At 46.8% G+C, this 144179-nt stretch overlaps 1 protein-coding gene across 2 annotated transcripts; it reads right to left on the bottom strand.

Annotated features, from left to right (window-relative positions):
* Window positions 1-23266: 23266 nt before the first annotated feature.
* VIL1 (villin 1) lies at window positions 23267-142623 on the bottom strand. 2 transcript variants are annotated; one of them, XM_069227102.1, is made up of 21 exons: window positions 142479-142623; window positions 122709-122815; window positions 117519-117593; window positions 104942-105138; window positions 100846-100954; window positions 97802-97912; window positions 94834-95036; window positions 93355-93433; window positions 90580-90678; window positions 89443-89596; window positions 83574-83674; window positions 81127-81264; window positions 71431-71589; window positions 70863-71042; window positions 66872-67017; window positions 65201-65345; window positions 63233-63421; window positions 58873-58941; window positions 55294-55434; window positions 43252-43392; window positions 23267-24038 (listed from the first exon to the last, which is right to left on the bottom strand). In XM_069227102.1, exons 2-21 carry the CDS (start codon window positions 122781-122783, stop codon window positions 23925-23927), a joined length of 2625 nt encoding a protein of 874 aa, XP_069083203.1. In that variant the 5' UTR covers window positions 122784-122815; window positions 142479-142623; the 3' UTR covers window positions 23267-23924. The 2 variants fall into 2 exon arrangements, with proteins under 2 accessions (XP_069083203.1, XP_069083204.1); XM_069227103.1 differs by lacking the exon at window positions 43252-43392.
* Between the last annotated feature and the right edge of the window lie 1556 nt (window positions 142624-144179).

Below are 144179 nucleotides of genomic sequence, written 5' to 3'. Positions count from 1 at the left end.
TGGGCTGGCGGGCGGCCGCCAAAAGGCCACCCGCCAGCCCAGGGCAAATCAACCTTCCCACGAGGACGCCGGCTCAGAATTGAGCCGGCGTAGTGGGAAGGTGCGACGGGTGCACTGGCACCCGTCGCGTATTTCAGTGTCTGCATAGCAGACACTGAAATACTTTGCGGGGCCCTCTTACGGGGGCCCCTGCAGTGCCCATGCCATTGGCATGGGCACTGCAGGGCCCCCCAGGGGCCCCGCGGCACCCCCTACCGCCATCCTGTTCATGGCGGGTTTCCCGCCATGAACAGGATGGCGGTAGGGGGTGTCTGAATCCCCATGGCGGCGGAGCGCGCTCCGCCGCCATGGAGGATTCAGAAGGGCAGCGGTTAACCGGCGGGTGACCGCCGGTTTACCCTTTCTGACCGCGGCTGAACCGCCGCGGTCAGAATGCCCTTCGGAGCACCGCCAGCCTGTCGGCGGTGCTCCCGTGGCCGGTGACCCTGGCGGTCACCGGCCGCCAGGGTCAGAATCAGGCCCTAACTGTCTCACTGAGGCTCTGCTAACCAGAACCTCAGTGGTTATGCTCTCTCTGCTTTCTAAATTGTCACTAACAGGCTAGTGACCAATTTCACCAATTCACATTGGCATAGTGGAACACCCTTATAATTCCCTAGTATATGGTACTGAGGTACCCAGGGTATTGGGGTTCCAGGAGATCCCTATGGGCTGCAGCATTTCTTTTGCCACCCATAGGGAGCTCAGACAATTCTTACACAGGCCTGCCACTGCAGCCTGAGTGAAATAAAGTCCACGTTATTTCACAGCCATTTACCACTGCACTTAAGTAACTTTTAAGTCACCTATATGTCTAACCTTCACCTGGTGAAGGTTAGGTGCTAAGTTACTTAGTGTGTGGGCACCCTGGCACTAGCCAAGGTGCCCCCACATCGTTCAGGGCTAATTCCCCGGACTTTGTGAGTGCGGGGACACCATTACATGCGTGCACTATACATAGGTCACTACCTATGTATAGCGTCACAATGGTAACTCCGAACATGGCCATGTAACATGTCTAAGATCATGGAATTGTCACTCCAGTGCCATTCTGGCATTGGGGAGACAATTCCATGATCCCCCGAGTCTCTAGCACAGACCCGGGTGCTGCCAAACTGCCTTTCCCGGGGTTTCACTGCAGCTGCTGCTGCTGCCAACCCTTCAGACAGGTTTCTGCCCTCCTGGGGTCCAGCCAGGCCTGGCCCAGGAAGGCAGAACAAAGGACTTCCTCAGAGAGAGGGTGTTACACCCTCTCCCTTTGGAAAAAGGTGTCAGGGCTGGGGAGGAGTACCCTCAGCTGGCATTTCCTGGGCATCTGACCAATCTCGACTTTGTCGCGACTCTTGGACTTGGTCTGCCCATCTCCGACTTGCTTGTGACTTGTGGACTTGGTCCCCTTGTTCCACAGGTACCCTCGACTGGAAATCCATTGTTGTTGCATTGCTGGTTTGTGTCTTTCCTGCAGAATTCCCCTATCACGACTTCTATGTCCTTTGGGGAACTTTAGTGCACTTTGCACTCACTTTTCAGGGTCTTGGGGTGGGTTATTTTTCTAACCCTCACTGTTTTCTTACAGTCCCAGCGACCCTCTACAAGGTCACATAGGTTTGGGGTCCATTCGTGGTTCGCATTCCACTTTTGGAGTATATGGTTTGTGTTGCCCCTATCCCTATGTCTCCCCATTGCATCCTATTGTAACTATACATTGTTTGCACTGTTTTCTAATACTATACTGCATATTTTTGGTATTGTGTACATATATCTTGTGTATATTTGCTATCCTCATACTGAGGGTACACTCTGAGATACTTTGGCATATTGTTATAAAAATAAAGTACCTTTATTTTTAGTATATCTGTGTATTGTGTTTTCTTATGATATTGTGCATATGACACTTGTGGTACTGTAGGAGCTTCACTCGTCTCCTAGTTCAGCCTAAGCTGCTCTGCTAAGCTACCATTATCTATCAGCCTAAGCTGCTAGACACCCTATACACTAATAAGGGATACCTGGGCCTGGTGCAAGGTGTAAGTACCCCTTGGTACTCACTACAAGCCAGTCCAGCCTCCTACATTGGTTGTGCAGCGGTGGGATAAGTGCTCTGTAACTACTTACCACTTTTGTCATTGTACTTTTCATAAGAGAAAAATATACAAAACAAGTTCAGTGTATGTACACCTAACCAAAATGTTTTGCATTTCTTTTCTCACTTCTTTTCTAAAGTGCTGAAAAGTACTTCTAAACTTTCAAAAAGTTCTTAAAAAGTTGTAAAAGTTTTTTTCTGTCTTTTCAAAAAGTTCTGAAAACTTTTTCTCACTTTTTCTGTCACTCAAACACTTTCTAAAAATGTCTGGCACAGGCCAAACTGTTGATCTGTCCAAACTTGCATATGATCGCCTTAGCTGGAAAGGAGCAAGGAGTCTCTGCATAGAGAGAGGTTTGAGTGTAGGGAAGAATCCCCCCAGAGAATTGTTGGTTAACATGTTTATAGAACAGGATAATGCCAAAGGGGCCCACTCTGTTGAAAAAGTAGCTAATGGTTCACAATCTGATCCAGGGACTCCCCTAGAAAAAGATTCAGGAAAGAAACTTCCTAGCCTGCCCATTACTAGACAGCCTAGCATAGTTGGTACTGATGTAGATTCACACCATACTGATAGTGTTGTTTCACATCATAGCAAGAGTATTCCTTCTCACCACAGTAGAAGTGATGTTTCTGTTAACCAAGCTGTTAGGATGCCTTCTGTAAGGGATGGGTCTCCTTCTGTTCATTCTCACCATACCTCTGTTTCAAGACATGTCCCTCCCACCCACCCTGATGACAGATTGTTAGAAAGGGAGCTCAATAAATTGAGAGTGGAACAAACCAGACTGAAGCTCAAGAAGCAACAGCTGGATTTGGATAGACAGTCCTTAGAACTAGAGAAAGAAAGACAGAAGTTGGGTTTAGAAACCCATGGTGGCAGCAGCAGTATTCCCCACAGTCATCCTGCAAAAGAGCATGATTCCAGGAATCTGCACAAGATAGTTCCCCCTTAAAAGGAGGGGGATGACATTAACAAGTGGTTTGCTGCACTTGAGAGGGCCTGTGTTGTACAGGATGTCCCTCAAAGGCAGTGGGCTGCTATCCTATGGCTATCATTTAGTGGAAAGGGTAGGGATAGGCTCCTTACTGTGAAAGAAAGTGATGCCAATAATTTTACAGTTCTTAAGAATGCACTCCTGGATGGTTATGGCTTAACCACTGAACAGTACAGGATGAAGTTCAGAGAGACCAAAAAGGAGTCTTCACAAGACTGGGTTGATTTCATTGACCATTCAGTGAAGGCCTTGGAGGGGTGGTTACATGGCAGTAAAGTTACTGATTATGAAAGCCTGTATAACTTGATCCTGAGAGAGCATATTCTTAATAATTGTGTGTCTGATTTGTTGCACCAGTACTTGGTGGACTCTGATCTGACCTCTCCCCAAGAATTGGGAAAGAAGGCAGACAAATGGGTCAGAACAAGGGTGAACAGAAAAGTTCATACAGGGGGTGACAAAGATGGCAATAAGAAGAAAGATGGTGAAAAATCTCAAGATAAGCATGGGGATAAGGGTAAAACCAAAGATCCCACTTCAAATCTTAAACACTCTTCAGGGGGTGGGGATAAAACAAATTCTTCCTCTTCTTCTCAACCTACACAAGTTAAAAAGCCTTGGTGCTTTGTGTGTAAAAACAGAGGCCATAGGCCAGGGGATAAGTCCTGTCCAGGTAAACCCCCTGAGCCTACCACCACTAATACATCAAGCTCTAGTGCCCCTAGCAGTAGTGGTACTAGTGGTGGGACTGCTGGCAACAGTCAAGTTAAGGGTGTAGTTGGATTCACTTATGGGTCCATAGTAGAAACTGGGGTAGTCAGTCCTAAGACAGTTTCTGTCACACCTAGTGGCATTGGCCTTGCCACACTGGCTGCTTGTCCCCTTACAATGGATAAGTACAGGCAGACAGTTTCAATAAATGGTGTTGAGGCCTTGGCCTACAGGGACACAGGTGCCAGTATCACTTTGGTGACTGAAAACCTAGTGGCTCCTGAACAACACATCATTGGACAACAGTATAAAATGATTGATGTCCATAACTCCACTAAGTTTCTTCCCTTAGCTATAATTCAGTTTAGTTGGGGTGGAGTTACTGGCCCTAAGCAGGTGGTGGTATCACCTAGCTTACCTGTAGACTGTCTCTTAGGTAATGACCTAGAGGCCTCAGGTTGGGCTGATGTAGAGTTTTATGCCCATGCAGCCATGCTGGGCATCCCAGAGGAATTGTTCCCTCTCATTTCTACTGAAATGAAAAAGCAAAGGAGAGAAGGCCTGAAAAGTCAGGATCCCTCTCCAACAACAGGTAAAAAGGGTATCACAGTATCCCCTAACCACCCTGCCAATCAGGATATCATTCCTGTGGTGGGAGAAACCTCTCCTGGGGTGGCACCTGTTCCAAGGGAATCATCAGCTGGCAAAGCTGTACTCCCTGAGGTAGAAGTACCTCTCTGTGGGATAACTAACATTGGTGACAAAAAGAGCACCATTTTGGTTAACATGGAGCACCCCTCCAACCCTCCCAGAGAAACTTTAGTGCAGAAACCCTGCACTGCCTCACAACACGTAGGACAGCATCCCTGCCCTAGTGTGGAGCTCATAGGACAGCATCCCTGCCCTGCTCCAAACCAAGAGAAACAGCATCCCTGTTCTCTCTTCCAGCCATATGGACAAAGTTTTTGCCCAGCTATGGCTTTTCTGAGACAGCATCCCTGTCTGGCATTTCCATCACTACAAATAGGTTCAGTGGACAATTCCCACTGCTCTAAACTAAAACTTAGTGATAGAAACTCTAAAAATACATCTTCACATTGTTGCTTAGCTAAAAAACTTCAAACAGGGTGGTTTACATCCCCACAGGGAAGTAACCATATAGTGGATGATAAAGGGAGTAACCAGTCTATTGCAGAGCTACTCTCTACTTATCACCACTTAGACAATAAAGTCTCAACTGGCCAAGGTTAGCCTTATTGTCCTTCGTTTGGGGGGGGGGGGGGGGGTTGTGTGAGAAAGTAGCCTCTGTCTAGCCTTGTTACCCCCACTTTTGGCCTGTTTGTGAGTGTATGTCAGGGTGTTTTCACTGTCTCACTGGGATCCTGCTAGCCAGGGCCCAGTGCTCATAGTGAAAACCCTATGTTTTCAGTATGTTTGTTATGTGTCACTGGGACCCTGCTAGTCAGTACCCCAGTGCTCATAAGTTTGTGACCTATAGGTATGTGTTCCCTGTGTGATGCCTAACTGTCTCACTGAGGCTCTGCTAACCAGAACCTCAGTGGTTATGCTCTCTCATTTCTTTCAAATTGTCACTAACAGGCTAGTGACCAATTTTACCAATTTACATTGGCATACTGGAACACCCTTATAATTCCCTAGTATATGGTACTGAGGTACCCAGGGTATTGGGGTTCCAGGAGATCCATATGGGCTGCAGCATTTCTTTTGCCACCCATAGGGAGCTCTGACAATTCTTACACAGGCCTGCCACTGCAGCCTGAGTGAAATAACGTCCACGTTATTTCACAGCCATTTTACACTGCACTTAAGTAACTTATAAGTCACCTATATGTCTAACCTTTACCTGGTAAAGGTTAGGTGCAAAGTTACTTAGTGTGTGGGCACCCTGGCACTAGCCAAGGTGCCCCCACATTGTTCAGGGCAAATTCCCTAGACTTTGTGAGTGCGGGGACACCATTACACGTGTGCACTACACATAGGTCACTACCTATGTGTAGCTTCACAATGGTAACTCCGAATATGGCCATGTAACATGTCTATGATCATGGAATTGCCCCCTCTATGCCATCCTGGCATAGTTGGCACAATCCCATGATCCCACGGGTCTGTAGCTCAGACCCTGGTACTGCAAAACTGCCTTTCCCAGGGTTTCACTGCAGCTGCTGCCAACCCCTCAGACAGGTTTCTGCCCTCCTGGGGTCCAGCCAGGCTTGGCCCAGGATGACAGAACAAAGGACTTCCTCAGAGAGAGGGTGTTACACCCTCTCCCTTTGGAAAAAGGTGTCAGGGCTGGGGAGGAGTAGCCTCCCCCAGCCTCTGGAAATGCTTTCATGGGCACAGATGGTGCCCATTTCTGCATAAGCCAGTCTACACCGGTTCAGGGACCCCTCAGCCCTGCTCTGGCGCGAAACTGGACAAAGGAAAGGGGAGTGACCACTCACCTGACCTGCACCTCCCCTGGGAGGTGCCCAGAGCTCCTCCAGTGTGCTCCAGACCTCTGCCATCTTGGAAACAGAGGTGCTGCTGGCACACTGGACTGCTCTGAGTGGCCAGGGCCAGCAGGTGACGTCAGAGACTCCTTCTGATAGGCTCCTTCAGGTGTTGCTAGCCTATCTTCTCTCCTAAGTAGCCAAACCCTCTTTTCTGGCTATTTAGGGTCTCTGCTTCAGGGATTTCCTTAGATAACAAATGCAAGAGCTCATCCGAGTTCCTCTGCATCTCTCTCTTCACCTTCTGCCAAGGAATCGACTGCTGACCGCGCTGGAAGCCTGCAAAACTGCAACAAAGTAGCAAGGACGACTACTGCAACTCTGTAACGCTGATCCAGCCGCCTTCTCGACTGCTTTCCTGGTGGTGCATGCTGTGGGGGTAGTCTGCCTCCTCTCTGCACTAGAAGCTCCGAAGAAATCTCCCGTGGGTCGACGGAATCGTCCCCCTGCAACCGCAGGCACCAAAGAACTGCATCACCGGTACCCTGGGTCTCCTCTCAGCACGACGAGCGAGGTCCCTTGAATCCAGCAACTCTGTCCAAGTGACTCCCACAGTCCAGTGACTCTTCAGTCCAAGTTTGGTGGAGATAAGTCCTTGCCTCCCCACGCCAGACTGCATTGCTGGGAACCGCGACTTTTGCAGCTACTCCGGCCTCCGTGCACTTCCGGCGGAAATCCTTTGTGCACAGTCCAGCCTGGGTCCACGGCACTCTAACCTGCATTGCACGACCTTCTAAGTTGTCCTCCGGCGACGTGGGACTCCTTTGTGCGACTTCGGGTGAGCACCGTTTCACTCCTCTTTGTAGTGCCTGTTCCGGCACTCCTGCGGGTGCTGCCTGCTTCTGAGAGGGCTCCTTGTCTTGCTCGACGCCCCCTCTGTCCCCAGACGTAATTGGCGACATCCTGGTCCCTCCTGGGCCACAGCAGCATCCAAAAACGCTAACCGCACAACTTGCAGCTAGCAAGGCTTGTTGGCGGTCTTTCTTCAGAAAAACACTTCTGCACGACTCTCCACGGCGTGGGGGATCCATCCTCCAAAGGGGAAGTCTCTAGCCCTTGTTGTTCCTGCAGAAACCTCAGCTTCTACTGTCCAGTAGCAACTTCTTTGCACCCACAGCTGGGATTTCCTGGGCATCTGCCCATCTCCGACTTGCTTGTGGACTTGGTCCCCTTGTTCCACAGGTACCCTCGACTGGAAATCCATTGTTGTTGCATTGCTGGTTTGTGTCTTTCCTGCAGAATTCCCCTATCACGACTTCTATGTCCTTTGGGGAACTTTAGTGCACTTTGCACTCACTTTTCAGGGTCTTGGGGTGGGTTATTTTTCTAACCCTCACTGTTTTCTTACAGTCCCAGCGACCCTCTACAAGGTCACATAGGTTTGGGGTCCATTTGTGGTTCGCATTCCACTTTTGGAGTATATGGTTTGTGTTGCCCCTATCCCTATGCGTCCCCATTGCATCCTATTGTAACTATACATTGTTTGCACTGTTTTCTAATACTATACTGCATATTTTTGGTATTGTGTACATATATCTTGTGTATATTTGCTATCCTCATACTGAGGGTACACTCTGAGATAATTTGGCATATTGTCATAAAAATAAAGTACCTTTATTTTTAGTATATCTGTGTATTGTGTTTTCTTATGATATTGTGCATATGACACTTGTGGTACTGTAGGAGCTTCACTCGTCTCCTAGTTCAGCCTAAGCTGCTCTGCTAAGCTACCATTATCTATCAGCCTAAGCTGCTAGACACCCTATACACTAATAAGGGATACCTGGGCCTGGTGCAAGGTGTAAGTACCCCTTGGTACTCACTACAGACTGTCTTCGGAGTCATCCCGTCAGCCATCCATTTACTCTTTTCAAGTGTGTTTGGTGGCTTTCCAATTATTTTGGCTTTGATTGGTGGACTACTACTGCTATTTCTTCTGATTCGCAGTGGTTGTTTCTTTCCAGCTACGCAGAGCAATGGAGCCGCTCCCACCAACTCCACTGTGCCGTGAAATCATGGTTCGGATCTTCGGTGCACCCTTGCTGGTGGAACTGGAGCATGACTGGTCGTTGTCATTTCGGCCCCTTCTCTGGTGCGTACAACCAGTCTTCCGCTGCATATGGTTCCTCTTTGAACATCTGCCTTTGATCTGTCTTGCTGATGCACCGACATCTCCTGTGGACCATGAACTGCTGATGTCCCCGATGAGGGTTCATACACCGTGATACCCCTTGAGACTGAGGTTGCTCCGTGAGGCCACCTACGAGCCTTCCGTTTTGAGATCTACTGTGGATGAGGACACTGCAACAGATAACGTTACACCAGTAAATACTGCTCACTACTGCTCTGTGGATCCGTTTGTCCGCCCAGCACTCGACTTGACATCAAATGATGTTGACTCATTTTTGAGGTCCTTGGTTGGTGACTTCGATGACACTCTTCAAGATCATGCATACAGCAAATAATTTGATGAATTGACTTGCCATTCCCGATCCAAAATTATGCATTTAAATTAACATTGCTTTGGCACGCTGTGCTTGTCATGGTTGACATTAACATCTCTGTATGTGTTTTAGTGGAATTGTTTTTATTATCTTTTTAACACATTTTAAAGATTTTTTAGCTGATTTTATGCTTTTAGCTTTTTAGTTCAGAGCAATTTTAGCATTTGGGTTCCTGTACCTTCGTCATACCTGTTACGGCAATGGGGAGGGTGTAGTGAATCCTAGTTTGTTTTTAATGGGATAACAGGTGTTAGCTTAGCCTCTGGCTTGCAGAGTTGTGCCCGCGTCACCTAGTGACTTTTAACCTACTTAGCTTGCTCTGTCTTAGCCCATTTAATTATTTAATTCCGCTAAGATGGCTGCCTTGTTTATAGTTAAGCCACTTGTTATGAGTTACATTATCAGTGTCATCGTGCTAAGACGTCAAGATCAAGCAACAAAGACAAACAAACAGTAGGTGTTCACACTTAGGGATTTTCCCTCTCTATACTTTCGAGGGATTGTTGATATTAATTGCTGTCCCAAGCATGTCTGTTATCTATTGTTTAGGAATACATCTACGTCAGGGGACCTTGTAGATCTATATAAATACATCACACTTTAGACAGATAATCAGAGGGATTCCGACCAGAGGGCACCGCCACCATCGCTGATACCGATGCTACAGTCGTCTTGATGCTGACCCAGTCTTCGTTTCCCTGCGGAGTCTGAGATAGAGACCTCATTCCAAGGTAACAAGGGTTGGGGGCTCTTCTTATGGACATGGCAAACCCAGCTCTCCTTGAGGTTAGGCCTTTCACATTTGGGTATTAGGGCATATTACATCTTGTATGTCTTTTCTATACATTGCAATATGGTGGGGGTCTTTGTAATAATGACTCTCGTCTTCACAATTCTGTTCCTTGCATTATTCATTATCCTAGTCATTGCAGCCCATGCAACTTATAGCAAATTGTAGTTATGTTAAATAAAAACGATTGAAACTTTACTGCATCTTTGTCATTGCCTGTGTTTGTATGAGACATGATATGTCTGTGAGAAAGGGGTAATCTCCGTTTAACCACAACACTCCCTGAGATGTCTTATTCTCGAGTCCATGCGTAAAGGCTGCCACAAATCACCTTTTACTATTGCTTTTCTGGTGAGGTGCTGCATGTGAGCCGGTAAGGTTGGGACAACAGTTGTGACTTGTTGTAGGAAAGGTGTAGTCGCCTACAAACAAAAGTACTGTCACCTTTAACCAGCAGTCTTGCCCAGAGCATGAGTCCAAACTACGACAGCAGCTCTGATCGACCTCTCGGCAGCCTTTGACACCTCAGCCCACCACACACTAATCTAAAGACTCCACCACATTGGCATCAAAGGAGGTGCACTCAGATTGATCACCTCCTTCCTCATCAGAAGAACACAGAGGGTCCTCCTACCACCTTTCACCTCCGAACCCAAGGATATCATCTGCGGTGTCTCCCAGGACTCATTCCTAAGTCCTATAGTCTTCAAGGCATATATGACCCCTCTGGCCACCATCACGCCAACATCGCAGTCTCAACATAATATCCTACGCAGACACACATCCAACTCATTCTCTCACTCACCGATGACCCTACCACCACCAGGACCAACTTACACCAATGCATGATGCTGACTGGATGAAGAACAACTGTCTGAAGCTGAACATGGACATGATGGAAATACTGATCTTCAGCAACAACAGCAACCCAAGGAACGACTCCTGATGGCTATCAGACCTGGGACCTGCACCCAAAGACCATGCCAGAAACCTCAGAATCATCACTGATAACAAGCTCACCATGAAATCGCACATCAATGGCGTTTCCTCCATAAGATCTTCAAGTGCCTACCACTGCACACAAGATGCACAGTGAGACAGGCTCTCAGCACCAGCCGACTGGACTATAGCAACGCTATCTATGTAGGAACCGCCACACAGAGACTTCAAACTATACAGAACGCTGCAGCCAGACTAGTCCTCGACCTCCCTCAATGAACCCCCATCACACCCAACCTCAGGCAACTCCACTGGCTCCCCATACAGAGGAGATGCCAATTCAAGCTGCTGACCCACGCACACAAGGCTCTACACAACCAATGACTCATCTACTTTAACTACCACCTAAAATTCCCCCAACCATTGAGAAGATCATGTTCCACCTCCCTTTCACTTTTCCACACTTCCCACATCCGCACAATTAGAGGATACTCCTCCTCCTACATCACAGCAAAAGCCTGGAACAGCTTCCCCACACAACTCCGTACCCTGACCTCACTTCCAGAATTCTGAAGGGCCGGCAAGACCTGGCTGTTAAAATTAGTCTTTCCGGGACCTGCAAGTGCCTGGTTTCCGTAGGGCGTGATTAGCAGCGCTATACAAATCCTGATTAATTGATTGTGTGTCCTGCCTGAGTGTGCATCTAATCCTGCCCAATGTGTGCCCACGTTTTAAATTGTACCATAAGCAACTCAAGAATTGGGAATAAGCATTAGAGTAAAAAGGAACTGACTGTGGTCTGTCTTGGTATATATATTCTTTTTGGATACCTGATTGGCGGTAGTTTGATGTACTTAGTTACACCTGTTGTGAATGCAGTAATATTTGGTATTTCATCCTCTACCAATAGATTGTTTTTTCAGTTTGATAAAAATGTGCTTTTTTAGTTGAATGTTTTATTTTTCCTGCCTGTACTTTGTGTGTGTAATCTATTCAATGTGGCAGTGTTTTAGAAATGAAAGTGGCGTGGAGCTTTATGGTGATGCTTGAGTGGCATTTGGCTGACGGTGTGCATGAAGTGGCATTTTGCAGGCAGTGTGTGTGGACTGACATCTGGCTGATGGTGTGTGTGGACTCGCTTCTGGCTAGCGCTATGTGTAACTGGTGTTTAGCTGGTGGTGTGTGTGAACTGGAGTTTGGCTGGTGATGTGTATGAACTGGTGTTTCGCTGGCATTATGTATGAACTGGTGTCTGGCTGGCTGTGTGTGTGGGCTGGTGTTGTGTATGGCCTGAAGCCAGGCTAGTGGTGTGTGTGGCTAACGTTTGGCTGGCAGTATATGTGACATGCAGTTGACTGACAATGTGTGTTGTTGCGGTGTGCTGACAGTGTGAGTAGTGACTTGTTACTGGTCACTACAAACACAGTGTCAACAGACGCCAGTCCATATGTACCTTCAGCCAAACACCAATCCACACACTCCACCAGCCGCCACGTGATGGGATTGGTGTGCCAGTCCTGTGGGCATATGAAAATTATTGGCCCTTGAATAGCGCTGTTTGTTGATGTGAGTGTTGTAATGTTTTGAGACCCGCAGCTAGCGGTGTGAATGGTTTTGTGTGTGTGACATGCATGAAAGGTGAGTGAATGGCCTGTGTTGGTGCCTTGTCATGGCTTTACGTCTTACGGGCTGTAAGTCACTGGTTCAGTATTCAGAAATTTCAGTTATTTAAATAACAGTGATTTCTATGTTTTCCTTTTCATGAAATATTTTGCTAATAAAATATACATGTTGAACTTTTCACTCAGCCTTGAGCCACATCCAACCAGTATTTGTTTGTACATGAGTAGTAGATGGTTGTGCAGTAATATTTATCTTTTCTGAACTTCATTGCCAGGGTGTACACTGTCTCTAAGGAAAACCTACTAACCCCAGATATTTTTGTAGACTAGACACCAGGGAACTCCAGGGTGGGATGCCTCAAATGGATCCCAAGGTTTTCTTACCGAGAAGCTCCTGCAAACCTCAAACATTGACCAAAAACACACATTTTCTTCATATTTCGGTGAGCGAAAGCACTGGAATCAGTGAGGAGTCACACATTTTGTATTACCCAGTGATCCCACATGTCTCATGATAAAAATGGTACCTCACCTGTATGAGTTGGCCTAGTGCCCGCGATAGAAAGGTGTCTAAGATGCCTAGTGGCAACAACAACAAAAGGGATAGCTGCAGTTTTTGGGCCTGGACTCTGTGGCCACTCAGGGAAACCTATCAAATCCAGATATTGCTGAAAACTAGACACTCAAGGAATTCCAGAGTGGTGTGGCTTGCATGGATCCCGTGAAGTTGTTTATCCATAATGCCCTGCAAAGTTTTAACTTAGCATAAAATTTTGTATTTTCCATGCATTTCTGTGCAATAAACTTCTGGACTCAGTAGGAATCTACAAAATTTCTATCACCCAGCATTCCCTCACTTGTCCTGATAAAAGCGCTGCCCCACTTGTGCGGCTTGGCCTAATGCCCACGGCAGGAGCCACTCAAACTAGGGTCAATCAATGTCCTTTGCAAGGGGCTTTAAGGTGCTGTTGAGATATAGAGGTTGGTGGATGCAGTGCAAAAAAACATTCACCAATCTCTTGGTTCGCTGCCCCATTTAGAGTTAGGAGAACATCAGGGTTTCCATCAATGAAGTCTTGACTCTGAAATGACCTGCTCACCTGCCCACCACTGGTCTCAATTGCACCCTCTTTAAGGTGGGTGACCTTCTCTGGATGTGCTTGATTGGAATGGCCATACTAGCCGTGGTGGTGATTGATAGGGAAAGCAAACAATTGTCACGACATGCAGGGAGAAAACTCACATTATATCAAGGCTATTTTTTACTTTACTGAAACAAACTATTATTTCATTAGTTTTACAGGAGCAAAGGCAAAGATAATTGTGTGATTGTAGGTGTAGCTGGCCTAAAAGAACAAACGTGAGTCTGTTTTTGCATTTTATTGAACCGTCCTTTAAAGAGATGTATCTTCTGCTCTTTCCAAAATTTGATCAGAATTAAGACAATCCGGATGGATTCGGGGACGTCATTCCAGACCACCGGTGCACAGATGAAAATGGCCTGTTGCCAGATAAACTGAAGATGGAGATCAAGGCCAAACATGTAGGCATCTTTAATGATGGTGGGAGTTCCTCCACCAGGTGAATGGAGGGCAGAGCTTCCACTGACTTGGGGGCCTGCAAGACCAACTTTGAGGGTCTAAATAACCCTTTCGCCTTCTGTCCATTAAGGTAGAGCCTGCAGAGTTACATTTACTACTGGGCATTGTTCCAACAATGTACCACTTGGTAATACAATATGGTGGGTAAAAGTGCCACAGTGCTGTTGAATTGGTTTGGAGAAAGGGGTGACTTTTGAGATGAAGTGACATATTTTTATTTGATGAGTGGGATTATTAAGAAATTATGAGAAACAAGACAGGGCAGGTGCCTTGAAGAAATAAAAAAATTAAAGGTGTTTGAGACCCACAGTGTTGTCACAGGTGTTGAGTGCTGATAAGATATTCAACTTTACCATTTAAGGTTCAGCCTTTATTCTGTATCTCATCTGTATCCTCCTTGAAGGCTCTGCTAATGGCCCGTGTCTGTGTAAAACCGAATAGACGAGGGAGGAGCCAAAATGGCGGCCGTGCCGGACACCTAAAGCAAGGGCTCCGACGCGGGCTCACGAAAAACATCCTGTGGGGCGCTCCCGGAGCGGCGCTTGAAGCCCGAGATGCTCGATAGAACCGCCCGAGAACTCAACGCTTGGTAGACGGGCTGAGCGGAGCCGCCGGTGGAGACACTGCGGATGGAGCTGAGCGAGGGCCCTGTGCACGTCGGCAGCCGTGGCCTTGAGTGTACCTCAGGGCCGGGGAGGAGAGGGCGGCACCGGAGGTAGCCCGCTGCGCCTGTCGGGAGACACCGGCGTGAGGAGAGGTAAGCGGGGCGGAGGGGTTTCCAGCGGGGAGAGACAGATCTGCCCGTGGTCTCTTCCCCCTCCCCTCTCCCCTTCCTCCGATAACTGCAGATGCCGCGCTCTCCTCGTCCCCCCTCACGGGACGCTTTCTCGAACGGGGCACTGTCACGGAGGAGGTCGCGGTCATGAAGACCGGAGGCACGCGCTGCTCCTCTTTGCTTACTTATCCATCCAGGGAGCAGCTGGTGGAACAGAAAAGTTTTAGACACGGCGCGTGCATGGTGGAGCCGCGCCGTGCCAGAAAATATGCACCCGGACCCGGCGGTGATGATTTCAAAGACAAAAAAGCAAAGACGAGGGACAATAACCTTCTGACTGTCCACAAAGGAATTCTCCCTCCCCCCCTGCGGGGGCAACAGAATCACACGAGCTACGGGGTGGTTCGGCAAACGGGGGAGACCGGAGTCGTCCCCCTCCTCCTTCCCCCCATCATTTCTCGACACCCCCCCCACCCACGGTCAAAATTGCATAGAAGAGTAGTGCACCGGGCGGGCCGGATGAGGGAACCCAGGGTGGCTAAAACACCATCTTACGCTCACCGGCTGAACAACCCGGGGGAAGGAGGCTGCCCATGACGCAGGACACTCATTGGCGCCAGCGCTAAATATCTCTCTGCTTGAAACTCACGTGGCTGCCGCCTGGCATGAACGTGGGGCAGCGCAACTGGTTGTGGGCTGTGCCACAGAGAGCAACCACACACCGGGCGGCAGGGGCGCACTAAAAGGGGGAACCCACGCCCAAGCAATGCATTGTCGCACCACTTTTAACCACGAAAGTTGAACAATATAAAGGCGTCATGGCCGGGAAAACCAAATCCGCGAAAGGCCAAGATCGAAACACACCTGGACAGGCACCAAGTGATCAACAACTGATGCCAACCTTACAGTCATTAGAAAGCACACTCCAAGTCCACTCCAAACAATTTGAGAAAGTATTGCAGGCGATTATGGACACTAAGGGGGTCTTTTTCACCGCCAGAAACAGGATGGCGGGAACGGGTGTCGTGGGGCCCCCTAACAGGGCCCCAGCATGATTTTCACTGTCTGCATAGCATACAGTGAAAATCGCGACGGGTGCAGCTGCACCGGTCGCACCCCTGCAACACCGCCGGCTCCATTCGGAGCCGGCTTCTGTGTTGCAGGGCCTTTCCCGCTAGGCCGGTGGGCGCTCTCTTGGTGGGTGCCTGCCGGCCCAGCGGGAAAGTCTGAATGGCCCCCACGGTCTTTTGACCGCGGAGCGGTCATTTGGCGGTGTAAGTTTGGCGTGCGGCGACCGCCGCCCGCCAAACTTAGAATGACCCCCTAAATCTTCATTAGAAAACAGAATAGACACAGTATCACAAGACCTGAACCTACTCAGAGTGGACCACCGCAAACTCGCGGAAAGAGTGAAGACATCAGAAGATTTGTTAAACGAGTTGCACCCTATGGCTACGGACAATCAAAAACAAATTCAACGACTAGATGCAGAGGTGAAGGTCCTATGGCGATGCGCTAAAGAAGCAGAAGGCAGATCCCGGCGCAATAATGTACGCTTTCTAGGGTTCCCTGAGAAACTGGCAGAGCAGAGCACGGAAATATTTTTGGAGCAATGGCTAATCAAAGAAGTGCTAAATGGAGCCCCATCTAAATTCTTTTCTGTGGAAAGGGTGCACAGAGTTCCGGGGAGGCAACCAGCGCCAGGCCAACCACCCAGACCACTGATAGCGAGATTTTTGAATTATAGAGACCGTGATACAATACTACAGCAGTTCCGTAGCAAAGGCCCATTCCGACACGAAGACTCAGTTGTTAATGACTACCCAGACTTTACCCAAGAGGTACAAAGACAGCGCAACTCCTATGCGAAAATTAAACAACGCCTCAGAGAACACAATATTAAATACGCCCTAATGTTCTCTGCTAAACTAAGAGTGATAACAGAAGATCGTACCCATGTGTTCACCTCCCTGGAAGTCGCCTGGACTTGGTTGCACGCCAAAGGGCTGGCACAATCCCAAGAAGGCACGGGCGAGGGAGAAGAATGGCTTACCTCTTCGTCGCGTAGGCGCACCAGGAAACAATCAAAGGGACAACCCACTGTAAAACAGGCAGCAGACGAAAGGGCAAAGATATTGAAAGAAACATCCCTACACACACAGAACTCGTTTGAGGCATTACGGGCTGACCCCATCGACAACACAGATTCCGATTCGATCAGCTCGGACTCCACGATAACAGAAGTGTTCAAGGGTCCGAAGTTCACCCCCAGATCTGCGGATGCACTGTGAATGCAAGATGCAAGACTGGTACTTCACCCGGACTGAGTAATAAGTCAAAGGGTGCCAAAGGACAACTGTAAGGAAAGCCATGCAGAGAACGCAGCTATCATTTATGAGTATCGGTTGAACAAGTTATCTTTTCTCTATAATAATGATTAAAGACATTGAACATGTGGCGTGGGAGAGGCTAACACTACGGGAGCGCCCATACGTTTACGTTTACACAGAATTCGTCTGTGGAAGGATGTGAGCCCCTTACAAGAGCCACATCAGGTTGTCAAAATAGCCCCCCGAAAGGTATTCACATGGATACAGGTTTTCTTAAGTAGTAGTGTGTTATGTAGGGCCAGATGTTTGAAAATGTTTCGGTAAATTCGGCCGTTTGCGAGTGCAAAACAGTGGTCTGCAATGCATGAAAGGCATTCGCAGACCACAAATAAGAAATCGCCAAAATTGGGATTTCTTGCGTTGCGACCTGGAAATTGCGAGTCGCAATTTGCGATTCGCAAATTCCAGGTCGCAAGGCAATGCTGCAAAAAAATCGAAATTGCGATTTTTCACAGAATGGCATTTTGCACATGCAAAATACCATGGACTGCAACCAGGTGGTAACCTGGTGCAAAATTAAAAAATGCATTTAAAATGCATTTTTAAATTGAACATGTAAAGCACACATGCCCTTTTGGCATGTGTGTACCTTACATGTCCCCCAAAACATTTTTGGGGTGCAGAAGAGGGGGCCATAGGCCCCCAGCACCCTGGGGATTTGCATTTCCAAAACTGTGATTTCTGGTTCAGAAATCGTATTTTTGGAAATGCAAAAATTTCACAGCTATGGGCCAATAGGCCCATAGCTGCGAATGGGGGCCGGAATCGCAATTTGCGATTCGGTAATAGCATTTGCGATTTTTAAGAAATCGCTATTACCGAATCGCAAATGTGATACATGGCACTTTGCGAGTCGGTAATAGCGATTTCTTAAAAATCGCTATTACCGAATTGCAAAGGGCCGTGATGATACATCTGGCCCGTAGTTCGCTAAGAGTTCATAGTAGAGTGAGGGAACTAGATAGGGCGGGTGGGGGGGGGGGGAGAGAGTGTTAAGTTGTATATTGTAGGTCAAGACAGAACTCAAGAAAAGTCGCTGCAGCTGTTAGTCTTAATTATACATTTGAAGGTGATGATATGGGCCCGGACGGGTGTCGAAAACTGTAGTGCGTCACACGTAGGTGCATCACACAATGTTATATGGCCCAAACTGTAAATCATAGCACACATGAATACGAAATAGTTACGTGGAATGACTGGGTGCACCAAGCAAAAGATCTCGGGTATACGCCGCCTTAGACATCAGGGAGTACATATCGCCATCCTACAAGAAACACACCTACTGGAGTCTGACTTAGAAGAGATGCGTGGGAAATGGGGAGGACAGTTCATAGGCACAACATACTCAGCTTTTGCTAGAGGAGTACTAGTGTGGATAGCAGGCGGCGTCCCATATGTCCAAACCACGCATAGGATAGATCAAGGAGGCAGATACGTGGTAATAGAGGGACAACTAGATGGGCGACAACTAACGATAATTGGGATTTATGCCCCTAATAGTGGGATAGCTGACTTCCTGGGCACACTTACCCCAGCATTACTGGTAAACCCAGAAGCCCCGGCTATCTGGGGTGGAGACTTCAATGCCACACCAGATGTGTTATTGGACAGGTCAAACACACACCCGAGAGGGTTGACAAATAGTAGCACCAGGGGCCCATTGCTGACATGGGCGGGCGACATGAGACTTTATGATGTATGGCGCATGAAACACCCACAGCAGAGGGAATACTCATTCTATTCAATACCCACAAAGTACACACCAGAATAGATATAATATGGGGATCCCTTGACATATGCTCACTGATTAAAAGGACAGAATACCTGGCCAAGACACTGTCAGATCACTCGCCACTGAGATTAACCCTGAATTGGGGCAGGAGACGCTCAGCAATCCCTACCTGGAGACTGCAGGTGGAGGCTCTACAGGATCAGGCGTTCATAGAAGGATTGAATACAAAAGTGAGACAGTACTGGGAAATTAATAAGGACACCACAGACACAAGAGCGGTAGAGTGGGACGCGCACAAGGCTGTAGTTAGAGGGCATTGTATTTCAACCACCTGGGGAGTGAGGCGCACCCTCTATGTAGAGGTCAGCAAACTGGAAAAGTAACTGAGAGTATTGGAAGTTGCAGTGGCACAAAATGAGACACCATACTCAGCGCTAAAAGAGGAGCGTACAAAATATACTGAAGTGGATTTACGACTCCGCCGATATGATCACAAATATTACCTGATGTGCTTACAAACAGAAGGAGACAGATCGGGAAAGCTGCTGGCGTGGCTCCTTCGTGAGAATTGTCGGCAGACCCCCATAGGAACTATAAGGCTAGATGGAGGCAAAATGGCCACCACACAAGAAGAGATCAATGAGGCGTTCAAGGAATATTACACGAACCTTTATACCAGACGCACAGTATGTACTGCCCAACAACTAGAATCCTTTCTTGCAGACTAGCCCTTGGCGCAACTGTCACAGGCGGACAGAGAGATGCTGGAGGCTCCTTTAAGAATGGAAGAGTTGGAATTAGCTCTATCGCAAATGCCTAGGAATAAAGCGCCAGGAATAGATGGCCTCCCAATAGAATACTACTCTAGTTGCTCGAAATACTTAAAACCTCACTTATTGAAAGTATTCGAAGAGGCATGGACCTGCAGTTGCTGCCTCTGACACAGAGAGAGGCAATGATAGTGGTCCTCCCCGAGCAAGGTCAAGACCCCACAGACGTTAAATCTTATAGACCACTCTTGCTTCTAAATCTCGATTGAAAAATCCTAGGTAAAATACTAGCTAACAGGATAGCTCCCATTATACACACTTTGATACATGACGACCAAAACTGATTTATTCCAAAACGTAATACATTCTTAAACATCCGTAGATTGTTGAGTGTTATGGGAGACACCCCCCCGATGCGCATGACAAAGTGGTATTATCATTAGATATTGAAAAAGCATTCGATACATTGGGATGGGACTTTCTGTATGCCACTATGCAGGGTATGGGAATTGGCCCCAACTACATACAATGGGAACAGACACTGTACGCCAATCCCCAAGCCAGGGTGAAAACGGGAGGTGTTATATCCAATAGCTTCCCGATCACCAGAGGTACTAGGCAGGGATGCCCCTCTCTCCCTTACTTTTTGCAATAGTGATGGAGCCTCTGGCGACTCGATTACGGGCAATGAAAGATAGATGGGGAATTCACAGGAGTGGGCTACACCACATTATATCACTATATGCAGATGATACCCTAATATACGTGCGGAAGGGAAGTGAGGTGATACCCTCAGTGATCTCACTCTTGACTGAATATGGGGAGATATCAGGATTGGTGGTAAACTGGGAAAAATCTTGTGTGTTTCCACTGACTGTTTGGTCGCCGATGAGGAAAGAAACTGCCCCCATAGGATGCCTGAAGTGGTGTTTTGATACATTTAAATATCTGGGGATCCACATTTACCACAGATCCGAGGATCTCAGAGATGGGAACCTGGGCGCGCACTAGGCTCCATGAAGGGCTCGCTGCGTTTCTGGTGTAAATTGCCATTATCTCCCCCGGGCAGGGTGGCTGTGGCGAACATGCTGCTACTGCCCAGGCTGTTATATTACTTTGCGGCATTGCCTATCAAAGTCCCTAAAAGGTTTTTCCGGGATTTGAACTCAGTTCTACTGCAACTTATATGGGGAGGGGACAGAGCGCGTGTCGCACTTACCACACTGCAACGTCCAATCAACGAGGGAGGTTTGGGCGCCCCCAATTTCGAACTCTACTACGCTGCCGCACAGTTACAGTGGATACTGAACTGGATACACAGACCCACACTGGCAGAATCCTCATGGGTGTTGGCGCAATTGCAAGGAGAGCCATTGGTCACATGGCTAACAAACAAAACAGTGAAAAGGGCATCTGACAATCTATTAATGGTAGTAGCACACGCATGTTGGCAGAGATACATACAAAAAGGTCTCAGGGTATGCCCCTATTCTCCACTTATCCCCCTGGGACTGATTCCTGGATGGGCTAACACGGCTAGAACACACTCGCTCACGGCTTGGACGGAGGCGGGTATACTGACGATAGGAGACTGCTTTGAACAGGGGAGGTTAATGACATTTGAATCCATACAGGCCCTCACATCAGTGAGTCCAGGGCAATTTATAGCTTACTATGCTATATGTCACTCAATCAAAAATACATGGGCGGAACCAGAGATCTCCCCCACACTACACCATATGCTGCAATATGATAATCAAATAAAAGTTGTAACGATCTTATATAAAATTCTGAATAAACCCCCTGAACCTAACTTGGAGAATGTAAGAGAAAGATGGAATATAGCACTGCCAAATCCGATATCTCAAGATGACTGGTCGAAAGTATTACACCATACTTGGGTTATCGAGAAATCCTAGATTTCGCTTCACTCAGTTCAACTTCACACACCAAACATACCTATCACCAGCTAGGATTAAACGCATGTTTCCTGGATCGGATCCAGCTTGCCCTCGATGCAATGCCCCACTGGCACACTTTTATCATATGGTCTGGGAGTGTGCCCAGGTGAACAGAGAGTGGAATAGAGTAGTAGAGGAAGTTTCAGTTTCAGTTTCAGTTTGCAGTGGATCCCAAATCCTGTCTGTTGGGGCTGAGACCGAGAGAAAAGAAACATAGACACCTACATAAGTTTGCAGACTTGGCGTACGTAATGTACAAAAGATTGATTGATTGGTTTACAGGCACACGACCCGGGGTAGGTGAATAGACGGCCCATAGGATGACTTGAATATAGTCCCTTTGGTTTGAGGCTGTTGCGTTCCTAGGATGCCTGTTCTCTACTATGGGATGGGCGACCTACTGACCAATTGACGGTGACAAGTAGTCCTTGTTCAGTAAGTGACTTCCTAGCACTTATCTTTTTTTGTATAAGAAGGAGAAGTAGTTATTTCGGTCATGATGAAGCGCCAAGGGATCATTTGTTGACCGCAGAGGCGCGAAACATGTTGACCACACTATGTTAGGACTAGGTACACTACCTTTTTCCTTTCTATGGAGTACGGCGGGACATTATTCCCCATATTAACTCCCTTTGCTTCCTTTTTTTAATCTTGGCCTGACCCTTTACAGAGTTATTAAATCATGATGCTTAAGGCTCAGAGTCAATTTTAATACGTCTCTCCTATACATTCTTTCTTATTGTCAGTATTTTCCGCTAGACCTCATTTCTGCTATATCATTTTCGGTTGAGTGCCACCACCTTGTGTGGGGTGGTCCGCCAGACATTGCAGTGCCGGTCTGACGAGGAGATTGCCCAATGATGATGCTTAGCATCCTAGTAGATGCTTGAGGGCTCTCCTGATAATACTGACACTCCCTCTCCCTGCATGTGTGTATATATATTGGAACAGTGTACTATTTCTATTTTGTGTGAAAAAGATTGATAGCCATGAATTGGAAAGTGCCCAGAGCACCAGATTTGAAAACATGGCGCGCCCTAACATTGCGCTGGACCCGAACAGAATACCAGGTACTACGAAAATTAGCAGGGAAGGGCCAAACACACACAGGATGCGAAACCTGGGAAACATTAGTAATCAAACTAGAGGCTAAGAATTATGAGAGACCACCATGAACTGGACAATAATACAATACCAGCGGTATGATAGATCCTGACCACCTCTAACATAACACAGAGGTATGGACGAGCCTCGACATGCTAGTAGAAAGGGCAACCACACCCACATTCTGTCGGTCTCCACAGCGGAAATCACGTGACGAGTAAATAACCAGAACACAAACAATAACTATAGTCACACCACACACTAAAAAAAAAAAAAAAGACACCAATCCAGCCACCTAGACCACCACAAGCAGAATATGCTACAGCAGAGAAGAATGTAGGCAAGTAGCTGAATGGTTAAATATTGCAACTAATGCACTGCAAGACCCAACAACCAATCGCAGCAGACAAATATAGTGAGAGATACAGTAAGACCTAAGTTGTGTTGTTTGTTTGTTTCGTTTAAATGTAAATGTTAAAGCTGATCAATCTAATCCGAACATTGAAAACACAGAATTATTGTAATATGATCTGCAATGAAAACCTAATAAAACATTTTTTTTTTTAAACTGAATAGACACTCATAGCAGGATTAATAGAACATTTTGTTTCTTCATTACATGAACATCTTTCAACTCAACTGGTATTATTTAAAAGACATAACAAAATCCTATTTAAGTAATATCCCTCTGTATGCCCTACTGGTTTGTAGACAGGTCAGCACAGGCAACAAAGGTAGCTGGGGATGCAATTACTTTTATTCTTCTTGCAGGCATGTCTAGAAATGTCAATACCTATGAAGAACACACAAGAACACAACAGATGGAGATACCATCCCTTATAGACCATTAAGATTTCATGTGCTGAGCAGGACTTTTGAGTATGTTATGTTTATGTGTTACTAATGCCCTAACACAATAACCAATCATGGTGAGATGACACTTCCATACAATGTTTGGAAGCTATTTTATCTGGGTAGCAGGGGGCGTGAAGTTGTGAAAAGTTCTTATGTTCCTTGCCTCAAAAACACATGCAAGTGGATAAACCTGACATGACTATTCATTTCTTTAAATATAAATTACTAGATGCAGGTAAACCAGCATGAGACATATACATGCAAACTATACACTACCGTAGAGAGACAGCAAAGTTGCTTGTATAGCTGTTGTGAAGCAGCAATCTGTTTGCTCCTATTTAGAGACTCGATGCAAAGATAGGTTTATTTTTGTGGAGCTGTGTAGTTTCAAATGATACTGGACTGGAAGCAGTGATTTTGGTTTACTGCAATATGGCCAATGCGAAAGGAGGCAATAGGCAACTGATAGAGGGTAAAGTTCTCTTCCCTCAGGAGGCTCAAAGATTCACAACTTTTCTTTTACTGGTGTCTTCTTCAAGCTCAAAAAAGTCCTTTTGCCTTCTTGAGGTTGTTCTGCTTCCAGGTGGGCAGATCCTTAAACTCGTGAGGCTGCATGCCAAAGATGGAGATAAAGTCCTCACGGGACAAGTACTCCTATGAAAAGAGGAAGAGAGGAGATTTAGAACAGCCATTCACCAGATTAAAGAACAGAAGACAACCAGTACATGCATAAGTGCAACAGGACACACAGCAATTTGTGGTTTTCATGCATATTGCACTAACCAAAAAGTAAACTAGGCAATTTGTGTTGCAAATTATGTCCTTTAGTGCGACTCACTATGTGGAGCTCGGTTCACGTGTATTTTATATATCTGAAAACAGACTGGCCTACAGTCGCGATTTGCAGGGGTTACAGGGGGCGGGGTGGTGTGTGGGAGGTGGGGGGGTTTAAAAAAAATACATAAAAAAAAAATTACAGCCACGCCACACCACCGTCCCTCCGTCTCCTCAACAGGCACAGGCTCCCAGCCTGCTCTGTGGCCATTCCTGACGCTGCTCAGAGCAGCGTTAGGATTGGCTGGAGCACCCAGCCAGGGCGCTCACAGGCAGACTGGGAGCCTGTGCCTGCTCTTTCCAGCTCAACAACACAGTGCTGGGCTGGAGAAAGCACAGTGCGCATGTGTGTTTGGCCGGCCCGAGTTGGTCGGCCAAACATACATGCACACTGAGGGGGAGTGCTCTGTGCACTCCCCTCATTCCCATCATCCCCAGTGCTCCGCCCCTTTAACAAAAAAAGGATAATAAACTCGGGGCATATTTATACTCCGCTTGCGTCTTTTTAGCGTAATTTATTTTGACACTAAAATGGTGCAAACCTAACGCCATATTTATACTTTGACGCTAGACATGTCTAGCGTCAAAATATTGGGCTTAGCACCATTTCTAGGATGCGCCAACCAACCTTGCATCAATGAGATGCAAGGTAGGCATTCCCGTCCTAGATATAACTCTAACCCCCTACTGCCATATCTATACTCCGGCGCAGAGACCACGCGCAGTGAATAGTCAGGCCCAAATAATGGCGCTAAGCTTGCTTAGCGCCATTATCTACCGCCTGGTTCAGACCAGACGTTAGGGTGGCTGTGGACCCATTTCCATGGTCAAACACTATGGAATGGGCCCACAGATGCCCACCCCAAGTCCTAGGAACACCCCCACCCACACCAGAGGGACACCACAGGATGGGGCACCCCATCCCAGGAAAGTAGAGGTAAGTATTTTTTTTTTTATAATTCGTAGGTGTGCTATTGTGGGCCCCTGGCAGGGGCCCCCTGCCTGGCACTGGTTCTAAAGATCTTGCTTAGGGGACACTGGTCCCCTGTGCTGGCCATTGGGGTGGTGGGCATGACTCCTGTCTACACTTAGGAGTCATGTTTGTGGCTGCTTGTGCATCAGAAAATGACACTATGCTGGTTAGCGGCACATATTGTGCAGCTAACCATCCTAACGTAATTTCTGATCCACTAGCGCCATACTCCCTAATGCCATCCCTTCCCGGCTAGCGTCTTTTTTCCAGATGGTAGCCATTCCTTAGCGCCATCTTGCATCATTGTATAAATATTCTATTAAGATGGCCCTAAGTAATTGCGTTAACATTTTTGACGCAAAACTGCGTTAGTGCAGTTTTGCGGTAAAAACCATAAATATAGGCCTTAGTTTATTATCCTTTTGTTGTTACGCCGGGTGGCGACGCTCCTCCACGATAGCGAAGGAGCCTCCACTGCTGCTCTACAAGTAACCTTGGCCCACAGGCCTTTGATACACTCACACTACAATAGGTTTGACCAAGTACCTCTTTTGTACTCTTAACTCTTAAAAGGAAGCTTGGACAAGCAGTCAAGACTCACTCCAGGAGTTAGTAGTAGATTTAGAACTGAAGTCACACAGACATATTAACCACAATCAATAAAGGTAAATATCTGTTCAGAGCTGTACTTTATAAAACAATAATGCAATTTATTTATACTTGAAAATGTACAGCAGATAAGATCACACACAATAAATGAAACAAGGTGACACTAACACCTTCTAGAGCCAAGATACTACTGCAAACAGTCTTATAGCGCTTGCCTTTTAAGGGGCTACACCGACATAACATTGGAGTCTATGGAAAATGTTATCCTGCAAAGACCAGTTCTTGAGTCACTGTAGGTCTTTTTGGGGTTATTGCACATTCCAGCTCCTAAGCTCCCTCTGATGATAGATGCAAGGCAAGGGAAGACAATAGCTCAGATGCACTTATTGCAGCACAACCAGAGGGAAAACACAGTACTGAGCCATACCTGCTAGGGCTGGCATGCTGCTGCCAACCCCTGCACCCGTGCTCTAACAAGACTGCCTTATGTGACCCACAGCCTGGCAACTTGGTGCAGAGGTGCATGCATGCTGTTTATAAGAATTTATACTGAAAGCATATCGTTCCAGTACAAATCCCCATGCTTAGACAAACTCCGAAGGATTCCCCCATGGTGGGTGGGTGTTGTGTGCTGCAGCATACATGTAATATGGTTTTAATTTGAGAAATGAACACATTTTCCCTTGTCTACACCTGCTCCAAGTAGACATTCGTTTTTGGTACAAAGTCCAGATTGGCTATCTTAGTAGATCAGTCTTTATCGTCAAACCCTGTTGATGTTTTCACTAATCCGCCCCAATAAATCCATAACGTGTTAAGCACGGCAAAGCAGTGCAAAGTGGTTGTTGCACTAAGAAAAAGGCATCTTTAAAGTGGAAAACATTGTGTGCACTGGGAGTAAATATCATGCCTCCTTTGTGCTGCTTTGAACTAGAGAAGGGCCTTGGTAAACCCGGTCTTAGTATCCAGAGGGCTATGCCATGTTTGCTATCTGGTCCAGCAGCACAGGGAATTATGCTCTTGAAGACCCGCCACCCAAAAGTATTTCAAACAAAACACAAAGAGGAGCGCTGCACGTTGTCAGTGGAGTACACGGAGAGGGTTGGGTTGTATCAAGGCCTCCTGGCACTGGTGGCCAATTGAATGAGCTCCAGGCACAGCTCCACTTATCCTAGTACAAGTTCAGGATGCCAGGTAGAGGGGTGGCATCAGTGGTATTCACCAACTTAAGAAGCTGTATTTCTGTCTGTGAACAACATCTGCAACTCTCAGGTCACTCAGAGAACCAGTGTTATCCGCTAGACAAGGTGTCTCATACCAGGAGCAGCAGCACGAAAGATCAGAGTTGGTGGTAATACATGACCCTGTAACAATGATAGTTCAGGAACTGTAGGTCGCTGGAGGTACCTCCTGTAATTCTGAGATCAGCATGGGCAATCCAACATGATGGAAGGCACCAGAAAGATCATGGGTCCAAAGTGGGAAAACTCTAGTTTTCCTCTTTGGCTCAAAAGAGAGATATGGGTATGCACCAAGTCAAACATGGTCTGAGGGAACTCTTCAAGGCCAAACTCCCTCTCGGCCACTTGGTCAGGGATACAGGTGGCCATTACTGCCCTGTTGTCCAACACTACACAGGGGACGGTAGAGGGGGCATTTCATCTTCACCAGTAGTCACTGTACTTTCATAATTACAACTTGGCAATTCTAAGTTGGAGGTCATCTAGTTTGGAGTTAAAGGCCAGACCAGAATACAGCCACCAGCATAACTGTTGATTTGAAACAAAGTAATCATACCTCAAAGGCTAGGAAAGCTTGTTAGCAACATCTGAGCTGCCGAAACAGATTTTTGTGTGGCAACTATAGAAAGTAGTCAGAAGTGAGAACTAAAGCTACTCTGTTTCCTAGATGTAAACTTAAGTCTAGAGGGGGTAGATGTTTCACTGTTCTTGGTCTGACACTATGGAATTCATTACCAGACTATTTTAGACTCCTCCTTTGTTTTTTCAAATCAGACCTTAAAACATATTTTGCCCAAGAGTTGTCAGCAAGACTTGCACCAAAAGAAACCCATTTCTAGGTAATGATTACTATATAAATGTCATAGAATCATTAATTCTTCTATTCAGTCACTCATCTCTAATGCATTCCTTTTGTGTCTTCTGCACATTCGTGATATTCTTTTATTGGGATGATGCTTTACTTCAGTTGTCAGTAAAGCTCAGGGGGTTGCAGGTCCTGTCTTTCAGTGGGTCCTCTACCCGGATCTCAGTAACCTGAGCTGTGCCTCTGTTCTCCTCTGAACCTTTGGCAGCTAGTCTCCACTCAGGGCAGTGCATTCCATGATCTTCCAAGAAGCAATATCAGCATTAACCTTGTTCACTGGTCCTAGGGTGAGAGGACGAAAGAAATGGAGTGTCCTGTCCCTGTCACGTCGTCGCTCTAGCCGATGATGCAAAGTTTCACTCTGAGCTCCAGAGGGCCAGCACACATGACAAACTGGAGTCTTGCTGCAATTTCAGGTCCTAGTTGGAAGGGCTGAGCCTTCAAACTAAAGCACACCATCCAACTACTCCATTGCCACCTACCGCCAGTTTCCCCACAGGCTGGTGACGCGGCTGTGGCCACTTTTCATTTTGGGTGGATGTACACTTTGGGTGCACTTCCTGTCAAGAAGGAACCTGGTGCTTTTCTAGGTGAGCAACAATGACATGTTACACCTCCAGTAGCCCCAGGGATCAGATAGAAAATGCCTGGAAAGTAAGAAAAGGCAAGAAGGCCCAATCCTGTGCTTACTTATTCATTCATTCATCAGTTCACTTTACATCCACCCACCAACCAATCCATACATCCCTTCTTACCGTGACACACAGATACTTAATCCATCGATAAACAAACACTTTCACAGACCAATCTGCAACACATTTCACTTCTACTTCCATCCACCCATTTATTAACTCATCCTTCGATCTATTCACTCAGTCAGTCAACTAACTTCAGTCAGTCACTCTAATGTCCATCCATCCAAACCCCAACCCAATCACTGGTTAATTCACTCGTTGATTCACTCATTGATTCACTCATTGATCCACTCATTGTATCAACTATTATCATCCATTTACCCAAATAGCAACCACTTACACATTCCCTTGAACCTTAGCACAGCACGTCAGAAGGCTCCTTCAGTGTGGAAAACAAAATACCACAGATGATCTCAGAACTTGATACAACATTCCAGAGATACACACAGAGCTAGAAAGCATGATGCCAGCGATGCCCTCCAAAACTGGATTGAATATGCAAAATGTGGTCTCCCAAAATCGTCACAGTACATCAGATGTGTCCTCTAACAGCCACAGTGCTTCATCTTGAAAGAGTTTTCCAGATGAGGCCTCCAGAGTTGGACACATCACTCTAACTGAGGTCATCCCATCCAGATGAGGTCATCACATTGAGGTGTAACACAACCTTTCTTTAATGCTGTTAATATCATGCACTTTGCAACCTCACATCCTTTTGGGTGCGTCTTTGTCAAACTGGTTACCATCTCAAAGAGGTTCAAGGAAAAGGGAAACCTGTGCTTCAGCTCTCTGTGATGTAACTGTTCTTTGCATGTGCAGTATCCTTGCACTGCAGCTGTCTGTGCTGTACTGGTTCTGTGTGTGAGGTAACCTTACACTGCAGCTATCTGTGCTGTACTGTTTCTGTGCATGTGCAGTAACCTTGCACTGCATCTATCTGTGATGTACTGGTTCTGTGTGTGAGGTGACCTTACACTGCAGCTATCTGTGCTATACTCGGTCTGTGTGTGAGGTAACCTTACACTGCAGCTATCTGTGCTATACTCGGTCTGTGTGTGAGGTGACCTTACACTGCAGCTATCTGTGCTGTACTGGTTCTGTGTGTGAGGTAACCTTACACTGCAGTTATCTGTGCTGTACTGGTTCTGTGTGTGAGGTAACCATGTACTGCATCTCTCTGTACTGTACCAGTTCTGTGTGTGAGGTAACCTTACACTGCAGCTATCTGTGCTGTACTGGTCCTGTGTTTGTGTGGTAATCCTGTACCGTGGCTCTCTGTGCTATGCCGGTTCTGTGTGTGTGTGAGAGGTAACCTTACATTGCAGCTATCTTTGGTGTACCGGTTCTGGGTGTGTGTGTTAACCCTGTACTACAGCTCTCTGTGCTGTATTCATTCTGTGTGTGTAGTTACCCTGTACTGAAGCTCTCTGTGCTGTACCAGTTCTGTGTGTGAGGTAACCGTACACTGCAGCTATCTGTGCTGTACTGGTTCTGTGTGTGAGAGGTACCCTTACAGTGCAGCTCTCTGTGCTGTATCAGTTGTGTGTGTGTGCTCCCATGTGCTGTAGCTCTCTGTTCTATTCCAGGTGGGGGGGAGGGTGTGTGTGTGTGTGTGCGCCTGTGTGTGTGTGCACGTGTGTGTGTGAATTGAAGCTACCTGTGATTCACAGGATTGGGCCGTTTGCAAACACAAAAAGGCATTTTCATATGTACCAGGCCCAAATTGCGAGTCGGTAACTTGTTACTGAATTGCAATTTGGCTTTGTGATTCAGTGCTAGGAGGGGGAGTGTGTAGAGTGTCCCTTCCTAATACCAAATTGAAGTGGTATGTATGAATGTTTTGCGACTGAAAGGCGGTTGCAAAACATTCGCATTTTACTTCAAGTTGGTGGTAACCCATTTGCAAATGGAAAGGGGTCTCCAAGGGACCTCTTCCCCTTTGAGAATAGTTGGAAAAATGTTTTATTAGGAGCAGGTAGTGGTCCTGTGGACCACTGCCTACTCTTAAAAAATGAAAAGAAAACTTTTCATTTTTCTTTTTGAAACACATCCCATTTTCCTTTAAGGAAAACGTCCTGCATGAAAAAAAAAGATTGCTTTATTGAAAAGCAAACACAGATATGGTGGTCTGATGACCCCAACAGACCACCATCCCCGTATTTTTTTGCGATGGCCAATGTGCACAAACCGAGATCTACATCATTAATATTCATGAGGTAGGTCTATTTACAACCCACTGTGAATCGCAAAATGTGTAAAACACACACTTGTACATTGCTGTTTGCGGTTAGCAAATAGTGAATTGCAAAAAAAAAATATTTGGTAATTGCACACACCTTCGTATATCTGGCCCTGGGTTCTATTGCCTTTAGAGTGTAAGATTCATAGGAAATACCTCTCGTAGACTAATCTGAGGGCAAAGTAAGCTTGTCTCACATTAATCCTGCAAAGGAGAAGAGGGCACCCACTTATCCTGGAGGTCCCCCTGGTGTGGATAACTTTTGCACATAACCACCTGGGTCTTTAACAGGAAAAAGAAAAGAGATACAACTCCCTCACTAAGAAGCAGGAGCTCAACAGATGTTTTTAGAGATATGGCAGATACCTTGCGATGAGATGAAGGGTGGTAAGCAGAGCATGTGACAAGTGATATGGTGGTATGGAACTGGCTACAGGGTATGTGTACTCCTTGACTCATGCGCCCCTGGGTCTTAGTGAAGGAGTTGTAGCCCGCACCATGACTAGATGTCAGGTGTAGGAGGTTCTCATTGATTAAGCATGCCACCTATGGTGGGTGAGGGAAATCGTCCTTAAAAAGGAATATCCCACCCCAGTTAGGTTACTCTTGTTTCTTGTGTCTGTTTTCGTTTTTCTGTTAAAGACCCAGGTGTTTGTGTTATAGTGATACATTTGGGAGCTAACACTTGCTGGTCTATAAATCTCCCTCGGTCCTCCTTTGTTGGGTCTGAGTGGATTCACCTTTCCCCCTGATGTGAAGAGGTAAGAGTGCAGAGGGACAGATTCAGCTGCAACATCCTGGAGGACACATCCTGGAGGACACCAGCAGGTCCAGTTGGAACTGGACTGTTTTCTGTGGCATGTAAAGGAGCAGAGGAAAAGTAATTGTCTCTACTTGAGCCCAAGTGTCTAAGAAGCTGTCTCTGAAGATTTGGGAGCATTTGGAGCAACAGAGCCTAAGTACAGAACCTTTAATCTAATTGTGGACATTTGGTTTCATTGCTAAATATGGACATTTGCTCCTGCACGTGAAAGACCTGTATTAGGAAGGAATATATTTCCTGAACAATTATCTGTTTTAAACTAAGAGGCATGGTTTGTTTTATTGCAAAAAATGCACGTATGCCCCTGTTGGTAAATTGTAAAGGCACGTTCAGGGTATTGGTGCATGTGTTTTTCACTTCTAAAAACGACTTTCAAGTCACATACTGATACCTCCTGTAGGAAGTTGGCTCTGTATGTGCTATTTCAAAGTAAGGAATAGCATGCACAGAGTCCAAGGGTTCCCCTTAGAGGTAAGATAGTGGCAAAAAGAGATAATACTAATGCTCTATGTTGTGGTAGTGTGGTCGAGCAGTAGGCTTATCCAAGGAGTAGTGTTAAGCATTTGTTGTACATACACATAGACAATAAATGAGGTACACACACTCAGAGACAAATCCAGCCAATAGGTTTTTGTATAGAAAAATATCTTTTCTTAGTTTATTTTAAGAACCACAGGTTCAAATTCTACATGTAATATCTCATTCGACAGGTATTGCAGGTAAGTACTTTAGGAACTTCAAATCATAAAAATTGCATGTATACTTTACAAGTTATTGACAAATAGCTGTTTTAAAAGTGGACACAGTGCAATTTTCACAGTTCCTGGGGGAGGTAAGTTTTTGTTAGTTTTACCAGGTAAGTAAGACACTTACAGGGTTCAGTTCTTGGTCCAAGGTAGCCCACCGTTGGGGGTTCAGAGCAACCCCAAAGTCACCACACCAGCAGCTCAGGGCCGGTCAGGTGCAGAGTTCAAAGGGGTGCCCAAAACACATAGGCTAGAATGGAGAGAAGGGGGTGCCCCGGTTCCGGTCTGCTTGCAGGTAAGTACCCGCGTCTTCGGAGGGCAGACCAGAGGGGTTTTGTAGGGCACCGGGGGGGACACAAGCCCACACAGAAATTTCACCCTCAGCGGCGCGGGGGCGGCCGGGTGCAGTGTAGAAACAGGCGTCGGGTTCGCAATGTTAGTCTATGAGAGATCTCGGGATCTCTTCAGCGCTGCAGGCAGGCAAGGGGGGGGTTCCTCGGGGAAACCTCCACTTGGGCAAGGGAGAGGGACTCCTGGGGGTCACTTCTCCAGTGAAAGTCCGGTCCTTCCGGTCCTGGGGGCTGCGGGTGCAGGGTCTCTCCCAGGCGTCGGGACTTTAGATTCAAAGAGTCGCGGTCAGGGGAAGCCTCGGGATTCCCTCTGCAGGCGGCACTGTGGGGGCTCAGGGGGGACAGGTTTTGGTACTCACAGTATCAGAGTAGTCCTGGGGTCCCTCCTGAGGTGTTGGATCTCCACCAGCCGAGTCGGGGTCGCCGGGTGCAGTGTTGCAAGTCTCACGCTTCTTGCGGGGAGCTTGCAGGGTTCTTTCAAGGCTGCTGGAAACAAAGTTGCAGCCTTTCTTGGAGCAGGTCCGCTGTCCTCGGGAGTTTCTTGTCTTTTCGAAGCAGGGGCAGTCCTCAGAGGATGTCGAGGTCGCTGGTCCCTTTGGAAGGCGTCGCTGGAGCAGGATCTTTGGAAGGCAGGAGACAGGCCGGTGAGTTTCTGGAGCCAAGGCAGTTGTCGTCTTCTGGTCTTCCGCTGCAGGGGTTTTCAGCTAGGCAGTCCTTCTTCTTGTAGTTGCAGGAATCTAATTTTCTAGGGTTCAGGGTAGCCCTTAAATACTAAATTTAAGGGCGTGTTTAGGTCTGGGGGGTTAGTAGCCAATGGCTACTAGCCCTGAGGGTGGGTACACCCTCTTTGTGCCTCCTCCCAAGGGGAGGGGGACACAATCCTAACCCTATTGGGGGAATCCTCCATCTGCAAGATGGAGGATTTCTAAAAGTTAGAGTCACCTCAGCTCAGGACACCTTAGGGGCTGTCCTGACTGGCCAGTGACTCCTCCTTGTTTTTCTCATTATTTTCTCCGGCCTTGCCGCCAAAAGTGGGGCCTGGCCGGAGGGGGCGGGCAACTCCACTAGCTGGAGTGTCCTGCTGGGTTGGCACAAAGGAGGTGAGCCTTTGAGGCTCACCGCCAGGTGTGACAATTCCTGCCTGGGGGAGGTGTTAGCATCTCCACCCAGTGCAGGCTTTGTTACTGGCCTCAGAGTGACAAAGGCACTCTCCCCATGGGGCCAGCAACATGTCTCGGTTTGTGGCAGGCTGCTAAAACTAGTCAGCCTACACAGATAGTCGGTTAAGTTTCAGGGGGCACCTCTAAGGTGCCCTCTGGGGTGTATTTTATAAGAAAATGTACACTGGCATCAGTGTGCATTTATTGTGCTGAGAAGTTTGATACCAAACTTCCCAGTTTTCAGTGTAGCCATTATGGTGCTGTGGAGTTCGTGTTTGACAGACTCCCAGACCATATACTCTTATGGCTACCCTGCACTTACAATGTCTAAGGTTTTGTTTAGACACTGTAGGGGTACCATGCTCATGCACTGGTACCCTCACCTATGGTATAGTGCACCCTGCCTTAGGGCTGTAAGGCCTGCTAGAGGGGTGTCTTACCTATACTGCATAGGCAGTGAGAGGCTGGCATGGCACCCTGAGGGGAGTGCCATGTCGACTTACTCGTTTTGTCCTCACTAGCACACACAAGCTGGCAAGCAGTGTGTCTGTGCTGAGTGAGAGGTCTCCAGGGTGGCATAAGACATGCTGCAGCCCTTAGAGACCTTCCTTGGCATCAGGGCCCTTGGTACTAGAAGTACCAGTTACAAGGGACTTATCTGGATGCCAGGGTCTGCCAATTGTGGATACAAAAGTACAGGTTAGGGAAAGAACACTGGTGCCGGGGCCTGGTTAGCAGGCCTCAGCACACTTTCAATTGTAAACATAGCATCAGCAAAGGCAAAAGGTCAGGGGGCAACCATGCCAAGGAGGCATTTCCTTACACAACCCCCCCCCCAAACGAAAGAGGATGAGACTAACCTTTCCCAAGAGAGTCTTCATTTTCTAAGTGGAAGAACCTGGAAAGGCCATCTGCATTGGCATGGGCAGTCCCAGGTCTGTGTTCCACTATAAAGTCCATTCCCTGTAGGGAGATGGACCACCTCAACAGTTTAGGATTTTCACCTTTCATTTGCATCAGCCATTTGAGAGGTCTGTGGTCAGTTTGAACTAGGAAGTGAGTCCCAAAGAGGTATGGTCTCAGCTTCTTCAGGGACCAAACCACAGCAAAGGCCTCCCTCTCAATGGCACTCCAACGCTGCTCCCTGGGGAGTAACCTCCTGCTAATGAAAGCAACAGGCTGGTCAAGGCCATCATCATTTGTTTGGGACAAAACTGCCCCTATCCCATGTTCAGAGGCATCAGTCTGCACAATGAACTGCTTAGAATAATCTGGAGCTTTTAGAACTGGTGCTGAGCACATTGCCTGTTTCAGGGTGTCAAAGGCCTGTTGGCATTCCACAGTCCAGTTCACTTTCTTGGGCATTTTCTTGGAGGTGAGTTCAGTGAGGGCTGTCACAATGGATCCATATCCCTTCACAAACCTCCTACAGTACCCAGTCAAGCCAAGGAATGCCCTGACTTGAGTCTGGGTTTTTGGAGCTACCCAGTCCAGAATAGTCTGGATCTTGGGTTGAAGTGGCTGAACTTGGCCTCCACCTACAAGGTGGCCCAAGTAAACCACAGTTCCCTGCCCTATCTGGCATTTGGATGCCTTGATAGAGAGGCCTGCAGATTGCAGAGCCTTCAAAACCTTCTTCAGGTGGACCAGGTGATCCTGCCAGGTGGAGCTAAAGACAGCAATATCATCAAGATAAGCTGTGCTAAAGGACTCCAAGCCAGCAAGGACTTGATTCACCAACCTTTGGAAGGTGGCAGGGGCATTCTTTAAACCAAAGGGCATAACAGTAAACTGATAATGCCCATCAGGTGTGGAGAATGCTGTTTTCTCTTTGACTCCAGGTGCCATTTTTATTTGCCAGTACCCTGCTGTCAAGTCAAAGGTACTCAGGAATTTGGCAGCACCTAATTTGTCTATGAGCTCATCAGCTCTTGGAATTGGATGAGCATCTGTCTTGGTGACAGAATTGAGCCCTCTGTAGTCCACACAAAACCTCATCTCTTTCTTTCCATCTTTGGTGTGAGGTTTGGGGACTAAGACCACTGGGCTAGCCCAGGGGCTGTCAGAGCGCTCAATTACTCCCAATTCCAGCATCTTGTGGACTTCCACCTTGATGCTTTCCTTAACATGGTCAGACTGTCTAAAGATTTTGTTTTTGACAGGCATGCTGTCTCCTGTGTCCACATCATGGGTACACAGGTGTGTCTGACCAGGGGTTAAGGAGAAGAGTTCAGGAAACTGTTGTAGGACTCTCCTACAATCAGCTTGCTGTTGGCCAGAGAGGGTGTCTGAGTAGATCACTCCATCTACTGTGCCATCTTTTGGGTCTGATGACAGAAGATCAGGGAGAGGTTCACTCTCTGCCTCCTGATCCTCATCTGTTACCATCAACAGATTCACATCAGCCCTGTCATGGAAGAGCTTAAGGCGGTTCACATGGATCACCCTCTTGGGGCTCCTGCTTGTGCCCAGGTCCACCAGGTAGGTGACCTGACTCTTCCTTTCTAGCACTGGGTAAGGGCCACTCCATTTGTCCTGGAGTGCCCTGGGAGCCACAGGCTCCAGAACCCAGACTTTCTGCCCTGGTTGGAACTCAACCAGTGCAGCCTTTTGGTCATACCAAAACTTCTGGAGCTGTTGGCTGGCCTCAAGGTTTTTGGTTGCCTTTTCCATGTACTCTGCCATTCTAGAGCGAAGGCCAAGTACATAGTCCACTATGTCCTGTTTAGGCTCATGGAGAGGTCTCTCCCAGCCTTCTTTAACAAGGGCAAGTGGTCCCCTTACAGGATGACCAAACAGAAGTTCAAAGGGTGAGAATCCTACTCCCTTCTGTGGCACCTCTCTGTAAGCGAAAAGCAGACATGGCAAGAGGACATCCCATCTCCTTTTGAGCTTTTCTGGGAGCCCCATGATCATGCCTTTTAATGTCTTGTTGAATCTCTCAACCAAGCCATTAGTTTGGGGATGGTATGGTGTAGTGAATTTATAAGTCACTCCACACTCATTCCACATGTGCTTTAGGTATGCTGACATGAAGTTGGTACCTCTGTCAGACACCACCTCCTTAGGGAAACCCACTCTGGTAAAGATACCAATGAGGGCCTTGGCTACTGCAGGGGCAGTAGTCGACCTAAGGGGAATAGCTTCAGGATACCTGGTAGCATGATCCACTACTACCAGGATATACATATTTCCTGAGGCTGTGGGAGGTTCCAGTGGACCAACTATGTCCACACCCACTCTTTCAAAGGGAACCCCCACCACTGGAAGTGGAATGAGGGGGGCCTTTGGATGTCCACCTGTCTTACCACTGGCTTGACAGGTGGGGCAGGAGAGGCAAAACTCCTTAACCATGTTGGACATATTGGGCCAGTAGAAGTGGTTGACTAACCTCTCCCACGTCTTGGTTTGTCCCAAATGTCCAGCAAGGGGAATGTCATGGGCCAATGTTAGGATGAACCTCCTGAACAGCTGAGGCACTACCACTCTCCTAGTGGCACCAGGTTTGGGGTCTCTGGCCTCAGTGTACAGGAGTCCATCTTCCCAATAGACCCTATGCGTTCCATTTTTCTTGCCTTTGGACTCTTCAGCAGCTTGCTGCCTAAGGCCTTCAAGAGAGGGACAGGTTTCTTGTCCCTTACACAGCTCCTCCCTTGAGGGTCCCCCTGGGCCTAAGAGCTCAACCTGATAAGGTTCAAGCTCCAAAGGCTCAGTTCCCTCAGAGGGCAGAACTTCTTCCTGAGAAGAGAGGTTCCCTTTCTTTTGCTGTGTTGTAGTTGGTTTCCCAACTGACTTTCCTGTTCTCTTGGTAGGCTGGGCCATTCTTCCAGACTCCAGCTCTACTTGTTCACCCTGTGCCTTGCATTGTGCTCTTGTTTTCACACACACCAGTTCAGGGATACCCAGCATTGCTGCATGGGTTTTTAGTTCTACCTCAGCCCATGCTGAGGACTCCAGGTCATTTCCAAGCAGACAGTCCACTGGGATATTTGAGGAGACCACCACCTGTTTCAGGCCATTGACCCCTCCCCATTCTAAAGTAACCATTGCCATGGGATGTACTTTTCTCTGATTGTCAGCGTTGGTGACTGTGTAAGTTTTTCCAGTCAGGTATTGGCCAGGGGAAACCAGTTTCTCTGTCACCATGGTGACACTGGCACCTGTATCCCTCAGGCCCTCTATTCTAGTCCCATTAATTAAGAGTTGCTGTCTGTATTTTTGCATGTTAGGCGGCCAGACAGCTAGTGTGGCTAAATCCACCCCACCCTCAGAAACTAGAATAGCTTCAGTGTGGACCCTGATTTGCTCTGGGCACACTGTTGATCCCACTTGGAGACTAGCCATACCAGTGTTACCTGGATGGGAGGTTGGAGTGGAACCTTTCTTGGGACAGGCCTTGTCTCCAGTTTGGTGTCCATGCTGTTTACAGCTATGACACCAGGCCTTTTTGGGATCAAAGTTTTTACCCTTGTACCCATTGTTTTGTGAAGAGGCTCTGGGCCCACCCTCCTGTGCAGGTTTTTGGGGGCCTGTAGAAGACTCTTTACTATTTTTAGTTTTAGTTGTCTCATCACCCTTCCCCTGGGGAGTCTTTGTGACCCCTTTCTTTTGGTCACCCCCTGTTGAAGTCTTGGACACCCTTGTCTTGACCCAATGGTCCGCCTTCTTTCCCAATTCTTGGGGAGAAATTGGTCCTAGGTCTACCAGATGCTGATGCAGTTTATCATTGAAACAATTACTTAACAGGTGTTCTTTCACAAATAAATTGTACAGCCCATCATAATTACTTACACCACTGCCTTGAATCCAACCATCTAGTGTTTTCACTGAGTAGTCAACAAAGTCAACCCAGGTCTGGCTCGAGGATTTTTGAGCCCCCCTGAACCTAATCCTGTACTCCTCAGTGGAGAATCCAAAGCCCTCAATCAGGGTACCCTTCATGAGGTCATAAGATTCTGCATCTTTTCCAGAGAGTGTGAGGAGTCTATCCCTACACTTTCCAGTGAACATTTCCCAAAGGAGAGCACCCCAGTGAGATCTGTTCACTTTTCTGGTTACACAAGCCCTCTCAAAAGCTGTGAACCACTTGGTGATGTCATCACCATCTTCAAATTTTGTCACAATCCCTTTGGGGATTTTCAACATGTCAGGAGAATCTCTGACCCTATTTATGTTGCTGCCACCATTGATGGGTCCTAGGCACATCTCTTGTCTTTCCCTTTCTATGGCTAGGAGCTGTCTCTCTAAAGCCAATCTTTTGGCCATCCTGGCTAACAGGAGGTCATCTTCACTGAGAGCATCCTCAGTGATTTCAGAAATGTGGGACCCTCCTGTGAGGGACTCACTATTTCTGACTAACACAGTTGGAGACAGGACTTGAGGGGTCCTGTTCTCCCTATTTAGGACTGGAGGAGGGACATTGGCCTCCAAGTCACTAATTTCTTCCTCTGTGAGGTCATCATCAGAGGGGTTGGCTTTTTCAAACTCTGCCAACAGCTCCTGGAGCTGAATTTTGGTAGGTCTGGAGCCAATGGTTATTTTTTTGATATTACAGAGAGACCTTAGCTCCCTCATCTTAAGATGGAGGTAAGGTGTGGTGTCGAGTTCCACCACATTCATCTCTGTATCAGACATTATTTTGCTAAGAGTTGGAAGACTTTTTAAAGAATCTAAAACTGTTTCTAGAATCTAATTTCAAACTTTTAACAAACTTTTAAACTCTAAAAGACAATGCTAAACAGGGACTTAACACACAAGGCCCTAGCAGGACTTTTAAGAATTTAGAAAAATTTCAAATTGCAAAAATGAATTTCTAATGACAATTTTGGAATTTGTCGTGTGATCAGGTATTGGCTGAGTAGTCCAGCAAATGCAAAGTCTTGTACCCCACCGCTGATCCACCAATGTAGGAAGTTGGCTCTGTATGTGCTATTTCAAAGTAAGGAATAGCATGCACAGAGTCCAAGGGTTCCCCTTAGAGGTAAGATAGTGGCAAAAAGAGATAATACTAATGCTCTATGTTGTGGTAGTGTGGTCGAGCAGTAGGCTTATCCAAGGAGTAGTGTTAAGCATTTGTTGTACATACACATAGACAATAAATGAGGTACACACACTCAGAGACAAATCCAGCCAATAGGTTTTTGTATAGAAAAATATCTTTTCTTAGTTTATTTTAAGAACCACAGGTTCAAATTCTACATGTAATATCTCATTCGACAGGTATTGCAGGTAAGTACTTTAGGAACTTCAAATCATAAAAATTGCATGTATACTTTACAAGTTATTGACAAATAGCTGTTTTAAAAGTGGACACTTAGTGCAATTTTCACAGTTCCTGGGGGAGGTAAGTTTTTGTTAGTTTTACCAGGTAAGTAAGACACTTACAGGGTTCAGTTCTTGGTCCAAGGTAGCCCACCGTTGGGGGTTCAGAGCAACCCCAAAGTCACCACACCAGCAGCTCAGGGCCGGTCAGGTGCAGAGTTCAAAGGGGTGCCCAAAACACATAGGCTAGAATGGAGAGAAGGGGGTGCCCCGGTTCCGGTCTGCTTGCAGGTAAGTACCCGCGTCTTCGGAGGGCAGACCAGAGGGGTTTTGTAGGGCACCGGGGGGGACACAAGCCCACACAGAAATTTCACCCTCAGCGGCGCGGGGGCGGCCGGGTGCAGTGTAGAAACAGGCGTCGGGTTCGCAATGTTAGTCTATGAGAGATCTCGGGATCTCTTCAGCGCTGCAGGCAGGCAAGGGGGGGGTTCCTCGGGGAAACCTCCACTTGGGCAAGGGAGAGGGACTCCTGGGGGTCACTTCTCCAGTGAAAGTCCGGTCCTTCCGGTCCTGGGGGCTGCGGGTGCAGGGTCTCTCCCAGGCGTCGGGACTTTAGATTCAAAGAGTCGCGGTCAGGGGAAGCCTCGGGATTCCCTCTGCAGGCGGCGCTGTGGGGGCTCAGGGGGGACAGGTTTTGGTACTCACAGTATCAGAGTAGTCCTGGGGTCCCTCCTGAGGTGTTGGATCTCCACCAGCCGAGTCGGGGTCGCCGGGTGCAGTGTTGCAAGTCTCACGCTTCTTGCGGGGAGCTTGCAGGGTTCTTTCAAGGCTGCTGGAAACAAAGTTGCAGCCTTTCTTGGAGCAGGTCCGCTGTCCTCGGGAGTTTCTTGTCTTTTCGAAGCAGGGGCAGTCCTCAGAGGATGTCGAGGTCGCTGGTCCCTTTGGAAGGCGTCGCTGGAGCAGGATCTTTGGAAGGCAGGAGACAGGCCGGTGAGTTTCTGGAGCTAAGGCAGTTGTCGTCTTCTGGTCTTCCGCTGCAGGGGTTTTCAGCTAGGCAGTCCTTCTTCTTGTAGTTGCAGGAATCTAATTTTCTAGGGTTCAGGGTAGCCCTTAAATACTAAATTTAAGGGCGTGTTTAGGTCTGGGGGGTTAGTAGCCAATGGCTACTAGCCCTGAGGGTGGGTACACCCTCTTTGTGCCTCCTCCCAAGGGGAGGGGGACACAATCCTAACCCTATTGGGGGAATCCTCCATCTGCAAGATGGAGGATTTCTAAAAGTTAGAGTCACCTCAGCTCAGGACACCTTAGGGGCTGTCCTGACTGGCCAGTGACTCCTCCTTGTTTTTCTCATTATTTTCTCCGGCCTTGCCGCCAAAAGTGGGGCCTGGCCGGAGGGGGCGGGCAACTCCACTAGCTGGAGTGTCCTGCTGGGTTGGCACAAAGGAGGTGAGCCTTTGAGGCTCACCGCCAGGTGTGACAATTCCTGCCTGGGGGAGGTGTTAGCATCTCCACCCAGTGCAGGCTTTGTTACTGGCCTCAGAGTGACAAAGGCACTCTCCCCATGGGGCCAGCAACATGTCTCGGTTTGTGGCAGGCTGCTAAAACTAGTCAGCCTACACAGATAGTCGGTTAAGTTTCAGGGGGCACCTCTAAGGTGCCCTCTGGGGTGTATTTTATAAGAAAATGTACACTGGCATCAGTGTGCATTTATTGTGCTGAGAAGTTTGATACCAAACTTCCCAGTTTTCAGTGTAGCCATTATGGTGCTGTGGAGTTCGTGTTTGACAGACTCCCAGACCATATACTCTTATGGCTACCCTGCACTTACAATGTCTAAGGTTTTGTTTAGACACTGTAGGGGTACCATGCTCATGCACTGGTACCCTCACCTATGGTATAGTGCACCCTGCCTTAGGGCTGTAAGGCCTGCTAGAGGGGTGTCTTACCTATACTGCATAGGCAGTGAGAGGCTGGCATGGCACCCTGAGGGGAGTGCCATGTCGACTTACTCGTTTTGTCCTCACTAGCACACACAAGCTGGCAAGCAGTGTGTCTGCGCTGAGTGAGAGGTCTCCAGGGTGGCATAAGACATGCTGCAGCCCTTAGAGACCTTCCTTGGCATCAGGGCCCTTGGTACTAGAAGTACCAGTTACAAGGGACTTATCTGGATGCCAGGGTCTGCCAATTGTGGATACAAAAGTACAGGTTAGGGAAAGAACACTGGTGCCGGGGCCTGGTTAGCAGGCCTCAGCACACTTTCAATTGTAAACATAGCATCAGCAAAGGCAAAAAGTCAGGGGGCAACCATGCCAAGGAGGCATTTCCTTACACCTCCAAATTCATTTTTTTAATTGATTGATCCCTACATCAGATTTTCTTGAATTGTTGTGCCATTTTAATCATGAAAGTGTCTCTGTTTAACACTATTGGGCTGCGTATATCTATTATTTGTTAACTTGAATGTTTTGGGTGTTGCCATGTGCTGTGAGGAACATCTTGCTGTTTGTGACAAGTTACCAAGGATGGAATCAGGATTCCTCACAGAAGCCAATGGTTACTTCTAGGTGCTAGATTGTTGTAACTGTGTTGGAGATGATTCATAGCTTGATTCAAGGCTGGTGGTTTCTGTCCTCCATAGTTTTACAGGGTGGTTTCTTACTGGTGTGAACTGTTCAGGGATTGCTAGTGTTATTCTTTGTAAGGATTGTTGGAGGTCCTAAGTTGGTTGGTCACTGCCAAACTCCTGTAAGTGTCAGACTTTTCACAGGCACAGACAGAGGGTATATAACAAATAGGATACAGGCTACACAGGGTCAAAAGCATCCATCCAAAAGATATTCGGATATCGGTGTCTCTATAAGATAAACATATAGTGAACTCTTAGGCACTAACAATTGTGCTTGTTCCCATATGTGACATCTAAATGACATTTACTCACTGCCACTAAGTGGGGAACCCACAAAAGGTAGAAGGGGTTGGTAACCCCAAGCAAATGCAATAGTTGTTCCATGGTGGTTGGTTGCTCTGAAGGCCACAACCTGTGAACGGGAGCAAGAGAATTGAATTCTCACCTCCTTCCTGGTCACATCTACTCCCTCTGGCAGGTCTTCTGCTGCCTTGTTGACAATCTCCTCTGGAGGGTAGATTTTAAATATCCCTGGTGACAGGTTGGTTGAGGAGGTGAATGAGTTTGGCTGCCCAGTGGGGACACCCTGGGGGGAAAAAAAGGGGATTACAACCGAACAATCCAATGTGTGGCCAACAGACAACCCACCTTTGCATCAAGACATCAGGCCAACCCTTTTTGCCAAACATTGTGCCAGCCAGTGTATGTGAAGCAATTTGTATTAACCCAGTGATATCAAGTCTGTGGGAAACCATTGAGTCATCCTGCCTGTGCAATCCCAGAGTCATTAAATGTTTGATAAACTGCAGAGCAGTTTAGTTTGCGCCGAATCCTTCAGTCCCCAGTCTTTGTGAAACGTCTCTGCTGTTTAGTCCATGACAAAGCCTTGAGTCAGCCAATCTGTGCAAAATCACCTCGCCACCCAATCTGCGCCAACCTGACCCTTGCGGTCTGTAGACAACCACTGAATCAACCGGTCAAGCGAAAAGCCGCCAATGACCCAGTCTGTGCCAAACCACTGAGGCACTCAAACGTGTGAAATGTTGGGTAACAATTCTTCATCAAGCTCTTAAATGGTATGTTGATGGCACACTGATGTGCCACTCTGTCTCTTCCAAACATCTCAGCCACCCAGGAACCTTGCCTATCCGATGAACCAACCAGTCCGTGCCAAGCGGAGGAGGCTTCCATTTTCAGCCAAATAAATGAGCCATTCAATCTGTGCCAAGTCATTGGTTGATCCGGTCAGTGCCCAACATTGCTAGAACCAGCCTATGCCAAGGGAGCAAGCCTTTCTCACTGTGAAGAACTTTTGATTCATCCAGTGTATACCAAACAACAGTGCCACTCAGTCAGTGCCAAGCAATCGATCCACTGAGCCTGCGCAAACGAATGAATTATTTGTAATTTTTTTATAACATGGCGGTGGAATAAGAACAAATATATAAACACATTTTAGTTACAATAATATTTTGAACGATCCTATTATTTCATCAAACATTTGAATCTTTGTATTAGGCTGGGATTGATGAACACTGTAATATAAATTATTGCACTACTGCACTGTCAGTATATTGTAAAGAATTTACATATAAATGCTGGTGTGACCTCTGTCAAGTTCAGCCTGTATTTGCTGACGTAGAATACACACAAGGAGTTGTTAATTTTAATGAGGTTAGATACATGCAAACATGCCTCTGTCCTGCCAACACAAGTGAGCAGGCTGTAACACCAACAGACTGGAAGGGACAGCCTCTTGCTGTAATATTTAAATTACAGAGGATAGCAATGTTTAATGAATTTCGGCTGCACGAGCAGTACAATACGAGTTTTTATCAACTCAGGCAGTTGAAGTAAATTCGGTTTCTCATCCATGTAAAATCTAATGGGGGGGGGAATGTGAAAAATAATTACATCACACACATCCTGAGTGCAGCTTTCTATAGCAGCCCCCAGCCTGCTGCTGGATGGATCCTTACCTGGCTTTCCAGCCGGTGTGAGGACCCAGGCTGCATGGAGGCCTCTGGGGACGATTTCACCTGCTTTAAATGATTCTCTTCGGCCATTGGTGCTCGTTTTTTGGACATTTGAGCTCGTTGTCCCAAATAGACACATTTTGATGTGCAGGTTTAGCCATTATTGATAGTAAAGTGTGTTCCCCTCCTCTTTGCATTTATATATTAACTGCTTGGTGTTGCTATTGATGACGCGTACAATCCCCACCCACCATGTCTAGTAAGTGAAGACTTGAGTCCGACTCAAACTAGCAGGTGGGGAGGCACAGAATGTGGTATGTGCCGGATTCCTGACACCCCTCGGTTAGCTGGTCACTTAGGCGTCCCCAGCTCTTTGCGAGGCACTTCTATGAGGGACATTGAGAAAACACGAGCATTTGCATTGCTGGTTTGATATCAGCAACACCCTGGTGTCTGCCAGAAACCAAACTGAGAATAAAATAGTTTAACATTGGATTAGGGGAACAGGAGATACAATGTCAAAATAACGGCCAAAGGAACAACCGGGGTATATGTCACTGTTTATGTGCATTGCCCAAAAATGACCACAAGGGGCCGGTCTTACATGAAAATGAAATACAAAACAACGTTACCAGCCAATTGTGCACACCTCAGTCCTCTTTACAGGCAAGTAGCAAGCACGTTTCGTGTTGTTCTTCTCTTCTGGCCTTTCTCGCGGTGCAGCAGTGCGAGGAGGTGCTGGTGGTAGGTTGCAATCTTGTCCAGTGCACTAGCAAGTCATGGGAAACTTCCCTAGGCTCAGCCCCCCACAGTTCCCAAGGACACTCATCTCACAGCACTTCCTATCTGACTTGTCTGTAAACATTACCAGAAGCTGCTGCTCAAGATGGCACAAGTCAGACTCCCCTCTCAGGGGCCCTGGGGCACTCCCAGGTACAGCCCAGTGGAAATGCGGAGACACAAGTCCCTTGTCTTGATCTGGAAAGAGCTTTCCCTCTTGCTGTGGGCAGAGACATTTATTCCAGCCCACTTTTAAATAGCTAGCACAGATGTGTGTTCAGTAATTACTCCACATTGGTATATTTTTTCCCGGCAACATACCTCTTCCCACCTAAGTAGGATGCTAATGACCGCCCGGGAGAGAAGGGGAAGCCAGATGTTTAATACAGCTGGACTTTCAGCGAGCACAGAGCATGATTTTTAAAAGTTACCTTTCCACCTCAGATATCAAAATTCTGCTTTTACCGCTGGAATAGATTTTTGACAAACTGTAAAAGGGAACTTTTAAGCACGTTTCTAGTATATTCCTGCAGAAATGACCCTTTAATGACAATCAAACTGCTCAAATAAGAAAATACCACTTTCCCCTTAAGGCAACAAAGAGTATTTCCCGGCTGTTCACACGTGGGACACACATGTCTTTAAATTTTGAATGTCTCAGTTTTACACTTTAGGCAGTCAATCCTGTGAGCCTAAGAGAGTACACTGATGGGTGACTTTGCTATTATATAAATCTGTGTTTTTGTACCAGCAGGTCACTTTTACCTAATGCGTAGCTGCAGGTTTTGAAACTGCAGCTTGGCAGACCACAATGGTGTACCCGGGTCCAGACTTGTTGACGCCTAAATGGGCGGTGAAAATAAACAGATGACATTTAACTTCAGAGCTACTGGTTTTCCTGCACTAATAATCATGACCATTCCAGAAAGTTAAATCAGCTAATTAGTTTTAACCAATTTTATCTCATATCTATAGGGCAGAGCACATGCATTGTGACGCTGAATGACAATGTCACAGTGGACAGTCCAGTGAACAGTCATAATGCTGGAGACCACACAGAAAAGGTGATGTTATTAACCAATGTTATCTCATATCTATAGGGCAGAGCACATGCATTGTGACGCTGAATGACAATGTCACAGGGACAGTCCAGTGAACAGTCATAATGCTGGAGACCACACAGAAAAGGTGATGTTATTAACCAATGTGATCTCATATCTATAGGCCAGAGCACATGCATTGTGACGCTGAATGACAATGTCACAGGGACAGTCCAGTGAACGTCATAATGCTGGAGACCACACAGAAAAGGTGATGTTATTAACCAATGTGATCTCATATCTATAGGGCAGAGCACATGCATTGTGACGCTGAATGACAATGTCACAGTGACAGTCCAGTGAACAGTCATAATGCTGGAGACCACACAGAAAAGGTGATGTTATTAACCAATGTTATCTCATATCTATAGGGCAGAGCACATGCATTGTGACGCTGAATGACAATGTCACAGGGACAGTCCAGTGAACGTCATAATGCTGGAGACCGCACAGAAAAGGTGATGTTATTAACCAATGTGATCTCATATCTATAGGGCAGAGCACATGCATTGTGACGCTGAATGACAATGTCACGTGGACAGTCCAGTGAACAGTCATAATGCTGGAGACCACACAGAAAAGGTGATGTTATTAACCAATGTGATCTCATATCTATAGGCCAGAGCACATGCATTGTGACGCTGAATGACAATGTCACAGGGACAGTCCAGTGAACGTCATAATGCTGGAGACCGCACAGAAAAGGTGATGTTATTAACCAATGTGATCTCATATCTATAGGGCAGAGCACATGCATTGTGACGCTGAATGACAATGTCACGTGGACAGTCCAGTGAACGTCATAATGCTGGAGACCGCACAGAAAAGGTGATGTTATTAACCAATTTTATCTCATATCTATAGGGCAGAGCACATGCATTGTGACGCTGAATGACAATGTCACAGTGGACAGTCCAGTGAACAGTCATAATGCTGGAGACCACACAGAAAAGGTGATGTTATTAACCAATGTGATCTCATATCTATAGGGCAGAGCACATGCATTGTGACGCTGAATGACAATGTCACAGTGACAGTCCAGTGAACAGTCATAATGCTGGAGACCACACAGAAAAGGTGATGTTATTAACCAATGTTATCTCATATCTATAGGGCAGAGCACATGCATTGTGACGCTGAATGACAATGTCACAGTGGACAGTCCAGTGAACAGTCATAATGCTGGAGACCACACAGAAAAGGTGATGTTATTAACCAATGTGATCTCATATCTATAGGGCAGAGCACATGCATTGTGACGCTGAATGACAATGTCACAGGGACAGTCCAGTGAACGTCATAATGCTGGAGACCGCACAGAAAAGGTGATGTTATTAACCAATGTGATCTCATATCTATAGGGCAGAGCACATGCATTGTGACGCTGAATGACAATGTCACGTGGACAGTCCAGTGAACGTCATAATGCTGGAGACCGCACAGAAAAGGTGATGTTATTAACCAATTTGATCTCATATCTATAGGGCAGAGCACATGCATTGTGACGCTGAATGACAATGTCACAGTGGACAGTCCAGTGAACAGTCATAATGCTGGAGACCACACAGAAAAGGTGATGTTATTAACCAATGTGATCTCATATCTATAGGGCAGAGCACATGCATTGTGACGCTGAATGACAATGTCACAGTGACAGTCCAGTGAACAGTCATAATGCTGGAGACCACACAGAAAAGGTGATGTTATTAACCAATGTTATCTCATATCTATAGGGCAGAGCACATGCATTGTGACGCTGAATGACAATGTCACAGGGACAGTCCAGTGAACAGTCATAATGCTGGAGACCACACAGAAAAAGTGATGTTATTAACCAATGTGATCTCATATCTATAGGCCAGAGCACATGCATTGTGACGCTGAATGACAATGTCACAGGGACAGTCCAGTGAACGTCATAATGCTGGAGACCACACAGAAAAGGTGATGTTATTAACCAATGTGATCTCATATCTATAGGGCAGAGCACATGCATTGTGACGCTGAATGACAATGTCACGTGGACAGTCCAGTGAACGTCATAATGCTGGAGACCGCACAGAAAAGGTGATGTTATTAACCAATGTGATCTCATATCTATAGGGCAGAGCACATGCATTGTGACGCTGAATGACAATGTCACGTGGACAGTCCAGTGAACGTCATAATGCTGGAGACCGCACAGAAAAGGTGATGTTATTAACCAATTTTATCTCATATCTATAGGGCAGAGCACATGCATTGTGACGCTGAATGACAATGTCACGTGGACAGTCCAGTGAACGTCATAATGCTGGAGACTGCACAGAAAAGGTGATGTTATTAACCAATGTGATCTCATATCTATAGGGCAGAGCACATGCATTGTGACGCTGAATGACAATGTCACAGGGACAGTCCAGTGAACAGTCATAATGCTGGAGACCACACAGAAAAGGTGATGTTATTAACCAATGTGATCTCATATCTATAGGGCAGAGCACATGCATTGTGACGCTGAATGACAATGTCACAGTGACAGTCCAGTGAACAGTCATAATGCTGGAGACCACACAGAAAAGGTGATGTTATTAACCAATGTTATCTCATATCTATAGGGCAGAGCACATGCATTGTGACGCTGAATGACAATGTCACAGGGACAGTCCAGTGAACGTCATAATGCTGGAGACCGCACAGAAAAGGTGATGTTATTAACCAATGTGATCTCATATCTATAGGGCAGAGCACATGCATTGTGACGCTGAATGACAATGTCACGTGGACAGTCCAGTGAACGTCATAATGCTGGAGACTGCACAGAAAAGGTGATGTTATTAACCAATGTGATCTCATATCTATAGGGCAGAGCACATGCATTGTGACGCTGAATGACAATGTCACGTGGACAGTCCAGTGAACGTCATAATGCTGGAGACCACACAGAAAAGGTGATGTTATTAACCAATGTGATCTCATATCTATAGGGCAGTGCACATGCATTGTGACGCTGAATGACAATGTCACAGTGACAGTCCAGTGAACAGTCATAATGCTGGAGACCACACAGAAAAGGTGATGTTATTAACCAATGTTATCTCATATCTATAGGGCAGAGCACATGCATTGTGACGCTGAATGACAATGTCACAGGGACAGTCCAGTGAACGTCATAATGCTGGAGACCGCACAGAAAAGGTGATGTTATTAACCAATGTGATCTCATATCTATAGGGCAGAGCACATGCATTGTGACGCTGAATGACAATGTCACGTGGACAGTCCAGTGAACGTCATAATGCTGGAGACTGCACAGAAAAGGTGATGTTATTAACCAATGTGATCTCATATCTATAGGGCAGAGCACATGCATTGTGACGCTGAATGACAATGTCACGTGGACAGTCCAGTGAACGTCATAATGCTGGAGACCACACAGAAAAGGTGATGTTATTAACCAATGTGATCTCATATCTATAGGGCAGAGCACATGCATTGTGACGCTGAATGACAATGTCACAGTGACAGTCCAGTGAACAGTCATAATGCTGGAGACCACACAGGAAAGGTGATGTTATTAACCAATGTGATCTCATATCTATAGGGCAGAGCACATGCATTGTGACACTGAATGACAATGTCACAGGGACAGTCCAGTGAACAGTCATAATGCTGGAGACCACACAGGAAAGGTGATGTTATTGCATTTTCCAATGTAAGTGTGCACAATTTAGATGGGTAAAAGAACCTTAAGAATTTGAACTGCGAAAAGTTGGTAGATGTAACGTGAATGATGAACTTTGGATAAACCTTCTGTGGTGGCCTGAACTCTTGGCCATGTTCACCTGTTCCACTGACTGTGAAAGACTCGAGCGCCAGGGACTTTAGTCCAAAACCACTCAGATCTCCTTCACATGGAGTCTGGGACTTGACATCTCTCCTGAGTCCAAGCATTAGGCCTGGATGACCCCGAGTCTCCCTGAGAAGGGGCAGGAGTCAAGCAGATGAAAGGATGCCAGGAGCTAAGGAATCCTGATTGCAGAGAGACAGGGCTGGAGGGTACAAATGGACAGAGGAGAAACACAAGGGAGAGACAACTATAGGAGAGGGTGACAACATAGGCAGGAATAAAGAGACTCAGTCAGGGAACGGAAAGGGACAAGATGGAAAGAAAGAGTGGAGGGAATGGAACGCCCTGGTGGCACCCTAGGGAGAAGACAAAAGGAGACAGTGAGGAAACAGAGGAGGGGGATACAGTGACACAGTGGGTGGAAGAATCATCAGTGTGTTACTGAGTTCCGACAGGACTGGATAGTTTGTGACGTACACAGTAACAATGCCCATACATGTGCAGCCGGGATCACAGCCAAGAAGTTGGCATTGAAGCGGACACGCAGAGACATGACCTGCATGACGGTAGCTGAGGGACCTGTGGATGAAGCAATGTGGTGATGAGCGGCTGCAGCCCATGGATGCTCTGAGCACATGTCGGCCGGGTGTGGATGTGGCTCAACCAGGCTTTGTGCGAAAGTTGTCCCGCCCATGGGTCCTGGTAGGGTTGGTCTTTCCTGCCAAAGAGGACACCACTCTCTCTAGAGTCCTCCGCAATGGTGGTGGCTGGTCCCTGAAACCATGCTGGTCTCACAGGGCTGGGCACCGACACCGCACACAAGCCCCGTGTCCAGATCAGCTCAAACTATTTACTTCTGGAAAGTTCCTTTCTTTAAATACCATCAGGCTCATAGAGAGGCATCCAATCAGAGCTCAGCAGACCCCACCAATCATCCTGCAGCCATGAGCACTCCCACCAGCCTCCGTCCAGTAGGACACACATTATTTAGTTTCTTCTGGAGCTCAAACCATATACCTTGTCATGGATTCTGCAACACTTTGCACCTGTCACAGAACTTTCCTGTCAAACTCGTACACTCAACAGAGGGAAAGTTGCCACACACATTAAACGGCAATTATTAAACAATTATTGAAATAAATGAAGTTCCATATCGGGATAAGAGCTTATGCAACATGCTATACTGCAGATGCAATATACTATGAAAACATTTCTATGTTTCCATAATATTAACCTGAGATCGTAGAGATACTCAGATGGTAAACAAACAAATACTAAATACTACAAGTCAGATATACAATAAAGTAAATAAGATTACGCTTGCCCATTAAGTAACTGTGCACATTTTACTAACAGCCTTGTCTCACATGGACTTATGTGGCCTCACTTGGCTCCAAAATGAACCTGCCTTGTCTCTTTGTGCAAGTCTATCCCAAGGGTGGGGTTTCTACCGTGATAACACTCTGCTTAACTAACTCCCATTCCTTTACAGCTTGAACAGGGCTTCATGGAGATGCTTTGTGGCTAAAAGGTATTGGGGAATTCTTGCCTACTCAGCAGGAAGTTGTATCATGTGCCCAAGAGGCATCGTAGGTACCATTACCTACCAAGTAATATTCACTGCTTAATTTGTAAATAAAAACATGCCGTGCCCAAAGCCCTCCTGTTAAACACGCGGCTGATGTAATTAAAAGTGTGAACACGGAATACTGAGGCAGCGTAATCCTGAAGCCATCTCGGGCCGCTTTAATCCATTTACAGTCACTCCCTGCCCCTTCAGCTCACTCTAGTAGCTTTCTGCTTTCTCCCTTCGTGACTCCTTTTCGTTTTTTGCTTCCCCCGTCTTTCCCATATGTGTCTTTTGCTCGCAGGAAATGCTTGAGGCAGAAAAATAAGTGCTTGCCCTCACAATAAGTGCTGGTGCTCAGCACAGGAAACAACAAGCACAAATTAAGCACTAGTAATATCCTTCCCTCAAGGGCTGCTCTTAAAATGGCTGCTTGTGGCAATGCTGCTGTGGTGACAGCGAGGAGCATTCAGTAAGGTTGTCGCCATAGTGCAGCCCAATGGAGCCACAGGGGAGGAGGACCACATTTCATCTGCCGGCTGGCCCGTTGGGCAATCTGCCCGTGCCAGGTGGGCCGCCCTGCAGGCTAGTGAGTGGGCCACTTTTATGTCCCGTGGGCGAGTTTTGGCAGCACCCAGCCGGCTCTGTGAGTGCACAGCCAGCAGGTGGTGTAGCTGAACCCTGGACAGTGATCACTGTCTCAGCTGTGCCAGTTTTGGGGGAGGTGGCGCCTTGACACGGGCAGTGCCATCAGGAGTAATTACATTTATAACCCACAGTCCAGGGCAGCAGCAACCAGAATCGTAGCTCTCGCACCCCCCAAAAACCATCAAGGCTCCGAGATGGGCCGATTTACCAATGAGTGACAGTTTTTGTTTTTTTAGGGGGGCACTTTTTTGGTGCCAGGGCCACCTCGCCAATACCAGCACAGGATGGGGTACCCCTTGGTTCTGGTCATCCATTTATTTATCAGCAGCTTAGGCTGCCTGCTGGGGGACAGAGGAGCCAGCCCCAGCTCTTCAACTGATGCACACACACCTAGGCCCATATTTATACTTTTTTTGCACCGCATTTGTGTCATTTTTTTGACACAAAAACGGTGCAAACTTACAAAATATAGGGCCATATTCATACTTTTTAGCGCCGCATTTGCGCTGCTTTTTCACGCAAAAGCAGCGCAAACGTAAAAAATACAGGGGCGTATTTATACTCTGTTTGCACTGAATCAGCGTAATTTTTTTAACTCTAATTCAGTGCAAAACTAACTCCATATTTATACTTTGGGGCTAGACCCATCTAGCACTAAATTTATGGAGTTAAAGTAATTTTTTGGACATGGAAACCTACCCTGCCTTAATGAGATGCAAGGTAGGCGTTCCCGTGCAAAAAATGACTCTAAGGCCTTAACGCAATATTTATACTCCCATGCAAAAATGGTGCACCGGAGGGAGAAGGGGTCAAAAAATGGTGCAAAGCTTGCTTTGCCCCATTTGTTAACGCCTGGTTCAGGGCAGGCGTTAGGGGACCTGTGGGCCTATTTCCATGGTGGAACACCGTGGAATAAGCCCACAGATGCCCTCCCCAGGCCCCAGGGACACCCCCACCCACACCAGAGAGACAGTGGAGGATGGGCGACCCCATCCCAGGTAAGTACAGGTAACTATTCTATTTATTTTTTTAAGTGCCATTGGGGACTGTTAAATGGGTCCCCCTACATGGCACGGGGTGCAGTGGCCATGCCCAGGGGACCCTTGTCCCCTGTGCTGGCCATTGGGCTGGTGGGCATGTCTCCTGTCTTTTCTAAGACCGGAGTCATGTGGTATGGATGGTTTTGTATCAGAAAATGATGGTAGGCTGGTTAGAGTCATTTTTTTTTTACTATAACCTGCTTAACGTCATTTTTTGGTGCAAAACCCCCTTCTCCCATACTGCCACCCCCACCCAGCTAACGTCATTTTTTTCTCGCTAGCCTACCCTTTGCCCCAGCTTGCACCATTCCATAAATATGGTGCCCGGCTGGTGCACAGAAATGGTGTAAGCCGGTGCTAAACTTTTTGGTGCGAAACTGTGTTAGTGCAGTTTTGCCCCAAAAAGTATAAATCATGGCCTTAGTTGTATTTTGTAAGTTTGCACCGCTTTTGCGTCAAAAAATGATGCAAATGCGGTGCTAAAAAAGTATAAATATGAGTCTCAGTAGCATGTCAGGGGGACGGAGAAGACTATTTTCACAGTGTTGCACTTCTGGTGCGAGAAAGGGCGTGAGCCTGAAGACTGAAACTGAATGCTACAAAAAGAGAGGTGTTGTTTTTGGTGCACCCCATGCTGCTGGGCCTGCTACCTCCATCTACCATGTTTGGAGACCATACATTTTAGGTATCATACATTTTAAAGAAAAAAAAAAAAATAATCAGGGTCTCTGACGCTGACCATAAGATAAAGTGACAGAGCAGCACTATAAAGCAGCGCTCCTATACGCATGGTCAGCCGGGATCAGGCCAGCTATTCATTTCCTCCCAACACCCTCTTTTCAAACAAGATCATTTTCTACTTGGCAGCTGCCATTTTACCAAAAATCGAAAACGCTGTCATTTTTATGGCTGGCTAGAAAATGTCTTCCAAAACCCATGCCTGCTCTTTAAACATAAGCAAGCCCCGATGCCTTCCTATGTGGAAACTCAGATAAAGCATGTTTTCAAATGTGTCCCCTCTCATCCCATCATCTGCTGTCCAACCACAGCTGGGGGTCTTCCTCGGACTGGGCCCCGCGCTGTGGAATGTCTTTCCTTTGGAGACCCGCTAACTCCCGACTGCTGTAAAGGTTGGGAAACCAGTTGTATCTCAATAAGTTCCTCAGTCTGTCAGTTTTTCATTTGTCTCCTACTTTACACCTAGAGGCAATTTATTTTTGGAAACTCAATTTGCAAATATACAAAATTGCCCTTGGTAGTCTGTTGGCCACAGTACAGAAGGTGCACCACGAGCTAGGGTGGGATGCAGCTGTCTTCAGGTGGCTGCAGGTCAGGCTACCAGGACGCGCCGTTCCACAGGGACTGGAGAACGACTGGAGTTTGGGCGCTATGTATGGCTCTTTTAATGTGCCATACAGAAGTGCCCAAACATAGAAGCAGAGAGGGTGACTAGGCGTCTCTGGAGCATCTACACACAATGAAGCACAAACATCATGGCTGACAGTCGTGACCGCACGTGCATGGGTGCAGGAGAATGGGCACCTCACCTCCTTCCGGGATGCATCTATTCCCTCTGGCAGGTCGTCTGCGCTCTTGTTGACAATTTCCTCGGCCGGGTAGGTTTTAAATACCCCAGATGTGAAGCTGGTGGACGAGGTGAATGAGTCCATCTGAATGCTGGTGACATCCTGAATGAGGAAAAAGGGGTGTAGTTAGTGCCTCACACTGTAGCCTTTGCTGCATCCCAGTTCATCTACAACTCTGCACTCAGTAAATAGCAAATCTGGATGGGGACTAAGCTTATTACCTCCTAACTATGTAGATATACTGGTGTTTATTGTTTATAATTATTTATCTAGTGCATCTTATAAACTGAATAGCTTCTTGCTTTTCAACAGTAAGTGTTATTATTACCCACCCTAGGACTGACATCTAGGCTGACCAATGTGCCTTTTGTATATGATGTCTCTAGACACGGCAGAGTGTGTGGCATGCATAAAGGATGCCAGGACCATGAATAAGCCCAGTAAATCTGGGAAATCGGCTTGGTCTCCAGTTTTACCCAGGGCACTCCTAATCCTCTACTCCTGTCTGTCCAGTGACATTTTTAATGTAATATCAGATTTTTGCATTCACCCATTCAGCCTTTCAGGAGGTCTTTTTAAATGGAGATCCAGCTTTCGTCACGTTATGGAACACTGCCCCCAGTGCAGTGGAATTTCACACTGACATTTGCATCGATGGATTGCTGCAAAAACTATACTTGCACTGAATGACTTGTGCAAAAATGTAATTTTTCTATCGATGTGTAGATGCAAGGGTTGTTTTTGCGCTTGTGGTATGTGTAAAAATTAGAGGAATGCTGCACTGGTGCACAGTGTATGTAAATTGTCTTGTGTGTTGATTGAGGTTTGCTATTTGCATGTTCCATACAGTCGAAAGCAGCCCCCTGGCCACTGTTCATGTAGCGCATAGAGTCGTGCTGGGATAGTCTGCAGCAGGAATGATGCTGATTACGTTACCTAACGCTAAGGGACCTTGGTTGGAATAAGCTACGGTAGCAAAAGGCGCAAACTGAATAGTGCGACATTTTATGGCCTTCAGAAAAGGTGGATCTGCCAGGATATATACCAGAAATGCATTTGCAGATAGCAGTAGGCACAGTAGCCCACCGGACTACCGCAACAGAGCTGGTGCAATAGTTCATGATCTCTAGTAGGGAGACAAGTTCACCTACGAATGTGAAGGTTTTTCAGAAGACAAATCCCAAGCACTGTAATTTTCATACTTAGGCGGTCACACATTGGGTTACTTCAGTTTTTTGGTCAATTTCAAATGTAGTCTTACGAAATATGTGAACCACAATGTAAAGAATAATACGAGCTATTGAACAAGGAACAGAATAGTCTGTATTTGGCTGGAGATACCTGGGAGCGCGCCAGTACACCACCCCCTACCTGGGGTAAAAAGCAGAGAAATACCACGGGGCAGCTCAGTAGGGGCAATTGAGGGGGTTGAAATGCTGTGCACATGGGAAAGAACCTGTCCTGTTTTTCAGAAAGACACTTACATGTATAATCCGACAATGAAAGGTCAGTGACCCAAAATGTGACGGACACTTCCCCAGCTCTACTGGCCTTGGAGAACCTCGTCTAACTGACCGTCCCTTTCGGCCCTCCGGGGGCTCTAGATGAACACGTGACTGACTGTTCCCAGCCCTACCAGCCTTTCAGAGGTACGGAACCACGCCAGATCTACTAGCCTTCCAGGGGCGATGGCCTGATGTGTAACTGGCTCTCCCCGGCCCTTCTGTTCTTGCATTGGCACCGATCTATCATATGTCTGACTCTCCCCGGCCCTTCTGTACCGATCTATCATGTGTCTGACTCTACCCAGCCCTTCTGTACCGCTCTATCATGTGTCTGACTCTCCCCGGCCCTAACGTGTCTCACTCTCCCCAGCCCTTCTGTACCGATCTATCATGTGTCTGACTCTACCCGGCCCTTCTCTACCGATCTATCATGTGTCTGACTCTCCCCTGCCCTTCTGTACCGATCTATCATGTGTCTGACTCTCTCCGGCCCTTCTGTACCGATCTATCATGTGTCTGACTCTCTCCGGCCCTTCTGTACCGATCTATCATGTGTCTGACTCTCCCCGGCCCTAAAGTGTCTCACTCTCCCCAGCCCTTCTGTACCGATCTATCATGTGTCTGACTCTACCCAGCCCTTCTGTACCGCTCTATCATGTGTCTGACTCTCCCCGGCCCTAACGTGTCTCACTCTCCCCAGCCCTTCTGTACCGATCTATCATGTGTCTGACTCTACCCAGCCCTTCTGTACCGATCTATCATGTGTCTGACTCTACCCAGCCCTTCTGTACCGATCTATCATGTGTCTGACTCTCCCCGGCCCTTCTGTACCGATCTATCATGTGTCTGACTCTTGTGACTCTCTCCGGCCCTTCTGTACCGATTTATCATGTGTCTGACTCTCCCCAGCCCTTCTCTACCGATCTATCATGTGTCTGACTCTCCCCGGCCCTTCTGTACCGATCTATCATGTGTCTGACTCTCTCCGGCCCTTCTGTACCGATTTATCATGTGTCTGACTCTCCCCGGCCCTAACGTGTCTCACTCTCCCAGCGCTATCAACCCTTCGGAGGCACCAGAATAACATGAATTGGGGGATGTCACTGGACTTGAATTGCTAATCCCCCTCCGAGGGAGGCAAATAAACCCCAGTGCAAAACGATGGGGGCAGATTTAAGGAAAGTGGCGCTGCACCCAGTGCACCCAGCGCAGCACCACGTTCCACGCGCCCCTTAGCGCCCCCCTACTGCCACCAGGCGTGCCCCGTATTTAAAATACAACGCACCATGGCGCCCCCCTACCGCCACCAGGCGTGCCCCGTATTTAAAATACAACGCACCATGGCACCCCCCTACCGCCACCAGGCGTGCCCCGTATTTAAAATACAACGCACCATGGCGCCCCCTACCGCCACCAGGCGTGCCCCGTATTTAAAATACAACGCACCATGGCACCCCCCTACCGCCACCATGTGTGCCCCGTATTTAAAATACAACGCACCATGGCGCAGGGTAGGGGGCAATAGTGTCATCTTTTTACGCTATTAATGTACTCTGCAGGAACAGAGGCAAAATTTGATGCTACTCCTGCAGAGTACGTAGAGATCCATTATAAATAATGGAAGCCCCCTTGTAACGCCTGCTCTGAGCAGGCGCCAAAAGAGCCCAAAAAAATAGTGCAAGGAAAACTCTTAGATTTCTTTGCGCCATTTTTTCGGCACCCCTAATGGGGGAATGCCCCCCTTGTATACATTATGCCCAGCACAGGCATAATGTAGCACAAAGGGTTACAAAGTGGCGCAATGCATGCATTGCGCCACTTTGTAAATATGGCGCGGAGAAAATGCCACTTTAGCGCTGCCTTAGCGTAAAAAAAATGACACTATGGCAGCTTTAAAGTGTCACTAGGGGCTCTTAAGTCTGCCCCATGGTTTATCAAATAGGACATGGTGAAGGAAACATGAAGTGACGTCATTAATAGTTGGTGCAAATTCCGGGGTCAGGGTGACGACTCAGCGCGTCAGGACTACACTTACCCTCGTGAGCAGAGCAATCGAGCTGGGGTCTCCCAGCTCCGCCTTCAGTTCCTCGTAGGATTTCTGGTTCTGTGGAGAAAATGAGAACTTCTTTACACCCAGGACATGACCTTCAAATGACCTCAAGCCTTACAGTAATTCATGGGCATTATTGCTGTCTCTGGTTTTACAGAAAAGCATTAGGGCCCTCTGCTTAGAACAATAACCATAGAGAGGGGCATATTTATACTTGTTTTGCACCAAATTTGCGTCATTGTTTTTAACGCAAATTTGGTGCAAAACTAACTCCATATTTATACTTTTGGGCTAGGCCCGTCTAGCGCCAAATTTATGGACTTAAAGTCATTTTTTGGACGTGGAAACCTACTTTGCCTCATTGAGATATTTATCCCCCATGCTAAAATCAGGCACGGGGGAGGAGTGGTCAAATAATGGTGCAAAGCTTGCTTTGGACCATTATTTAATGTCTGGTTCAGGGCAAGCGTTAGGGGATCTGTGGGCCTATTTCCATGGTGGAACACCATGGAATAAGCCCACAGGTGCCATCCCCAGGCCCCAGGGACACCCCCACCCACACCAGAGGGACAGTGGAGGATGAGGGAGCCCATCCCAGGTACGTATAGGTAAGTACAGTTAAGTATTTTTTTAATGCCATTGGGGGCCCTGAAATGAGCCCCCCTACATGGCACTGGGTGCAGTGGCCATGCCAGGGGACCCTGGTCCCTTGTGCTGGCCATTGGGTGGTGGGCATGACTCCTGTCTTTTCTAAAACAGGAGTCATGTGGTGTGGATGGTTCTGTGTCAGAAAATGACGCTGGGCTGGTTAGAGTCATTTTTTTTTACTCTAACCTTCCTATCGTCATTTTTTGGTGCAAAACCACCTTCTTCCATACTGCCAGCCCCACCCGGCTAGCGTCATTTTTTTTTACGCTAGCCTACCCTTGCACCGGCTTGCACCATTCCATAAACATGGTGCCCGGCTGGTGCTCAGAAATGGTGCAAGCCGGTGCTAAATTTTTGGGTGCAAAACTGCGTTGCTGCTGTTTTGCACCAAAAAGTATAAATCAGGGCCTGAATGCCTTCTGCATTCCAAGACGGACCAAACTTCCTGGACTGTAGAACGCAATCAAAGTATAATAATGCATGTGCCAACGCTTGTATGAAACAAAACATAACACAACTCCCCCCACTAATGAAACAAAAAAATACCAAGGATAATACACTTACAAAGGTGATCTATAAGGACTAAACCTATTTGACAAATTCAGCAAATTTTTTGGTGGGTGGCTGGCTGAATCTGCTCACCCTTTGGACTCTTGACTTCACCGTTTCCATTTTGACACCCTGATTTTTTGCTTTCACACTATCATCTGTCGTAGGACGCACATTCTGCAGGGTCTCGGAGTGGAAATCACTGCCCAATCTCACTAGCCATCCTTCACCCCCTCCAGCACTCTGTTCTGTGTTCGCCTCATTCTTCTCATAGAACCTGCAACTTTTCTAAGAACATCTGGCTGCTCTTTTCACATTCCATACCTTACCATCTTGTGCCGCTATGGAATCTGTAAATACTTTGTGTACCTTCGAGAGTCTTTTGTTATCAGAACCGGGTTTTAGAATTCTCATCCAATCACCGAATTTGACGTCATGTGTTTTTACTTTCGACTTATGATCATAACTTGTTTTTTAGATCTATTTTGTTTTCCTCTCACTGTGTGTGCTATTTCTTCCAAATCACATTTCTCCTCACTCCTTTCACACTTCTCTTTAAACCACCACGGACACAAACTGGACGCAGGATTTCTGCCTTTGAGAAACTTAAATGGACTCACTTCTGTGACAGTATGAGGAGTTATGCGATACACCCATAACCTTTGTCTCAAAACTTTCTTCCACTCTCTTCCCTGCTTATGTGCTTCCTTAATGTACTCTTTCAACACCCGGCTGAACCTTTCCACTTGACCAGTTTAATGTGGGTCATACAAAGCTGTAGTTACATGTTTAATGCCACAATGCTTGAAGCATGATCCATTTCCATAAAAGTCAGTTGGACACCATTGCCCGTCACCAAAACAGAGGGACAACCCTCCCTGGAAAACACCTCTTTGAAGAACTCTGTGACAATGTTGGTGGTTGCCGGCAATACCAGTCTGGCCACTTAGAATGGTAATCTACCATGACTAATGCAAAACGAGGATCCATGGAAAGAATATTAAATGGTCCAGAAATATCAAAAGCTATTTTCTGCCATGGAAACTTCAGCCATTCTACACTCTTCAGCAGTGCTGTATTACCTTTCAACATCTTCTCACTTCCAGCACAAACCTCGCATTCTCTGACAACCCTATCCACCATCCGTCTAAACCCGGCCACCAAAAATAATTCTGTACCAATCTTTTCACGGCAGACATACCAGAATGTCCTCTGTGGGCTAAATTGAGAATTATTTCCTGTGCCCCTTTCACAGGAACACATTTTCCTCCTTCAAACAACAAATCTCCTTCTATCTCTAAATCACGTGCTACTTTGTACATGGGCAACCACTGAGGTTTAACCTCTCTCCACTTGGGCCATCCTTCCAAAATACATTTATTGATAATCTGCCACACATTGTAAGTTATTTCCCACTTCTTCCGACTTTCCTCAAATTCTTGTGTTACAACATCCTTGTTTGTAGCAATCACAACTCCTTGGCGTGGCAATCTCGACAGGTAAACAGCCATCATGTTTTTTTTTCCTTTCACAAATTCTGTCTGCAGCCTTGAGGTGAGCCTGGCAATACGCACTGTAGAGTCCCACCCCCCTCCAGGAGACAATATTTTGACTAACGGCTTATGATCTGTCCTGAGTACAAACTTGCTACCTCATATATAGTTCCCGAAATGCCCTATGGCCCACACACAGGCAGCAAATTGTTTTTCAATGACAGAGTATCTCCTTACTGTCTCACTTAATGTGTGAGATGAAAATGCAACATTCCACTCTTCTCTGCAACTCCTTTGAGACAGTGCACTGCCTATTCCATACATGCTGGCAGCTACTGTGATAATGTGTTTGTTCTTCACACAAAATGGTTTTAATGTAGGGGCTTCTACTATTTCTACTTTCACATGCTACCTGTTGCCTTTCCATCCATTTCTATTTAACATTCTGTCTTAGAAGCTCTTTTAAAGACTCCATTTTGGTAGCAAACGTTTCTACAAATCTTGAGTAAGGCAACGCAGCACAAATCACTGCGTCGCCTTACTCAGTGCAGAGAAGACATTCCATGGGCGTTGTGGTGGGTGTTCCCATGCAACTCCAATGGGTTTTGACGCATTCCCAGATTCAAAAGGATTTGTAAACCTGGGAATGTGTACAAATCGTATGAATTGGCATACAAAGTGGCATAGGGCAGCGTCTCAAGTCTTCTTGCAGCTCTGCCTTACGCCAATGTAAAAGGGTAGGAATCCACCGTATTTATGCAATACTGTGCATTCCTGGCTTTTCTCCTTACGCTGGCGCACAATTGGCTGCCTAGTGCCAATGCAGGCACCCTTGCACCATGGTGTAAGGGTCTCTGCCTCACATGCAGGTTTGTTTACGTGCAGGAAGGGGTATTTTTGTACAAAAAACAATCCTGTGAGGTGTTTCCCTCTTTCTATGTGTGCTGCAGAATGCAGCACATTTGAAAAGAGGATAAAATGAGAAGAAATCAAAATATTTCTACTTGTTACGTTGGCTCTGGGAGGCGTAAGGTTTTGGCGCTGCCCCAGGTTTACATGATTAAGAAAATCTGGGGCAGCATCAAAATCCATGGGTGTTGCATGGGAAAACCCACTGCAATGCCTATGGATTGCCATCCTGGAGCAGAGTAAGGCAACGCAGTGACTGGCGTTGCTTTGTCTCACTCTGTATCTATGAGGCCATTCAAAGCCACGCAAAGTCGCTTTGCGTAGTCTCATAGATATGGCTAAGAGGCTTCCATCGCCGGAGCGTAAAAAAAAAGTGACATTCCTGCGGCGCACGCCTCTCGTAAATATGCCCCACGGAGTCCTAGAAAGAGGCAACCTCTATGCAGGAATCTCCCTCTAATCCAATGTTCAAGTTTACAAAGGGATCCATTAAGGGGGCCTGTATGCTCGGCTCTAACTCCTTTGACGGTCACGAAAAGACACCATCAAGATGTGATCCCATCCAGCGGTACCATCATGACATGAAGACTTCTGTATAGGTCACCCCAAGAGAACCCCCACTGTAGACCTAACAGTCGCACATTTGACTTCCGCTAGCCCAGCCTTGTGCCTCCAGGAGCCATCTCTTACTGTTGCTACACGCCACAGCTTCTTCTGAAGGGACCAGTCCCAAAGCCCGCACTTACGCTCCACTTCAAGGGATCCCAAGCGTGGAACCAGCCAGTGAAGGTTGGGGGCTCGTAGCCCTGCTTCACCACTATGATGGGCGTGTCCGGGTCGCGGCCGCTGGGGTGGGTCTTCAGGTACTCCTGCGCAGTGACAGCCGCTGCTTCCTTCTCCTTCTCGTTGGCGTCTTTTCCGATCCAGAAGAAGACCTGCGGAAGAGGAAGTCAGAGGCAGCGGAAGGAGAAGTCAGGGGCATCGGAAGAGGAAGTCAGGGTAGTGGAAGAGGAAGTCAGGGGCAGCGGAAGAGCAAGTCATAGGCAGGGGAAGAGGAAGTTAGAGGAAGTACATCAGGAGGTCAGGAGATTGTGTCAGTAACCATCAGAGTTATCACACCTCAGTCACTGCCTTATGAAACCAGGAGAGGGGAAAGGCCTGGGGATGTGTGTGTGAAGTATTCACTAATCAATGAAGGACAGTGTTCAACCAAGGGATCGACCAACCCAAAAGGAATGGATCAACCAAAAAAGTTCAAATAGTAATTGTTGATTGGAAGGTTTTCTGCCCAATCACAGTAGCCCATAAATGACTGCTGGTAGATTTGAGATATAGCAGTGAGTCGGCTAAAGGTAGGGGTGGGCAGTGAGCTCCGCTCCGCAGGCGGAGCTAATGGAGTTTTTGGCACTCAGGCCATATTTATACTTTTTTTAGCGCCGCATTTGCGTAGTATTTTTATGCAAAATCGGCGCAAACTTACAAAATACAATTATATTGTGTACGTTTGCGCTGCTTTTGCGTCAAAAATTTACGCAAATGCAGCACTAAAAAAGTATAAATATGGGCCTCAATTTTTACCAAAAAGTCTGCTAGCCCTGCCATTGGAGCATGCCTCACTCTGTGCGCACTGCAGCCCAGTTATCGGCCACACAGCGCAAGTGCAGACAGTCTGAGCCTGCGTTGTGTGGGCCATAATTAGGCTGCAGTGCACACTCTCGGCCGGCATGGAGCATCTGCCGGTGATGGAATCAGGCCTCCCTCTGCCAGCAGCCCGGGAGCAGGGGGGCAGAGGGAGGCAGGGAGCCAGGCTGCTGGGAAAGTCGAGGACCCCCTGGAGGACCCAGGTAAGTCCTTGTTTTTTTTTTCTTTTGTGCACACTGGTGCACAAGAGGCCTGAAATGGCAGCTTTTGCTGCCTACTGCCCTGGCCTGAATTAAGGCCAAGGCCGTTTCAGGCCCCTTGTGCACTGGCCTACCTAGGCCTCTTGTGCGCCGGCCTTCACTGTGTGCACTGCACACGGGGCAAGCCGATGCACAAGAGGCCTGAAACATCAGTTTTAGGCTGCCTACGGCCCTGTCCGGAATTGGCCCGATCTCTGAAGCACTAACCAGGCCCGACCCTGGCTAACCAGGCCCGACCCTGCTTAGCGCTTCCGAGAACGGGCGCATTCAGGATAGGGTGCCACTAGGGCAGGCAGCAGTGGCACTCCACCACTCATGAAACTCCACCTCCGCGGAATTCCACAGAGTTCTAAATCAACTCCGTGAGCTCTGCCCAGGCCTAGTCAAAAGCACCAGTATCAGCCTCCGAGGAGGGCCAGCGACAAAATGGCTGAGTGTAGGTATGAAATATTGACATTTAAGCACTAAACATGCGCACATTTGAGAAGAAAATGCCAATGTTCACAGTTTAACATACGGCAGTGTGTGAGGATTGTCTGTTCACGAGCAGGGAGAGGTGTGCAAACTTACTTCCACCCGTGACAAAGCTCACACACTCACACCCACCCATTGCTCTTGGAAGACTTTGCATCGCTTTGCATTCCTTTGTGCCAAACTTTAGGAAATCTTGGCCTGACAGGCTGGCTCCCCTCACTCCTACCCACCACCACCTCCCTTCTGCTGCTCTTCTTGCGTGCACTCCACCTTTCCACCCAGCCTCTCGCAGTACTTCTGAGCCCCCCCCACTCTCTTCTTGTCTCCCCTTCGACCTACCTGGTCCCACGTGTCCAGCAAGAAGACGTCATCCTCATCAAGGTCATCCTGATTGAAATCTGTTATCTCCGTGGCAACGAATGTCCCGGTCTGATTGGAGCATTCAAAGAGGCGTGGCGAGATGTCCGCCGACTCCTTCTGCAGCCTGTGAGCGAAAATGATTGACAGTTGGTTCAACAGCCAGCAGGTTGGCTCAGTGAGATAAGTGGATGCTTCTCATAGCTGGTGTGATCTAGATGTCACCGGTCTGAATTCCAGCAGAATCAACCCAGCCTCTTATCCTTCTGAGGTTCATAAACTGAGTGTCATTTAATTGACTAATAGTAACAATTGTTATCTACAGCACTTTGAAGTGGCAACCGTTTTAGGCGCTTTGTAAAACATGAAGCCTGAGCACACAGCCCCGGGATGCAGGCCTCACGCAGGAATAGTCAGCTGTCGTGATTCAAAAGTGCTCTGTCATTGGCCTGACCACACCAGGCAGCACGGGGGCCCCTGGCAAAAAGTTTGAACCGGCCCCAGAAAGAAGCATGCAAGAGGCCGAGTGGGGCCGAACCTTTAAAGCGAGGGGCGGGGCAACGCCTCTCACGAAAGTTTAGAAAAAATATAGCCCAAACTGTCAATTAAAAAAAACACATTTTCAATTACGTTGGGTAAAAAGCTATGGGATCTACATGCATTTTTAATTACGTAGATTTATTTAGAGTATTTGAAAAGTGTTAAATACTGTAAGGAAGCCTCAAGACACTGGCAAAGGTACTTAACAGCAGAATTTATTAATGAGATGGGTCACAATTTGCGACCGACCAGGAATTGCAAAAATCACAAGGATGGTGGCCTGCTGGTGTCAGCAGGCCACCATGTCTGTGATTGCTTTTAAATAAAGCAATCTTTTTTTTAAACGCAGCCCGTTTCCCTTAAAGGAAAACGGGCTGCGTTTAAAAAGAAAACAAATGAAACGTTTTGCATGCATTCACAAAGGGGTCCCTCAGGGACCCCTTCTCCTTTGCGAATGGGTTAGCACCAGCTAACTGCGATTGTTTTGCGACCGCATTCACGGTCACAAAACAATCATACATACCATTCAGATTTGGTATTAGGAAGGGACGTCCTGGACACGCCCCTTCCTAATACCGAATTGCAAAACCCAAATTGCAATTCGATAACAAGTTACCGAATCGCAGCTTGGGGTTTGTACATCCCAAAAAGCATTTTTCTAGTTGCAAATGGGCTGATTCTGCAAATCGACCCATTTGCGACTAGAAAAATGCTTTGTACATGCCTTACTGTTCTGTGGTGTTAAAGAGAGAGAGACTGGAGAAAATAGCCTGCAGATTCCCAAAGGCTAGAAAGAAAGGAAAGAGTCAGTCACATTTCAGCTGAGTTTGACACGCGACTGACTCCGCCCTTGCTCTGTTCCTGAGGAACACCGAACTTCCAGGAAATCTCCCATTTCCTCATCCCACTCACATTCTCAGAGACTCAGGAAAAGAGTGGCTGCATTGAATGAATCAATGGCAGATTAATACATGGACAGAGGTGTTGAGAGTGATGCCTTTTTTCTTGTAACATGAATCTATTGAGGAGTAAACGTAGAAAGGCTCCTCCCACATTACGAACACTAGACCTAGATGGTGTTCATGCACCCGCCCGACATGCCGGCTGAATTACCTCTTGGTGTTGGCATACTGGGATTTGCCTCCCAGAGACACCCAGAAGTCATTGGGCTCTTGCCCTTCTGCCACCACCGTCTTCTCACTTTTGGAGATGAAGTCAGCCACGCTCTTGGCCATCTCCCGCTCATCACCACTGCAGCCCTGCAGGAAGACAAGAGTCAAAACATTCAATTTCATGGTTCAAGTGGCAGCAGTGTGTCAGGGTACCGCATCTAATGAGCCGCAGTCCAGCCCAGCAGGCTTCGAAACGCATGCGCAGGACTCCAAATGTGAAAGTAGATGCAGCCACAATCAAAGAGCTTTCTACTGCCAGCGTCAACTTGGTCTCTTGGTTGCATGTCATACTGTACTGTACATGTGCCTCTGTTGTGGCATCATGCCAGGCCAGGTTTCTTTCTCTAGCATGTAAAAGATCATCTTGTAGAAAGTGATTAGGGCATACAGATTTACATGCTGACTTCCCATAGGACAAATCCTCTAATTGAAAGGTCACCTACTGATATGCCACTGGTTTGCAGCTTGTATCAACAAAAGATTGTTAGAAAAAGGCTCTAAAATTGTTCTCTCAATTGCAAGGCCTCATAATTCCTTTTTGGTAAAATATAGAGAGGAAATTGGAAGTCCTCGAGTTTTTTCTTTTGACCAGTTTGGATCTTTTTGGTTTTTTTGGTCTTTGCTTGTAGTAAACAAGCATTCTGAGAGCATGCCTTATTCTCACTTCTGACTCTTGTTTTGGTAGCAGACGTTCCCTTTTGCTACTTAAGCATCCAAGTGAGTAGCTATTTCATTCAATCACACCAGGCAGGCAACATATCTAGAGCCCTTTATGGCATTGTGGGAGTTGCAGTCTTGAGAGTTGCAGTTTCTTGAGCTCAATCAAATTAATTACAATGACTGGAAGAGAGAAAGTCTTGGACTGAACTTAACTGAGATGACGTCACAGGACCAGCCTCCCAGGCATGAGAATACTCACCCCTCTCCCTACACCCTTGCGCAGAGGGTTCTCACACAATATGAGGCAGATATGAGACTTAAGACCATCCAGTCTCTCCATGTTGTAATGATGTAACATGGCTCCATGCCAGGACACTGGGCATGGAACCAGCTTGTTCTGAGGATTCTGTGATGCAGGGTTCTCTGCATGACAGTTGATATGCTGGCTGTTGGTTGAGGCTGTAATAAATACCTCCTACCACATATCTTCATCTGGTGTGGATTCACTTCATTACATTGGGTGTCAAAATTGGTCAAAATATACCTCTCCAAAAACTATCATTAAGCTGTTTAAAAATGCTGTCAAGACGGATGATGGTCGCATCTGGAATCATAGTCGTGTAGCACATTTTGGGGGGTGTGGCCGACAGGAGAGATGATACTTCTGATCGTTTTCCCTCTGACATTGATTTAAGGTCTGATAATACTCGTAGGAGTGTCAGAACACGCAGGTTTCCTTTACATTTGCGTGATTTTGTGTAGTTCTTTCTACCCTCTTTTTCTTTCTGTTCAAATGTGTTTTTTGTTCTCATGTTACTTCTGTTCTAATGTAAAGAGGAAGAAGTGTAATGATGTAACATGGCTCCATGCCAGGACACTGGGCATGGAACCAGCTTGTTCTGAGGATTCTGTGATGCAGGGTTCTCTGCATGACAGTTGATATGCTGGCTGTTGGTTGAGGCTGTAATAAATACCTCCTACCACATATCTTCATCTGGTGTGGATTCACTTTATTACACATGTCCCATCTGGTTTTCCTCAAAGAACCTCTAGCTTTGCACTAGAATGTTTAGAAATTGTATTTCCTGCTTCTGTCATAGACCTTTTATTGTATTTCCATATTCTACGTTCACGCTTACTAAAATTCTGACCTGTTCCAGTCATTTAGCCCCGATATTGTTGTCTTGTGGTCCATACCATCTAAGCAATCTTGTGTTTTGATCAGTTTATCCCGGTCTGGCTTTGAAGGTGGTGTGTTATGTTTCCTGACTCATAATGGTATGGATTTCGCATAGAAGGAAGATATTGAGGTTCCTCCTCATGTCCTGAAGGTCTTCCTCCTGGTATTTGGTGACCCCCCATCACAGATAGGTCCTCTGTTGCACATAATGGAAGAGATGTACTTCTTGCTGCTGATGCTTTAAGGATCCTCAAACTGGTGTTTGATGGATAAGCATCTCTCCAACTCTTTGTGGTGCTGGGTCTCTTAATGAGGGTTTTCAGGTTCAACATTGTAGTTTGGATGGTCCTCCATCTCAAAGTTGTTCTGTAGCTCTTATTAAAGCATCACTTTTAGGTTTCTCTTGGTCCTGTTTGAGGATCCTCTTGGTCCATCTCAGAACTGGCATGTGTGTCTTGTAATAAGAAGGTTTTGCTGTCCTGTTTGTATATATTTGGTGGCCCTCCATCTGAGATTGGTACAGATATTCTTCTTATAAAATTAAAAGAATGTGACAGGACTCATCTTGGAGGTGTTTTTTCAGTTGTAGCTGGTGGTGTGTGGGGTACTCAGATCTTAAATAGGAGAGGTTTGAGTTACTTCTGGTGGTGTTTGGTGCCCTCCATCTCAGAGTTTTCCTAAATGAAAAAAAAAATGATAAGATCCTTCTTTGCAGTGTTTTTCAGGATTGTTTTGGTGGTGTTTGGTGGTCCTCTTCCTTAGAGTGTTGTTGCATTCATTAGAAGAGTAATGATGTTTGTTCTGATGTTTTTTGATGCACATTAACTCTGAGAGACACAGAGGGTCATTCTGACCCTGGCGGCCGGTGGCCGCCAGGGCCACCGACCACGGGAGCACCGCCAACAGGCTGGCGGTGCTCCAACGAGCATTCTGACCGCGGCGGTTCAGCCGCGGTCAGAAGCGGAAAGTCAGCGGTCTCCCGCCGACTTTCCGCTGCTCGTGTGAATCCTCCATGGCTGCGGAGCGCGCTCCGCAGCCATGAGGATTCCGACCCCCCCCTACCGCCTTCCTGTTCATGGCGGGAAAGCCGCCATGAACAGGATGGCGGTAGGGGGGGTCGTGGGGCCCCTGGGGGCCCCTGCTGTGCCCATGCCAATGGCATGGGCACAGCAGGGGCCCCCGTAAGAGGGCCCCGCAAAGTATTTCAGTGTCTGCCTTGCAGACACTGAAATACGCGACGGGTGCCACTGCACCCGTCGCACCTTCCCACTCCGCCGGCTCGATTACGAGCCGGCATCCTCGTGGGAAGGTCGTTTTCCCCTGGGCTGGCGGGCGGTTTTTCAGCAACCGCCCGCCAGCCCAGGGGAAAACTTGTAATACCCGCCGCGGTGTTTTGACAGCGGCACGGTATTTCGGAGGGGGGAATTCTGGCGGGCGGCCTCCGCCGCCCGCCAACATTGGAATGACCCCCACAATGTCTTATAAGGGACGATATGAGGCTCTTTTTGGTTGTGTTTCGGTTTTCCAATTCTGAGTAACGCTGGGTGTGAAATAGTAGAGTAGGTCTGAAGTTACTTCTTTTGGTGCTTTCCTTCTCTGAGTGATCCTTTATTTCTTAAAATAGAGGGGTTTGAGGTTATGTTTGATGATATTGGGTGGCCTTCCATCTCAGAGGGGTCTGGTAAGTCTTGAGAAAATGTTAAGGTTTCACATCCAGCTATGTTTAGGTTTCTGTTATTAATACCTGGTGGTCCAAGATCTCACAGTGATTCTGGCATCTTAAAATATGGTGATATGTGTTTCCATCATGTGGCGCTTTGTGATTTCTGTCTCAGAGAAGGTGTGCATTTCATAATGGGAGGTTTCTGTGGGCTTGTTTTAGATGAATCTATTGCTGGCTTTTGGTAGATCTCTGTCTCTGAGTGGTGCTGCACCTTATAATATAATGGAAACCTATTCTTTACCTTTCTAATTCCAAGGCTAGCATCATAATATCTAAAGCCTACATTCCTAAACTACAGGTAGCAGTGTAGTGCCCTGAGATTAACTCCCCATATGACAGGTAGCTGCTATGGGATGTTCCATGACTTACCTTCCCATACCATAGGTAGCAATGCGAGACTGTCTTTAGTACAAAGACGTCATTGGAATTGAGTGAACTGGCACGGACAGGAACTTCAATAGCCTTGGTGTTGTACTCGTTGGTGCCATGGACGTGGAAAAGTCGAATAGGGGGATCTGGAGTATCATTGCCTACTCGTGAGGTACCACCCTGCAAAGAACATAAAAGGAAGGAAGTAATGAATTCTTAACTCAGGTCACCATTCTGTGGCATACACATCTCACTCACTCAATTTTTATGGGCCTGTCAGATTATCACTGCCACACACTCACTCATTTGCCCACTCACAGGTGTTTACTACCTCTCACTCACTCACTCACTCACTCATTCACTCACACTTCTAGGGGCCATGGGTTATCACTGCTACTCACTCAGCCACACACTCACTCACACATTTACTCACTCATTTACTCATCCATATTTGAAGGATCCACCAGATGTTCACTGCCACCCACTCACTCACTCCTTTAGGGCCTGCCAGCTGCTCACTAGAGCTCACTCACTCTTCGAAGCTCTGCCAGGTGTACTTATCACTCACTTCATAAACCACCAGTTTTCCTCTGAAGATGGCCATGAGGTGGGCGGGCTCCTTGCCCATTGGCACGCGCACTTGCACTGGCTGCCCCTCATACTTTTGATCCAGGGTAACCGCTTGGAAGGCTGAGGCAGTGATCTCATCTTGAGAGGCATGACGGCCCTGCAAGAGCAAGAGAAACTGTGTGAGATGGTGGTGGGTGATGGGACAATGAGGTACCAAGTGAGCTGAGAGGTTCACAGAGGATACCCGGAAGTCAATATCACAGAACAAGCGAAGACATATTCATACCAGAGCAAAACAGAAAGCCACAGCACAAAGGGAGGCAGGGAGGCAGGAAGGCAGGGTCTCATTAGCACAGAGAGCTAGGCAGGCAGGGTGTCATTAGCAAAAAGAGCTAGGAAGAAAGGGAGTCACTAGCACAGAGCTAAGAAGGCAGGGAGTCATTAGCACAGAGCTAGGCAGGCAGGAAGTCATTAGCACAGAGAGCTAGGAAGGCTGGGAGTCATTAGCACAGAGAGCGAGGAAGGCTGGGAGTCATTAGCATAGAGCTAGGAAGGCAGGGAGTCATTAGGACAGAGAGCAGGGAAGGCAGGGAGTCACTAGCACAGACAGCTAGGAAGGCAGGGAGTCATTAACACAGAGCTAGGAAGGCAGGAATTCATTAGCACAGAGAGTTAGGGAGACAGGGAGTCATTAGTACAGAGAGCTAGGAAGGCAGGGAGTCATTAGCACAGAGAGCAGGGAAGGCAGGGGGTCATTAACACAGAGCTATTAAGGCAGGGAGTCATTAGCACAGAGAGGGCTTGGAAGGCAGGGAGTCATTAGCACAGAGAGGGCTTGGAAGGCAGGGAGACACTAGCACAGAGTGCTAGGAAGGCAGGGAGTCATTAACACAGAGCTAGGAAGGCAGGGAGTCATTAGTTCAGAGAGCTAGGAAGGCAGGGAGTCATTAGCACACAGAGAGCTAGGAAGGCAGGGAGTCATTAGCACAGAGCTAGAAAGGCAGGGAGTCATTAGTACAGAGAGCTAGGAAGGCAGGGAGTAATTAGCACAGAGAGCTAGGGAGGCAGGGAGTCATTAGTACTGAGAGCTAGGAAGGCAGGGAATCATTAGCACAGAGCTAGAAAGGCAGGGAGTCATTAGCAAAGAGCTAGAAAGGCAGGGAGCCATTAGCACAGAGAGCAGGGAAGGTAGGGAGTCATTAACACAGAGCTAGGAAGCCAGGGAGTCATTAACACAGAGCTAGGAAGGCAGGGAGTCATTAGCACAGAGAGCTAGGAAGGCAGGGAATCATTAGCACAGAGAGCTTGGAAGGCAGGGAGTCATTAGCACAGAGAGAGCTAGGAAGGCAGGGAGACATTAGCACAGAGCAAGGAAGGCAGGGAGTCATTAACACAGAGCTAGGAAGGCAGGGAGTCATTAGCACAGAGAGCTAGGAAGGCAGGGAGTCATTAGCACACAGAGAGCTAGGAAGGCAGGGAGTCATTAGCACAGAGAGCTAGGAAGGCAGGGAGTCATTAGCACACAGAGAGCAAGTAAGGCAGAGAGTCATTAGCACAGAGCGCTGGGAAGGCAGGGAGTCATTAGCACGGAGAGCTAGGAATGCAGGGAGTCATTAGCACAGAGAGCTTGGAAGGCAGGGAGTCAGCACAGAGAGCTTGGAAGGCAGGGAGTCACTAGCACAGAGAGCTAGGAAGGCAGGGAGTCATTAGCACAGAGGGAGCTAGGAAGGCAGGGAGTCATTAGCCCAGAGAGCTTGGAAGGCAGGGAGTCACTAGCACAGAGCTAGGAAGGCATGGAGTCATTAGCACAGAGAGAGAGCTAGGAAGGCAGGGAGTCATTAGCACAGGGAGCTAGGAAGGCAGGGAATCATTAGCACAGAGAGCTAGGAAGGCAGGGAGTCATTAGAACAGAGAGCTAGGAAGGTGGTGAGTCATTAGCACAGAGAGAGCTAGGAAGGCAGGGAATCATTAGCACAGAGAGAGCTAGGAAGGCAGGGAAGGCAGGGAGTCATTAGTACAGAGAGCTGGAAGGCAGGGAGTCATTAACACAGAGCTAGGAAGGCAGGGAGTCATTAGCACAGAGAGCTAGGAAGGCAGGGAGTCATTAGCACACAGAGAGCTAGGAAGTCAGGGAGTCATTAGCACAGAGAGCTTGGAAGGCAGGGAGTCACTAGCACAGAGATAGGAAGAGAGGGAGTCATTAGCACAGAGAGAGCTAGGAAGGCAGGGACTCATCACAGAGAGCTGGGAAGGTGGAGAGTCATTAGCACAGAGAGAGGTAGGAAGGCAGGGAGTCATTAGTACAGAGAGCTAGGAAGGCAGGGAGTCAGCTAGGAAGACAGGGAGTCATTAGCACAGAGAGAGCTAGGAAGGCAGGGAGTCATCAGCTCAGAGAGCTTGGAAGGCAGGGAGTCACTAGCACAGAGCTAGGAAGGCGGGGATTCATTAGCACAGAGAGACAGCTAGGAAGGCAGGGAGTCATTAGCACAGAGCGCTAGGAAGGTAGGGAGTTATTAGCACAGAGCTAGGAAGGCAGGGAGTCATTAGCATAGAGAGGGCTAGGAAGACAGGGAGTCATTAGCACAGAGAGCTTGGAAGGCAGGGAGTCACTAGCACAGAGCTAGGAAGGCAGGGAGTCATTAGCACAGACCTAGGAAGGCAGGGAGTCATTAGCACAAAGAGAGCTAGGAAGGCAGAGAGTCATTAGCACAGAGAGCTTGGGAGGCAGGGAGTCACTAGCACAGAGCTAGGAAGGCAGGGAGTCATTAGCACAGAGAGCTAGGAAGGCAGGGAGTCATTAGCACAGAGAGCTGGGAAGGCAGGGAGTCATTAGCAAAGAGAGCTTGGGAGGCAGGGAGTCACTAGCACAGAGCTAGGAAGTCAGGGAGTCATTAGTACAGAGAGCTAGGAAGGCAGGGAGTCATTAGCACAGAGCTAGGAAGGCAGGAAGCCATTAGCACAGAGAGAGCTAGGCAGGCAGGGAGTCATTAGCACAGAGAGGGCTAGGAAGGCAGGGAGTCAGTAGCACAGACAACTGGGAAGGCAGGGAGTCATTAGCACAGAGAGAGCTAGGAAGGCAGGGAGTCACTAGCACAGAGAGACTTTATTATTCCTTCGTGGTGAAAGCGTTGCAGCTTCTTCTGCTGGCAGGGGGGCGACGCTCCTCCACCCTTATGGAGGAGCCGCCCCTGGTGCCAGGACCTGAAGCACAATCTCTTGAGGGATGAATGTAAGGAGAAAGAAGTCCTCTGTTCCAGGTGCCTGGCCCCTTCACAGGCCTCTCTGGATGTTGACTGAAGGTTTGTTGCACGCAAGGAGCTCTTTGGGTGTGAGTGCACAATACGTATCCTCCTCACCTCCTTGAGATCAGGTAGAAAAACATAACTGAGGGAACTCTAACCCATTTTCTTTCTACTTCCCTACCTTCCTCCATGGCATGAGCTGAGGCCAGCAAATCCCTTCCTTGTTACCCATGTGTGAATGAACAACAAGGAGCAGAGACAAGAGACGAAAAATCTAAACACAGCAAGCCCCCACCGGAGGAGACTTCTGCCCACACTATGTACCAACAATACAGTAGAGGCACCTGCACGTATTTACAAGAATGGGTGGGACTCACTTACAAGGATGGGAAGAAGTCCCTTTCTGAGCATGGTATCTTTGATATAGAGAGATGAGCAAACTTGTACAAGAAACTGAAGGTTCCCAAAAGTAAAGTAGCTGCTGAGGAATAGCCTCTCTTCCCATAATGGCTTGAGAAGGTAGAAACCCTAGCAGGATCTCAAGTCTGAAGCATGCCCAGGAGAAACTAGAGTATGAAGCTAGTCAGTTAGGGTTTGTATTCCAACTGTTCTGCCTCCTCCGTGATTATTCCCCCAAGATCACTGAAACACAGGAAGAAGAGAATGACAGCGAGGACCCAATCATCAGTAGGTGCCAGATATGTTCCCAATGCCGGCGAACGCGTGCAGCTGCTGATGCACCCACAAATGGGGCCGAGCTTGCGGGACTGGACCACAAGGAGGCAATGCACAAGCTAGTGCTGCATTCTGACTGACTGATCAGAAAGTGCCCGTAGGGGGGTGCGAGTGAGGAAACAAGGGGCTGATTCCACTACTGTAGATCAGTCCAGGCGCCTTGTACAGTCCGTCCTGGGGTGTAGAGACTGTCTAGCATGAGGCCCTGCTATGAAACTAGAAAGTTTGAGGCAGACTGCTGAACAATTGTCTAGAAGGTGTTTCACTTCTCCCCATTGAAGTGACATTGCCGATGAGGGCTGTTCCTTTACTACTCTCCATCCCTTGAGGGACTCCCCCGAGGCCGGTGGTAGGATTATAGTCCACGTCCCATGGACTCCTTCTGATTCAATGAGCATTAGGAAATAATTCCCCAGTATCAGAGAAAACACTACTCATTTTCGTGAGGAAGGGCAGAGAGTATTCAAACCAGGATGGGTGGCTGTGAAGCAATGACTATGACTGGTGGTGGTGAGCAAATTGGGAGAAAGATTAGTGGAGAAGTCAATGAGGCTGAGAGTGGCCCGGACAAGGAAGGAAAGTAGAGTGCAGCGAAGGATGCTCTGTTGGATGCAATCGTAGATGTCTGTCTGGTGAAAACCATTGGACTAAGATCTCTAACTTTAAACAAAATAACGATGAAGCATTGGCTGATTATTTGGATATATTTAAGGGTGTGTTCGAAAGGTACTCGGGTATAGCCTGTCCAACAGTGATGGCTCAGGAAGCTGTAGGTGCTGCTTTTACACATGGATTGTTACTAAATTTCAGAAGTTCGGTAATGACCATCTGCATCAGAGAGCAGACTAAGAAATGGACCGAGTTGGCGATGGTTGCTAACCATTGCGTGGCTTCGCAGGACAGGAACAAAGAAAATGCAGAATTGAAATGGATGTTTCTGAATTTGCAGAATATGCAGAGAACAGTCAAGGGTGTGGGATGTTGAGTCCTGCAAAAGGAAGATGAAAAGGGGAGGGAAGAGGAGTAGGGAGAGTTGTGAGAGGCAGTGGAAGTGGGCAGGGGAGCGCCCAAGGAGCAGTAGATTCATGTTCTGATTGTGGATAGATGAGGCACTGGAAATGTTTTGATTGCATAAAACTCATATCCTGTATTTTAGAACAGCTCAAAGCGTTGTGACTATACCATGAATCCCTTAATCCCAGGGCTTCTATGTAGATTGTGTCATTAATGGTAAGCATACTACTTGTCTTATGTACACAGGTGCTAGACCCTCTACAAACCTCTGAATTCTCCACTTTACCTCTCTCATGCATGTTGAGAGATGTAGTCGGTATTTCTAACCATTGAGTTCCTCATCGTATTTCTAACCCTGTGTTCATTTCCCTGGGATCCATTAGTCATAAACGTTCCTTTTTTCACAGGCCAACTTCCCTAGCTAATCAGCCAGGCCGAGATAGGATTTGCAAATTAAGCTGTACTATGTTTTGTACTCCGGAAGCAGTGTTCTTAAACATACCCCATCAACAAGAGAACAAGGTTCTCACACTACTGTGCGAGAGTATACATCTCTAAAGTCATGTGAATTAAACTGCCATGGCTTCTGATTTAACTGAATTGCTTTCACAGGTACCACCTACAGTGCGGTCCACAGGGGTCAACATTGTGGGGTTCATGTCAACAATGAAACCAGTGAAGATTGATCTTCAAAAGAAGATAACCCCAGTATCTGATAAAACTTGAGGCGGAGGAAGGGGTCCGTCATGTAGTATCTACTGTTAATAAATGCAATACCCAGATTCTCCCAACCCGCAAAGCAGGAGAAGCCGACATGTATAGGTTTGTTCAGGACCTTAGGGCCTTTAATAATAACATTTTCCCAAACTTCCCTTTTTCCCTAATCCCACCACCAGATTTCCTTGTATCCTCAAAAAACACCCAGTGGTTTACTGTTGGTGATCTATGTCCATTTTCTTCTCCATCTCCACACGTGAGTAGAGTCAGTATCTCTATCCCTATGTGCTAACATTCCAAAGATCTCAACCTTTTTCATGGATTGTGAAGAGCCCTCTGAATCTTTTCCCAAGCCCTAAAGAGGGATCTAGACAAATTGGTTTTACCCTGGTGAGCTACTTAACTTCAATATGATGACAATTTGCTTTTGGCATCTGTTACTCTAGATCACTGCAAGTTGGATTCCATCTGTCTCCTTTCTGAATTGGCTAATAAAGCGCAAAAGACTTCAAAGTAGAAATTGCAGCTCTGCCTTCCCCGAGTGAGGTACTTTGACCATGAAATCTCTGCTGGCAAACTCCACCTCTCTTCTGAACGAGTTGAAGCAATGCATTCATTGTGCTGCTGTGTAACTGTCTCCCAGAAGCGTGCCTTTTCAGGTATGCAGACAGTGGATCCTGGGCTATTCTGAAATGGTGAAGCCTTTGGAAGATTATGTCACAAAAGACACCCTTGAGCCCTTGAAGTGGTCTAGTGAAACCGAAATTGCTTATGTGAAAATTTAGTCGGCACTAACTTTCTCAAGTGCTTCAGTGCTGCCTGGATATGCTAAACCTTTTACTTTGTGTTGCTATGAATGTTATGGATTTGCACTTCAAGTTAGTATTTTTCAATCCTGGAACTGGCTGGGCTCCCACCATGTTTACTATCTGTGATGGCTGCCACACATCTCAGGGTAGCATCTGAAAATAATGTATTGAGCTCTCATTTACTGACGCTGTGCCTCATTCTGTGGTATCGCTCCGCCTCACTATTAAAACCCAGCATCTCTCTACAACTCATTTGTCCTGGTATGAAATTTTACTGCTGTCCGCTTCTCAGATTACCATGATCTAGTTGTAGGAAGTTGACTCTGTATGTGCTATTTCAAAGTAAGGAATAGCATGCACAGAGTCCAAGGGTTCCCCTTAGAGGTAAGATAGTGGCAAAAAGAGAAAATACTAATGCTCTATTTTGTGGTAGTGTGGTCGAGCAGTAGGCTTATCAAAGGAGTAGTGTTAAGCATTTGTTGTACATACACACAGGCAATAAATGAGGAACACACACTCAGAGACAAATCCAGCCAATAGGTTTTGTTATAGAAAAATATATTTTCTTAGTTTATTTTAAGAACCACAGGTTCAAATTCTACATGTAATATCTCATTTGAAAGGTATTGCAGGTAAGTACTTTAGGAACTTTGAATCATTACATTAGCATGTATACTTTTTACATAAAACACAAATAGCTGTTTTAAAAGTGGACACAGTGCAATTTTCACAGTTCCTGGGGGAGGTAATGTATTGTTAGTTTTAACAGGTAAGTAAGTCACTTACAGGTTTCAGTTTTTGGTCCAAGGTAGCCCACCGTTGGGGGTTCAGAGCAACCCCAAAGTTATCACACCAGCAGCTCAGGGCCGGTCAGGTGCAAAGGTCAAAGAGGTGCCCAAAACACATAGGCTTCAATGGAGAGAAGGGGGTGCCCCGGTTCCAGTCTGCCAGCAGGTAAGTACCCGCGTCTTCGGAGGGCAGACCAGGGGGGTTTTGTAGGGCACCGGGGGGACACGGGTCAGCACAAAAAGTACACCATCAGCAGCCCGGGGGCGGCCGGGTGCAGTGTGGGAACACGCGCTGGGTTTCCAATAGTTTCCTATGGGAGACCAAGGGGTCTCTTCAGCGATGCAGGCAGGCGCCTGCCAATGTGTCCTGACTACTTATATGTGTTAGTTATCACGTATATTTTCATGATGAGGGCTTGGAGGGGAAGGCCCTAACTGTTGCTTGGCGGAGGCTGTAGCAAGTGTGCACATAAACACACCCAGAATCTATTGGGGAGTTTACTGACCACGAGTTTAAGCACTCGGGTCTCCATTATTAAAACGTTCCACGTGACTGTGGTAGCTACCAAGTCCCATATTGTCAGTGTGGCAGGGTAGGCAACCCCTATGTGTGGCTGCCAGGTGTGGGTCTACCCTCTCCCAACATTACAGAGGCGTACTCTTGTGTATGTGCAGATGCCGTCATGGTAGCTAAGTGGTTACTTGGGATTTTTTCCTTTAGGTCAGCGTAGTGTGATGGATTGCAAGTAACCGTGACAAACTTTGTGTCAAGAGTAGAATGGGTAGCTTGCAAGCTCTGGGAATAGACCAGCATTTCCACTGTGTATATCACCCAGAATCAACGAGCAAGGTTGAGGGGGAAAATGGTACCCTCAGGGACAAGATAGATAAAATATACTCAGAGACTGAATTAAAGTGGCCTGACACCCCGCCATCAGGACTATGGTCCCTCAGAGTGATTCCTTCAAGGAATACAAAATTGTGTCTGCATGAATTGATCATAGACGTCCCATGATACTTCCCTCTAATCCCTTACTTCCCAAAGCCAATTTGGAATTATAGTTGAATAATGATGAAGTCTTGCAATAGTGCGGAAAACATATCCAATATCTTTACAGTTTCTGTTCACATGTGCAAGCAACCTTACCTGAGTGTCCGATCGAGGCGTGCTACTCTCTCCAACATGGCAAATGGATTTATATTTGTGTGCACCTGAAGAAGACCGCACTAGAGCCTCCCTGGTGTGGACCCTTTCAGATCCTGCTGATCAGAATCACAGCTATCAAGTCTGCCAACTTGGATCCACTTTTCTCACTGTAAGCAAGTTGTTCCTCCTAGAGATAACAGTGATCCTGCTGCTGCTTCAGGGCCTGTGCCTGGCCCTGGATCTTCTGCTGAAACTGTTGCTGCTGCGGCCCCATTGCATGCCGATGGGGGAAGGTCTTCATGTCCATTTTCTCTGCCATCCCCACCACCACTACCATCATCACTGTATGTGATCTTGCACCTATGGATTCTCATCACTTCTACCTCTGTCCGAGGTAAGCAGCCTCCTTCTTCTAGATACCAGGTCCCCCCCGTGGGCCTGGCCTGCTACCTTCACCGTTGCTCTGAACAACTGAGTTTGCTTTCTAAAATATTTGTATTGAATTTTCAATTGCCAATTACATGCAAAGACATTGAGGATACAAAATTAGCGCTCAACAAAGCTTGACAACACAAGTGGATTATGAGAATAGTTGCATGTACAGTGAATGAGAATTACAGCATCTCTTTGAGGGATTGCCTGAAGTCCTTGCAGTACATGAAATTACGGAGTGGTGTTATGCTCCTCAATGAAACCAACAATAAACAGAACGAGAATAGGAGAATTAGAACTCAGGATGATGAGGTGGCGGGAGCTAGCATGCGGGTATTGGGACATCGGGAGAGCACAGCTAATAGAGTGAGCTGCTAGTACGGGCGGTGCGTGAGCTCTACTCTGAACATCTCATTGGTGGTGGGATACATTCTTGAGCAGAATGGAGAATTATCCTAAGGCAAAACTGTACTGAATCTTCTCCTGCGTGGATCCACCACTCTACCTTTAAGGGTAACTCTTACTTTTTGTTGTTGGAAAAGAACAGACAGCAGAGAGTGATATAGAAAGTCTTGAACATAGTGCGACCTAAGGATCAACAGCCCAGAGTCAGCTGGGATGCCATAATTGCAACAATAAGCAGGAAAGGAAGATGACGGAAAGACATGCGCTAGGGTTACGAGCTGATAGAATTGAGAGAGCCTGTTTGTTGGTATAACTGGGTGAGATACAAACCGTTGTGTGGCTCATTCAATAGCACTAGATAAGCTGGGAAAGTGGAGTACCGTTGGGCGATCCCATGCATCTCACCTGCCAGATGTAGAGGATGTAGTGCTTTTTGCTGTTGACCAAATAAGTGTAGAGGATGAGGTAGCAGTCGCCGCCATACAAATGTCCCAACCAGCGCTTCTCCACTGGCACCAGCTCCAGGTTCTCCACTCGCCAGACCTGTAGAGAGACGTGAAGGGTGAGCATTGCGGGGTGTGGAAGCATGAGTATAGCAAGGTATGGAAGCATGAGTACAGCGAGGTATGGAAGCATGAGTACAGCGAGGTATGGAAGCATGAGTATAGCAAGGTATGGAAGCATGAGTACAGCGAGGTATGGAAGCATGAGTATAGCAAGGTATGAAAGCATGAGTACAGCGAGGTATGGAAGCATGACTATAGCAAGGTATGAAAGCATGAGTGCAGCGAGGTATGAGAGCATGACTATAGCAAGGTATGGAAGCATGAGTGCAGCGAGGTATGGAAGCATGACTATAGCAAGGTATGAAAGCATGAGTGCAGCGAGGTATGAGAGCATGACTATAGCAAGGTATGGAAGCATGAGTGCAGCGAGGTATGGAAGCATGACTATAGCAAGGTATGGAAGCATGAGTGCAGCGAGGTATGGAAGCATGACTATAGCAAGGTATGGAAGCATGAGTATAGCAAGGTATGGAAGATTCAGTATAACATGGGATTGAAGCATGAGTATAGCAAGGTATGGCAGCATCAGTATAGCAAGGGATGGAACCATCAGTATAGCAAGGTATGGAAGCATGAGTATAGCAAGGTATGGAAGCATGAGTATAGCAAGGTATGGAAGATTCAGTATAACATGGGATTGAATCTTCCATACCTTGCTATACTTATGCTTCCATCCCTTGCTATACTCATGCTTCCATACATTGCTATATTCGTGCTTCAATCCCATGTTATACGGAATCTTCCATCCCTTGCTATACTCATGCTTCCATCCCTTGCTATACTCATGCTTCCATACCTTGCTATACTCATGCTTCCATACCTTGCTATACACATGCTTCAATCCCATGTTATACTGAATCTTCCATCCCTTGCTATACTCATGCTTCCATCGCTTGCTATACTGATGCTTCCATACCTTGCTATACTCATGCTTCCATCCCTTGCTATACTCACGCTTCCATCCCTTGCTATACTTATGCTTCCATACCTTGCTATACTCCTGCTTCCATTCCTTGCTATACACATGCTTCAATCCCATGTTATACTGAATCTTCCATCCCTTGCTATACTCATGCTTCCATCCCTTGCTATACTGATGCTTCCATACCTTGCTATACTGATGCTTCCATACCTTGCTATACTCACGCTTCCATACCTTGCTATACTCATGCTTCCATCCCTTGCTATACTCATGCTTCCATACCTCACTATACTCATGCTTCAGTATAGCAAGGGATGGAACCATCAGTATAGCAAGGTATGGAAGCATGAGTATAGCAAGGTATGGAAGCATGAGTATAGCAAGGTATGGAAGATTCAGTATAACATGCGATTGAAGCATGAGTATAGCAAGGTATGGAACCATCAGTATAACATGGGATGGAAGCATGAGTATAGCAAGGTATGGAAGCATGAGTATAGCAAGGTATGGAAGATTCAGTATGACATGCGATTGAAGTATGAGTATAGCAAGGTATGGAAGCATCAGTATAGCAAGGGATGGAACCATCAGTATAGCAAGGTATGGAAGCATGAGTATAGCAAGGTATGGAAGCATGAGTATAGCAAGGGATGGAAGATTCAGTATAACATGGGATTGAAGCATGTGTATAGCAAGGAATGGAAGCATGAGTATAGCAAGGTATGGAAGCATAAGTATAGCAAGGTATGGAAGCATGCGTATAGCAAGGGATGGAAGCATGAGCATGAGTATAAGAAGGTATAAAGAGTGGTTATAGCAAGGTATGGAAGCATGCGTATAGGAAGGTATAAAGGATGAGCATTGGGCGTGTATATATATATATATATATATATATATATATATATATATATATATATATATATATATATATAGATAGATAGATATAGATAGATAGATAAAGTAATTCCATTTTGTTTCTACCCAACAGAGAATGAAGCCTGGATACCGGATTAGCGCACTTCAACCACTTGCTTACTTCCCTACGAGTGCCGTCATTCTGCTCCTGCACGATGTGCACCTCCGCACAGTAAGTAGACCCCTTCAGAGCCAGACTACAGGTGCACTCTGTGCTTTTACATTAAAACATATATTGGCTTTCAGACAATGCTTGTTTTACTCAGACTGGTGATGCGCATATCCCTCAACATCCACTACCGGGCTGCTCGTGTGTCACGTGTCAGTATGCTCCAAAATCCAAGAAGCTTTGGAGAATTTAAGGTGTGCATTTACTGCTGAGACTTGCCCTGTGTTGTAATGAAATCTTTCATGGTGTCTGTTAACGCCACCTGAGATGTCATGCTTACCTCAGCTTCCCCCGTGCCGTCGTCCACCATCTTCTGCTGGGCGGCCAGCTCCGGCTGTGCGTGCATGGTGGACGCGTCAAACTTCACCTGCTCCACCTTGGCTGTGGAGAGAGATTCTGCATTAGAGACTTGAAGCCATGCAGCCACAGAGAATGCAAAATGGAGTCCATTGAACTCCATGGGTCTTGACGCACATAACAAACAGTATATACTTTTTTAGTTCAACGTATAATGTGGCAATGCAGATCGCTAACGCTCAGTTCCTCCTGACCTTCGACCTATCCACCCAATACCAGTGCTTTCCACTACAACAATAACAGACCTTTTCTGGATCTTGCCAGAAGGGGAAGGAATAAAGGTAAGAGTTACCCACTCACTGGCTCAAAGTTTGACGCTTTCAGCCTCATTGGTTCATACCACCCCCCTCTGCTTCCTATTGGCTGCCCCTAGTTAACAATGTCTTCCAAAAGTCTTTTCTGATCCCACCTACTTGTTTTGCACCCACCGTAGGCAACACCCCTTCAGTGTGGTTAACAAGCTACCCTGAATCCCCTGCGCCACTGCTTCAGAGCTGGTCCTCTGGTGACCTTCGGTATGAACTTTGTTATCCTTGGGAAGTGAACACTGCTGCTGGAAAACTGAGAACAGATCTCAAGAAATGGGACTGTATCGTCTCAGCCAAGCATTTTTTCTCCTGGTGAATGCTGTGTTTTCAAGACCCCTTGCACTGCGCATAAATTGTAAACTGGTCTCAACCCACTGACTGCCAAATCGCACCACTTTCTACATATTCCAGGGCTGGGCTGCCACTGGCTTTTCATACATCTTTGAGTCTTCTCCAACACCAGAGCTCTCTGCTGATTGTCTGAGGGTTTCCAGTCAAGAAATGGTTGAGTTTTCTTATTGTAATTATGGTCTTTGTCAGACACCTAAGCACCGAGCAATTACCACAGTTTGTGACAATAATTTTACATTTCAGTCTAGTTGACAAAGTGAAACAAGCATTTGCAATGCAACGGGTCTCGCATTTACTTGAGTTAGAGCTATTAGCGTTGTAAATTCCTAACTGGACTTTTCTTGCCACATAAATTGAAAATGAAAAGTAAAACAGTTGACGTGAGCAAGTCAATTCAAAGCACCACGACCGCCATGAGCGTAAGCGCGAAGGAGAGGCACACAAGGAAAAATAATTTTGCTTGCAGTCAAATGTATCGGCAAATGTGCAATTATCCATGTAACAGGGTCGATGGCCAAGGCGGTAGAAAAACTGCCCCAAGGAGGGACAAACGTAAGGCATTTACCAATGATAACAAAGGATTTTTGAAAGGCAAGCTCATGAACGAGTGATAGTGATGGGTGTGCGGTGGGCGTGGTTAAAGGCCCACAGAGGATTACAACATGCCAGAGCGCTTGTGCGCTCGACCTAAAAATCATTGTCCCCAATGTGTGAGAGTTGGAGTTCACATGTGATAAGCAGGGTGAGGTGGCAGTAGGGTGCAAGCGTTGGTAGTGGGTGCATGTACTTTGGAGAATTATAGAGAATTACAACAATGAATCCCAATAAGGAACAGCTGAGTCATAAACTCAAAAATACTGGCTAAGACTTAAAATATTTCTAAAAAGTTTGCATGTACTCAGTGAAAGCAAAGAACAGCAATTTAAGAAGTTAGTACATGGCAAGGAACAAAAAAGGGAAAGGAATCAAAGTGCAAAATGGATGTTCCTTATGAGGTGGAGAAGATACAAAAGTGATACCCAAGGAAGTGGCCAATGATGCTCCATCAACAAGGTGTTTAAAGTAGCAAAGTTTCTGAAGTTGCAGGGACAGACTACAAGATTAACTTTAGTTTCCAAGGTTATCAATTGTAGGTCCAACTCTATCACAGCCCTACAGACTACTACAGCTAAAAATATGCTCTCCTCTGTAGGGGAACCAATGGGGAGTCCAGTTGTGTCGCTGACGATTATTAGGACCCATATCACTTTGGAGGTCTAAATACAAGCCAGCATCAGTATAGTAAGGTGATCACTCCTCTTCCTGATCATCTTTGTCATGTGGGACATTCTGAAGGTCCTGCATGGCATCAGAGCTTGAGCCAAAGAAGGCACTGAAGATGCGGGTGCGGAGGCAAAGGCACAGCTGGAGAATCCTCCTACACCATAGGCCGTTACTTAGTCTTCTCATAACAAGACATATTTCTGAGCACTAGCGGAACGCAGCTCTAGATCTGAGACTGGGTCTACTCCAGAACCCATGACTCTGGAGCCAGGGACAGCACTGGACAAGTCAAAACAAGCATAGGCTTTGGCAAAGGAGTGAACGAGTGGGTCTGTGCCATTGAAGGACCAGGGAGTGGCCTAGTGGATTGCTCCGCTGGCCAAAATCCAACTGGAGTGCCCAGCTGGACCATGAAGCCTGAAGGACACTCCAGAGGGAGCAGGAACCATCCAGAAAAGCTGCAGCATTGCCTCCTTGAAGCTCTTTACCAGTGATGGAGTACAAGATGGTGCAGAAAATCCAGGACGTAAAATCTCTTGCTGTGGGACGGGTTCAGAGTTGGATGACCAGCTCCACAACACACACACAACTCACACCACAACAGTGAGTCGGTGGGGTCCACCGAGAGATAGTGGAGGCAAAAACCATAGGAGTGGATGCTACGCAGTAACCAGTGATAACTAAATATAAGTAGCAGTTCAGTGGAAAAAGTAGTAGTTAGTACACCATAAAACCATGTCCCACAGGAACGAAAGGTGTGGCAGGAGGAGATAAGTACAATAGAATAAGGATGGAAAAATGTCAGGGATTCTGGGTTAGGCACTAACGGTGCCCAAACAGGAAGTTGTCATAGGAAGTCGCACTTTAAAATCTGGGCACCAAGGGAGGAGGTGTCACAATACTGGGTGCATCCGGGTGCATGGAGGAGGAGGGATCTGTCTCACAGGTTTCTCTCCTCCAAATTTATTAGCAGTGGTTGAAGGCAGCGGGGCATTTTGGGAACAGAGTTGTCAATGTGTTTTCTTCTGTATAAAGAGCTCCTATACTTCTTTTAAATGTTTAATTATAGATTTGATATGACTAAGGGCCAGATTTATATGTTGTGTTTCTACGTTAAGTCCCCGCCAACATTCTGGTCTGCCTTCCCGATTTAAATTTGGGCGGCCCATAAGCTTGACGGCGGCAGAGACCGCTCTGTCTCCACCATGGTCGAACCCCTCTGATGGCTCGGAGGCTTGGGTACATGTCCGACCCCCTAATTTAAATGGGTGGACATACAGCCGAATTTTAATGTCCCTCACCGCCAGGAAAAACCTGGTGGTAGCAGCCACTGAGATGTGCTCAATGCACCCCCCGCTCTTCACCTTGAGTGGAATCTCCCCTGGTGAGAGGGGTATTGTTTTTTTTATTTTCAAAAAGAAAATCCGGGTTTGGGATTTTGTTTTTGAAAATTAAAGAAAAGTTGTAAATTTGACATACGGCTCCGTCAACATGACGGAGCTGTGCGTCAAACTTACAATGTATTTGCAGGAACCCGATGCCCCAAGAGCTGTGGACATCTCTAAGTATGGCAGACGAAGTACCCCCATCATGGAGTAAGTAACGGTGCATTTCATGTGAGTGCAGTAAAGAGCCCATGCACGTCACACGGGATTCCACTGGTAGTAGCTTCCGACGCAGCTCTGCTCTCTTGTGTCAAGCACTGGAATGTGGAGAGCTCTGTTACAGGAGAGGGAGTGATACTGACAACTGTGGAGGTCAGACGGGTATAGGAGGAGTGTTGAAAACAGAAACAACTACCTCAGAAGGGAAGCAGAGGGTGGGAAGGAACCTGAAAGAAGACGGAGGAGGGACAGTCATGCTCTAAGCCTCAACATAAAAACTGTCAAGGATGGGGTAATTGATGGGGACCGGACAGGAAGGCCATGCTCCCAAATCACAACAGTTGCTGCATGATTGGTACCCTCTGCTCCCAGGCTTGCTCCCTCGTGAGATGTGGAGAAGCATTTATTCCCATAAGTGCAGACATTTATGTCTAGATTGTTGGAACAATGAGAAAGTGTCACATCAGGGGATGTGTATAACCATTCCAGGTGCCAGAAACATCTATCATGGACTCCAAAAAACCCCGTCCTCATTGACCCCTCAGAGTGGTGAAAGGATGTCAGTCTAATACATTTTCAATGAGGTCCCACTGATGCCTGAGGTGGCTGTGGTAGAATGAATGTTCAGAAGCTCATGCTTTGACTCAACTATGCCACTCAACCGGTTTGACATGTGGGACCTGGTTTGTATGATGTATTTAAATGATGCCACATTAAACACGTAGCTTGCACTATGCTAACACTGTCACTGTTTGTGCATCAGATGCTCTTAGCTGCATGGCAGGAGATCAGGGCCTTTAGGACAGACCTGTTCAATACTAACGTGAGCCTTTCTACTGTATGCAAACTTACAAACTAGTTGTGCTCAGCTATCATGCGCCTTTCCATTGCTCACATTGCCAGGCGGAGCACACTGTCTGCAGTATTTTACATTTCAAGATGCCTTGGTATCTGTTTTGCAAGTGTAAACAAACTCACACGGGCATATTTACAAGCCCCTAGTGCCACCGGGCGTCATTTTTTGTGACGCTCCAGTGGCACTATGAGTTGCACCATATTTACAAGGTGGCGTTGAGCCACTTTTTGTGGACTAACGCTCCTTGTAAATATGCCTCCACGATGTAGTTTTCTGCGTCAGAGGAGCGTGCAATTCTGCAGCACACATAGAAAGAGCAAAGGGCCATGAATGATTGTCTATGTGCAGGAAGGGACACCAACCTGCACATAGACAATCATCCCTGCACCACAGGCCCCCCGTGCACAATGGTGCAAGGGTGTCTGCATTGGTGCTAGGCAGTTACATTTTGCGCCAGTGCTAGGGGAAACACAGGGGTTCGCTGTATTTTTATAAAAACGGCACCTCCCTGTGTTTCTGAATTGATGCAGAATGGCCTCCAATTTTGGCGCGCGCCACGAAACTTCCTTGTAAATATGCCGCAGAGTTCTGTATCAGCTTCTGTGCACTTCCTAAATTCTGAAAGGAGGCATTGTTTGCTATCCAGTGTAGCACCTACAGGAGCTGAGTGTGTGCAAACTCTCCTTGATACATAGGACATGAAATGTGAAAAGGGGATAAGAGATACCCATGAGTGCAGCGCGACAAGGCACTTGAACCGGTTGCTAGAGAGATGCCCAAGGTATGTGAAGGATTTACATTTAATATAATTCAGCAGAAAGTCAGATAAACTGGTTGGGATGTGTGATTGAATATGATTGGGGTGTACCTAACAATGACTCCTTTTTCATTTTGATTGCTGATTTGTTAATAATGAAGGTGATAATTATTGCACTATTTGCAGAAGAATATCACGTAATAAATGCTAGTTCGCTGTAAAACACCAATACTTGCACGAGAGCTGAGATGGGGTTCAGGGCAGTGCTCGACAATATGCAGCTGCCAGGTTCTGTGACAGATGTGTCTCACTCCTTCCACTCTCACCCACAAGAGTACACCTGACTGGGCTGGGTGAAACACCTCATACCTTTTCACTTCGTTCAACTGTTTCCTTTGGGGGCTTAGAAAATCTAATGTGGACTTTTGGGGTACACAACAGGCAGGTTTTCTGTGTTTATGTCTATGTGGCGATGCAATCATGGCTCCAGGCAGGACTGTGTAACCTAAGCCAGAACCTGCATGCTGGATTCCAGGTCTTGCAGTCTAAGCAGTCAGTTGAGTTGGCCACAGAATGACCATCAGATCTTCCACTCCGAAGGAGGACCCTCCAGAAGGAGAGCCACGCCTCTGTGTTCTCGCTGGCCAACTTACCCACTTTGCCTGTGCTGTGTGTCTTTCCCAGCCCTGTAGTCTGCTCCTTCACTGTCCACTTCTGGAAAAGCTGCTTGAACATGGCGGACTCTGCACCGTCGTTCTGCACCTCCACGCTGGTTGAGGGGCTGTAGTTCTTAGCCTTGATAAAACTCTGCTCAAGAAAAGTGTTAGAGAAAATAGCACCAGAGAACAGGGGAGTCAAGAGAATGGGAGGTGGGCACAACATAAACATGAAGACCCCCATTCACGCACCCACCCAGTGGTTAATTTGTAAATAAAAAGGTGCTGGTGCCCAAAGCTCTCCTTTGAAACACGCGGCTGCTGCAATTAAAAGTGTGAGCACGGAATACTGAGGCAGCGTAATCCTGAAACCATCTCAGGCCTCTTTAATCCATTTACAGCCACTCCCTGCCCCTTCAGCTCACTCTTGCAGCTTTCTACTTTCTCCCATTGTGACGCTTTTTCGTTTTTCTCTTCCTCTGTCTTACCCATATGTGTCTTTTGCTTGCAGTAAATGCTTGAAGCAGAAAAATTAACGCTGGGCCCTAAAAAATTAGTGCTGGTGCCCCGCACTTCACCCATCCCCCCATCCATTCCTTTGCCCAGCTATTCGTCCATCTATCTCCTTCCTTCTATCTTCCTCATACGTTGTCTCCTGAGCTTCTTATTTCCCTCCCTCTTGGCCTTCTTTCTCCCTGCTTCCATCCACTCGTCTCTCCATCCATTCATCTTTCTCCTCCCTTAAGTCTTCTGTCCATTTCTACAGCTATCTCTGCCGCCCACCACCCATTAACGTCGTCCACTTGTCCATTTATTCGTCCATTTAAGCATCTGTTTTTTTCTGAGTTGATCTATCCATCTGTCGGTCCATCTTCACTCAGTTCTTTCATCCATTCATCCACATATTCACCCCCTGCTCTCTCTTACCTTTTGGACCTTCTCTTGTCTTCACCCATGTGTCGGTCCATCAATACATCTACACAGCTGCCTCCTCCCCTGCTGACAGATGACTGTGCCTGGCCCCTCCTAAGCCACCAATCAGAGGCGCCAGGCCTTCGAGTACCCCCAGGTGCCTGCCCTCGCCTGTCTCTGCAGAAGTAGCCCCTCCCACTGTTCCTCCCACCTGTCACTCACCTGTGCCCTGCTCATGGCCTGCTGCTTCTCCTCCTTGGTGGCATTGGACCCCCTCCACACAAAGATCTTCTGGCTGCCCTGGTCCAGGATGTAGCAATCCTGCAAAGACATGGAAGCAACCAAATCAGAACTGGGGTTGGGGGGAGGGGTGAGTGGCACTGCGCATGTGTGGCTGTCAGGCCAGCGAGTGGGGCCCTGAGGCGTAAAGGTAAATGATGGATCCCCCGAGCAAGGTCTGGCCTCAGCACTCGGGACAACCGGGAGCCAGCGGGCACTGGGACCCCGCAGTGAGGTTCACAACACATTACCTATGTTTGGGGCAAACAGGAGAGGCAATGCCAGCGGACACCGAGAGTTCAGCAGGAAACATTAGTGACAATGGGCCAGATGTATCAAAAAGTTTTGCACTCGCAAACGGTGCGAATCTGTAAATTCGGCCGTTTGCGAGTGCAAAACAGTGGTCTGCGATGCATGAAATGCATTCGCAGACCACAAATAAGAAATCGCTAAAATTGCGATTTCTTGCGTAGCGACCTGGAAATTGCGAGTTGCAATTTGCGATTCGCACTTTCCAGGTCGCAAGGCTATGCATGAAAAAATCGCAAATTGCGATTTTTCCAAAAATGGCATTTTGCACTTGCAAAATACCATGCTTTGCAACCAGGTGGTAACCTGGTGCAAAATTTAAAAATGCAGTTAAACTGCATTTTTAAATTTAACATGTAAAGCACACATGCCCTTTTGGCATGTGTGTACCTTACATGTTAAAAAAAAAGGTTTGGGGGTGCAGGAGAGGGGGCCTTAGGCCCCCAGCACCCTGGGGTTTTGCATTTCCAAAGTTGCGATTTCTGGTTCAGAAATCGCAATTTTGGAAATGCAAAAAATTCGCAGCTATGGGCCAACAGGCCCATAGCCTTTGAATGGGGGCCGGTATCGCAATTTGCGATTCGGTAATAGCTTTTGCGATTTTTAAGAAATCGCTATTACTGATTCGCAAATGTGATACATGGCCCTTTGCGAGTCGGTAATAGCGATTTCTTAAAAATCGCTATTACCGAATCGCAATGGGCCGTGATGGTACATCTGGCCCAATGTCTCATCTGGGGTCCTGTCTCCACTTCTAGATGCCATGTGGGGAACACTCTCTAGTTCAGTACCAATGTCTCTGTTCTGGAGGTCACATGTGGTGTGTGCAGTTTTGGGAACACAGTCCTCTCTCTTTTCTGCAGGTCTCACATACTGTCTTCAGTTGTCCTGGCGGTCACTTTAGCTGTGCACAGTTTGGAATCATTGTCTTCAGTGCTGTCTCTGTTCTGGAAGTCACTTGTGCTGTGTACAGTCAGTGTTGTCTCTGTGCCAGAGGTCACTTGAGCTGTGCACAGTTTGGAATCATTGTCTTCGGTGCTGTCTCGGTTCTGGAAGTCACTTGTGCTGTGTACAGTCAGTATTGTCTCTGTTCTGGAAGTCACTTGTGCTGTGTACAGTCAGTGTTGTCTCTGTTCTGGAAGTCACTTGTGCTGTGTACAGTCAGTGTTGTCTCTGTGCCAGAGGTCACTTGTGCTGTGCACAGTTTGGAATCATCATCTTCAGTACTGTCTCTGGTTTAGAAGTCCTTGTACTGTGTACAGTTTGGAATCATCTTCAGCATGAAGTGGGCACACCTCCTAATCTGTCTAATTTTCCCGCCTGTGCTGCCACCAAAAGTGTGGTCAGGGCAGGGGGGTCGGTCATCTCCACCACCTGGAGAGACCTGGCTCGAATTATAAAGGTGGCTGGGCCTTTGAAGCTCGCCGTCCTGGAATGTCCATCCTGCCTGGGTGAGGTGATTACAACCCCGCCCAGTGCAGGCTTTGTCTCTGTCCCTCGTGAGTGCTGGCTCTCACCTTAGGGGGCCAGAAACACATCTCTGGTGGCTGAACTGGTCAGGACCAGTCAGTCATCATACTAGTAGCTGGTAGGTTTTCAGGGGGCACCTCTAAGGTATATTGTTTTGGAGAAAGAACACTGGCACAGGGGACCTGGTTAGCAGGAACCCAGTGCCCTTTTCTTCAAAGTTGCATCTAAAAAACAGCCAAAAAGTGAAGCTGTGCACAGTTTGGAATCATTGCCTTCAGTGCTGTCTCTTCTTCTTCTGGAGGTCACTTGTGCTGTACACACTTTGGAATCAATGTCTTCAGCACTATCTGTCTGGCGGTCACTTGTGCTGTGTACAGTCAGTGCTGTCTCTGTTCTGGAGGCCACTTGTGGTGTGCACAGTTGTGAATCATTGTCTGGAGTGCTGTCTCTGTTCTGGAGGTCACTTGTGCTGTGTACAGTTGTGAATCATTGTCTGGAGTGCTGTCTCTGTTCTGGAGGTCACTTGTGCTGTGTACAGTTGTGAATCATTGTCTGGAGTGCTGTCTCTGTTCTGGAGGTCACTTGTGCTGTGTACAGTTGTGAATCATTGTCTGGAGTGCTGTCTCTGTTCTGGAGGTCTCTTGTGCTGTGTAAAGTTGTGAATCATTGGCTGGAGTGCTGTCTCTGTTCTGGAGGTCACTTGTGCTGTGCACAGTTGTGAATCATTGTCTGGAGTGCTGTCTCTGTTCAGGAGGCCACTTGTGCTCTGTACAGTTGTGAATCATTGTCTGGAGTGCTGTCTTTGTTCTGGAGGTCATTTGTGCTGTGTTCAGTTTTGAACCCTCGTCTAGAGTGCTGGAGTGTTCCTGGCAGTTCCCGCTCACTTCGACCTGATAGTTCAACTAAATAATCACTCCAACCAATTGTTGAGTAGCTTACTTCGTGACTGAGCAGGTCCTGGGTCAAGGGTCGGACAGCCACTTCCTGGACCACCAAGTTCCCATCGCTGTCTGTGACACTGTGGAGAGGGAGGTGGGAACTAGTGAGAGACCTGCAGTCTGGTAGACAGCATAAAGCCAAGGCAACAGTAACATTACTGACATTATACAGCAAACACCACAAAATAAATGTATACTCTTTCTTACAGCCAGGGGGTATACAGCATGGATCAGTATAGAATTTGGTGACAAATGAAATAGTTGGTGAATGTTTGGCTATTTTGGTTAAAACTGAGCATGCACATAATAATATTTGGAAGCATGGTAAAATATTCTCCTTTGTGTGCTTGTATGTGTCTGTTTCTCTTACTAACATTGGCAACTTCACTAGAGACAAGGGTAAATTGAGAAAGAGGTTACGTCAAGCAGCCCTTGTGCTATCAGAGAATAGAGGAATCTGATTTTGGTGGTGTTTTCAAACATGAGGGGGTATGTGTGATATGCTGTCCCAGCCCAGGTTATTCTTTAAATTCTGGGGCTTGTAGACTTGTTTATTTCATTACAAAATAGGACTACAAGTCCCAGAAGAAACAACCTGGACTGGACTAACATCACATATGGACCTGAGAAACTTGGCAGCTGTGCCTTCACCTATAGGCCCACCTTATTTTCCTTGGATGTCTTTCTTGCCAGTACCTCTACCAGAGGTGATAGTAAATCAGCCCCTCCAGGAACCTCCATCATTTTTGGTTGAGCTATCTCTGCACCTTGGTGTAGTTGGATTCTGCTTGCAGTATTCCTTCTGGTGAGCATATAGCTCAGGAAATGGCATGGAAATCCTCCTTCATTCAAAGGATTTGAAATTAGGTCAAACCAGAGAGTCTAACCAGAAGAGGGTGTGTGCCAGAACACTATACAGAAACATCATCTGATATAAATACTGTGTCCTAAATATTGTTTACAAAAACTGTGTGACAAATATTATTCCTTCAATATCATTTACATAAAATACAGTCAGGCATAAATTTGTGTCATAAATATGTTTTACAAAAAACATAACATAAATATTGTGCTCTCAATACTATTTACAAAATTACCGTTTGACATAAATATTTTACCCTGAATATCATGGTTCTTAGTGCCAGGACACTTCTTAAGAACTGGAAAGCTCAGTTTTCAGCAGCTGTCTGCATTCTACAAATAATTCATTTTTTATTGGGTTTAGATGTTCAATTATTAAGAGCAGGGGGCAATCTCTTTATAAACGATATTCTTAACAAAATATTTTGTCAGGCAATATTTTGACTACAATATTCTGATCCCACACCCCAAGCAAAGAGAGGGCTGGAATGAAAATTCAATGATCCACCGATGACCTCACTGGGAGGTTCTCCCCTACCAGCACATGTCAGGGTGAGGGACATTTTTAAGTTCCCAGGTCTGTTCCCACTCTCCTCCCCGACTCCTCATCCCTACTTACTGGTAGAGTTTGATGGAAGTCTTCAACTTTTGGTCCACCACCTCATCAGGGATGGGGGCCTTGATTTCCCGCCTCTCCCCCAGGACATGTTTCAGGAGGGACATCAGCTCTGCGGAGGCCGCCTCATCTTCGCCGTCCACCACGCCCACCTGGGCCCGGCCACCCCGCTCGCGGTCCCTGATATCCTTCGCTAGGTTCATGCCCTGCAAACGTGTGCAAAAAACATTTTTAAAGGCAGTGTACCTGCATGATGTGTTTGCAGAAGTAGTCTCGTGATATGGTGTGTGGGATATGGAGTAAGGGCGTGGCTTGGGAATTTATGTTTCAGATTTTTTTTAACAAAATGGAAAAAACACACACAGGAAGTAACTCTATCTGATCCTGCACAGAAGTAACAATGCATGAATGAAATTCAGACTTCTTTTAACTGAGGGAGGCATGGAACTGCTGAAAACAAATCACCCTAAATCTGGATTCATGTTGGCAGTGTGTTGCTGCCTTCCACACAGAGGCGGATTCACGTACAGCTAGCCTCGGTGACTTGGGATAAAATACCACCTGGACTCTTTTGAGTCAATTACTCCATGCTCTAATCCAGGATTCCCCACTTCTGGGAACCTCTTCACACCCCCTGCACCCCAATGTGCCCCAGTTCCTTTAAGTTCTCAAAATCAGCCTGTTTGGAAACAGTAATAACCAGTATAGACAGTAACAGGATGTTTGCACTCAGGGAGTATTTCACAAAGGTATTTGCACACCTTAGTGAAACAAAATTGCACACATCATGCATTTACATGGTCAAAATCCTGTTATGTGTCAGACACTCAGGAATGATAAGATTTTGCCCGTATATAGGGGAGTTATTCACATGGGAATTCTGCCAGTCTGGTGGAATGTCTGTGTGAGCACAATTGATCACCCGGGTGGGTTCGAGGATGCTACAGGGGGAGCCAACCTGCAAACACAGCAAAACTCCCAATGAATCACCACCCTGTGAGTGTTCACAATTTCTGTGGCTATTTTACAGGCTGAAAAATCTAGGCAGGAGTAAATTTGTTTTCAGGATGGGAAAGGGGCGGAGAGATCTCCAACTCTATTTCTTCACGGGAAAATATATTTCTCCCATGACGAAAACAAAGTTGGGATGTGGAAATGCAGTGCAAGGTCACATTTCAGCATGCCTCAATGTGTGCCTGTGCATTGCTATGTGTGCATGTGGATATGTATTTGAGGACCTCTGGGAGTTTGTGAACCTTGCAACTTTATGTGAGCGCTCCTGAAATTCCTGAAAAGTTGGGGATGTTCACAAAATTCTTTGTGTAAGTAACTTTTCAAGTTTTTCAAGGGCTAGTTTGTGATTTGGAAATTCAGAGACCGAATATTTCATTGGAGGCGAGGAATGAGGATGCTTCCACGTACCACAAGCACATCTTTTACCTTTGTTGACACAAAATGACAAAACCTTGCTAAGTAACTCACCAAAGCATCAGTCCAGCCATGTGTTATAGTGTTAACCACCCCTTTACAATGCATGGATACACTTATGGAGTCTCACTTGTTTCCTACAGAAGGACCAGTGTGTGTCAAAAGATCATTTTCTGATGCACTTCAGGGCATTTTACCCTCCCAAATTCTTCTGCGTGCAGGAGTTTAAAGCCCACTTTAGCACAAGACCCACCTGGCAGGCTTGCAGGATTTCCATAACTAATTTTCATGAGATCAGTTTGCATACAATGGCCCTTATTTACGGGGTTTGATGTAGGGCAGAGCTGCCCTACCCCAAAGTGAAAGGGCAGGAATACGGTGTATTTAGGCACTATGGCACATTCCTGTCCCCCCACCCGCGATGGCACCGTCTTGGCTTCCTAGTGCCAATGCAGACACCCTTGCACCACGGTGCAAGGGAGCCTCTGTTGCAGTCAGGATTGTTTTTGTGCAGGAAGGAACACCTTCCTGCACGATACCAATCCGGAGAGGCGTTTTCCTCATTCTGTGTGTTCCAGAATGCAGGACATGGAAAGAGGAAGGAACGAGGACAAATAAAAATGTTACTCCGCGTTACGACTCTCCTCGGGAGGCGTAAGCTTTTGGCACTTTCCCCGGTTTACATGATTAAGTAAATATGGGGCGGCATCAAAGCCCATGGGTGTTGCTTGGGAAAACCCACCACAATGCCCATGAAACGCCTCCCTGGTGCAGAGTAAGGCAACGCAGTGACTTACGCGGCTTTGTCTTACCATATCTATGAGGCATTCAAACCCACGCAAAGTGGCTGTGCGTGGCCTCACAGATGTGGTTGAGAGGAGCGTCACAAAAAGTGACGCTTCCTCGGCGCAAGCCACTTATAAACAGGACCCAGTGTATGCGGTTGTAGGTGTTTTACGTATTTATTGTTTGCATTGAATGGGAACGGTAGAAGGTTTTTACAGCTTGGCCTTGCAGCAGAGTCTACACTTGCAGTCTTCTGAGGCACACTGCGGGCCACCCTGATGCCACGGCATGCTGGGAAGTGGAGTGAGTGCGCTGCCCAGTAGAGCATGCTGTGCTCGATTTATTTCAGATAAAATCAAGGAAACGTGTATGGGCGGCCACAGGAATATTATCCCAAGGTGTCTTAATTCGGCATCAGTACAGCTCATTATCTATCCATGCCCATCTTGTTTCATCTATAGCGCTTTCTGTCACAAGCCAAGTCCCCTTGGTACTGTATATAACAGATTATCTACTTGGAGGACAAGGGAAAGCTCTATAATCGTTTTTTTTTTTTTTTAAGAATGTATATTTTTTGTTGGTATAATATTCTATTCGTTATGGTTTACGTTTTAATTTCCTCTTAGGATATATGTTAACTCCCTGCTGTACGTGTGTTCATGTGTCAACATGACAGTTGTCCAAAGCAATGGTGCAGCCCAGTAGGCTATCGTGTGGGATCCAAATAGGTCCCAGCAGGTCCCACCAGATATGTTACCTTTATCCTTTCCATCCGGTTACTCTGTGGACCGTTCCACTGGACGATCAGCTTTCCAAGGTCGAGCAGAAAGACGTCTCCCAGGTTGAAACTGTCCCAGCTCATCTCCACCTGCAATGGAAGCACAGTTCAGTCACTGCGCCTCCTTCAATCACATGTGATCTGTTGGATATAATGTTCAGTCCAGTCACTGCGCCCAATTCATTCACATCTGATCTAAGGTTCAGTTCAGTTCAGTTCAGTTACTGCGCCTCCTACACTCACCTGTGATCTGTTGCACATAATGTTCAGCTCAGTTACTGCGCCTCCTACACTCACCTGTGATCTGTTGCACATAATGTTCAGTTCAGTTACTGCGCCTCCTTCACTCACCTGTGATCTGTAGCACATAATGTTCAGTTCAGTTACTGCGCCTCCTTCACTCACCTGTGATCTGTTGCACATAATGTTCAGTTCAGTTACTGCGCCTCCTACACTCACCTGTGATCTGTTGCACATAATGTTCAGTTCGATTCAGTTACTCCGCCTCCTACACTCACCTGTGATCTGTTGCACATAATGTTCAGTTCAGTTACTGCGCCTCCTTCACTCACCTGTGACCTGTTGCACATAATGCTCAGTTCAGTTACTGCGCCTCCTTCACTCACGTGTGATCTGTTGCACATAATGTTCAGTTCAGTTACTGCTCCTCCTTCACTCACCTGTGATCTGTTGCACATAATGTTCAGTTCAGTTACTGCGCCTCCTACACTCACCTGTGATCTGGTGCACATAATGACGTACACTGATGCCTTAATTCTCCAGATACAGGTGACCTGGAATCTGAACTGCTTACTTAGAATCTGAATACCATGGACACCATTTACAGAACCCCTGGGGGTAGCAAGAGCTACCCTTTACCTGCTCTCTGGTACCCCTTCCCACGGTGTCAACTTCATACCGCAGAAGCAAGTAGAAGGCGCTATAATTTTATGGAGTGCAGCCAATCACATGATCCTCACATTGTGGATTCTGCACCCGAACACTAGGTGGTTCTTTGAGCACCAACCTCTGTTCCTGCTCCAGTCTTTGCAAATCACTGCTTCTTGGAGGGAGGTTGGCGCTATATTAAATACACCCAGAATTCAAAAGGAACTGAGAGCAATCAAATTACAAAGAATCTAACTGGACTCATATTTTTGTGTATAGAAAAAAATGTACACAAGACTGATGAATGCAGGACGTGTCTCAAAACTTTAGACCCTAGATTGCCCCCGATGTAATTTAATTTAAACATTCAATACTCCACTAACAGCCCGGATTTAACTGGCACTCCACAGCAACAATGTTGGAAACAACTTTAAGGTATGCAACTTAAAGAACTAAAACACACAGCACACCCATCCTGTACAAGTGAAACTACAATCACAAAAAATCCTGGAGTACGAAATCTGACACCCGCAACTCAGCACTTTGAAAATGTTGCTTCTCTAAACAGCGATGCCTTAAATTAACCAATAAAAAAACACGAAATCGAAAGAACTCTGTACATCCTGAAGAAGAACATTTCTCAGGGCAGACTGCTGGAAACACACGTTTGTATATTTTTTGGTTTAGTGAATTGATGGAATCGAATTTCAAATACCATCTCCGACCCCACACCCCACCGAGGCTGACACACAAACACATGCCTCTCGCCCTTCACAAACTGAGTCATCCACGAGGGTGCCCAGAAAACCTCAGAAGCGTTTGGAAAGTCAGCCCCAGACAACAGAAGGTGCTGCACCTCCATCCCCAGGACACCCCCACGGCAGTGTGCCCCATGTCAATGGAAAATAACAATGTGTCCTGCAACCACATGTGTTGATGGAGGTATATTCTAAAGATTTCAGTTTTGTGGGACTACCTAAATGTTGTGTCAACTCATTGAAATACACCCATGACAACCTTCTGCATGCTACCACACTACAGGTCGGCCTGTGTGTATCATGACATTCCCCCAGAATGCAATTGACGTGGAAAGCTCTTGTAACGAGTCACAACGCTTGGCTTTATTTCTTTAATATTTTCTCTGTGAAGAATGTCTCAGGAGGATTTAGGGTAGCAAATGGCAGAGGAAAATGGCAAATGAAGGGGAGGGTGTCAAAGTTGTTCACCTTAACATCATTCTTGTTCTTTCCATGTTATTTGGAACATCCATAATGTGCCACCCTTCTTCAGAGGTATGAAAAGGGCAGTCACAATGGTCTCCCTTTGTCGGTGCTTGCCGCAGGAAGAGTTGCACCTGCTTGTAGATCTGCAGCGCAGGCACTGGCAGCATATATGCTGTTGGACAGCCATCTTGGATTGGTATCTTGCAAACCTCCACAATGGCTGTCAAGCTGCATGTAAACGAAATGTGGTGGTCATCCTAGAAGTATAGAGCATATCGTTCCAACATTCCGAATTCTATTTTCTGTAGTCCAGACGGGCTTCCATGCTGCATATAGGTGCTAATGGCTTGGCCAATGTTTGCAAAATTGTGTTGCAAAGATAATAGTGGCAGGCTGCCATCTTGGGACCTTATTTGCGATACTTTCACGGTGGCTGCCACTTTGCGCCTGGGCTTCTGGGACATGCACTGTAAGCCTCCAATTCAGAGTGCCCATGGGCTTCATTTGAGTTTTTCCGAGTTAATAATCTGCTCACATATACTTATTATAGACCCTCCACGTCTGCTTCAAAGTGGGGGAGGGGTGTAGATGGTGCAGTGCTGGGAGGGGGCACAAAGCTCTGTGTTCATATACACATATTGGTCTGTTAATCTATTAGCCTTTCGCTGGGGTTAAACCCACTTGTAATTTCATCTACCCCAGGGATCAGGTGACGTGAAGTGGGATAACATGGGCGCCCATGCTGCTATCCACGTGCAGCCAGGCAGTTTGGCACCAGGTGTTGACTGACCTCCACGGATACCGGTCACTTGACTGGGGGTGGGCTCCCTATCGTTTCACTTATTCCCTGTTACTGTGTTTTCTGCAGTAAAGCTCCCGCCCCCTTCCAGATTAGATCCCCGGGTTACCCACCTCTCCGGCCGCCACGTTCTTCTTGCCCTTTACGTGCAGGAGGCGCTTCACGTTGTACGTGTTGGTCTCCACGTGCTTCATGCCGGATGCTGCTCCCCCCTTCTTATAGCTGCAAAACAGAGCACAGTCAGGACTGGGGGCGTGTTATCATTGGTGGGAAGGAGCTGGACTGGTGGGCTGCACACAAGTGGGCAGGACAGCTGGGCTGGGCAGGGCAGGTGTGCTGGGAAGGTGTGCTGGGCAGGTGGGCTGGGCAGGGCAGGTGTGATGGACTGGTGGGCTGGGCTGGGCAGGGCAGGTGTGCTGGGAAGGTGGGCTGGGCTGGGCAGGGCAGGTGTGCTGGGAAGGTGGGCTGGGCAGGGCAGGTGTGCTGGGCTGGTGTGCTGGGCAGGTGGGCTGGGCAGGGCAGGTGTGATGGACTGGTGGGCTGGGCTGGGCAGGGCAGGTGTGCTGGGAAGGTGGGCTGGGCTGGGCAGGGCAGGTGTGCTGGGCTGGTGTGCTGGGCAGGTGGGCTGGGCAGGGCAGGTGTGATGGACTGGTGGGCTGGGCTGGGCAGGGCAGGTGTGCTGGGAAGGTGGGCTGGGCTGGGCAGGGCAGGTGTGCTGGGAAGGTGGGCTGGGCTGGGCAGGGCAGGTGTGCTGGGCTGGTGTGCTGGGCAGGTGGGCTGGGCAGGGCAGGTGTGATGGACTGGTGGGCTGGACTGGGCAGGGCAGGTGTGCTGGACTGGTGTGCTGGGCAGGTGGGCTTGGCTGGGCAGATGTGCTGGGCAGGTGGGCTGGGCTGGGCAGAGCAGGTATGCTGGGCTGGTGGGCTGGGCAGGGCAGGTGTGCTGGACTGGTAGGCTGGGCAGGTGGGCTGAGCTGGGCAGGGCAGGTGTGCTGGGCTGGGCAGGGCAGGTGTGCTGGACTCGTGGGCTGCGCAGGTGTGCTGGGCAGGGCAGGTGTGCTGGGCTGGGCAGAGCAGGTATGCTGGGCTGGTGTGCTGGGCAGGTGGGCTGGGCAGGGCAGGTGTGCTGAGCTGGTGTGCTGGGCAGGTGGGCTGGGCTGGGCAGGGCAGGTGTGCTGGACTGGTGGGCTGGGCAGGTGGTCTGGGCTGGTGTGCTGGGCAGCTGGGCTGGGCAGGGCAGGTGGGCTGGACTGGTGGGCTGGGCAGGTGGGCTACAGCACATGCATGTCCAAGATGACTGGCATGTCGTGGAGGCACGTGGGACTCTGCATGGGCAACACGCACTCACTCACTCGATACCAATAATGTAGAAAAGTGATGACAAGCTGTATTTGCACCCGTTGTCCATCTGCACCCCTTCCTAATAGTTATGGGCTCGCTGGTGGTACCAGTCAGTGTAAGATGCTTCCGAGCGCTTTTTAGCTGCGCTGTAATAGAAGCTTCTGCAAAATATGGCACCGAGTACCATTTGTAGAATGAAGTGCCGAGGGATCGTGCTTTAGGTGTATTATCCATGAGTGATTAAATGAGTGAGTTACTAAGAGCCCACACAGAGTGCACTTTGAGAAACGAGACACATCACAGCTCTAATTTAAAATGTTTCTGGGGGCTTAGCTAATCTTTCATTTATGTATGTATGTATTTATTTGAATAATATTTTCTTGTTTATTTATTATATGTTTGTAACTGCTTATTTGTTAAAAACACATTCGATTTTATACATGGCAGTTTGACATTTACCTTGCTATCAAACATTAAATACAAGTCACATACAGACAGACACTATGCATGTGAGATACTCGTTCAAACTGAGATTATAGGCAGGCAAGCTCCTCTGGCAGACAGATATTTCTGACCTTAGTCCTTCAATTGGCTCCTTTCCTATTACAGAGTGGCCTGTGCTCCTTAATACACCTTGACAACATTACAGAACTGTCACAAATGGGCAGAAGAGTGGGTCAGGTTGGAACAAATAGCCTTGTGTCCAGAACAAAAAGAGAGCACCCAAACAGCAAAATATTATTTTGCCCGGAGATCTGAAACCGATTACGCTTGAGCTGGACATGGTCGAGTAGAAAGTCAATGCTTAATTTGAGCAAGTGCTTGCCAGTGCACTGGAACTCATTTGAGAGCATGAGGGCGTGAGAGAGATGCATATTTTCTTAAATACCCTTACTGTACAATGGTCAGAAAGTTGTACATTTTGGAACTGCTGCAGTAATATTACCAATCACATATTTAGTTCTTGCTTGCAACAGCTGAATGCGCTCTTGCTTGCAAGAGATATTGTACACAGCAAGGGGATTGCAGACTGCCCATTGCTTAATATTAATTGGCTTCAATGTTACTCTTAGTTGCTGTGTTTTAATTGGCCAGCACGTGCTGGCTTCACTTCCTCTTTTTTCAGCTGGAGCCAGGGGCGGCAAAGGAGCGTCACCCCACTGGCTAAGAGCCAACAGATGCAAACTAAAAAAAATATTTGACTATTGTTTTATTTTTCAACTACTGGCTCAGCCATGGGAGGAGGAGTGGAGTGAGTGCACTAAGTACACATGTCAGTTTGACCGGATGTCTTGAGCATGGACATGCGCACTTAGGTTTCTCCAACCCGGCTGTGTTGCATAGCTGGGTTGGAGAAACTGCACAGACTTGAGTGCACTGTCTGAGCGCTACACCAAGTCGCTCAGACCAAAACTGATGCTGCTATAATGCTAGGTATAGCATGAGAGCAGCGCCAGGATTGCGTGGGGGACCTGTGCCGGTGTCCCAAGGTTCACTGGGACACTATCACCATCGGGAGGAGAACGGGGCAGCCAGCGGTGGCAGGAACAGATAAATTTTTAGGGTCGAGCCTGCGTTGCATGCGCTCACGCATGCGTATCGTAGCAAGACGCTTTAGTGTTTAGAAAAGGGCTCGGAGACCTGTCGACGTCACGTCAGTGTTTTTCATTGGTTCGTGGGCTTGCCTATTAAAATCCGCTTGCTTTCATTAGTCGAAGGCATGCATAAGTCATACCTTTTTGGTGGCTAGCCCTCCTCGAGCGTATCGACCAAGTACAGAAAACATGCGAGGCTCGCTGTTTTCTGTCCGGCTCATGGACTACTTTTTCTCGATTTTACTAGCACGATTTCGCTTGGCAGAAGTCGAGCGCTTTACACAGTTAATTGCACTTTTTCGGGTTACGTACATAAATACACTTTTGCCGATAGGTGAAAAGTCGGGTTAGGAGTTTACAACGCTATCAGCTCGAACATGAGCAAACGCGAGACCCGTTGCATTGCAAATGCTTGTTTTCCCTCCTTCCTCGTTCCCCCTCTGCCCACCCTTCCCCTTGAGAAGTGCGGCGGCCACCGCTGGCTGGAGCATGGACCAACTACTGATTGCTTTAGGGTGATTGCCATCCTTCTGCTGATCGTGCTGTGATTGAGGTGCTACTTTTAGTTTTTTGACTTTCCTGTCATCCCCCTTGAACCTCTTGCCATTTGTAGCCATGTTATACTGTGCCACACACTTCAAAGAGCCCTTTCCTCCTTTTAAATGGATGTTTATTGTGACAACAGATGCTATCTGCTTTCAAATATGTTTTCACTAAGACATGGACATGGGCACAATTGCTTTATGTGATAGGCTTTTTGGACAAATGTCATATTTCTTTTTTTTTTTTTACACATGGGGAGATTAACTGATTTGCTCGGGATAACAGCGGTGTTGTGCCGAGACCTAACAAGCATTGACAAAGCCAACAGGTCTCGTCTTTGAGACTATTGGTTCTGCCATTGTCTTTTGTTCATGTTGTATAGCATAGGTACTGCTGACTTTGGCAATGATTTGCAGCCATACCGCATGGCTTAAATTACATTTAGGGTTACGTGAAGATTAATTGATTTACTGGTTGATGTGGACAGCAGCAGCCTCCTAAGAAAATATTTGGGTACTGGCACTTATTTTTGTCCTTTTTTTAATCAATGAATCCCTTTCGTAAAGTAGGCAATGTCATGTAATGAAGGAAAAAATAAGTAATTGAACAATACATAAAAAAGCATGTAAATTGTCAATATTTACTAAGTGGGTGAATCTGAAAGCAAATAAACAGAAATAAAGGCAGAGTGGTGAAGCTCTGCATGTGCTGAGGCCTCAGCAGATACGCACACTACGCCATGCTTGAAGTAACCCCGGAAGTTCTCGCTCTCGTGGCCCTGGCACTCGCGATGCTGCACGGCGGTGCCCCCCAAGTGCTCGTCCATCTGGGTGGTGTAAATGGCCGCTGCCCCCTGCTCATCCGTCGACGACTCATTGCCGATCCAGTAATGGATGTCATATGTGAAGTTGTTGCCGGTTTTGTGAGTCTGAAAAAGAATATGGGTCGTTTTCAGTTCAAGTTGTTTAAAACTGGAACAACATTGCTTTTGAGGATGCAAAAAATACAACGGAGTATTCTAAACGGTAGCCAGACACTGATAGGACTGGATCTCTGCCCGAGTGTGAACCTAAAGATAGTACTCGTAAATGCCCTTTGTGAATTCTCAAAGTTGTAAACTTAGACGTTTGGTCTAAGTTTAGACCAAACATCTAAGTTTACCTTTGTGAATCAGGCCCTGAATGTTTGCATCAACTGTGTCTAGAAGGGGTCGCAGTAGCCACTGCTGTGACCACTGGCTTGCCCTTTGTGACCCCTAACTCTGCCTTTTTGACTCCTGGCTTCAGCGGTGACAAAAGCAGTTTCAAGAGCAGAGGGTAAATCATTGGTCTCCAACCTTTTCTATAATTAGATCTACTCCTGATCAATTAAAATAGTCCGGAGCTACTACTAACTTTGACAATTGTTACAGTATTGACCACATCAGAGACAACCAAAATAGCGGCCACACCTTCCAGAATTGCTGGTAGTTGTGGCCACCCAGCTCTATGTCACAATATTCAGTGATGCTAAATAGTCATATCTAGAATACTGACTTATTCCATATCACGATGCACATATATAGGAAAGTATAGATTTACAAGTCTAAACCTCACATCTACTTACCTTGAAGATATAGATTTAGGTATATAGATATAGATATAGAAATAGTGGAGTTAAGAATGTAAACAAAACTATATTGACCTTTACATAACTTCACAATATTGTGGGAGCCTATATGTTGCATACAGTATAATGGCTGGACAATATTGTAGTTGAGCACCAACGCCGATGCATAATACAAGATTACTAACAGCAGTGTCAGGAAAAGCTTTATCATATTAAAATGCCTTTACACGACTAATAATATAACAGCCACAGCCGTAAGTGCCCACTGGCACGAAGGAAATACTAAAAGCTATATATCTACACAACTCTGTGTGAACTATTATTCAAACAGCAGTTTAAATATTTTTGGGATTTTTATTGTTTTTAGTTAACAAACCTCAGCATATCAGCCTCTTAAAATACATGGTTTTCTATCTAATATGCACATCCCGTTCTGGGTTAACACACTCAAAGAAATTCTTGCCTTTTTCTAGGAAAATGGACCTCCTTTATTAAGCCTAGAGTAGTCCTGCACAATTAAGTCCTGGGATGCACTTCCAGGGTATTGGTGAGCTACCAGTAGCTCACGAGTTACACGTTGGAGACCCATGGGGTAAACAGTGCTGGGAGAGCACATTAACTTTCTTCAGATCAACTTCCGTTCAGTAAAACAAATGCATTCTTTGATGATACATTCAAAAGTGATACCAAAAAAAAAATACACATTTTTAAAACGTTTTGCCATGTTTCATTACTGTAAATCCATGAAAAACAAGCATTTGCAAATCCAATAGGTCGGGTCTTGGACTTGAAAGTCTTTTTTTTTAAATTATTATTTCGATGATATACTACAAAAAGAAATACATGCTGCCTTAATGTAGCACCATATGCTTGCTATAACAATTTAAAATAAAATAAAAAGAACACTTGCATACAATTTTAATAGAACAGAATGGCTCCTTCCTAGCAGAGGAAGGATACTTAGAACAGGCACAGAAGCCATATTTGGGCCTCATTTGGAGTTTGGTGGTTAGACGAACTGTCTGTCAAACTCGCTGGGAGGACCCCACGGTCATACAGGTGGCGTCCCCCCCATGCGTATTACAATGTTCCCGCTGGGCTGACCGGCGGGAACATTGTATTATGTATTCCAGCCAGCCTGACCGGTGGGAACAGTGCGACAGTATTGGTCTCGGCTCCCTTAACTGAGCAGAGGCCAATACTGTAGCGCAGTGGTTCCCAACCTTTTCACTTCTGTGGACCCCCACGTTATCATTATTGGAGCCCAGGGACCCCCACTGAATCTTTATTGGAATCCGGGGACCCCCCACTGAGTCATTACTGAAGACTGGGGACCTAATCTGTTAATATTATTCAATTTTCTAAGCAGTTGCGGACCCCCTGAAGAGGCTTTGTGGACCCCCAGGACCAGCTTTAGGTAAGTGGGAGCTGAGCCTAGGCCAAGGTGCCTCGCTTCAGATGGACTCACTGAGATTATCTATCAATTACTTTTTTTTTTTTTTCAAATATATTTATTGGTTTTATTTTTCAAAATATGATACAAATTATTCAGTTTGCAACCGCAGGATAAATCAAAACAATGGCTAATTATCTAAGTCATGAAACAAATACACACCCCCCCAATATGCACATCACGGAACACTTCTAATCTTGCAGTATCATTCCTGGCTGCACCCTCCATAGGTTTATCCTACACTGTTTATTTTATATAGGCATTAGTTTGAGACCAGTGTGAACCTTACTTTACGTGCATGGGTTCCCTAAATGTCTGAAGGGGGGGCATCAACTAGATTAGTGTATGCGGGTGGCTCCCCTGGTTTACTGCTCCCCGCGCCGCGCTAACACTGTGGTGACATAATTTAAGTGGGCGATTGTTACTAGAGAGATGGGAGGAGATGATGGATGTGCACTGTGTTGCCTGGGTGTCTTATAAATTCTGTTTCCGTGATGGGGGGTGCAGGGGAATTTATGCTATGGTTGTTGCGAGTACGCGCACCCCAATTCAAGGAGGCTTTTCATCGTTTTTGGCCTCCAGCTTTGTTACCATATCCTCCCATGTAGAGCATCCTGTATGTTGTCGCCCTTCGCGCACCATTCTTTTTAGTACTTGATATTCAGTGCGCACCCAGCGTGTTATTAGAGAGTGCCAGGATTTCAGATCGGGAGCCATAGAGGCTTTCCAATGCATTGCTATTAACCTTTTATACATTAAAAAGGCCAGGTCTATACATTTATGTAAATGTCTTTGTTTTTTTGGTCTCTTCCTAAGTCCCAGCAGGCAGGACCCAGGGGTCTGCTACCAGTGCCAGTCCCGTAAGTCCAGATACCTCCTCTACCACCTCCACCCAGGCCGTTTGTATATTCGGGCAATCCCATACCATGTGGAAAAAGGGTGCTGACGGCAATCTGCATCTGGGGCACATTGATACTGCATCGGGGAACATGCGCTTTATTCTGGCTGGGGAAAGATATGTTTGATGCGTGTAATTGAATTGGGTATATCTAAATCTGGGATTCCTTGACACACCTCTGATGTGGGACAGGGCCTTGGGCCAGTCTTCCAGTGGGATCGGGGTGGGGAGTACTGCATTCCATCTATCCCATGCTTTCCCTGTCTGTGAATCAGGGGTCTTGTTGAGGATTCTATATAGATTGGATATTGTTTTTGTTTGATCGCTATGTTGTAGAAGCTGGTGAAGCACAGGGGAGATCTCTGGTTCCAAGGTGCCCATTCCCCAAATTTTCCTGATTTCGTGACATACGGCATGGTATGTCAGGAACTGTCCCGGATTTATCTCCGTGAGGGCCTGAAGGGCCTCGAACGTCATTAATTTACTGTCTTCATAGCAATCCCCTTCAGTCAGTATTCCTGCTTCGTTCCATAGCTTTACAGCTTGCATTCTGGCTGCGTTTCCCACCAATAAATAGTTTAGCGGTACGTGTGGAGAGTATGGGAGCTTATCCGCTCTTTTTTGCACATATCTGGCCCAGCACGCGTACGCAGCTGCAAGCAATGGGTTGACCAGTGCCCCTTTGGGGGGCTTCGTCGACAGCCAATTCAAAAGGGGAGTCCCGTTCCGCCGAGGCTCTAGACTCATAGGTTCCGCTTGCTCTGGTCTGTGGATCCAATATTGGACCCATTGAAGTTGTGCGGCTGCATAGTATTTTTCAAAATTCGGAGTTCCTAGGCCACCGTTATCCAGCGGGCGTTGTAGTGTGGGTAGCGCCACTCGCGCTCTGCCGACTCCCCAGATGAGCTGCAGCAATGCTGTGTTTAGATTGCTGAAGAAGCTTTTGGGAATAATTATCGGTAGGGCCGCAAAGTAATATAAAAGCCTAGGTAGAATCAACATATTAGCAATCGCCACCTTGCCGGGTGGCGAGAGAGGGAGCTTGTTCCAGAATTGTAGGGAGCCTTTTATAGATGTTAGCGCCTTCCCCAGGTTCCCGTCTCTTAAGTCTTCCGTGGCATGGTATATGTTTATCCCTAGGTATTTAAATGTTGTAGGGCACCACTTAAGATGTCCTATCTCCGGGGGATCGTGATTATTGGGAGCCCTTTTTGCCAGGGGAAAGACACACGATTTCTCCCAGTTTACCACAAGGCCAGATAGGCCTCAAAATTCCGCCAATAAAGATATTACAGGTGAGATAGCTGCGCAACCGTTCCTGATATATATCAACGCATCATCTGCATATAGTGAAATAGTGTGATGTAACCCATTCCTAATAATTCCCCATTCGTGCTCCATGAGGCGAACTTTTGCCGCTAACGGTTCCATTGCTATGGCAAACAGTAGCGGGGATAAGGGGCATCCCTGCTGTGTCCCCCTAAAAATCGGAAAACTATCAGAGATCACCCCGCCTGATTTCACCCTCGCGTTCGGGTTAGAGTACAATGTCCGAACCCAGCGGATATAATTAGGGCCTATTCCCATACGGGCCATCGTGGCCAACAGAAAGTCCCACTCGAGCGTATCAAAGGCCTTTTCTATGTCTAGTGAGAGCACCATTTCCTCCTGTGCATTCTTGGGGGTGTCTCCCATTATGCCCAGCAATCTTCGAATATTCAGAAAGGTGTTACGCTTGGGAATGAAGCCATTCTGATCTGCGTGTATCAGTAAGTGCATGAGGGGGGCTAACCTGTTGGCCAATATTTTGCCTAATATTTTGCAGTCTGTATTTAACAGCGATAGTGGTCTGTAAGATTTCACATCCGTGTGATCTCGACCCTGTTTAGGGAGTACCACTATCATAGCTTCCCTTTGAGATGTGGGTAAGCTTTCTGTAGTCCACGCCTCTTGGAACACGCCTAGCAGATGGGATTTCAGACTGGGTAAATAGGTCTATCAATTACTTTTAATCATAAAAGAACCTGGACCATCAGTGCCTGTTCATTATCTTCTGGCCTCTCCATAAATCTTTTGTTCCCTTCCCTCAGTCCTTGATTGTTCCCCTATTTCCTTTCTCATCCTCCAACCGCTGTAATTTGTCTCAGAGAATAAATAAGGGCACACATATGGTTTTGCCCGGGGCATCTCTGCCAGCAGACGAGCCTGGTATGTTTGCCATCTGTGGCACATTATTAGACCCTGCTAAGTCTCCAGCTGGTCCTGCTTTTATCCTGTATTTCTACCTTTTGTAACCCCTGCTTTTTAGGTTATACCTACAGAGGACTGTAGAGGTCTAGTCATACCCCGCACACCCACATACCACAAAACATAAACATACAGAAAAAACTCTCTAAGCCACTGGCTGCTGTCGTTCAGCCCTTAAATTGTGTCATGCACACCTCAGTATTGGCCCCAGGGATTTCTGGCTTTAAGGTGGCGTTGAACATGACAAAAATATTTAAAGTATTTCCATTTTGAAGGAGTGTACTATTAAATATTAATGTATTGGTGAAATCATTTTCATTTTTTTGGCATTGGCAATGAGAACCTTCCATCAGCAATGTGATCAGCCTATGATATATTGTGGGTGTGAACACTTCTAAAAAGTAGTCCACAGATGCATTGCACGTGCACTGTGTAGTGTTTTTAATTTACATTTTTTTTCTTCTCAGGACCATTAGCTGTGCAGTGCTACCGGGCCCCTTGTTTTACTTTGAAGTGCGTTTTTAGGTCTCACCAAAGCCAGTACATGCTCTGAGTCATCCGAGCCCTTTTGTTACCTTGCACTGGCCTTTGAGGCCGTCTGTTGCTTACCATTGATTGGCTTTATTATCACTCTTATTTGCTTGCTCTTATTTGTTAGCTTCCATAGGCTTTTCTTTCTCTTCTTGCGTTGTGCCTCCTCTGGAGCATTAATGCATTACTGTGTTCTTACACCACCAGCTTTGTCAGGAGCTACGTTTTTCTATTTGTTTAAGCACCCTACAAGAGTGTGTGTGTCTTCCTGCTGTCTACCTCGTGTACTCCTCCCCCTTCTGTGTTCCTACTCCATTCACCTCCCGCCCACTTTGTTGTGCTTGTGCTTCCCCAAGCAACTCCCACACACCCTGTGAGAAAGTAGCCTCTTTCTAGCCTTGTTACCCCCACTTTTGGCCTGTTTGTGAGTATATGTCAGGGTGTTTTCACTGTCTCACTGGGATCTTGCTAGCCAGGGCCCAGTGCTCATAGTGAAAACCCTATGTTTTCAGTATGTTTGTTATGTGTCACTGGGACCCTGCTAGCCAGGACCCCAGTGCTCATAAGTTTGTGGCCTATATGTATGTGTTCCCTGTGTGATGCCTGACTGTCTCACTGAGGCTCTGCTAACCAGAACCTCAGTGGTTATGCTCTCTCTGTATAACAAAATTGTCACTAACAGGCTAGTGACCAATTTCACCAATTCACATTGGCATACTGGAACACCCTTATAATTCCCTAGTATATGGTACTGAGGTACCCAGGATATTGGGGTTCCAGGAGATCCCTATGGGCTGCAGCATTTCTTTTGCCACCCATAGGGAGATCTGACAATTCTTACACAGGCCTGCCAGTGCAGCCTGAGTGAAATAACGTCCACGTTATTTCACAGCCATTTACCACTGCACTTAAGTAACTTATAAGTCACCTATATGTCTAACCTTCACCTGGTGAAGGTTGGGTGCAAAGTTACTTAGTGTGTGGGCACCCTGGCACTAGCCAAGGTGCCCCCACATCGTTCAGGGCAAATTCCCCGGACTTTGTGAGTGCGGGGACACCATTACACGTGTGCACTGTACATAGGGCTCTACCTATGTACAGCGTCACAATGGTAACTCCGAACATGGCCATGTAACATGTCTAGGATCATGGAATTGTCGCATTGGGGAGACAATTCCATGATCCCCCGAGTCTCTAGCACAGACCCGGGTACTGCCTAACTACCTTTCCCGGGGTTTCACTGCAGCTGCTGCTGCTGCTGCCAACCCCTCAGACAGGTTTCTGCCCTCCTGGGGTCCAGCCAGGCCTGGCCCAGGAAGGCAGAACAAAGGACTTCCTCAGAGAGAGGGTGTTACACCCTCTCCCTTTGGAAATAGGTGTCAGTGCTGGGGAGGAGTAGCCTCCCCCAGCCTCTGGAAATGCTTTGATGGGCACAGATGGTGCCCATCTCCGCATAAGCCAGTCTACACCGGTTCAGGGATCCCCCAGCCCTGCTCTGGCGCGAAACTGGACAAAGGAAAGGGGAGTGACCACTCCCCTGACCTGCACCTCCCAGGGGAGGTGCCCAGAGCTCCTCCAGTGTGCTCCAGACCTCTGCCATCTTGGAAACAGAGGTGCTGCTGGCACACTGGACTGCTCTGAGTGGCCAGTGCCAGCAGGTGACGTCAGAGACTCCTCCTGATAGGCTCTTACCTGTGTTACTAGCCTATCCTCCTTCCTAAGTAGCCAAACCTCCTTTTCTGGCTATTTAGGGTCTCTGCTTTGGGGAATTCTTTAGATAACGAATGCAAGAGCTCATAAGAGTTCCTCTGGTACTCTCTCTTCACCTTCTGCCAAAGGATCGACCGCTGACTGCTCAGGACGCCTGCAAAACCGCAACAAAGTAGCAAAGACGACTACTGCAACCTTGTATTGCTGATCCTGCCGCCTTCTCGACTGTTTCCTGGTGGTGCATGCTCTGGGGGTAGCCTGCCTCCTCTCTGCACCAGGAGCTCTGAAGAAATCTCCCGTGGGTCGACGGAATCTTCCCCCTGCAACCGCAGGCAACAAAAGACTGCATCACCAGTCCTCTGGGTCCCCTCTCAGCACGACGAGCGTGGTCCCTGGAACTCAGCAACTCTGTCCAAGTGACTCCCACAGTCCAGTGACTCTTCAGTCCAAGTTTGGTGGAGGTAAGTCCTTGCCTCCCCACGCTAGACTGCATTGCTGGGTACCACGTGATTTGCAGCTGCTCCGGCTCCTGTGCACTCTTCCAGGATTTCCTTCGTGCACAGCCAAGCCTGGGTCCCCGACACTCTAACCTGCAGTGCACAACCTCCTGAGTTGTGTTCCGGCGTCGTGGGACTCCCTTTTGTGTCTTCGGGTGAGCTCCGGTTCACTCCTCTTCGTAATGCCTGTTCCGGCACTTCTGCGGGTGCTGCCTGCTTCTGTGAGGGCTCCCTGACTTGCTGGGCACCCCCTCTGTCTCCTCATCCAAGTGGCGACATCCTGGTCCCTCCTGGGCCACAGCAGAATCCAAAAACCCTAACCGCAACCCTTGCAGCTAGCAAGGCTTGTTTGCGGTCTTTCTGCGTGGTAACACTTCTGTAAGCTTCTATACGACGTGGGACATCCATCCTCCAAAGGGGAAGTTTCTATCCCTCTTCGTTCTTGCAGAAACCACAGCTTCTACCATCTGGTGGCAGCTTCTTTGCACCCTCAGCTGGCATTTCCTGGGCATCTGCCCACTCTCGACTTTGTCGCGACTCTTGGACTTGGTCCCCTTGTTCCACAGGTACCCTCGTCCGGAAATCCACTTTGGTTGCATTGCTGGTGTTGGTCTTCCTTGCAGAATTCCCCTATCACAACTTCTGTGCTCTCTGGGGAATATAGGTGCACTTTACACCTACTTTTCAGGGTCTTGGGGTGGGCTAGTTTTCTAACCCTCACTGTTTTCTTACAGTCCCAGCGACCCTCTACGAGCTCACAGAGGTTTGGGGTCCATACGTTATTCGCATTCCACTTTTGGAGTATATGGTTTGTGTTGCCCCTATACCTATGTGCTCCTATTGCAATCTGTTGTAACTATACACTGCTTGCATTACTCCCTTTTGCTATTACTGCATATTTTTGGTATTGTGTACATATATCTTGGGTATATTTGGCATCCTCATACTGAGGGTACTCACTGAGATACTTTTGGCATATTGTCATAAAAATAAAGTACCTTTATTTTTAGTAAATCTGTGTATTGTGTTTTCTTATGATATTGTGCATATGACACCAGTGGTATAGTAGGAGCTTTGCATGTCTCCTAGTTCAGCCTAAGTTGCTCTGCTATAGCTACCTTCTATCAGCCTAAGCTGCTAGAAACACCTCTTCTACACTAATAAGGGATAACTGGACCTGGCACAGAGTGTAAGTACCCCTTGGTACCCACTACAAGCCAGGCCAGCCTCCTACACACCCTCCATTGTCGGTATGCTTGCCCCAGCTCCTCCTGCCCACCCTCTGTTGTCCATGTGCTTGTCTGTACTGCTCCTGTCCCTCCGTTGTCTGTATGTTTCCCCAGCCCCGCCTGCCCACCCTCCGTTGTCCATGTGCTTGTCTGTGTGCTTCTCCTGTCACTCAGTTGTCTGTGTGCTTCCACAGCCAATAGTGTTGGCACACCTTCCAAAGGTGAGATCTACTGGCTTTGCTAATGCTTGTTTAATTCTGTTACTCATTTTTCCTCGTTAGATCTGCTGGAAGGGATTATCAAGTGCTTACTATCCCTTCTGACAAGATCCTTAGCGATTAAAATTAAAATATAAAAGTAGATGTACTTACTATCAAAGAGTGCATGTTTACTTAAAAGTGCTGGTGCCGGGTACCTGACTGGACCTGTCCATTTCAAGCACTGAGCATCCTTACCTTAAATCAATGACTTAATCATATCAGAATCACTTTTCCATAACTGACAATATCCTTGCAATGAAAAACAATCCAATGAAGTCTGTCCAAAGGCATTTTTCTGAATTATTATTGTAATGGTCTGCTAGTATAGTCCAGGATGGCTGCCACCACTTCCTATCCACTGATAACAGCTTGAAGAGACACACTGTAGCTGCCCCTCCCCCTCTGACGTAGATCGTACCATGTGAGAGTGTATTTAGGACGGTCTGTACGGCTGTCTTCGTCACTGAGAATGTGGACTGCTAGTGGTACATGTTAGTATCGAGACTGGTAGTGATAGACATTAGTATTGGGAGTGGTAGACGCTAGTAACGGGACTGGTAGTGATAGACGTTAGTATCGGGGCTGGTAGTACTACATGTTAGTACTGGGACTGGTAGTGGTAGACGTTAGTATCGAGACTTGTAGTAGTATATACTAGTAACAGGACTGGTAGTGGTAGACATTAGTATTGGGACGGGCAGTGGTACATGTTAGTATCGGGACTGGTAGTGATAGATGTTAGTATTGGGACTGGTAGTGGCAGATGTTAGTATCGGTACTGATAGTAGTACATGATGCTATTGGGACTAGTAGTGATAGACATTAGTATCGGGTCTGGGTGGTAGAAGTTAGTATCGAGACTGGTACTGGTACATGCTAGTATCAGGACTGGTAGGGATAGATGTTAGTATCAGGACTGGTAGACATTAATATTAGGACTGGTAGTAGTACATGCTAGTATGAGGACTGGTAGTGGTGGATGTTAGTATTGGGAGTGGTAGTGATAGATGTTAGTATCCGGACTGGCAGTAGATGTTAGTATCGGGACTGGTAGTGATAGACGTTAGTATCGGGACTTGTAGTAGATGCTAGTATCGGGACTGGTAGTGGTAGATGTTAGTATCGGGACTGGTAGTGGTAGATGTTAGTAGGAATACTGGGCGGTCTGCTTCATGGAGACGGGTAGTAAGTGATACTCTGTGGGCTAGCGTTAGCTGCAGTAGAAAACTATACACTGTCTGGAGAAAATGCTAAACTCCTTTCACCATAGTCAAATTCATCTTAGAAAGCTGAGAAAATACCTAACATGTTAGTTCTGCAAATTGGGTGAGCAGTGCGTTGAGAACTTCCCACTCATGTTTCCTGGCCGCCAACCAGGCCTTCGGACACATGCATCAGCCCTTGTCCCTGGCAGGTAGGGGGCTAACAGCAGGCGGGGGGATAACAGCAGGCGGGGGCAGCAATGGAAGGTTACATGGGGTACACTGTGCCCTTGCACCACTCTCCCGCAAGCACATGAGAGCATTGAGCAAGCTCTCATACGGCAGCCCATTCTGCATGGAAGCAAATCTCAAATCCAAATGAATGTGCTATTTTACTGCTGTGTTCATTCACATGCATGGTTCCCTACAGACTACACCAAGGGCGTGATTTAGAGATTGGCAGTGATGAATATCTCGTCCACCGAAATCTAAATCCCATTATTTCCTATGAGATTTACATTTCTGCTGAAGGATATCCGTCAGCGTTGTGATGGAGTAACCGTCCGCCAAGTTTTAAATCAGGCCCTAAATTTGAAGTAAAATCAGTTTGCTCCGTTTCTTATTATAAAAGCTGCGTAAAGAGTGCAAAAGCTATTTTCTCCGTTTGTTCAACAAATGCACACGCTTTGAGTTGTTTCTTTGTTAAAAAATGTACTACAGGCGAAAGGGACTTATCGATTGGGATTTTATTCCATGTTTGTAATTATTTTAAATAATCATGCAATACACATATAAAGCATGAATAAAGCATTTAGCGGCAACAAATGAGTCATATATACCTGCAGGTGCTTGGAAGCCCAATGTGACGTTACTTCAGGGGTCTCCAACCTTTTCTGCACAAGACCTACTTATTTTCAAGACAATCACCCCGAGCTACTAATCATATTAGTCTTGTAATAGTAACCACATCAGACAAGATGACATTAGTGCCCATGTAATGCTAGATTACCAGTAGTAATCACCTCAGTGCACCGGGCACGGTTGCCAGCAGTAATGTAAAAATAGTTTTGAAGATGTGGAATGCTTTTTCCTTAATAATATATAGGAGCCATAGCTGCAATGTCCCTGGCACCAAGGTTATATTAGCAATAATCTCCCAAACTCAACATGATTTATCACTCCAATGTCAGCTATAAATATATTTTGGGAATTCGGCTATTTTTCTCCAAACGTCCGCTTATGAGTTCCCAAAATACACAATTCGTCTGAAGTACACGTGTTTCATTTTCGGTGTGCATGTATACATTTAGCCAAGCCCAAGGTTCTATTTAGTAGGTCCGGCTCCAAACAGGAGAGCTACTCAGAGGTCCCTGGAGAGCTCCTAGTGGCACGAGCTACTTGTTAGAGAAGCCTGCGCTATGCTAATGGTTTATCGTTAGTATAGCGTCTAGCACTGTAAACAACGTGTTACTAATATTCAATCCCAGTGTTCTCAGTTTTCCGACCTTGAAAGGGTAGGTTGGATTTGCCAGGTTCGAACTTGTGAACGTAGCCACAGCAGACGTCAGCAGCAAGCGTTTAACTCACTGGCCCATCTTCTCTGTCTTGGAGAGTGGCTGAAGAGCAGGGCGCTGTACAAACTAAACCATTCATTCTTTGTGAGCAGGACTTACCACTAAGGCAACATAGCAGTCCCCCTCGAAGAAGTTACCGTAGGATTTCTCGGGCACAGGAACCATCTGCATGCTCTGAAAAAGAAGGTCACCTCGATTATTAAACACCAGGCTTTTGTTTACATTCCTTCCCAAGACCCCCCCCCCCCCCCCCCCCCCCCCCCCCCCACCGCCATCAAAAGAAGAGTACAGGTGTCCTTCATAATGCGCATCCTACTGGCGGGGACATCTTAAGAATTTCGGGGGCCTTGGGTCAGACATATTTTGGGGCCCTGTTCAGAACAGCTTTGAATTTATGATTCGGGGCCTCTTGGGTTCATGTCACTGACAGTGCACGGGCTCATTGCTCCAAATTCTAAATGTCTCAACATCTAATATTTAGGGATAGTGGCCTGTTTTTAATATTGTGACACCTCAGCAACTCACTAATATTACTGCAATTTATCTCTGGGACTCACTCCCATTTCTCATATGTGAGGTCCTCATTTGACCTAAAAGAAACGTTTTTATGGATGTTGCATGCAAACATATACACAACATTTCTCTGCAAAATGTGTGTAATAGATTCACACACATCACCCGCATTAAAATGAAATGAAGGGAAAACGGTATTTAAAACAATCTGTTTAGGAATTACTCAAGGTCATCATGGCAAGACTCTCAGCAGAATAGAGCTGGCTGTGCCAGGGCCCCCTGAAGGGCCAGAGCCCACTTTGCCCATGGCTTGAACGCCTCTGCCTAGTGGAGAGATTACAGAGCAGGAATCCATCAGACCTCAAGTGGTCTCTTATCGCCCTTGGAGAGTCATCATTCCTTCTGAGACCAAAAGAATCTAGGTTGAAATTTCGAAATAAAAATCTAACAAAAGAGCTGAGCTGTTTCCTGGGAAATGTCAGGAGAATACAGAACATACATTTTAGGTCAACAAACGATTTTCCGTGTATTTCAAGCAAAATAACATATTAGCAACTGGAGAGCCTCCATACACGGAAAAGGGCAATTTTGTGGCATTTGTTCTGTATTTTGACCTTAAGAAGGCCACAATAATACACAAATGAATTGCAAACTGAGCAGATGGATAAATTACATTAGAAATCATGAAAATAACCTGAGAGTGCAGAGAGCATAGGGCCACCCACTGAAGACTGAGGTTTAATCACTACCCATGGACAGGTTACCTTAGAGGATCTGCTCCCCGCAGCCTTTGTAACCCTGGTTATTGGCAGGGTGGGTTGGGTCTCACACTATCAGTACATTGCTAGAAGTGTAAGCAAGCATTGCTAGGGGTTGGTTTCTCATGGTATTTGTAGACAGGGACCAGGGTTAGCTATGGTTGTGCCTTACTATGGATAGCTACTAGAGTACTGCGTAATCATGACAACAACAAAAAAGTTAAACTCAACAAACTTTGGGCCTGATTTAGATCTTGTCGGTGGGAATACTCCATCACAAATGTGACGGATATCTTGTCGGCCGAATTACGATCCCCAAGGATATATTGGAATCAGAATACAGTTGATGGGATATCCGTCACGTTTGTAATCCCAAGCAATCGATGAAACCTACTTACAGAACGGTGTCCAACAATGCCACTAACAATCTTTGATTTTGATTTAGAAGAGAATCCAACTGATGGAAAAAGTCCAATAACACAAGCCAGTTTCACCAGCCAAACAGAGACCAATTACAAGGGAAAATATAACCAATCGACATATAGGAAAGCAGAAAGGAAGAATGAAGAGACGGCAGAGAAACCAGAAGAATGGTAGACCCCAATGATAGATGTATCTAGATAAAAAATGCTAAACACCAGAACCCAACTAATGAGCAGAACTCAACAATATGTGCAACCAGGAAAGAATCCAGCCAATTGAATGACCGCTACGGTAGAGCCAACTTGGAAAATAAAGGCAAAACAACCTACAGGTGAGAATCGAACCAACAGAGATTTGGAAACTATAGAATGAATTTCAAAAGGACAACAGTAGCAAACCCAACTACCACAGAGAATTCAACTGATACCTAAAACCAAACGACTGAATTACCATCAGTAATAAGTTAGAAGCTCAGTTGCAAGTCAGCCGTTAGTGGAAATATAACCCAATGTTAAAGCCAAATACAACAGCAAAGCAAAAACTATTTTCAGAAGAGAATTCAGTGAATAGACAGAACTCAACAAGAGAACAACCTCCAAACCAAAGCCCACAAATGCCATTGAAAGGTAGAATCCAAATGCAGAATCAACTCCTAAAACATGGGAGCTGCAATAGAAAGCCCAGCTGATGCCAGTGTCTAGGAAGAAGTTATTTACAGTAAAGAATCATACTGATTTAATAGTACAATTACAAAATCAGTTTCAAAACGAAAGCAGCACTTAACCAATGAGTAAGACTCAACTAAAGAATCAAGTCATAGATGGGATTTACATAAAATCTCAAATGGAACAAAATGGGAGAAAGACAGCCATGTGGATGTACATAATCCACCCATAAAAGCAACTCAAACAACTGGAGAGAAGCTTCATGAAGGATAGACTTAAAGTGAAGCACAATATGACACTACAAACTAAACTTCAAAAGCAAGGTAGAACTGAGATAGAACAGAGAACCCAATCAGTATGAAAAAGCCTAAAATATCAAATCCATAAGTAAGGCAGAAATGGAATCAAAACCATCAGCAGGTTGGGCCTCAACTATAGGTGATAACATAACCAATAGACAAAACCAAGTTACATGCCACCAATCAGGGCAGAACACAACCACCTGAAAGAATACAACTTATAAATACAATTTTACTTGGAGGTGAGTTTAATCTATTGGAGGAAGTCAACACAATACCTCATAATACCACAATACCAACACCACAATAGGTCCCTGATTCTAAGGAGAACGCAATTAGCACACAGTAGCACACAACTGAAAAATGAAATGTTACATGCTAGAACCCAACCAATGGCTAACTTAAACTCTCAATGATGAAAGATATCCATTGCATAACCTAACTATAGAGTAAAAGCCATTAGCAAGACATGTCCATGATACAATACATGGACATAAGTAACCATTGAAGCAGCTCTAACGAGACAATACCCACTGTAGGCAGGAGGCTAATCAATGATACAGTTAAACTACAGAATAAACCTGCAACAAGACAGGGCCCTGTTCATATTATCAACACCAACACAGAGATGAACCAAACTAAATGAAGGATAACAATTAAAGAATGTAATCAAAACTAGACCCAACTGTAGCACAAATACAGAGAAGAGAAACCAGTTTATGGGAAGAACACATTTGCAGTTTCAGTTCTATCAAGTAGGCAGGACCTAGCTCAGTTACGGCAGAGAATCCAAGTGTCTGGTAATGTTAGCCCCAAATGGAAGTTGGAGCCATCATCAGAAGGGTAAAAAGTGACAGGTGGAATTCTTCTAGAGTGTAAACCCGACTGGCGAAGAACTCAACTACAGACAGGAATTAAACTAATGTGTAGAATGCAACCAGTGGGCAGAATTTAACTACCAAATCAGTTCTAGTAGGAAAGATCGTAGTCACAGAAAAAATATTGTGGATACAATTTTGAGATCCAAATGTTGAGAAGGTACTTGCATATAGGCAAGGGTAGATTTACTATTCTATTCTGCCACGGACAGCATACGTACAGGCAAGTGTGGATTTACTATTCCTAACTTCCGCGGAGCACATGCGTATGGGCAAGTGTAGATTCCTCCTTGGGAGTTAAGAATAGTCTTGCCTGTCTGCTCTTACCTTCTTGTTATTTTGTCTTCGATCTCTATTTTGTCCATGATATTTTGATATCATAATGTTTCTGTAGACAATATTTCGACATACAACACAACGCTTTGCGGCCACCAAATACAAAATGTAACCTTCTTGTTCAGAAATCTCACAATATTAAACCAGATGTGAGCACCCTAGTTTAAACTGATGAAAGCTATATTTTGTGAAAAGCTATAAGTAAGGCCCCCGGTCTCTGTTCTTCAGAACCCAAGACCTTCTGCGAAGATTTCGGGAACAAGTGGGTCTTATGTCAAACTTGCTATGTAAATAAAATTGGAGCTAATACAACTTTATGGACAAGAGCAAACCATTCAAAAAATTAAAACCAAAAAGTAGGAAAAGACTGCCTCTGTGTTTACGCTTCTTCACCTCAGCGATTTCTAATGGTGGAAGCTCTCGCTCTACAAAGCTAGTTAACCTTTGTTGCGCCATTTCTCCCACTTTTTACAGAAAATGACCCAACTTGAGAAGTATATTAGCTCAAAGGTAAGCCCATGCATGGAATCCAAGATAGTTGAAACATGGATGCAGGCTCTAGCTGCAGTCACTAGCAGTGCTGTTGAGTGAAAAGGGAGGTTGGAAGGGCTGTAAGACACATCGTGCTTGCTGCACCTGCCAAAAGGGCAATACCTCCTTGAACATGAGAAAGCATCAGGGCTTAACTGTGACTTAGACATATTGTATAAGGTAGTCGCTTCAGATGGAAGTTGGTAGACACTTAGCCACACAGTTTTTATATGTAATATGTTATGTAATGATCGTTTGTTGAATTTCTGCCATTTGTACGGTCCTCTAGCCCTTACGGAGTTGTGTCCCCTATCACGGTTCTAGAAAACCGAGTCATGGTTGTCTGTGGACACTGAGTTTAGCATTGTTTAGTAATTAATTGAATTTGTAGGCCTAGCACTGATGAAACTGACCCATCTGATGTTTAGTGATGGTTGATACTGAACAACAGCCGTCTGGACTGTGTCACTGACTTGCATTATGTGCATGGATGTGTGCTGAAGGACTTTGATTTGTTCTGTTGGCTGAAAGGTTTCCAGTGATCAGGTTATTTATGGTGGTTGTTCGGTTAGGAGCCATTCCTAGCAGGTTACATGACTGCAGGTTGGGTTGGTATATCTGAGGTGACATTTCCTGGATGGTTGGTAAATAGCTTGGTGAGAGATTGTGGATGTGATGTTGGGCTGTGCCAGTGGTTAGCTTGGTGCCATGACATCTGCATGATGGTGCCAGGGAGGCGTGTCTGCTTTGTTCTGTTGTTGTAGGGCAAATACTGGGTGTGACAATTAGTCAGATACATGGCTTTGGTGCCACCCTGGTGGCCAGGAGGCTACAAGGATCTGCACTGCAGAGAGGACTTGAGGGAAGCATTGATGCCTTACAGTACCTCTATCCTCCATATCTGGATCCCCGGAGTGGTCTTGTTCAGAGATTTTGTGACAGCGGCGCTGAGTTCTGTCATGCTGAAGGTAGATCAGGGCAGCAGGTGATGATCTGAATATGAAAACAGCTTAAATAAATTAGAAGCACTGCGCAGCAGAAATAATAGAGACAACATAATAACACAGACCAGTGTTACAGCAACCAATGCAGCATAAACAGGCAATCAGCGCAATGCCGAGTGGTCTTTAACAGGATGATGCACGCGATGGAGTCCTGGCTACATAATTTCTAAAACGCAGCAAAGTTATGAGGCTCACTGTGAGAAACTGGGTTGTTGGTTGAGTGGGTTGTTAACCCTGCTCAATCAACAGCCACAATCCCTGTCAGGATGGACCACAAAGGTCACTAAATTAACCTGTGCTTAACCCTCTGGCAGCTTGTCACAAAAGCAGTGAGGCATAACTAAGAGGAAATCTGTAACATATTTATGCCGCACACAAATAGTAATAAACTGAAAACACAACACAAAAATAAACCCACCTCAATTTAGATTTTTTTTTACATCTTAGTAAATTATTTGACGCCAAAACAACAACAATCCAATCAGTAGAACTGGAGTAATTAATTTTTAAAGTTTAAGTTAAAACTTGCACCTAAAAGATGAAAGCCCCAACTACGAACATATAATTGTACAAGACTGTGTCAAAGTTGAAAAATATGTTCGACTGCAATGGAGCGAAGGTCGTATACAAGAAGTGGAACGGGCTCAGTCATCTCTTACCTTCAGGCTTAGAGGAAATTTCAACAAAAATGTCCTGAGAAAGTTGGAACATTAATGGAGCAAGGCTGCAGGTGGTATCTGAGGAGGAGGTGTTGTCCTCGGGGAGCCGCCGGAAGAAGTCGCTGTGAAGATCTGCACGTTCGGAATTAGCTTCTTTGAAAATCTCCAGCAGGACGAGGCTGCAGGCTGTAGCCAACGAGGGCTTCACAAGGACAGGAACCCCTTCTGGGAAGAACCATTAAATAGGATTTGCTGCTGCGGAGAAGAACATAGTGGAAGGTGCTCCAAAGTCAGGCCGACTGGCGATGCACCTTGGACGGATAGATGAGCAGGTTGGTCCCGTTTTCGTTTTCGGTTCTCAGAGCAATTTTTAGCCAGAAATGTTTGGGTTTGGCTATCTGGGCACCTTTTGCACCACTATCAAGAGTCCAGGACTGAAGGGGTGCCACTTGAGGGGGGGGGGGTTAGGACTCACTCAGGATAAGTTCGGGTGCAGGTTCCAGATGGTTGTCCCTGAGCCTCTGAAGAGGAGGCCAGCCAGCTAGCCCATGGAGTTACTAAGTTGTTCAGGGTTCAAGAAGTGGAACAGGACTCAAGCAGCAGAGCAGGCCTCTGAGAGTTCAAATCAGGCTGCTTCAGACAGCAAATTAGTCCTTCCAGCTATAGCAGAGCAGTCCTCTGAAGCATATAGCAGACTACAGTAGCAGTCAGTCCTCTCAGAGTCCTTCTGCATGTCCGCAAAGTGAACAGAAGAGTGGGTCTCACTGTCCTATTTTTTATACCTGGTGCCTTCTTTGAGGGAGAAGTTTCTAGAGAATCCCCTCTGAAGTCCTTGGAATTCCCTGCCTCCCCTGCCCTGGCTCTAGCCCGGTTGCCTAAACAATGCAGTGGTGTGAAGTCCTTTGTTTGAAGGCAGGGCACAGCCTATTGATTTGCAAGTGGGGATGTGGCCTGCTCCACCCGCCATCCTGCCAATGATGGCCCAATCAGGCACAGCTAATCCATCTATTGTGTGACTGTCTGGGAGGAATAAACAAAGTGCAACTGACACCTAGCCATGTGACCCAGGAACAGGAGGCAGGCACCAAACAGGGCAAGTAAATGCCAGCTTTCTAAAAGTGGCATTTTCAAAATTCTGACTTAAAATCCAACTTTACCATTAAAGAGGATTCTAAATTACAATTTCTCAAACACTAATCATACAATCCTTACCTTCTCCCAATCAAATGTTAGCACTTACTAACTGTAGTAAGGCAAACCATTGTTATCCCTTGGGAGAGATAGGTCTCACATTAGTGGAAAACAACTGTAAGAGTTTTTCACTACAAGGATATGTAAAACGTCAAGTACATGTGCAGCCTTTTAATTACAATCCACCCTGTCCTAGGGGCAGCTTAGGATGTATCCTAAGGGTGACATATGTAATAAAAAGGGGCGGGGCTAAGGCTACACAAGGGGGTAATTTTACCAAGTTGGATTGTCAGTTTAGTTTAAAACTGCATTCAGGCTGCAATTACAGGCCTGGGACATGTTTTGGAGGGTTACTTAAGTGGGTGGTACAATTAGTGCTGCAGGCCCACTAGTAGCATTTACTTTACCAGCCCTGGGTATATGGTAATCACTGTACTAGAGACATATAAGTAAATGAAATATGCCAATCAGGTGTAAGCCAGTTTGGCATGTTTTAGGAGTTAGCACAAGCACGTTAGCACTGGTTAGCAGTGGTAGTGTGCAGAGTCCTAAGGGCAACAAAAACGAATTCAGCAAAAATAGGAGGGGTGAAGGCAAACGTTTCCTTTGTTTTATCAACAGGACAACTCTCTATCACTCCTTGCCCATCTGTAGGAGACCCAAGTGTTTCCTAAAGTCTATTGAAAGGCGTGAGGTAGGGTGGAGAAGAGATGAGGGATCTGTAAAATTTTATAAAACACAAATAACTAAAAGAGTAAAACACCACAAAATAAATTAACAAAAATAGGCAACTAACCTGTAGGCTCAATTTTCACACACACAAAAAGCACAACATAAGTGCACAAAGAGCCCTTTCTTGCCAGGAGATCATAAGCATCGGGAGAGGTGACATTAAGAACGAAATACATGTACTTGGTATAAAGCCATTTGTGAATATAGTCCAAGGCTGAGCAGATGTTAGACTTAATGCAGAATGATGCATCTGTATGCACAGCCAGGTTGCAGACAGGTCCACGTGTTGCAGTCAGTTCATAGTCAGACATGTGTGCTGACAAATAAGGTGCAGTCCTGCTGCCTGCAGCAGCTGATAGTCTAGGAGTCCTGAGGCATGGAAACAAAAGACAGACTGTGCTGTTGTATGTTGATTATGGCTACTCAACCATATGCTAAGCTTTAAGCATCTGGTGCTCTGCAGGGTTGGAGAAACGCAGACTCTCTTCCTGTGGAGCCCCCACATTCAAACAAGAATGTTACATGAATCAAGCCTTCCCTGGAAGCACAACAAGCATTTGCAACTCTCTTCCCCAGCCCTTCACAGTCCTGGCACTCAGGCTCCGTCGCACTTTGGACAGGATTACGATCGACCCTGCACGTGCAAGTCTCCTGGGCTACACCCTGCGGTTTTAGCACCTTTACACGGTTTTGCTTCAATATTTGTTTGTGCCCTTTGTTCGAAATGTTTTCCTGCATGTCTCTCTCAGGTGGATACTCTCTTCAGGTGGCTGATCTCTCTCAGGTAGCTACAGTCTTCGGGTGTCTATTGTCTCTCATGTATATGCAGTCTTCAGGTGTCTACTGTCGCACAGGTGGATACTGTCTTCAGGTGTCTGTGCTCTCTCAGATAGATGCTGTCTTCAGGTGGCTGCTCTCTGTCAGGTAGATGCTGTCTTCAGGTGTCTGCTCTCTTGGGTAGATACTGTCTTCAAGTGTTTGCTGTCTCTCAGGTAGGTGCTGTCTTCAGGTGGCTGCTCTCTCTCAGGTAGCTACAGTCTTCGGGTGTCTATTGTCTCTCATGTATATGCAGTCTTCAGGTGTCCACTGTCGCACAGGTGGATACTGTCTTCAGGTGTCTGTGCTCTCTCAGATAGATATTGTCTTCAGGTGTCTACTATCTCTCAGGTAGCTACAGTTTTCGGGTGTCTATTGTCCCTCATGTATATGCAGTCTTCAGGTGTCTACTGTCGCACAGGTGGATACTGTCTTCGGGTGTCTGTGCTCTCTCAGATAGATGCTGTGTTCAGGTGTCTGCTCTCTCCCAGGTAAATGCTGTTTTTAGGTGACTGCTCTCTCTTAGGTGGATAAAGTCTACAGGTGTTTGCTGTCTACTGTCTCTTGGGTAAATAATGTCTTCAGGTGTGTGCTTTCTCTGAAGTAGAGACTGTCTTCAGGGTCTACTGTCTCTCAGATAGATACTGTCTTCAGGTGTCTACTGTCTCTCAGGTAGATACTGTCTTCACGTGTCTGCTCTCTCTGAAGTAGAGACTGTCTTCAGGGTCTACTGTCTCTCAGGTAGATACTGTCTTCAGGGTCTACTGTCTCTCAGGTAGATACTGTCTTCAGGTGTCTACTGTCTCTCAGGTAGATACTGTCTTCACGTGTCTGCTCTCTCTGAAGTAGAGACTGTCTTCAGGGTCTACTGTCTCTCAGGTAGATACTGTCTTCAGGGTCTACTGTCTCTCAGGTAGATACTGTCTTCAGGTGTCTGCTGTCTCTCAGGTAGATACTGTCTTCAGGTGTCTGCTGTCTCTCAGGTAGATACTGTCTTCAAATGTCAGCTCTGTCTCAGGTAGGTACTGTTTTCAGGTACCAGCTCTCTCAGGTAGATGCTATATTCAGGTGTGGGCTCTCTCTCAGGTAGATGCTGTATTCAGGTGTTGGCTCTCTCTCTCAGGTGGATGCTGTATTCAGGTGTCGGCTCTCTCTCAGGTGGATATACTCTCTTCAGGTATTTGCTGTCTCTCTCAGGTGGATGCTGTATTCAGGTGTTGGCTCTCTCTCAGGTGGATATACTCTCTTCAGGTATTTGCTGTCCCTCTCAGGTAGATGCTGTATTCAGGTGTCGCCTCTCTCTCAGGTGGATGCTGTATTCAGGTGTCGGCTCTCTCTCAGGTGGATATACTGTCTTCAGGTATTTGCTGTCTCTTAGGTAGATGCTGTATTCAGGTGTTGGCTCTCTCTCAGGTGGATATACTCTCTTCAGGTATTTGCTGTCTCGCTCAGGTGGATGCTATATTCAGGTGTCGGCTCTCTCTCAGGTAGATGCTGTATTCAGGTGTCGGCTCTCTCTCAGTTAGATGCTGTATTCAGGTGTCGGCTCTCTCTCAGGTGGATGCTGTATTCAGGTGTCGGCTCTCTCTCAGGTGGATATACTCTCTTCAGGTATTTGCTGTCTCTCTCAGGTGGATGCTATATTCAGGTGTTGGCTCTCTCTCAGTTAGATGCTGTCTTCAGGTGTCGGCTCTCTCTCAGGTGGATGCTGTATTCAGGTGTCGGCTCTCTCTCAGGTCGATATACTGTCTTCAGGTATTTGCTGTCTCTTAGGTAGATGTTGTATTCAGGTGTCGGCTCTCTCTCAGGTGGATATACTGTCTTCAGGTATTTGCTGTCTCTCAGGTAGATGCTGTATTCAGGTGTTGGCTCTCTCTCAGGTGGATATACTCTCTTCAGGTATTTGCTGTCTCTCTCAGGTGGATGCTGTATTCAGGTGTCGGCTCTCTCTCAGGTAGATGCTGTCTTCAGGTGCCAGCTCTGTCTCAGGTAGATGCTTTATTCAGGTGTCGGCTCTCTCTCAGGTAGATGCTGTATTCAGGTGTCGGCTCTCTCTCAGGTGGATGCTGTATTCAGGTGTCGGCTCTCTCTCAGGTGGATATACTGCCTTCAGGTATTTGCTGTCTCTCAGGTAGATGCTGTATTCAGGTGTTGGCTCTCTCTCAGGTGGATATACTCTCTTCAGGTATTTGCTGTCTCTCTCAGGTGGATGCTGTATTCAGGTGTCAGCTCTCTCTCAGTTAGATGCTGTATTCAGGTGTCGGCTCTCTCTCAGGTAGATGCGGTCTTCAGGTGCCAGCTCTCTCTCAGGTGGATGCTGTATTCAGGTGTCGGCTCTCTCTCAGGTAGATGCTGTCTTCAGGTGCCAGCTCTGTCTCAGGTAGATGCTGTCTTCAGGTGTTGGCTCTCTCTCAGGTGGATACTGTATTCAGGTGTCGGCTCTCTCTCACGTAGATGCTGTCTTCAGGTGTCTGCTCTCTGTCGGGTAGATTCTGTCTTCAGGTGTCTGCTCTCTCTCAAGTGGATACTGTCTTCAGGTGTTTGCTCTCTCAGGTAGATACTGTCTTCAGGTGTCAGGTCTGTCTCAGGTAGATGCTGTCTTCAGGTGTCTGCTCTCTCTTGGGTAGATGCTGTCTTCAGGTGTCTGCTCTCTGTCGGGTAGATACTGTCTTCAAGTGTTTGCTGTCTCTCAGGTAGATGCTGTATTCAGGTGTCGGCTCTCTCTCAGGTAGATGCTGTATTCAGGTGTCGGCTCTCTCTCAGGTGGATGCTGTACTCAGATGTCGGCTCTCTCTCAGGTGGATGCTGTATTCAGGTGTTGGCTCTCTCTCAGGTGGATACTGTCTTCAGGAGTCTACTGTCTCTCAGGTAGATGCTGTCTTCAGGTGTCTGCTCTCTCTCGGGTAGATGCTGTCTTCAGGTGTCTGGTCTCTCTTGGGTAGATGTTGTCTTCAGGTGTCTGCTCTCTGTCGTGTAGATACTGTCTTCAAGTGTTTGCTGTCTCTCAGGTAGCTACTGTTTTCAGGTGCCAGCTCTCTCTCAGGTGGATGCTGTTTTCAGGTGTCGGCTCTCTCTCAGGTGAATGCTGTATTCAGGTGTCGGCTCTCTCTCAGGTGGATGCTGTATTTAGGTGTTGGCTCTCTCTCAGGTGGATGCTGTATTCAGGTGTCGGCTCTCTCTCAGGTGGATGCTGTATTCGGGTGTCGGCTCTCTCTCAGGTGGATGCTGTATTCAGGTGTTGGCTCTCTCTCAGGTGGATGCTGTTTTCAGGTGTCGGCTCTCTCTCAGGTGGATGCTGTATTCAGGTGTCGGCTCTCTCTCAGGTGGATGCTGTATTCAGGTGTCGGCTCTCTCTCAGGTGGATGCTGTATTCAGGTGTCTGCTCTCTGTCGGGTAGATACTGTCTTCAAGTGTCTGCTGTCTGTCAGGTAGCTACTGTTTTCAGGTGTCGAATCTCTCTCAGGTAGATGCTGTATTCAGGTGTCTGCTCTCTCTCGGGTAGATGCTGTCTTCGGGTGTCTGCTCTCTGTCGGGTAGATACTGTCTTCAAGTGTTTGCTGTCTCTCAGGTAGCTACTGTTTTCAGGTGCCAGCTCTCTCTCAGGTGGATGCTGTTTTCAGGTGTTGGCTCTCTCTCAGGTGGATATACTCTCTTCAGGTATTTGCTGTCCCTCTCAGGTAGATGCTGTATTCAGGTGTCGGCTCTCTCTCAGGTGGATGCTGTATTCAGGTGTCGGCTCTCTCTCAGGTGGATGCTGTATTCAGGTGTCTGCTCTCTCTCGGGTAGATGCTGTCTTCGGGTGTCTGCTCTCTGTCGGGTAGATAGTGTCTTCAAGTGTTTGCTGTCTCTCAGGTAGCTACTGTTTTCAGGTGCCAGCTCTCTCTCAGGTGGATGCTGTTTTCAGGTGCCAGCTCTCTCTCAGGTGGATGCTGTATTCAGGTGTTGGCTCTCTCTCAGGTGGATGCTGTATTTAGGTGTTGGCTCTCTCTCAGGTGGATGCTGTTTTCAGGTGCCAGCTCTCTCTCAGGTGGATGCTGTATTTAGGTGTTGGCTCTCTCTCAGGTGGATGCTGTATTCAGGTGTCGGCTCTCTCTCAGGTGGATGCTGTATTCAGGTGTCTGCTCTCTGTCGGGTAGATACTGTCTTCAAGTGTCTGCTGTCTCTCAGGTAGCTACTGTTTTCAGGTGTCGGCTCTCTCTCAGGTAGATGCTGTATTCAGGTGTCTGCTCTCTCTCGGGTAGATGCTGTCTTCAGGTGTCTGCTCTCTCTTGGGTAGATGCTGTCTTCAGGTGTCTGCTCTCTGTCAGGTAGATACTGTCTTCAAGTGTTTGCTGTCTCTCAGGTAGCTACTGTTTTCAGGTGCCAGCTCTCTCTCAGGTGGATGCTGTATTCAGGTGTTGGCTCTCTCTCAGGTAGATGCTGTATTCAGGTGTCGGCTCTCTCTCAGGTGGATGCTGTATTCAGGTGCCAGCTCTCTCTCAGATGGATGCTGTATTCAGGTGTCGGCTCTCTCTCAGGTGGATGCTGTATTCAGGTGTCGGCTCTGTCTCAGGTAGATGCTGTATTCAGGTGTCGGCTCTCTCTCAGGTGGATGCTGTGTTCAGGTGTTGGCTCTCTCTCAGGTGGATGCTGTATTCAGGTGTCGGGTCTCTCTCAGGTGGATGCTGTATTCAGGTGTCGGCTCTCTCTCAGGTGGATGCTGTATTCAGGTGTTGGCTCTCTCTCAGGTGGATACTGTCTTCAGGTATTTGCTGTCTCTCAGGTACATACTTTCTTCAAGGATGGTTGTACGTGATTTGTTATTTGAAAGGCATATGCAGTCTTTAGCCCCTGCCTACCTGTAGGTGGCTGAGAAAATGTGCTTTGATGACAATTGTGAATGCGTTGGGTGGGAAGGTTGGGAAGTCAACCTACGGTAGCGGTAGATTGTTCCTTTAGAATCGCAGTCTACAATCAGGTCCACTCTGAGCAAGAGCCAGTGACCGTCTGGCTCATAACTGATCCCAGGGAATGGCATGAACCAGAGAGTAGGGAAATGCCAAAATGTTAATTCCCAACAAGAGCCCAGAGACCTTCCCCAATGCCTGATATCAGTTCGAAGGTGTTTAGTTCCAATGGTTAATTCCCATCAAGAGCAGCTGCTTGATATTCCTTCGTATCCGGGATATGGGCACCTGAGGATGGTCTGGGTCTAGACTGACCACCACTGAGCAGTTTACCTGCTCCGTGGACTCTGGTAAATTGATCACATGTTCACCACTCAAATTAACTCATCTGTCCCTATACTAATCTATCAATAATACTTTTGGGGTTCCAGAGTAGTGTACTCGCTGAAAAGTGCTTTGATGCCTCATCAGGGGTAGTAAGCGCTATATACATAGAATTACAGTTACTTGTGTTCTCGTCCATGAGTGTACCAAAGAATGAGAAGCTGAACATGACATCTTCTTCAGCTGGCGTGTGAGCGATTGTCTGTGGCTAGGTCTAACACCAAAGGTTGGATGCCATCTTTTCATGCTGGAAGTTGGGATTGAGAATGCTGCAGGTTTGGAAGCTCCCAAGCACTGTGCAAACCTTAGGCTCTTCCCTGAGCTCAATGAAGATATGAACATTTGGGCAGAACTGAAGAGCAAACAGACACTTTATTATTACTGGTATTATAACTATTTTTTATATTTTTTAGAAGAATGCATTATTGAACAAATTGACCCATTGGCCTCTCCCAAAGGATCAATGTCTTAACGCTCATAGGAGGGGATTGCTTGCATCTACTGTCCTCTACAGAATAGTCTATGATTGCCCTTCAGCTACCATGATCACAGCACAGCCTGATTAATTCCTAATTGATAATGAACTTAGTAAATAAACAACTCTATCCCAGAAATAATTAACTTGTAGAGAAACGTGAATATCCCTCAACTTGATGATTTCTCCCAACCAGAGTCAAGAGATGACCTTTCAGCCCACCTTGGCAAGAGGTTGATCTTTGCACTGGACATCCTCATAGACATCTCCACACTCCACACACAAGAAGAGTCCAGCAAATATCAATTATCATTTCCCACATAGCGCAGATCACCCCCTACACTTGAGAGGTAAAGCTAGAGCGGTGGGAAAAAGCTGGAACACACCGAAATTGCTTTCTGGTGGCACTGCACGTAGAGTACACTATAAATTAATGTCATCATCATTATAAACATTATTTTGGCAAATCAGCCATAAAAGAGCAGTTTTAAAATAACCAGTTTCAGTAAAACATTACAACACAATAAATAAATAAAAAACATAGTGCAATCGGTTGTAAAATACTGAAAAACAATGGTAAAAAAAGAAAAATTACAGTATGGCTAAAAATACCAAGCATTAATACCATTCTCGATAAGTAAAAGCAGAGCAGAAAGTTAATCAGCGAGTTGGGGGGACACAAAAGGACAACTCTGGGGACACATTACCGAGTGCTCAATTGGGTTAGATGGTTGCTGCTTCTACTGTTAGGAAACAAAATCTCCACCTCATGCACCACATACTTAGTAGAAATCTTGAAGGAACCGGGAGTAGTCCTAGTTAACAAAGTACTCGGTTTGTACTGTAATTCTTCTTAAGGACTATCTGGGATAAATACAGAAACCTCCTCAGGGGCCTCTCACAGGGTATTGCTACCTTTCACACTCAGGAATTCACCCACATACTTCATCCAGGGTAGATTTCTTGACCCGGGTCGCTTGAGGTATTTCCTCCACCCCTAATCAATAGCACTCCAATTCTGGGATGGTCCAGATCTCGCTCCAATATAAAATTGGTCTGATATCCACCCATCGATGATTGATCGGAGTCCAACCTAGGAGGCAGCGGAGGGGTACTAACAGGAAGACTGAACAATTGTCACAGAAATCGATTTTCTGCGACCTCAAGAGCTTTTAAGTCCTTGTGGCCCCAAAGCTCTGCACCACAAAGGGCAGCCCCCCGGGGTTGATGGTTAAATCCTTGTATTATGGGGAGACTGGTCTTGAGTATGAGCCCAACTGGTCTTTAAGTAGCCCTCCAATATGGTGTTCCAGGCTTACTCTGCTCTTTGAGATGTGAGAGGCACATCCCATTTGCTCTGTAGGGGCAACCCCTAGATATTCAATAGTGTGAACCCTCTCAAGAGGGATTCCCATCAATATAGTGTTGGTTCTAGTTGCTGGATGGGGATTAAGCACCATGCATTTTGTTTTTGATACATTAACTTCTAAGCCCCTCCTCACACAGAAACTACTGAACCTGTCTAAAATGTTCTGTAACCCCATCGGGGACTTGGACAGGAGAAGCATGTCATCTGCGAACATCAGTGCTGGCATCTTCATGTTGGTTAGACGTGGGGCATCGCTATTGCCTGAGCTAAGATGGTCTTTCAGGTCGTTGATATGCAGCATGAACAGGTTTGGGGCGAGAACACAACCCTGCCTCACCATCTTTTAATGGGGAAAGGCTCAGTCACTTCACCCAGCCGGCCACACGTAACCAGAGCATGTAACCTTACAATCATTGCAAGAAGATATTCCGGCATCCCCATCTTAGCTAGCACTTGCCACGGTGTGGCCCTGGGGATCAGATCAAAGGCTGATTGCAGATCCACAAACACCACATATAGCCGGCCATCCTCAAGGACCGCATATTTCCAATATAACATCTGGAACCTAAACACCTGGTCAGTGGTGGAGGTGCCATCACGGAAGCCAGCTTGCAAAGGGTCGAGTACATCATTAGCCTCCATCCAGTCTTGTAGTCTATCTAGTATAATTCTTCAAAACAGCTTCCGCGAGCTGTCAATACGGCTAATAGGCCAGTAATTGGCAGGTTAAAGAGGAGATTCCTTTTTATAAATAGGTATAATTTCAGCACCTGTCCAAGATGGCAGAGTAGGGGTACCTGCCATGATGACATTTAAATATAATGTAAAATAGGGAGCCCAAACATCAATCTCAAAGAGAAACAAATCACTAGGGATCTTGTCAATCCCTGGCACTTTATTGGCCATCACTCTGTTAATTGCTTCTCGAACTTCCTGGATCATAATAACTGGAAAATCTAAGATGGTTTTTGCCTTCTCCGAGCCAATTACTGGAATTGCCAACTCAGCTGGTTCAGGGGAACCATCACCCGCAACCCCTCCCACTGAATATAGGCCCGAGAAGTGCCCTACCCAATCAACAGCAGAAATATTATACTGTATGGGGCAGTGACCATTCCTGCTCCCTGTAGCTACTAACTTCCAGAAGGTCTGATGGTCACCCTTTTTTGTAGCAACCAGTAAGTCATTCCTTTCCCTACGATCACACTCCCTTTTTGCTTTTGCAATAACCTTCTTATATACTGCCTAAGTGAAATCTGCATTTTATCCTCCTGTTTTTATCGAATTGAGCAATTCTACTTTCGCTGCTCTACAAGATCAATTAATCCAAGTGGGTAGTTTTCTTCTTGTGTCCACCGGCTTGTCTTCCACAGTAAATAGATTCCTCAAACAGGTGCTTTTGGGAGACCCCTATCGACAAGGGGAGCACACCTAAAGTCGAAACCAAATCCTGCCTAAATTATACTGCATAAGATACTAAAGGGAGTGTTTCCAAATCTGCATCACTGAGACTGAAAACATGCTCAAAGAATGATTTTATAGCTCCAAAAATCTGGTGACCCCCCAACCAACTTTCAAGCATTATGGAGCTTTCCAACAATTGTTGCAACAACTTCTCATCCTCTATCATCAACAAAATTACAGAGCTATGATGCATCATCACTCGCCTGCCCAGCGGCTTGAGGATACCATCCCACCAGCACCTCCTTGGCCCACTTTCTCTGAATTTACACCAGCCACCGAAGATGAATTTTGGAAAATATTGATGACCTTCAAAAATGTATTCCCATCCTGGGACTTATGTAAGTCTAAAGTGTCCTCCAGGGGTATTCCCACATTGCTGCCATTCATCATCATGCTAATCAATACCTCCATCTCCACCGGACTAGTCTGTCAATTCTTACGCATGCACTCATCATGCCTGTCCTCAATAACACTTCAGCGGATCCCGACAATTTTACCTGCTAAAGACTAATCTCAACTCTACCTTGTCTAGATTCTACATTGAAAACTGTGGTCCCTTGTCCTCTCGTTGGAATGAGATGGCCTCATCTAACCTGACTAGCGCTGTTCTTTGACGCACAGCCTCCTGTTTCCCCTACGCCTCCCTCACCCGGTTAGCGTCATTTATTTTGATGCTAATTGGACCTTAGCGCCGGCTAGCGTCATTCCTTAAATATAATGCCCGGCTGGCAGGAATGGCAGTAGCTGCTAGTGCTAACACAGGTTTGCATCAAAAAGTATAAATCAGGGTCTTGATTCCTATGAGACAGGACATCACAAGTGGACGGATGGTACACAACACCACTTCAAGCGAGGATGCAAGTTAAACTCCTAAAGCCGTTCCATCACGAGGTCTGTCCTCACACTCTACTGATGCCTCTCCCAGGGCCTGATTCACAAAGAGCCTCCGCAGTCGCGGCTGAGACCCGCGGTCACGGCAGAGGTCACGCACTCACAGCAGAGGTCACGCACACACGGCAGGACCTCGGTACTAGAGTTTCGTATTGAGGAGGTCCCGCCACGGGTGCAGGACCCGCTCTAGACTGCGGGCCTCCGCTGCGACTGCTTTATTATCAGCGTACACGGTTAACATTTTGGCATTGCTGCCAACTTTCTGTAAGTAATAGCCCTGCCGATTTATCTGACCTCGGGAGCTCAGAGGCCACCACCAATGGCTTACAGAGCTTTAGAAGACACAAATAATACAAAATAAAATAAATAACATGACAACAATAATAATAATAATGATAATAACAATAATATCAATACTACTACTACTAATAATAATAATAGTATTAATAATAGTAATACTACCAATAATACTGCTAATAATAATAATAATAATAATAACAGTAGTAATAATAATAATGACAATAGCAACAATAGCAACAATAATAATAGTAATAATGATAATAACAGTTATAATAATGATAATAATAATAATAATAATAATAATACGAACAATTATTATAATAACAGCAACAATACTAATAATAACAATAATGGTAATGATAATAATGATAATACTAATCGTGATATAATTGATGTTATTATATTGTTGCTGACGCTGTTACTTGTATTAGCACCACTACTACTGTTACTACTAGTGCTACCCTGGACCTCACACAGAACTTTTCTGAAGTTATACAGGGCAGCGCCTCGAAGGCCCACACCAAGGCAGGGGCACCAAATGTAAATGGACTCGGGGAGGCGCTGCGGTTACATGTATGGCCCCAGCGATCATATTTTAAAGTATTCTGAAGATGTCCATACAGTCGTAAACGGATTAAATTAAACCTTCACAACAGGTTCATACATATTTGCACAGTTTCCCGTTGTCCACGCACCGTGTGAGTTTTTATTTTGCTGCCAGAATAATAATCTTGCTCGGTTTCCAGATCGAAGGGGAGAACGGCAGGTGCTTTTGTTTTTAACAAACAGATAAACCGGAGCTGAATCCTGGTTTGTGCTCGACTCATAATCTGGACTTTTAGGGCCTGATGTATCAAGTGTTTTTGCATTCGCAAAAATGCCTTTCATTATATATGAAAGGTATTCGCTATGCAATTTTAAGGAATCGCTAAAATAGCCCGTTTAGAGAGTCGCAAATTGTGATTCTCTGAATAAGAAATCGCAAATAAGGAATCCTTATTTGCGATTTCTAAACCACATGTATCAAGCTTTTCCTTAATGCGAATTGGGCATTTAGGAATCGCTATTACCACCAAGTGAAACTTGGTGGTAACCATGTGCAAATTTTAGAAATGCATTAAAAATGCATTTTTACAATTTACATGTAACGCACACATGCCCCTTCGGCATGTGTGCGCATTACATGTCCTGAAACATTTTTTGGGGTGCAGCAGAGGGGGCGTTAGGCCCCTAGCACCCTGGGGTTTTGCATTTCCTAAATTGAGAATTCCAGTTCCTACAGGCCCATAGGTGCAAATGGGATCAGAATCGCTATTTGCGATTCGGTAATAGCATTTGCGATTTTTTAGAAATCGCTATTACCGAATCGCAAATATGATACATACCTTTTTACGAATCAGAAATAGCGATTTCTTAAAAATCGTTATTAGAGAATCGCAAAGTGGTTTCTTCATACATCTGGCCCTTAGTGTTTACTCCCACATACCTCTACCTGCTAATTTTACATCCTCCTAACTTTACTATCCCCCATTCACCCTCAAATACCTTTAACTCCCAGACCTTTCACCTGCACTTTCACACCCCCAAGCCTTAGCGTCCCCACTTTTACCTTCCACTTTCGCCTTCCTCTTCCTTTACTGCCCTCCTCTTACCTCCCTATAATTTACCTCCCCTACCCTCATCTCCACATACCTTTGTTGCCACACTTTTACCTTCCGATGTCTGAACTTCTCCCCACTTACCTCACAATATAGTACCCCCGCAACTTTACCTCCGCACACATCTCCTTCCTTCCCTTTGCACCCCTACTCCTCACCTATCCACAGTGCTACCTCCCGGTGCCTTTACCTCCTCACTTGTACCTCCCCGTGCCTTTACTGCTGCCTTTACGTCTTCACACCACCTTCCCCTTTCTTTATCTCATCCGCCCACTTTCACCTCCCCATACAATTCTTTGACTTCTGGGAGCTATGGAAGTCTATTTCTGTGGCGCAGGACAGAGCAGTTTGATTGCCCTTGTTCTACTTAGGTGTTTTAAGTTTCAAAGCGCTATAGTACTCATTTTCCTAGTCTTGTGCTAGTCGCCCTTCTAGCTGTACAGCTCAGGGCTGTCACAGAACTCACGCTTCCGCTTTAGTGCACTGAAAGGGGTGTTCAGGGCGCTTCAGAGTGACAGGGCAAAACATGTCTGTGATGGTCGAACAACTTTGAGAGACGTCTTTCTTTCTTGGAGTCCCTGACACCCACAAAGTGGGCGGTCCTTAGTAAATGTGAGTATCTTCTGTGCGTGCTTTGATTCTGAGCTGAGACCTGATTAATGGGGCAGAAATTCACTGTTGTCTTTGTGTCTCTGAAAGCACTCTCCCAAGCGTGGGCACTGAGAGTCAGAACTGCTTCCAGGCGCATGATGTGCAGCGAATCATTTAAAAGGATCTCATTCACTCCTCAACGATCAAAGGATCAATAAATGGCCGGTTAAAGGTTACAACTAAACCCAGTCAGTTCTGCTTCCATGTTATTCGCTGTTTCTCTGCTGTTATGCACTGCTCTTAGATTTTTTTTATATCTTAGAGTGATAAGCATTTCACCCTCTGATCCCAAACTTTGACCCCTGGAAGGGAAACATCTGCATTCCATGCAGCTCGGCCTTCCTGGGACACACCCGGGTCTGCGGGCTCAGATCTCACCATCTTCAGAAGCGCCTGCGTTTGTTTGCACCTGTAGCCTGAACCCAGCCACGCGCTGTAAGAGCCTGTGCGGGGGATGGGGGCAGATGAGAGACTGTGCAGGACAGGTGTGGCAGGTAACACGGACAGGTGAGAGAGAGGTGCCTGTGCTGGACAGATGTGGCATAGGTACAGTGCAGGTAACGCGGACAGGTGAGAGACTGTGCAGGACAGGTGTGGCAGGTAACACGGACAGGTGAGAGAGACGTGCCTGTGCTGGACAGATGTGGCATAGAGACAGTGCAGGTAACGCAGACAGGTGAGAGAGGTGCCTGTGCTGGACAGATGTGGCATAGGGACAGTGCAGGTAACGCGGACAGGTGAGAGACTGTGCAGGACAGGTGTGGCAGGTAACACGGACAGGTGAGAGAGACGTGCCTGTGCTGGACAGATGTGGCATAGAGACAGTGCAGGTAACGCAGACAGGTGAGAGAGGTGCCTGTGCTGGACAGATGTGGCATAGGGACAGTGCAGGTAACGCGGACAGGTGAGAGACTGTGCAGGACAGATGTGGCAGAGGGACAGTGCAGGTAACGCAGACAGGTGAGAGAGGTGCCTGTGCTGGACAGATGTGGCATAGGGACAGTGCAGGTAACACGGACAGGTGAGAGACTGTGCAGGACAGATGTGGCAGAGGGACAGTGCAGGTAACGCACACAGGTGAGAGAGGAGAGAGTCTGTGCAGGACAGATGTGGCAGAGGGACAGTGCAGGTAACGCAGGCAGATGAGAGAGACGTGCCTATGCTGGACACATGTGTCAGAGGTACAGTGCAGGTAACGCAGACAGGTGAGAGAGGTGTCTGTGCAGGACAGGTGAGGCAGAGGGACAGTGAAGGTAACGCGGGCAGGTGAGAGACTGTGCAGGACAGATGTGGCAGAGGGACAGTGCAGGTAACGCACACAGGTGAGAGAGGTGAGAGACTGTGCAGGACAAATGTGGCAGAGGGACAGTGCAGGTAACGCGGACAGGTGAGAGAGAGGTGTCTGTGCAGGACAGGTGAGGCAGAGGGACAGTGCAAGTAATGCACAAAGGTGAGAGAGGTGTCTGTGCCGGATAGGTGTGTCAGAAGAACAGTGCAGGTAACGCAGACAGGGGAAAGACTGTGCAGGACAGATGTGGCAGAGGGACAGTGCAGGTAATGCACACAGGTGAGAGACTGTGCAGGACAAATGTGAGCAGAGGGACAGTGCAGGTAACGCAGACAGGTGAGAGAGGTGTCTGTGCTGGACAGATGTGGCAGAGGGACATTGCAGGTAATGCACACAGGTGAGAGAGGTGTCTGTGCAGGACAGGTGTGGCTGAGGGACAGTGCAGGTAACGCGGACAGGTGAGAGACTGTGCAGGACAGATGTGGCCGAGGGACAGTGCATGTAACGCAGACAGGTGAGAGAGGTGTCTGTGCTGGACAGATGTGGCCGAGTGACAGTGCATGTAACGCAGACAGGTGAGAGAGGTGTCTGTGCTGGACAGATGTGGAATAGGGACACTGCAGGTAATGCAGACAGGTGAGAGAGGTGTCTGTGCTGGACAGGTGTGGTAGAAGGACACTGCAGGTAACGCAGGCAGGTGAGAGAGAGGTGTCTGTGCAGGACAGATGTGGCAGAGAGACAGTGCAGGTAGTGCACACAGGTGAGAGAGGTGTCTGTGAAGAACAGGTGTGGCTGAGGGACAGTGCAGGTAACGCGGACAGGTGAGAGAGAGGTGTGTGTGCAGGACAGATGTGGCAGAGAGACAGTGCAGGTAACGCACACAGGTGAGAGAGGTGTCTGTGAAGGACAGGTGTGGCTGAGGGACAGTGCAGGTAACGCGGACAGGTGAGAGAGAGGTGTGTGTGCAGGACAGATGTGACATAGGGACAGTGCAGGTAACGCACACAGGTGAGAGAGGTGAGAGACTGTGCAGCACAGATGTGGCAGGTAACACAGTCTGTGCTGGACAGGTGTGGCAGAGGGTCAGTGCAGGTAATGCACACAGGTGAGAGACTGTGGTGGACAGGTGTGGCAGAGGGTCAGTGCAGGTAATGCACACAGGTGAGAGACTGTGCAGGACAGATGTGGCCGAGGGACAGTGCAGGTAACGCGGACAGGTGAGAGAGAGGTGTGTGTGCAGGACAGATGTGGCAGAGAGACAGTGCAGGTAGTGCACACAGGTGAGAGAGGTGTCTGTGAAGGACAGGTGTGGCTGAGGGACAGTGCAGGTAACGCGGACAGGTGAGAGAGAGGTGTGTGTGCAGGACAGATGTGACATAGGGACAGTGCAGGTAACGCACACAAGTGAGAGAGGGGAGAGAATGTGCAGCACAGATGTGGCAGGTAACACAGTCTGTGCTGGACAGGTGTGGCAGAGGGTCAGTGCAGGTAATGCACACAGGTGAGAGACTGTGCAGGACAGGTGTGGCAGAGGGTCAGTGCAGGTAATGCACACAGGTGAGAGACTGTGCAGGACAGATGTGGCCGAGGGACAGTGCAGGTAACGCGGACAGGTGAGAGAGGTGTATGTGGAGGACAGGTATGGCAGAGGGACAGTGAAGGTAACCAGGGCAGATGAGAGAGAGGACATGTACTGATTGCAATGGGACCAGCGCAGGTAACAGGGGCAGGTGAGGAGAGGGACTGCCGAGGTACCGCTGGCAGAGGATAGAGGGTCCTGTGAAGGTAACATGGACAGAGAGTATTCTGCATGCAACACTGGTACAGATCTGAGACAGGTGAATGTGCAGGACAGGTGTGGCAGAGGGACAGTGCAGGTAACGTGGACAGGGGAGAGAGAGGGGCGGTGCAGGTAACAGGTACACATGTGAAGGACCTGACTGTGCAGGTAGCACTCGGACAGGTGAGAGAGAGGGCCTGTGCAGGTAACAGGAACACATGTGAAGGACCTGACTGTGCAGGTAGCACTCGGACAGGTGAGAGAGAGGGGCTGTGCAGGTAACAGGAACACATGTGAAGGACCTGACTGTGCAGGTAACACTCGGACAGGTGACAGAGAGGTGCGGTGCAGGTAACAGGTACACATGTGAAGGACCTGGCTGTGCAGGTAGCACTCGGACAGGTGAGAGAGAGGGGCTGTGCAGGTAACAGGTACACATGTGAAGGACCTGACTGTGCAGGTAGCACTCGGACAGGTGAGAGAGAGGGGCTGTGCAGGTAACAGGTACACATGTGAAGGACCTGACTGTGCAGGTAGCACTCGGACAGGTGACAGAGAGGGGCTGTGCAGGTAACACAGTTATAAGTGTGAAGGACCTGACTGTGCAGGTAACACTCGGACAGGTGACAGAGAGGGGCTGTGCAGGTAACACAGTTATAAGTGTGAAGGACCTGACTGCAGGTAACACTCGGACAGGTGAGAGAGATGGCGCCGCAGGTAAGCCTGGCGTCTCTCTGAAACAGCATTAATACCAGCTGTTTCATACAAACACCTGCCCATTCACCGCTGCAGCATAACATGTTATATACCCAAGCAACACAGCCTTAACCTGTACCTGTGGGCACCAGGTGTGCAGTGGGTATTACCCAGGTAACACAGTCACAGGTGTGCCACCCTCCAGAACCATGCCAGCACGGGCGAAGTAAGGATTTTTTCACTCATATCAGAGTCCCCACAGCCACTCCTCAGAGAGGGACGTAATTCAGGACTAGGGGGCCTCAGTATTACCTTGTGACACCTGGGTACAGGTGACGCACCTGGCCCTGCGTACCTGAGGAATTAAACACACGATTCACAACCAAAGCGGCAAGGCTCCGGAGGCACTTACCTGCGGGTTCTGTTTATGAGTCCGGGGCAGGGAGGGGAAGCGACCCCGCGTCGTCCGTCGACAGGTAGGAAGCCGGAGTCAGCTCGTACCTGTGCCGAGAGTCCTTCCTGCCAGCAAAGGGTGACCTTTGTCCCCTCCTCTGCGCTATCTTACTTCTCCATATAAGGGCACCGTCTCCTTTGAGCACAGCAGGTAGGCTCGGCCAAGGATCTCCTGCAATCCCACGAGAGTTTTCACCTCTTCTTAATTGCCCTCATTACGTTAATTATTATTTCTTGCCTCGGCTCTGCTCAGATTGCTGGTTAGTGTAATCTGTATTGTACATTGAATCAGCTGGGCTCCAACCCAGGCGCTTCAACGCGCGTGAACTCCAAATCCATCATTATTTTATGGGGTTGAAGGCGCTAACTTGTTAAATGCCCCTAAAAGTAAATCACCTTTCAGAGGGATCTTTGGAGGGTGTGGTAAAGGGCGCCATGATGTGCATGCCCATCCATTTACCCACCTCGAACCTACTGTGAAAAGGTGGGGTCGTGGTAGGTCCCAAGGGCCAAGTGAAAGATCTGGGGCTTGAGTGTCCAACTGTGGTGATCTATGGGAGCCCAGGAGGTGTCTATAGCCCTATAGTCTGCTGGAGCTAGGCTATACCAGACATTAAAAGGCCCACTTCGGCTCGGGCCTTTAAAAAGGGAGGGGGACTTCAATGTCCACTGTAGCCCAGCTACGAGGGCTATAAGGCTTTTAGAACATTCTGCCACTAGAGGGCAGAACGTTCTAATAAATAAAACAAAGGCCTCACTGAGCCCGGGGGGATTGAAATCCATAAAAACATTGTAATGTTGACGCTCAGGGCTTCTACCAGCCATTAGAAGCCCAGAGCTAATCCATTGTGTTCAGTTGAGCTCCCAACATTCCAGTGTTCTGCTATAAAATGGTCTTCCACAAACAACCATCCAAACCTCCTGGAGAAATACCCTTCACCCACAAACGACAAGCCTCTAGTCCGCGAGGGATGCTGCAGCCTGTGCGACCAGTCCTAGAGGTTGCGGAACTGCCTACTTTGGACAACATCTTCAACCCCACCACCTTCTATGACCTCTTGTATTGATGGCTGAGCATGATTTATTATGAGCTACATGTTGAATCAGGGACACCGACGAGAACAGCAGTTTTCCTATTAACTTAAGATACGTGGCATCTTGTCACTTCATCTGGCCTTGTCAGTCTATGGTTTACCTGATATTACTCAGCGGAGGAGGTCTTTTTAGAGGTTGTTTACCCTGTGGAATCCAAAGGAACCAGTCTCATTAGAAATTAACTTTTTTTCTTGTATCCACAGCTAGTATTGTGAGAGTGAGAGCTCATGTTATTAAATACTCTTTGCAATATGGTTTATGTCAATGGTTCCCAATTGTTTTTGAAACCATAACCCACTTTTTAGAACAACAAACTTTTGCGACCCACTTACCTTCAATGGACATGAGGTGGGCAATTTTTGAATGTAACGAAAGCTTTGTGTGGCAACGCATTGTCATTTACAGAAATCAGATTTTCCACTGAAATGGCCACAGATTTTTCACAGACATACAGTGTACTGATAAAACTGTAAATCACACAAGTGATAATGTGTGCACGTCAGGTTTCTGAGTTCTGTGACCATTTATCATTTGTGCATCACTAAGTAAAGTGCCTTGAGTTGTT

The sequence above is a fragment of the Pleurodeles waltl genome, chromosome 3_2, assembly GCF_031143425.1.
Source record: "Pleurodeles waltl isolate 20211129_DDA chromosome 3_2, aPleWal1.hap1.20221129, whole genome shotgun sequence".
In the NCBI taxonomy this organism is placed as follows: Eukaryota; Metazoa; Chordata; class Amphibia; order Caudata; family Salamandridae; genus Pleurodeles; species Pleurodeles waltl.
This window is presented reverse-complemented; position numbering and strand designations above follow the sequence as displayed.

Bases quoted from the DNA above. Each gene is read 5' to 3' on its own strand.
- VIL1 (XM_069227102.1), bottom strand. From the start codon at position 122,783: ATGACAGAACTCAGCGCCGCTGTCACAAAATCTCTGAACAAGACCACT. The intron at 117,594-122,708 runs GTACTGTAAGGC...CTTCTTTTTCAG, and splicing joins TCCAGATATGGAGGATAGAG to AGCATGCAGATGGTTCCTGT. The intron at 65,346-66,871 runs GTAATTCAGCCG...TTTCGCTCACAG, and splicing joins CAGTATGCCAACACCAAGAG to GCTGCAGAAGGAGTCGGCGG.